At 39.1% G+C, this 144,179-nt stretch overlaps 2 protein-coding genes across 2 annotated transcripts; one reads left to right on the forward strand and one right to left on the reverse strand.

Annotated features, from left to right (window-relative positions):
* Positions 1-6,450: 6,450 nt before the first annotated feature.
* Positions 6,451-8,522, reverse strand: IL5 (interleukin 5). Its single transcript, XM_047778594.1, has 4 exons — positions 8,180-8,522; positions 7,944-7,976; positions 6,970-7,098; positions 6,451-6,865 (listed from the first exon to the last, which is right to left on the reverse strand). The coding sequence occupies exons 1-4, from the start codon at positions 8,321-8,323 to the stop codon at positions 6,767-6,769; spliced, it is 405 nt and encodes a 134-aa protein (XP_047634550.1). The 5' UTR covers positions 8,324-8,522; the 3' UTR covers positions 6,451-6,766.
* Positions 8,523-18,393: 9,871 nt separating this feature from the next.
* Positions 18,394-111,273, forward strand: RAD50 (RAD50 double strand break repair protein). Its single transcript, XM_047778589.1, is given in 28 exon segments — positions 18,394-18,878; positions 21,139-21,222; positions 30,255-30,406; positions 33,759-33,861; positions 33,863-33,945; positions 34,559-34,763; positions 48,540-48,668; positions 48,907-48,972; positions 48,974-49,073; positions 50,482-50,609; positions 50,611-50,676; positions 59,591-59,797; positions 61,292-61,474; positions 61,916-62,073; positions 65,097-65,272; positions 66,016-66,253; positions 71,542-71,731; positions 78,521-78,647; positions 79,064-79,257; positions 80,318-80,428; positions 81,161-81,253; positions 81,337-81,450; positions 82,778-82,905; positions 84,790-85,014; positions 105,809-105,894; positions 106,400-106,542; positions 109,358-109,491; positions 110,932-111,273. Coding segments are annotated over 28 exon segments (3,939 nt in total). The 5' UTR covers positions 18,394-18,749; the 3' UTR covers positions 111,119-111,273.
* The last annotated feature ends 32,906 nt before the right edge of the window (positions 111,274-144,179 follow it).

Consider the following 144,179-nt stretch of genomic DNA (forward strand, 5'->3'; position numbering starts at 1 on the left):
TTGGTCTTTTTGGTATTTCTTGGGCCGCTCCTGAGGCATATGGAGGTTCCCAGGCTAGGGGTCCAATCGGAGCTGTAGCCACTGGCCTACGCCAGAGCCACAGCAACGCAGGATCCGAGCCGTGTCTGCAACCTACACCACAGCTCACGGCAACGCCGGATCCTTAACCCACTGAGCAAGGGCAGGGACTGAACCCGCAACCTCATGGTTCCTAGTCGGATTCATTAACCACTGAGCCACAACGGGAACTCCTCATCCTTTCTTTCTCCTGAAGACACTTAAGAGTGCCAGTTACTGTGCCAGTTGGATGTGATGATCAGCTATCTTTTCTACTTCACTGATTTCTTAAGGCCAAGAGACTAAGATTTCCTCAGAAATCATGAAAGATTTAGAATGAGACATGCCAGGGTTTGAATCCTAACAGTATCACTTATTTGCTGCGTGACCTTGGTCAATAATTTAAACTCTCTGAGCCTTTGATTCCATGTCATAAAAAAGAAATAATGTTATCCTATATTGGCTTGTGATGAAAATGAACTGAGATAATGCTGTAAGATGTCTAGGGAAGTCTTAGTCCTGGTAAGTGGTCAGTAAACAGTAGTTTGGTCCCCTTCCTTGGCAAAACACTGGGACATTGTGAACATTTTTTAAGGGTCTGTTGTGTTAGATATTAGTGTTACTCTACAGTATTTCTGATTCTGTTCTGCTTCTGGGCACATGGGAGAATTGCATTTCCCTCACCCCTTTAAGGTACTCATGGCAGTATGACTTGATCTAACAAATGCGATGTAAGTGGAAGTCTTTAAGAACTCAAGTGTGAGTCTCCATGATGCTTGTTCTCTGCCAAGGGAATTGCAAAATACTGTTGATGTAATGGCACCATAAAATGGAAATCCGGGAACACCAATCTAGCACATGGAGGACAGTTGCTCTGTAGGTCTGCCCAGACCACACTCATGGTAGACTTTATGTGATTAAGAAACAAATCACCTATATCAGTATTGGGAGAAAGAACAAATTCCCCAAAACTAGTCCAGTCCTTCCCTGCTGACAGACCAGCAGGGTGATGATACATGGTTGAAGGAAGGTACACACTGGGACTGAGAGGTGGTTTGTTACTGAAGCATCATCTAAACTCTTCTGACTGATACGTATACAGAGATGTATAAGATGAACCCGAAAATGCTGCAATATAAAAACAAGAGCTCTGGGAGTTCCTTCTGTGGTGCAATGGGTTAAAGATCTGGTGTTGCTGCAGCTGTGGCATAAGTCACAGCTGAGGCCTCGATTCAATCCCTGGCCTGGGAACTTCCGTATGCCTTGGGTGTGGCCATAAAAAAAATAATAATAAAAACAAAAGTTCAGATAGAGGAATGTTCAAAGTAATGCAGGCCACCAAGAAGGGAGCCCCTGATTCTGCTGGGCTTGGCGAGGAGAGAATCAGAGAGGAGGTGGCATTGGAGGGGACTGTGAGAGACAAAAGAGAGGGTCAAATGAAAAGATCTAAAGAACAATGATAGGTTCCCTACATGGGAAGGGACAGCTGAACGGAGGCAGTGTGGGCAAAGGCACAGTAAAACGTCATAGTGTCTTCTAGGAGGAAGAGGAGCTAGCCTTCCTGATAGAACTTGTCCCCAGTTAATGTTTGCCATGTAGAACATCATTTCATAGAACCTGCAATACTTACTCGATACAATGCTTTCTACCAATACTTACATAGGGAAAATATTAGGTATATGTTCCCCAAACTCCATGTGTTTTTAAATGAAGTGATGAGGGACAGAGCTCAACAGAGAAAGCCTTTAGGTTTGTTCCAAATATAATTGGTAGCATATCAGCATTCATAGAAGACAACTGGAAAGGCTCTGAATATCAACTAAGGGGACCTATAGCATATTATGTAGATAAAGTAGCCATATTAGTGGTTTAGGGACAAGAAATATGGTTTTAAATATTTTGCATCCTTATTTTTCCACAGTTTATTAGCTAAATAAACCCAGAAATATCTATTTTAAAAAATTTTACGACCTGTTAGCTTGTTGCTTATATATAGGCATTTTACTGTGTTTTATGTTTTGGAAAGTTGTTTGAGGATTTTGAATTTAGATGTAATACACTAAAACTTTGCCATTTAAAATAATGGAAATGGGGCTCCTGGTTGGCGTTTTTTTGCAAACATTCAGTGAGAGATGCCTGAATTTCTGAATGGCGGGGCTTGGAGGGGACAGAGGTCTAACCCGAGAAGGAGCTAGACCTGAGACAGCAGTGAGATAGAGCTTTATGCTCAGCAGTGACATATGGACATGAATGTATTTTATCAATAGTCCTGACCTGACAGGTGTGGAGAGAGCCTGAGGTAGGGGGCTGGTGATGGCTGAGTGTAGATGACAGGCAAGGGCCTCAGGTGAGGCAGCAGTGATGGAAAGGGGAGTTGGAGAGGCATTTCAGAGGCTGGACGGTGGATGGAAGGGCACAGAGGCTAAATAAAAGTCAGGGAGGTTTCCAGACAGGTGATGGGAAGGTAGTCATGGTTATATGAGCCAAATAGGGAACCTTAAAAGAAGAAGAGAAAGAAGGACAAGGAGGAACAGCCGCAGGCTTCAGGGGCTGAGGATGGATGACAAAGAGGGCCTTTGGTTTCGATAACTTGTATCGAGGTGTTCTCTGGGATGCCTCGGCTGTGTTCCTCCAACACCCAGCCTAATATTCTCACTCTGAGTCCTCCCACTGGACAATGACAGCATCATCACTAAAATAGAATGTAAACAGATGCTCTTCTATTGAGGTAAGTGTTCGAGGGGAAAAGCAACACTCATCCTGTAACCTGGAGTCTGCCACATCCCTCTCCTCTGATGCCCTAGGTTCTGGAGCCCCGCCATAGTCAGGCTTGAGTGAGGAGGCAGTTGATGTAACTTGTAGGAATCCCACTCTCTCTAGCCAGGGGCCATCTGGTTGCCTTTGCTTCTATAGGAACCATAGAATCAGCTGGAGAATTGTTGTTTCTGCCTTAAAATCTTTGCTATGCCTAAGAAGTACCATTTTGGTTAGTTGCTTACAGCCCTGAGTGCTTTTAGTTTCTCTGAGACCTGGTAGATTAATAAGAGTTTATCAGTGGGACTTTAGTTGAAATATTCCAACCTTAAATCTACAGTAACTGTAGTGGACCTTGATAAAGAAGTGGGGAAGGAGTTCCCATCGTGGTGCAGTGGTTAACGAATCCAACTGGGAACCATGAGGTTTTGGGCTCCATTCCTGGCATTGCTCGGTGGGTTAAGGATCTGGCATTGCCGTGAGCTGTGGTGTAGGTCGCAGACGCAGCTCGGATCCTGCATTGCTGTGGCACTGGGGTAGGCCGGTGGCTACAGCTCTGATTTGACACCTAGCCTGGGAACCTCCATATGCCTCGGGAAGCGGCCCTAGAAAAAAGGAAAACACACACACACACACACAAACAAGTGGGGAAAATGACCTTTTTCCTCCAAATTAATTTTGTTTTTATTTTTTAAAGTGAAGTATAGTTGATTTACAATATTATACTAGTTTCAGGTGTACAGCATAGTAATTCAAAGTTTTTTAAGATTATATACTCCATTTATAGTTATAATAAAGTATTGACTATATTCTCTGTGCTTACAATATATCCTTATAACTTTTTATTTTATTTTAAAAATTATTTTTTTTATGCCATTCAGTGGCATGTGGAAGTTCCTGGGCCAGGGATTGAATCTGAGCCACAGCTGCGACCTAGGTGATAATGGCTAGAGCCTTTAACCAACTGCACTGGGCCAGGGATTGAACCTGAGCCTCTCCAGCAACCTGAGCCTCTCCAGCAAAAAAAAAGTAGTCAGATACTTTTTTTTTTTTTTGTCTTTTTAGGGCTGCGCCTGTGGCATATGGAAGTTCCCAGACTAGGGGTCACATCGGAGCTACAGCTACAGCCCTTAGCTACAGCTGCAGCCCTATGCCACAGCCGCAGCAACGTGGGATCTGAGCCATGTCTGTGACCTACGCCATAGCTCATGGTAACTCTGGACCCTTAACCCACTAATCAAGGCTTGAGACTGAACCTGCATCCTCATGGATGCTAGTAGAGTTCATTACCGCTGAGCCACAGCAGGAATTCCTGCAGCCAGATTCTTAACCCACTCTACCACAGCTGGAACTCCTATATGTGCCCCTTAGTTCCCTACCCCTGTATTCCCTGCCCCCTTCTCTCTCCCTGCTGGTAACCCCTGGTTTGTTCTCTATGTATCTGTGAGTCTGCTTCTTTTTTGATATATTCACTACTTTAATTTTTTTAGATTCCACATATAAATGATAACCTATGGTATTTGTCTTTCTCTGTCTTACCTATTTCACTAAACATATTACTCTCCAGGTCCATCTATGTTGTTACATATGGCAAAATTTCATTCTTTTTTTATGGCTGAATAATATTCTTGTGTGTGTGTGTATCACATCTTTTTCTCACATCTTCTTTATCCATTCATCTCTGTCTCTTTTTTTTTTGGTCTTTTTGCCTTTTCTAGGGTTGCTCCCACAGCACATGGAGGTTCCCAGGCCAGGGGTCCAATCGGAGCTGCAGCTGCCGGCCTACACCAGAGCCACAGCAACATGGGATCCGAGCCTTGTCTGTGACCCACACCACGGTTCACCGGCAATGCAGGATCCTCAACCCGCTGAGTGAGGCCAGGGATCAAACCTCCAACCTCATGGTTCCTAGTCAGATTCGTTAACCACTGAGCCACAATGAGAACTCCCTATACATTCATCTCTTGATCGACTCTTACGCTGCTTCCACATCTTGGCTAGAAAATGATCTTTTCTGAGATAGAATATAGGTTTAACAGGGAAGAGAATTTTGTCTTTTTTATTCACTGATGAATCCTAGTCCCTAGAACAGTCCTGGAACATATGGGAGCTCAGTAAATATTTGCTGAATTGAATTAAATTGACATTCGGTCTCTTTGCAAATTCAGTTTCCTATTTTCTGTCAGTCTCTGGGGCAATCTGTGGTGCTGTGCTTCTTCTTCTCATTGGCTCAGCCTCAGCTCCTGGAGCTTGGCAGGTGCACATGCTGGGAGCTGAAGCCACAGCAGAGCGCTGACCACCATGCTTGGGTTTGTACTGGAAGGGAAACACGTTTTCTAGCACCGAAAGCGTTGCATTCTCCCACCTGGGAATTTGTTTGACTGCCCTGGCCCTTCTTCCATGCCCAGAAAAAGTAGGAGCTGCTGTTTCACACAGGCAGTCAAACACAACATGCATAATCCATGCAGACGATGCTGAAGGTAATGGCACCATCTGTAGGGACCTCCAGCCTTTGCCCACAGCTGTCTCCCAGCACCCAGTGTAGGGCTATGGTCAGTAAATGAATGAAGGAATTAATGACATAGCTCAATATTGTTACTGCCTCTTCTCCAGTTCTTAGTTTCAAAATATATTTTAAAGAACATGTTTTCCGAATCCTTGAGAAATATTCTCAAGAAGAGGCACTTCCAGTTATGGAACTGACAGTCATAAATAGGCAGAATGTGGTATGGTTCTCTCTGAGGCTTTCTCTGGGAATACAGCTGGTGGGCACCTTTAGAACCTGGCCTTTCTAATATAACCATCTACCGGTGCTTCTCTGCCCCTTTTGTTCTGCCACAGTGTCAGGTGAGATGAGGAAGAACTCCCCCAGGCCACAGTGCCCTGGGCTCCACACAGAGGGTTTCTGGCTCATTCCCCAAACTGGCAATAGGATTGATATGTCACATTCTTCTCATAGGCTGGGAAGAGACCTCGTTACAGATTCCTCTACTGCTCTTCTCCCAGGGGAAGCTGTGAAATTCATGGTAATTCTCTGACCAGAATTTTAAATCATTCATTCATTCATTCATCACCTACAATTTAACCTGCACCATTCTAGGCTCTGGGTAGACTCCAGCCCCTGCCCGTGTCCCTACTGCCCACATCCCCACTAGGTCCTGCTAGATCACGTCCACCTGCGGTACCCCTGGCGTCCCGTGACTTCTGCCACCCAGGAGATGAGAATCCTCAAACTCGGCACATTCTCACACAGGCTGTGCTCACTTCAGGAGCAAGACAAATTAGGAGTTCTCATCGTGGCTCAGCGGAAGTGAATCTGACTAGCATCCATGAGGATGCAGGTTTGATCCCTGGCCTCGCTCAGTGGGTTAAGGACCCGGCGTTGCATGAGCTGTGGTGTAGGTCACAGACACGACTGGGATCTGGCATCGCTGTGGCATAGGCCAGTACCTATAGCTCCGTTTCAACCCCTAGCCTGGGAATCTCCACATGCCATGGGTTCAGCCCTAAAAAGACAAAAAATAAATAAATAAATAAAAAATAAAAAAATAAAAGGAGTAAGACAAATTGAACTACAGTTGTCTGTTTTTGTTTTATTGGAACACAGCCTAAGAAGAAATAAATATTAACTTTCCAAATTCTCAATCACTTCATAAATAATAAGTTAACAGACATTATATTAAATAATATAGATAAAAGTATTTGTCTATTTTACCAGAGCAAACTGGTAGAAAATACTTCAGTGATTCTGATGTCTGAAATATATCTCAAAAAGTTTATGCTTTCTGCCTTGTGAGGTGATACAGTAGCAGTATGCCTGAAATATTTACTTTGACTTTGAAGTTTAATTACACTGCACATTAAGGGCCCCCCCTTGGTTGGCCTTCACTCTTGTTGAAGTAAAAACATCCTTTTCCTCCTCAAAAATCTTTTGCTTCGGTAAGACAGTTTGGTCTTAACTTTCCATTGTCCACTCGGTATTTATCACACCAAGAAAAACTTGCAAGTAGTCCAGGAATTGCGTTACTCTCCATCTTTCCCCTCCACACTTTTTCTATGAAAAGAACAAATAAGTATTGTGGGAAGTTGTCAGTTCCTGTAAACATAGGCACAGCCAGACAAATATACTTAAGTTTCCACTAAATGTTTTCAACTTACTTTTTGGAGGTCTATATATTCTTTTATTAAAGACAAGTTTTGGAATAGTTTTTCCACGGCATCCCCTCGTGCAGTTTGATTCTTCAACGTGTCTATTCCCTGAAAGACTTCTTCAATGCATAGTTGGTGCTAGATGAGGGAAATTTTAAAACGATAAATAATCAAAACAAGGTATAAAAATTTGGTCCACAATGGTAGTGTTTTGTGGTGTTTACACAAGTTCCCCTTCTCCAAAGAATTTTTTACTTGTTCCTTTTCCAAGTGGCAAACCACTTCACACTAAGACATACTTTCCAAAAGTAGATGAAGTTTACATAATTCCTGAGGAGTTTTATAAATGATATAAATTAACTCTCTAACCAAAACTAAAATGATTAGGAAATGTGATGCAAATGTACTGACTTCACATCAGTTTCCTTTTGGTAGTTCCAGTTGGTAATTTTATTCTATGTAGACAAATGAAATCATATATTTTACATTTTAATATGACCAGACATACTGCAAATGTATACAGTTCCATTATTTAGTCATAAGAATTTAAATATGTGGAAATGACTCTTGATTTAGGGCACTCATCGTATATTTTAATGTCTCCTGACCGTGATTCTAAAAACATAACCCTAACTTGCTAATACTTTCAGAAAGACATGAAAGTGAGGAAAACAATCATCAGGGCTGACTGGAGGGTAGGAGGCCCCTCTCAACCAGAGTGGAATTATTCTAGAAAGACCACCTAGCACAAGGCTCTTTGAAATGGAGAACTGACAGCATTGAAGGGCCTGATCCACTTTTTTAATGGATTCTATTTGTCATAAAATCATTCCTAATATTTCTAAGTACATATGTTTGCATCCACACACATAAAAGCAAAATGGACAAAATTAAATAATTCCAGTGATAACTAATGTTTTATAGCTTAAAATATGAAATTTACTTATTTGTGCAGACACTTATCAAATCATGATTTGACTTACATTTGTATGTACAGGAGTTGAAATCATCAAGTTCTGAAAAGGAAAGGAAATACATTCATTTATAAAGTACTCTAGCACACATCACTTTTAGTAAAATGCTTGCTACTAATATGGTTATCAGTTATATATTGCTATCACTCATAATTTCATGATTAATAACAGATCTTTAAAAAAGTAGCCACAGCAAATGATTACCTATATATTTTAAAAAGCGTAGGAATCAAAAAGAAAATTACCCCATCGCCTATCAGCAGAGTTCGATGAATGGAGAGCAGTGTCAAGGTCTCTGCCACCAGTCTATTCATGGGATTTTCTACAGCAATGGCACTAACGTAGGCAGCTCCAAGACCTAGCAAACTCAAATGCAGAAGCATTCTCATGGTTCTGAAATGTTCAACCTTTGCCTTGGCAAAGAAAGTGCATAGTACAAGACTGCATCCCCAACCAATTTATTCTCTCTCTTTGAGGAAATGAATAATTTCTAACAATCAGATAGAGAATGCCTAATAATGGTATATCGTGAAACAATGTTTCCAATGCCTTGTATCTTAAAAATAATTTTAGTTTTATCTTTTAATAATAAAAATCCCTGTTTTTTTCCCCTTTAAAAACATTTTCTATTACAAAAGAAAATCCTTAGGTTGATATATCATTGTCCCACATTTGAATTTCTTAAAATCAGAAGATGGAATTTTCTCTTAAAAGATGTATGTAAAAAGAACTATAATGTAAACTGCTAAATATAATTTTATGTTAAAATACATAAATATTTGGAAGCTTTTTTCAGATCAAGTAAATGCTAACACAGTGCTATCTAGGTTGATCTGTCTTAAAAGGGACTGCAAATACTGGTGACTGAAGGTGGTGGCTAGAGCAGAGACCATCAAAATTTAGCAGGGTCTAGTTGTGTTCACTGGGGTCTGTTGCCAGTGATCAAAAACCCAACCCAAATTGGTTGAAGCCAAATGAGGGACTCATTAGCTCATAAAACCAGATGATCCAGGGTGGAGGCTCCTTTATGTTGTTTGCCTCAGTGACCACTATCTCCATTCTCAGGCAGCTCTCCCCCTGTAGACCAAGATGATGTCTGAACCCCTGAGCCTATATGAACCCCATTCCTGAGCCACAGGAGAAGCAGACTGTGTTTTTCTGCTTGCTCATTTAAAAGTCCTAGAATTCAGCCTTGTTCACCCTTGAACTGCGACCAGTGGTATGGAATATATTGCGTGGCTCTCCCTGGGGCTGGAGGTGGGCTTCATCCTACCCAAACTGCATAGCTGAGCAATTTGGGGTCCTAGGCAGTTGTGTGAGGGAACTGGATGCTAAGAAGGTAACCAAGGAATATCCTCCACAGCCACATAATGTGTCCCACACGGGGCAGGGGTGTTCTGTCACACCCTGTGTGGGCCTTGTATGAATAGGAGTGAACAGGGGAATCAGCCTTTGTGTACGTTAGGCTCCAATATGTAATCCCAGAAGGGAGCAGGTGAGGCCCCCTTCTAGATCACATACTTTCTTATTCCCTGGCCTGAGACACATGATGGAGTTGGGAGCCAGGGTTTGTAATGGAGGGTTCCCGTGAGCATCTCAAAGTTGTACTGTGTTGGCCTGGAAGCCTGACTTTAGGATTATCTGGAGTATCTAGCACAGATGGTACCAAACACAAATTGCTGCCTCCTTTTCCAAAGCTGGGTAGAGTTCCGTATGAGAAGTTGAGGCATCTGGGAGGTAGACAAGGCTTTTCCATGTGTCTAGTCACAGCTCTGCACAGGTGCGATAAAAGTAGTGTGGGAAGTGGCAGCCCTCCGGTACCATGTCTGGGTTTGTTTGCACTGATGTTTTGGGCTCTTGGTTGGACACACCAGGTTTGAGCACCTGAAAGGCATTTTTCGTGAGACTGCAGGAGTGATTGGCTCATTGCAGGGGTGAGGTAGGAATCACAATCCACTGGATCCAGGGGCTCTTAAAATGGTGCTCCCAAAGCCAAAGCTGAGTTCTAGCAGGTTTCATATGAGAGAGTTCACTCTGGTTCTCCCCTGACTCCTTTGGGCTACACTGAGGAAGCATGGACTTAGACGAAGTTTTCAGAGGAACGCCAGATGACTTATTTTAGTACCTTAAATGCACAAAGTTCTGAGTTTGGAAGTCTGTTATAGGCTTGCACAAGGAATCTAGGTGGTAAAGGACTGAGACACCACTTTACTAGCCTTCACTAAGCAGGAGAAAACTCACCAACCACTCATTGTTTTTAGGGAATGATGCTGGCTGGTTATGAGAATGAGCGAAATGAGCAAGATGTGGCACAACACAGGTTGGCGGGGGGGGGGCTGCAGTAAATGGCAGCAGCGTGACCTGACTCCACGTGGCCAGTGCTGCTCAGCTCCAGCTGACTATTGCTATGTGACATCCTTGGATTTATGTTGCCCGATCATCCAACATTTCATTTCTTTTTCAAAGAAGCCAGAAATCCTGGTTATTATGTATAAGCTACTGATTTTTAAGTGTTGGCTATTTGTATTTTTAAAAATCACCTGGGGGCTATTTTGCAGCTTTTGATCTGCAGTATGACTGTGGGTCCCTATTGGAGGGTAAGTTATTTTATAAACTTCCTATTCAAAATGGTGTATCTGTAAGATTTTTACAATTGTGGTGAAATACATGTAACATCTTAATCACTTTTGAGTATAGAGTTGAATAGTGTTAAGTACATTCATAATCTTTTGTAATCCATCTCCAGAACTCTTTTCATTTTGCAAAAATGAAACTCTGTATTCTATAGCCCTCTCCTCCCAGTCCTGGCAACCATGCTTCTACTTTCTGTCTCCATGAATTTGATCATTCTAGGTAACTCATATAAGTGGAATCATACAGTATTTGTCATTTTGTTACTGGCTTATTTCACTTAGAATAGTGTCCTCAAGGTTCATCCATCTTGTAGCATGTGGCAGAATTTCATTTTTTAGGTGAGATAATATTGCATTGTATGTATGTACTGCATTTTGTTTATCCATCCATCAGTGGACATTTGGGTTGAATCTAACTTTTTGCTATTTTGAACAATGCCACTATGAACAAGTGTATGAAATTACATTTCTTATAATGTTGTCATAAGTGATTAATTATTCCTCTATTAGTTTGATCTCTCCAACTTCATTGTAAATCTCTCTGAGCAGGGACCATAAAATAATGTTTTTGAAAGACGCTTATTAATGTAAAGCTGCCCAAAAAAGTTAATAGTTTTAATCTCCTGTACAGAATTCCAAGTAATTTTTGTAAACATTTTAGCCTCAAGGAAGTGGAGCCTAATTCCCATTAAGTGTGAGATACAGTTCATTTTATTTTTTTATTTTTGCTCCTTAGGGCCACATCCATGGCATATGGAAGTTCCCAGGCTAGGGGTCGAATCAGAGCTGAGCCACCAGCCTACACCGCAGCCACAGTAATGCCAGATCCCAGCCGCATCTGTGACCCACACCACAGCTCACAGCAACGCCAAACCCACTGAGCAAGGCCAGGGATCGAACCTGTGTCCTCATGGATACAAATTCATTTCTGCTGAGGCACAAGGGGAAATCCACAGTTCATTTTAAAGAGTGCAGTCTGGAAGTGGGATTATGAGAGGAGTAACTTCGCAATGGAGAAACCTGGCAAATTTGAGCCAAATGATCAAGGTCAACGTTAACAGTGATAAGTCATGTTAGTGGCATGTCCCCTTAACAGGATGTAATGGGAATGGCATTTTACCTTTGTAGCCTTCCTCCCCGAAACTCATCAACCCCGTATAACCATGAGAAAATTGAAACCCAAATTGAAGGACAAAATAAACACCTGACCAGTGCTCTTTCAAACTGTCAAGGTCATCGAAAACAAGTGAAGTCTGGGAAACTGTCACAGCCCTGAAGAATCTAAGGCGACATGATGACTAAGTGTAATGCGGTGTGTTGGATGAGATCACAGGCAGAAAAAAGGTGATAGGTAAAACCTAAGAAAACCCCCTAAGAACTGTGGAGTCTAGTAATGTGCCAGTGTCGCTTATCTAGTTGTGACAGATGTACCACAGTAATGTGAACAACAGAGGATACTAGGTACAGGGTTACAGGGACTCTCTAAAATAAAAAGTTTATTAAAAGTAAACCTGCGAGGTAAAAAAGTTAATATATTATTATTGTTAAAAAGACTTTATGGCATTCTCTTGTGTTGCTGCAGGTTAAGGATTGGCATTGTCACTGCAGTGGCTTGGGTTGCTGCTGTGGCTTGAATGTGATCCCTGGCCTGGGAACTTCCACATGCAGAGGTTGCGGCCAAAAAAAATACTTTGTATCCCATAAGTGTCATGCACCTGGGACCTTTTCACTTCACTAGACCATGAGCTCCTTGAGAATAAGGGTTTTGTTCAATTTATCTCATTTTTTTTTTTTTGTCGCCATTTCTTCCGCCGCTCCAACGGCATATGGAGGTTCCCAGGCTAGGGGTCTAATTGGAGCTGTAGCCATTGGCCTACGCCACAGCCACAGCCACAGCAACATGGGATCTGAGCCACGTCTGCAACCTACACCACAGCTCACGGCAACACCAGATCCTTAACCCACTGAGCAAGGCCAGGGACCGAACCTGCAACCTCATGGTTCCTAGTCGGATTCGTTAACCACTGAGCCACTACGGGAACTCCTAATTGATCTCTTTAAAAAAAAAATTATTTTTGTTTTTAAGGGCCCCACATGTGGCATATGGAGGTTCCCAGGTTAGAGGTCAAATTGGAGCTACAGCTGGTGGCCTACTCCACAGCCACAGCAACGCCGTGACCTACACCACAGCTCATGGCATCGCCAGATCGTTAACCCAATGAGGGAGGCCAGGGATCAAACCAGCATCCTCATGGATACTAATCAGATTCATTTCCACTGCCCACGATGGGAACTTCTTTAACTGATTTCTTTATCCTCAATGACCAGCCTATTATACACATACAATTCATGTTTACTGAATAAATAACTGAACGAAAAGCAGGTACTTGGTTGTATTAGTTGAACAAATTAGTGTGAATACTGCAGAAACTGAAGGAGTTTATTTCCCGGGGCCAGGGGCCTAAATAATAAAAACAACTTTGGCAGGACTCCTGGAAAAAAAGAGCAAAGCTGCAAGCTCATCACCACCATAGCATTTTTTTTAAAAACCTGCGTTACTTTAGGAGAATAGAAAGAAATGAGCAATCAGTATTCGGAATTTTAAAGAATTATTAGTAACGATATAGTTTAGAAAAAGAAATTTGGATGGTGTTGAATAAGGTGGATTAGTGGGTAACATCCATCCTTTTGCCCTAAAACCTTTGTCTCTATCAGTGGTTTCCAAATTGGCAACCTGTTTTTAAAAACTGATAACTGTTTTTTCACTAACCGTAGTCATGAAGGTCAAATGACTTTTCTATGAACTGATTCTAATCAATCGACCAGGCATGATGCCACAATTTTTTTTGCAGTGACTAAGTGTAAAATGATAGCATCTCTTTCTTTTTTTGACCCTATTCTAACCTTTATCCTTTCAATTTCCAAGTATATCTTTTAAATATTTTTAATTGAATAAATAATAGTATAGAAAAATAAACAAGAACTTTTTCCCCTCAGCACAGCACCTACCAGGTTTTTGTTGACTTCTTCCAACCTTTACTAAGACAGCTTTATAGAGTTGTGATCAGTGAATGTGTGCAATTGGGTTTATCTTTTTTTTGCTTATTAATACTTTTTTTTTCCGCTGTACAGCATAGGGACCAAGTTACACGTACATGCATATTTTTTTCCTCCCATTGTTGTGTTGTGACGTACGGCTTATTAATACTTCTCTCTCATGTAACTAATTATTATTTTAAAGGTTACCTGCTATTAGGTGAAACTGATGTACCACAGTTTGCTTCACCATTTGGGTTGTTGCTAGTATTCCACAATTACAAACAATGCTAAGAAGCTCTCTGTGTAATTTTTAAAAATATTTCCTGTGTTAAGGAACTGGTATGGTCATTTTATAGCTTTGTTACATTTTACTAGATTAACTATTTAAAAATATTCAATGCACAAAAAAATAAATCTCATATTTTTAGTGTTTTAACATTTATAAAGCACTTTCACAAAATTAAGTTGGTTTCATCCTGATATCAGCACTGTGGGATACATTTCTTTCCCTCAAGATTCTTTTTTGTTGTTGTTGTTGTTGTTGTTGTTGTTGCTATTTCTTGGGCCGCTCCCGCGGCATATGGAGGTTCCCAGGCTAGGGGTTGAATCGGAGCTGTAGCCACCGGCCTACGCCAGAGCCACAGCAACGCGGGATCCGAGCCGCGTCTGCAACCTACACCACAGCTCACGGCAACGCCGGATCGTTAACCCACTGAGCAAGGGCAGGGACCAAACCCGCAACCTCATGGTTCCTAGTCGGATTCGTTAACCACTGCGCCACGACGGGAACTCCCCTCAAGGTTCTTTAGCACTATCGTTTAATAGGTCTGCTAATGTGATGAGAAATAAACTATGAAGGAAGGAGCGATGCAAGGAGCAGTGGTAATGAAAAAGTTTGATAAACACCTTGGTAAACCTAACTAAATAATGATGGCTTAAAAAAATAACTTAGGGGATTTCAAGGCCACATGGAACGAAAAGATTAAACAATGACAATGTGGGAGAATGAAAAGAGTGATCAGATTCAGTGCATTTTATGGCTCTTGTGCTTTTTGGAAGGATATTAAAGATATTAACTTCAGACTTCAAAATAGGCATGTGAAAAATTTAAGAATAACTACTAAAAGGACCAAAACAGAATGTATAACTTCAAAGCTAGTAGAATAAAACAAGGGAATAAAGAAAACTCAATCAATCCAGAAAGCAGGAAAGGAGAAACTGAAAAAGAATGGATGTGTGTATATGTATAACTGAATCACTCTGTTGCACAGCAGAAATTATCACAACATTATGTCAACTATACGTCAATAAAACTTTTTTTAAAAAAGAAAGGTACATCCAAATTTATCAGGAATAACAGTACACGCCAAGCTGCATGACATTAAAGCGTTAAAAACTAAGGGCTAGAAAGATATACTAGACAAATACTAATCAAAAGAAAGCCGATGTACTGAAATCGGTATCAGAAAAAGAGAATTTATGTCAAACTGTATTATAAGGATAAAGAGATTCACTAATAAGATAGTATCTCACGGTAGTTTTATTTTCCATTTCATTAATTATGATATAAGTAAAACTAAACATTTTTTTCAGCAGTAGTTTACCAAGAACTGGGAGCTTGACTGATTTGCTTTTTTAGTTCTTTTTATTTTAAAGATTAATCATTTTTATTACAATCTTTCCACCTCCTCACCCCCACCCTGTAGTTTTATAGTTTCCTACTGTTACACAGTTGAAAATTTTTGTAATGGAATCTGGTACCTTGTCATGCCCATTTTTTCCCTTCAACTCATTATTTTTTCCTCAAGTATTTTAAAGTAAATTATAGTAAGCATGAAACTCTATGCACACTTCTATATGCATTTCAAAAAAAAGAATCTTTTTTTAGCATAGTAAAATATCACACCTAATATAATGAAAATAACAGTAAGGTTTTGTGTATGTGTTTTGTTTGGGTTTTTTAAAAGCATTTTTTAATTTTTAATTTTTTAATTTTTTTGCCTTTTCTAGGACTGCTCCCGTGGCATGTGGAGGTTCCCAGGCTAGAGGTCGAATCAGAGCTGTAGCCACCAGCCTACACCAGAACCACAGCAGTGCGGGAGCTGCATCTTTGACCTACACCACAGCTCACAGCAACGCTGGATCCTTAACCCACTGATGGAGGCCAGGGATCAAACCTTTGTCCTCATGGACACTAGTCAGATTCGTTTCTGCTGAACCACGACAGGAACTCCTGTTTTTTAGCAATTAATCTCCAGTCTACATTTGTATTTCCTCATGTATCCCTCACATCTCTATGTCCAAACCAGGATCCAGTCCAGGACCATGTGTTGCATCTTGGTAACAGGATCTCTCTTAATTCCCAACCATCCTTTTCAAGGGAAAAAAAAAAAAGTCTTTTAGAATCCTCAACAGTCCTTGTTTTAATGACACTAATCTGAGAGCCTGGGCCAGTGTCTTGTAACACATTCCACCTTCCAGATTGCCTTTTCCATCCTCGTGATATTATTAGCTTAATACTTCCTGTAAATTGGAAGTATAATCAAAGATGTGATTCGTTTCAAGTTAAACTTTTAAATTTTTATTTATTTGCTTTTTTTTTTAAGGACCGCACCCACGGCATATGGAGGTTCCCAGGCCAGGGATCGAATCAGAGCTACAGCTGCTGACCTATGCTACAGCCACAGCAACACCAGATCCAAGCCATGTCTGCAACCTACACCACATTGGATCCTTAACCCAATGAGTAAGGCCAGGGATTGAACCTGCAACCTCATGGTTCCTAGTCAGATTCGTTTCCATGGCGCCACGATGGGAACTCCTAAACTTTTTTTAAAAAAGAAATGCATATGAGGTAATGTTGGCTACTTCATGTTAAGAACTCAGGAGGAGACATATAATGTCTGGTTGTACAGACATTCAATGCCATTGGCAGGTATATCCATCACCTCCAAAAATTTCTTTCCATCTTCTTTATTTTTATTTTCTTTCTTTCCTTCCTTCCCTCCTTCCTTTTTTTTTTCTCTCTCTTTCTTCCCTTCCTTCCCTCCTTCCTTCCTTTCTCTCTTTCTTTCTTGATAAGAATAGCTAACACAGATTTACCAGATTGGTTGGGAGTTCCGTTTGTGGTGCAACGGAAAGGAACCCAACTAGTATCCATGAGGACACCAGTTCAATCCCTGACCTCACTCAGTGGGTTAAGGATCCGTCTTTGCCATGTAGGTGGCAGACACGGCTCGGATTCTGTGCGGCTGAGGCTGTGGCAAAGGTCGGCAGCTGTAGCTCCAATGTGACCCTTAGCCTGGGAACTTCCATATGCCATGGGTGTGGCCCTAAAATGCCAAAAAAAGGAAAAAACAAAAAACAACGAAAAAACCCTACCAGCTTGGCAAAATTCAAACTATACAATATAGAATTAAATATACGCACAATGGCATACAGTATTTCTCTTATTATTCATCTTGCATAGCTGAATTGTGCTTTTTTTTTTTTTTTTTTTTTGACAGTCCCAAGGCATATGGTGTTCCCAGGCCAGGGATCAGATCCAAGCTGCAGTTTTGACTTAAGCCACAGCTGGGGCAATGCAGGATCCTAACCCACTGTGCGGAGCTGGGGATGGAACCTGTGTCCAAGTGCTCCCAAGATGCTGCTGATCCCCTTGGGCCACAGCAGGAACTCCACTCTCTCTTTTTTTTAACAGTGGCATCTGCAGCATATGTAAGTTCCCAGGCTAATGTCAATTAGGAGCTGCAGCTGCAGGCCTAAACCATGGCCACAGCCATGGCAACACTGGATCGAAGCCGCAGGTGGGGCAAGGCCAGATCCTCAACCCACAGGGTGAGGCCAAGGATCCATTCTTAGGGAGACAATGTCCACTTCTTAGGGTCCTTAACATGCTGAGCCACTACAGGAATTCCTGAACCTCTTACTTGGTTTTACTTTTTTAGGACCATACCTGTGGCATATGGAAGTTCCCAGGCTAGGGGTCCAGTCCAGTTGGAGCTGTTCACAGCAACGACAGATCCAAGACACATCTGCAACCTACACCATAGCTCACAGCAACACCAGATCCTCAACCCACTGAGAGGGAGGCCAGGGATCAAACCTGCATCCTCATGCAATCCATAGTCGGATTCGTTCCCCCTGCCTTACAGTGGGAATTCCCTGAACCTCTTATTTTAAAGGGATCTATTCTTGGTATGTGGTGGTACTTTCAAGAATGGATTTCCTTCACATATTTGCATAACATGTTAGAGTTTTAAAACAGCTTTTTGGCTTTTGGTCTACAATAGCAGTTTACAAACTTTTGGTATTAAACACCTTTCTACACTCGAGCTTTTATGTGAGTTATATCTATTAATATTTACTCTGAACTAAAATTGAGATTTTTTTTTTAAATGCACAACACTATACAAACACGTTAGCCATCATTGCAATTGTGTCTCCATACGTCACGTGATGACTAGAAAACACTGTACGTTAGGGAGCGAATGAAGCGCAAAAGCAAACAACGTGTTACTATTGTTAGAAAAAGTTTTCACACGAATGGACACCGGACCCCATTCCGCTGTAGGAGACCCGAGATCACGCTTTGAGAATCGGTGCCCATCACAAGTCTTTGTAGTCCGTTAGAGTTAACTCCTCCCGGTGCCGCCTTGCCCTTAACAAAGAGGCGAATCCACGCCAAGGGGGACCGGGTTCACACTCCCGTAAGGAGGGAAGGCTTCCGGAAGCCAGAGCTGCGCGCGCACCGCGAGCCTCTGTCTTCCCGGCGTGCCCCGGGGCGGCGTAAAAGCGCGCCGGCCGCAGAAACGCTTACGTGATCCACGGCGCAGCCGAGGTGGTAGTCTGTGAGTGCCCACGGCTGCGGGGGTCGCTAGGCGTGGGTTCTGCGGCTCCCGCTGGTAGTCCCGGACTGGCCCCCACCCCCGCTTTCGCCCTCCTGCCAGGAAGGAAGCCCGTGTGGGAGGAACGGTTCCAGCCGGAGGCTTCGCTCGCACCTGGAGCCTCCCAACCCTGGTACTCCCAACCCCGGTTTGGAGTCCTTAAGGCCCACGCTCGCCCTCCTCCGGCCTCACTGCTAAAGCTTGGTGGGCCCCCGGTTCTACACCCTTGGTGTTGAGAAAAGAAATAATTTGCAAACATGTCCCGGATCGAAAAGATGAGCATTCTGGGCGTACGGAGTTTTGGAATAGAGGATAAAGATAAGCAAATTATTACTTTCTTCAGTCCCCTCACAATTTTGGTCGGGCCCAATGGGGCGGGGAAGACGGTAAGTCTTGAGTATCCGCCTTCAGTTTACAGGTCGCCACATTTTACAAATCTGAGGAGTAAAATACCTGCAGAGTTCGGAACTCTTGATTAGGAAGAGAGGAGTCTTGTCTGGCTCAGCTCCTGGGGCCCGGAGGTGTACCTGGGCTTCCGGGTGACTCCCCGGCCCCGGGGCGTGGCTTGGTGTCCCTTCGGGCCACAGCGACTTCATGTGCCCACCAAACACGCTCCTGTGTCCAGGCCAGTCCGATGGACAAGGTTTCTTTGACAATCCCAAGGGGCCAGGAGCTACCTCAGCGAGCTCACAGTCCCACAAGAAGCCTTTTTGTCCTCATTGATATTTTTTGAACGCTCCCTAGCATAGCATTCACTTCCTGGTAGTTATCCCAGTACAGGGTTTATTTAAAAGTTATAAAGTGATAAATATGTGACTTTTAGAAGAATCTCTATCCGACTGAGCATAATACATGATAAAGAAATGACATAATTTAAAAATGAAACTTGCATTGGGGCTTGGTTAAATTGGAGAACTATTCTGTTTTTAGGATGCTCTTCCCTAATCAAAATTAAAAATTGGAATACAGCTTCCACTGACGTTTTAAAGCCCTGGAAATATTTAGAAATTTGAGTTGAGCCCAGGAATGGAATGCAGTTACAGGAAGAGAGTAGCCAAGAGGCTCTGATTTGAAAGGGTGGTTTGAGAAAAAGGCAGGTAATCCATGGTAATAGGGAGAAGAGTAAATGAACTGAAAAGTGTAGAAAAAGAGATAAGATTTAACGTTGAGAGCTGAGTGCCAGACTCTTGTCTAGTTTCATTTGTTTATGTAAAACTAATTGAATGCTTATTATGTACCTAGCTTTGTATTGAGTGCGCCACCTAAAGAGAGACTTCTGTTTTGTGTTTATGAGCTGCAGCTGTTTGAATACAAATTTTTTGCTTCACATTTTATTAGCTGTGTGACTGGGCAAAAGAAACCTAAATGATCTGTGCCTTAATTTTCCCATTTATAAAATGGAGATTAAAAATAGTTTCTAGAGAATTCTTCATGTCGCTCACTGGTAATGAACCCTGCTAGTATCTAGGAGGATGTGGGTGCCTGAGGATGAGGATCCCTGACCTTGCTCAGTGGGCTAAGGATCCAGCGTCACCAGTGAGCTGTGCTGTAGGTCACAGGTGCAGCTCGGATCTGGCGTTGCTCTAGCGATGATGTAGGCCAGCAGCTGTGGATTCAGTTTGACCCCTAGCCTGGGAACTCCCATATGCTGCAGGTGTGGCTCTAAAAAGAGAGAAAAAAAAAAAAAGTTTTGACAGCCTGGGGTTAATGTGAGAATTAAATGCTTAATATATGTAAAGTGGTTAGTATAATACCTAGTACTTAGTAAGGTCTTTGTTGATACTAGCCATTTATTTTGTTTCAATTCCTTAAAAAATTTCAACTTTATTGTAGTGACATAAAAATTGTAAGCTATTTCAAGTACATAGCATAGTGATTTGATATATATACCTTGTGAAAGGATTCCCTTAATTAACACATGTATCACCTCACATATTTATCTTTTTGTGTGTGTGAGAACATTTAAGTTCTACTTTTGGTAATTTCATTTATACAGATACAGTGTTATCAACTATATTGACCATGTTTTACTTTAGCCATTGTTATTAATAACTTGACTTAGTTTAAAGGGTTTTAATTAGAAACAGAATTTTTTCCCTCAAATAATACTTTATTTCAGTATACCTTCCTAATTATGTAGCTTTTCTGTGAACCTAGAGCAATTATTCTTAAACGCTTAATCATATTTATATTGTGTTTTTGTTGTTGTTGTCTTTTGTTTTGTTTTGATTTTTTAGGGCCACACCCATAGCATATGGAGGTTTCCAGGCTAGGGGTCTAATTGGAGTTGTAGCTGCTAGCAATGCCAGATCCAAGCAGCGTCTGCAACCTACACCACAGCTTCTTAAGGGCAACGCCAGATCCTTAACCCACTGAGCGAGGCCAGGGATGGAACCTGCAACCTTATGGTTCCTAGCTGGATTTGTTTCTGCTGCGCCACAACGGCAACTCCATTATAGGTATTTTTAATTCAAGTATTGTTGATATACAGTATTGTGCCAGTATATTATAGGTTTTATAATGTCAAATTTTATCTGATCATTTCTTTTATAGTCTTATGGAAATATTTTTATAGTGAATTACTATTTTATGATTAAATCCTACATTTCTCTGATAACTAAATAATATAATTTTCTGTTTTTTTAGACCATCATTGAATGTTTAAAGTATATTTGTACTGGAGATTTTCCTCCTGGAACCAAAGGAAATACATTTGTTCACGATCCCAAGGTAATGATGCTAGTAAAACTTTGTAGTATTTTTTTTGTCTTTTTTTTTTTAGGGCCACACCGGTGGCATATGGAGGTTCCCAGGCTAGGGGTCGAACTGGAGCTGTAGCCGCTGGCCTATGCCACAGCCACAGCAATGCTAGATCTGAGCCTTGTCTGTGGCTTACGCCACAGCTCAGGGCAATGCCAGATCCTTAACCCACTGGGTAAGGCCTGGGATCGGACCTGTATCCTCACGGATACTAGTCAGATTCATTTCCACTGAACCACGATAGGAACTCCATAACTTAGTATTTTTAAAATAAAATTTCTATAATTATTAAAGTGATGATAGCTTATTGTGGAAAATTTGGCAATGGAGAAATACGAAGATATGTGAAAGTCACCCACACACAGCCTTACCACCCAGTGAAGCCATTGTTGATGTTTTCTTGTATTCTCTTCTGTACATACTGACTTACATAGTTGATGTCCTACTCTAATTTTGTATTCTGAGATTTTTTTTTCCCACTTAGCATCATAAAGTCCCATGTCATTAAATTATTAATCTGGGGGTCTGGTACATGGGTGTTTCTTCTCATATTTCTGCTTTTTTGTATGGCTGAACTCTTTCCTACCTAAAACATGTAACCTTTTATGAACATTTTTAATAATTGCATAATTTTTTACATTTATATTGCTTTGTTTTTCATTGAAGTGTACTATGATGAAAATCTTCGTGTATCAATCTTTGAATTATGGTGTTTAAACTATTAATGTGTGTATAGGAGATGGACCTTTCTGTACATATTTTGGCCTATAGGTTTTTCTTTTTTTTGTCTTTTTTTTATTGTTGTGTGTTGTTGTTGTTGCTATTGTTGCTATTTCTTGGGCTGCTCCCGCGGCATATGGAGGTTCCCAGGCTAGGGGTCCAATCGGAGCTGTAGCCACCGGCCTACGCCAGAGCCACAGCAACGCGGGATCCGAGCCGCGTCTGCAACCTACACCACAGCTCACGGCAACGCCGGATCGTTAACCCACTGAGCAAGGGCAGGGACCGAACCCGCAACCTCACGGTTCCTAGTCGGATTCGTTAACCACTGCGCCACGACGGGAACTCCTCTTTTTTTTTTTTTTAATTGAAATGTAGTTGATTTACAATATGGTGTTAGTTTCAGGTGTATAGCAGAGTGATTCATTGTTGTATATACACTTTCAGATTCTTTTCCATTATAGGTTATTACAATAATAACTGAATATTGTATTGAATATTGTTATTGAATATTGTTCCCTGTGTTATACAGTAAATCCCTATTGCTTATGTATTTTATATAGTGTGTATCTATTAATCCCATACTCTGAATTTATGCCTCCCTACCCCCAAAAGGTTTTTCTTATTATATTTTTACTGGGGTCATGTTCCTCTCTCAGTCCCCATACCCCGCAAGAGTTTGTTGTGTATTTCTTCCAGGCTTTTTCTCTTTTTATAAAAACATATCTGTGTGTGTATGTGTGTGTGTGTGGAGTAAAGTGAGAGTTTGTCCTCACATAAATATTTTAATACATCAGAATTTTATTGTGCCATTGTATAAATTACTTAATGAGTGATATACTGAAGATATGTTAAAATACATATACCTTTGTTTTATTATTTTTTATTACTAAATAGTGTTCCGTTAGTTTATATTCTCTATTTAACTGACCCACTGTTGATGGTCTTTTAAGTCGTTTCAACTTTATATCAGTAAAGATAACAGTAATTATGAAAGTATTGATTTTCCTCTTAGAAATAGTAAGTTGTGGAGTTCCTGCTGTGCTGAAGTGAGTTAAGAATCTGACTGCATAATGGAAAAAAATAAAAATCATTAAATTAAAAGAGAATTCGACTGCAGTGGCTTGGGTTGGCACAGTGGGTTAAAGGAGCTGGCATTGCCCCAGATACAGCTCAGATTCAGTCCCCTGGCCCAGGAACTTGCATATGCCACCGGTATAGCCATAAAATGAAGAAAAAAATAGTAAATCATTTAATACGTTTACTGAGTTAACAGTGACTATTTTTCATCTTCTCTTTCCTTAAACCTACAATCTACTCTCATCAGTTGATGATCTTGCCTTGTATTTTATTGAAAAAAATAGAAGGAATCAGATGGAAAGTCCTCATTTCCAGTCATAAAATCTATCAGGCTACCCTGCATATGTACCCATACTGTTTTCTCCTCTGTGTTAAAGGTAAATTGTTTTTTTGTTTTATCTTAAGGTCATTTAAGTCATCCTGAAAGCTGGATCTAATCAGTCCTTTTTGCCAAGTCTAGCATTTTACATTTCACTTGTCCTTGCTCCTACATCAGCAGTTTCTCCCTCTTTCTGGAATCATTTACATTAGCATATAAAGATGCTCTGGTAGCTCTGTCCCAAATGGACAAACTCTCACTTTACTCCAAATCAGGCTCTGGCTACCACTCTTTGTTACAGTGCATAGCATAATTCACAAGAGTTGTATGTACTTAATGTTTTCACTTTATTGCTCTATTGCTCCCCCCTTTTCTCCTCAGCCTACTCTGTTTAGATTTTCTCCCCCGCCCCCCCCCCCCACTAAAACTGCTCTTGTGAGGTCACCAGCAATGTCTATGTTGCCAGGTAAAGTGATTATTTTCTAATTCTCAGTAACTTCTCTGCAGATTTGATATAGTTTGTTTTCCCCCCTTTTAAAAACCATTGCTCTCTTGACTTCCATGACGCCATAATCTCATACCTCCTTTTTCACTGGCCATACTTTAGTCTTCTTTAATGAGTCTGCTTTTGCCTGACTCTTGGGCGGTCTCACTCACTCTCACAGCTCTAAGTAACGGTTATATGCTGGTGACTCACAAATTTATGTATTTAGCCCTAACTTCTTTCCTAAGCTGTAGACCTATATATATCCAGTGATTTGTTTGGCTATTTAATGGACATCTCAAATTTAACATATTCAAAACAGAGCTCTTGGTTCCCTGTCCACCCATCCCTCTCACTTCTTAAGCTGTTACTCCCTCAGTACTCTCTAATCAAATGAGTGATATTATCTACACATTTACTCATACAAAACCTGTGAGCCATCCTTTGAGTGATTCCTTCATTTTATCCTGTTTCTAATTCATGAGCAAATCTTACCTATGCTTCTAAAATATATCCAGAATTTGTCCCTTCATTTCGTCTCTACTCCTTTCCTAGTCCAAGCCACCACTCTTTTCCTTTTGAACTATTCAAGTAGTCTCCAAACTTGTTTTCTTGCCTTATTCTTGAAGCTCTCTCTTTTTTTATATAGCAACGAGTTACCTTAAAATATTTGTTCATTCATTCAAAAGGAGTGAGTCATTCAAAATATGAGGGAAGAACATTCCTGTCAATGTTAATACTAAGTGTAAAGTCCCTGAGGTAGGAGCATGCTTGGCGTGTTCAAGGGATCATGAGGCGAAACAAAATGGCAAGAAGTCTAGTAGAAAATGAAGTTAAAGTAGTGGAAGGGGCTAGATCCTATGGGACCTTGTGTTCTAATTTAAATAGGAATCTATTGGAAGATTTTAAGAGGGCCAGGGCATGATCTCTCTCTCTCTATATGTATATCTATAGATATCTATCTATAGGTATGTAAATGTATAGATAGATATCCATAGATATCTATCTATAGATATGAAGATATATAGATATATATCAGGTGTTTTTTTTTTTTTCCTGCCTTTTGGCATATGGAGTTCCCAGGCCAGAGAGAGATCCCAGCCGCAGTTGCAGCATGTGCTACAGCTGCAGCAGCACCACATCCTTAATCCACTGTGCCATGTCAGGATCGAACCCGCATCGCACAGCTCCAAAGATACCACCAATGCTGTTGCGCCACAGCAGGAACTCCATGATCTATATTTTAAAGTGGTCGATCTAACTGCTGAGAGAAGACTGTAGGTATCAAGGGTAGAAGGATGAAGACTAATAAAAGGGTTTTTGTGGTAATCCAGGTGAGAAATATTGGTGGTTTGATTAAGTAGTAGTGAAAATTGGAATTTGTGAGAAATGCTTGGTTTTGATGCACATAGTTATATATATATATTTCTATTTTTAAATTTATGTATTTGTCTTGATGAGATCGCATAGGAAGTAAATATAGAGATGTGAATCTTAAATGCTTGGTTTTGATGCACATAGTTATATATATGTGTGTGTATATATATATTTATGTAGTCTTGAGATCTCATAGGAAGTAAATATAGAGATGTGAATCTTAAGACCTGAGCCTAGAGCACAGTAGCATTTAGAAATGGTAAAGAGGAAGAGCCAGCAAAGGATGCTAAAAGAACAATCAGTAAAGTAAGGAAAACAGAGTGGTGTCTTGGAAGACAAGACTAAAGTGTCACAAGGAGGAAGGAGTTATCTTCTGTGTCAGGCATGTTTGTAACTCAAGTAAGAGGCAGATTTGGCTTTGTTAAGGCGACCGTTGGTGATTTTTATAAAACTAGTTTTAGTAGTCTGAGAAAGCAGGAACTAAGGAAGTGGAATACATAGAATTTTTGAATGAATTTTGCTGTAAGTGACAAGAGAGAGCAATAGCTGAAAAGGTTTGCAGGGTCAAGGAGAGTTTTGTTGGCTCTTGTTCTTGTTTTCTTATGTGTGTGCGTGTATTAATTTTTTGGATGTTTCTATGTTGATTGATACTCTGGTATCTCTTCCGGTCTCACCGATCACCCTCCCCCTTTCCAAATGCTTTCATCTTTTTGGAGCAGTTTTTTCTCAGCTATCTTCTTATGTCCTCCCTGTGTTTCTTCTGGCTGTGGTGGTTTAGCTCTCTTCACATACTGCCCACTTTTTGGTTTCTCTCATTTCCCATTTCTGAGCTCCCACCCACACTTGTTCATCAACTCTTCTCTCCTGAGTCACTCACACCTCTTACTGTGGGTGGAGCCATTCCCCTCACCTGAATTGCTTACGTCCCTTCTGTTTTCCTAATATGCTATGTTCCTCTCATCATTTCACTTCCTCCCATTCTCTTATATCTTCAGCTACTCTTGTCTTTCCTTTTCCTTGTTTTAATTTGATCCTGCACCTAATACTCTTTACCTTGTCTTAAGCAAATGCCTGAGTTTTTCTCGTTCTCCTCAATAATTTTTTTTTTCTTTTTTAGCTGCCCCATGGCATATGGAGGGTCCAGGCCAGGGATGAGATTTGAGCTGCAGTTGCAACCTAAGCCGTAGCTGCGGCAATGCCAGATCCTTAACCTAGTGTGCCAGACCAGGGATTGAACCTGTGGCCCAGCACTCCCAAGATGCTGCCGATCCTCTTGCACCATAGCTGGGACTCCAGTTCTCAGCAGTTATTCTTAGCTATCTTATCTGTTCCTATCTTCTTAGGAACTTTGATCTCCATGTTACTCCATTTGGCTAACTCCCCCCACTTCCTCTTTACTTCTTTTTTTTTTTTTGTCTTTTTAGGGCCACAGCCCCCCAGCATATGGAGGTTCCCAGGCTAGGGGTCTAATCGGAGCTGTTGCTGCTGGCCTATGCCACAGCCACAGCAACACCAGATCCGAGCTGCTTGTCTGCGACCTACACCACAGCTCATGGCAACGCCAGATTCTTAACCCACTGAACAAGGCCAGGGATCCAACTTGCAACCTCATGGTGCCTAGTCGGATTCGTTTCCACTGCGCCACGACGGGAACTCCCCCCTTTACTTCTTTCAAACTTTTGGCTACAGCAGCCTTTCACATTCTGCCTCTGACCTAATTTGCATCTCCTCAGTTGACCTGAACCCTCAGAAGCTCATTTCTCTGTTGTCTGCATCTTATCAGTTTTGTTTTGCTTCTGGCTGATACTGTAAATTGTCTGGATGCTTATTTCCTTAGCTGTTTGCTCCCATACGTTGTTTTCATAAAAGTGAGAAATACTAGAGCATTGATAAACGGATATGAATGACTCTGCATAGAGGAGGAATTCGATGCAAGAGAGGGAATAGGTACAGAGCAAAATCCTGGAGTAGACAAAAAGAGATAGACTCCATTGCTCCACTGAAGGAGTTAACAGGAGTGCGTAATGTTTATCCAGTGTAAAAGGATGGCACAGTCTATGTGGTAAATTTAATAGTGAGAGAATGAATCAATTCTCTTTTGATTCTCTATTCTCAGTGGAAAAAAGAAGTGAAATTATTGGTTGAGGGTGGGAGAAGGGGTTGATTGAGACTAGTAAGAGTGTAAAGTAGTTTTTATCTCAGAGTAAAGTGATTAGGGAAGTGTTAAAGGGTTATGCGATGGTTTGGGGGGTCAGTTGAGGTTTGCGGGTGAAAATTTATAGGGAGAGCAGTCATTAAGGTTGTGTATTTTTCAGTTTTGTGCAGCTGCTTGATGCCAAGAACTAACTTGAAAAGTTGGGTTTAATCATGGTTAGGGCTTTGTTTGATAAATATAATGAAGCGAGTGAGTGAGAAGCAAGGAATTGACTGTATTCTAAATAGATTGATGTGCTCAATCCTCCTGTATGTAATGAATCTCCTCTCATTGCACTAGATCTACTGCCCTGGACAAGTCCTCTTTGACCCTGCTTGGGCCGTAACTCCTCATGCTGGTCCTTTCATGTGGATGTTTTCCCATTCTGCTTGGGCTCTGACTTCCCATGCTAGGCTGTTTCCCCTTTACTATCCCTGGACACTTTGCTCACCCTTCTCAGTCCCTGATACTCTTTACCAGGTAGCCTTTTGTAGGGATGCCCTGTCTAATCTGAGATCTGAATTCCCCCAGCAGACTTCCCTCCTCACGGGGATTCCCTCCTCCTGTTGTCAGGCTCTGAATCCCACCTGTGCCTTTCTCCAGTGTGGGGACACCATCCTTTCTCCTTTACTTCTTTCAAGGTTTCAGCTATAGTACCTTTCACATTCTTCCTCTGACCTGATTTGCATCTCCTTAGTTGACCTGAACCCTCAGGCACTCATTTCTTTATTGCCTGTGTCTCATCAGTTTTGTGGGTTCCATCCTTGACCTCACTTAATGGCATTTCCACACGCCACACGTGCAGCCAAAAAAAAAAAAACCTATGGGATTAAAGGAGAAATAGACAAATCCACAGTTATACTTGGAGATCTCAGTACCCTTATCAGGAGAAAAAAACAGAAAAAGTAGAATATTGGGGAGTTCCTGTCATGGCGCAGCAGAAACAAATCCGACTAGGAGCTTTGAGGTTGCAGGTTCAATCCCTGGCCTTGCTCAGTGGGTTAAGGATCTAGCATTGCCGTGAGCTGTGGTATAGGTCGTAGATGAGGCTTGGATCTGGTGTTGCTGTGGCTTCTGGCATAGGCTGGCGGCTACAGCTCTGATTGGACCCCTAGCCTGGGAACCTCCATATGCCGTGGGAAGTGGCCCTAGAAAGAAAACTAAAGATAGATATCTTTCATGGACAAATACAAAAATCCATAGCAAAATATTAGCAAATCAAATTCAGAAATTTATAAATAAAGATAATACACCATGACTGAGGTGGATTTATCTCAGTAACGTAAGGTTTAACATTTGAAAACCAACCAGTGCTATACACCACCCTGAGTAAAGGAAAATCCTTTGAGCATCAACAGGTACCAAAAAGCATTTAAATTCAGTATTCATTCATGATTAAAAACTCAGCATTTTTATTCTTTTATTCCTAAGTAATTCAGTCTGAGAGCCAGTAGGTAAGGTTGAGGGAGGAGGCCATCTACAAAAGTAGCTATGGCAGCCTCATTGAGAATTGGAGCCCAAGAGAGAAATACATGAATCTATAGTGATGTTTTTATTTTCATTTTTGGCTGTGCCCATGGATGGCATGCAGAAGTTCCTGGGCTAGGGATCAAACCCATGCCACAGCTGTAAGCAGAGCCAAAGCAGTGACAATGCTGAATCCTTAACCTGCTTAGCTACTAGGAAACTCCTATAGTGATATTTTTTAAATGAATAATAAAAAAAGGTAGGAGGTGAAGGACAAAGCCCTTCCATATAGTAGAATCTTAACTAATAAATGTAGGAGGAATAATGAAACTAGGAAATTACTCTTTGATAGCTATCATAATTCATGTAAGAAACCTTAATAGAGGTGCCAAAACTAGTGGAGAAAAAGCTTGATTGCGGTATGAGACATTTCGTAGTCTCAGTGTATGTCTCTTCCAAATATTTATTAAAAGCAAAGTTGAAAAAAGAGTAGTGGAGAAGCCTTGCGGATGATGCCTTTACCAGGAGATTGAAGGTGGTATCCTTAGTACTGAGGTAAATTGAAATTGTGTCCCATTTGATAAGATGCAACGAAAGGAACATCACTTCTGTTATATTCCTGCCAAATATGCATAATCTGATTCTCGTCATGAGAAAATATGACACAAACCCAAATTTTGGGAGACTTTCTATAAAATAATGTTTGGTAATTTTAAAAGTTACCAGTCATGAAAGCCAGGGAAAATATGAGGAACTGTTTCAGACTGAAAGAAACCAAAGAGACATGACAGCAATGTGTAATTCCGAACAATGTGTGATAACAGTGTGTAATTCTGAACTGGATCTTATTGTTGCAAAGGACATGTCGGAACAATTGGCAAAATTGAATGTGATCTGAGAAACAAATGGTGTAACATATCACTCATTTTCCTGATTTTTATGATTGAAAGTGTCCTTGTTTTGTAGGAAGTATTGGTATTGGGACATCAGATCTGCAACTTACTCTCAAGTGATTTGGGTGAATAAGTCATAGTGTGTGCTAAATTTCTGCTTTTCTATAAGCTTGTGATCTGAAAATATTTCTGAAAAGCACTTTGGTACTTAAAAAGATAAATTTCACTTATTTGAAAAATCCACATAATTGATTTCCTAAAGGTGCTGAGTAATGGAGGTAGATAGTACAGTAATAGTAAATCAAACGGTATGTATTCTTTTCCTCCTATATTTTGAATAGCTGTAAAAATGTCATTCATTTTTGTTTTTTTCTCTCATTTTTTATAAGTAATACTGCTTATATCTTTTCTTTCAGAACTAATGATCTGATGTTTATTAAAGTGTACTTTTTCTCTTTGCCTTCAAAGGTTGCTCAAGAAACAGATGTTAGAGCCCAGATTCGTCTGCAGTTTCGTAATGTCAATGGAGAACTTGTAGCTGTACAGAGATCTATGCTTTGTACTCAGAAAAGCAAAAAGACAGAATTTAAAACCTTGGAAGGAGTCATTACCAGAACAGTGTAGGTGTTTGTTTTATATTTGAATATCTGTTTGTTTTTTTGTCTTTAGGTCATTTAGACTTTTTTTTCCCCCCTACTACTTTAAATTTTATTTTAGGGGAGTTTACTAATTTTTTTAAACAAACTTTATTTTTAGAGCTGTTTTAGTTTCTCAGCAGAACTGAGCAGGAATTAGAGTTCCACCCTTCGTCTACACCTGCACGGCCTCGTCCACTATCAACATTTAATTTTTGATACCATTTATCACTTAAACAGAATGATACTGTTAAAAATTTAGTGATAATGCTCCATTTCTTTAATTTATGGACAGTTGCTGGATTGAGGGTGCATAATCACTCAAATATAGATTGAATGAATGAAAAGTGTTAGTATTCATGTCTGTAGTGATGGGGTGAGATGAAAAGCAGACAGGAAAGTAGCAATCTGTCCCTTTCAGTTATTGTCATTCTGTTAAGGGCGGGTGTCATCTTGTAATGGGTATGGTTATTGGATTGAAGCTGCCCTGGATTCTGGGCTTTATCCTTGTTAAGCAAAATACTAATCCCCTTATCCCTTCCTTTCATTTTTTTCATCTTGTTACTGGCTTCTCAAGCAGGTTCTTTTCAACTGGCTTTTAAATACACTCAGGTCTCTCCCACAACCTCAGATTTCGTTCCACTCCAGTTACAGCCTGTCTCCATCTTCTCCTGTACAGGCAATCAAAAGAGTAGTTTGTACCCACTGTCTCCTTTTCTTTACTTCCTCTTGGCACCTACTCTGGCCCCATTCTCATATTGAAATAGCTCCAACTAAGGTCACAAATAACATCAACACTAATTAGGATAACACTTTTGCTGTACAAAATAGATCTCATAGTTGTTTTTTTTTTCATTTGTAAAATAGGGGTTCATTATCACTATACATTGTCTTAGAAATATGTTTTAAGGATTGAGCTAATGCATGTAAAATGCTTAATACGTCATTGGGACTTATAAATTAGTTAACTTAGTGGCTTAAAACAATATGGGTTTATTATCTTATAGTTCTGTAGTGTAGAAGTCCATATTGGGTCTCACTGGCTTAAAATCAAGGTGTTGGCAGGGCTTTGCTCCTTTCTGGATGTTCTAGGAGAAAAAACTCTGTTTCCTTGCTCTTTCCATCTTTTAGAGGCCATCCACATTCTTTGGATCATGGCCTTCTTCCTCATTCATGAAAACCAGCCACAGTGGGCAGAGTTCTCATATCACATCATTCTGGCCTCCTCTTCTGCCTCCCTCTCTCACATTTAAGGACTCTTGTGATTACCTTGTCCCCACCCAGATAATCTAGGATAATCTCTGTTTAAAGTCAGATGATATGATGGAATACTACTCAAGAAAAAAGAATGATCTGTTGCTACTCACAGCAGCATGGGTAAATTTCAAAGGAAGAAGCCAGACAAAACAGAGTACATACTGATTCCATTTATATATAAAATTCTAGAACATATACATTAATCTGTAATATGATATATGATATGGTTGGTTGAGGGTAGGGGTTGGGGGTAGTAGAAGGCCACAATTACGTGAGGACATGATGAATAAGTTGGAGATGGTTGTTTTTACTGTGATGATGGTGTGACAATTGTATGCATTTGCCAAAAATAGAAACTATTGTACAGTCTCAATATGTGAAGTTTATTGTATGTCATTTGAACGTTTTTATTTTATTTTTTTAAATGGAACTATTTTTAAATGTTTAAGTTGTGGTAAGTATATGTAACATAAATTTTAAAAAATAGAGTCAGTTGGGGAACAATCTTAATTCCATCTGTGATCTTGATCGTCTTTGCCATGTAACCTAACACATTCACAGATTCCAGGGATTAGAATATAGTTACCTTTGAGGGTTATTGTTCTATGTATAACTGAGTAAATTGTAGCTATTAAGCACGTCTTAGTTGAAAATTTTTTTCTGGACTTCGGTTACATGACACAACATTGTTGCCTCTTTCTCTTCCTCACAGCCACATCCTACCTAGTCAGTAGAGTTTGGAGTTCCACAGGCTCAGTCCTAGATCCTCTCCTGTTTTTGCTCTGTATTCTCTTTCTTGATAATCTCATTCATATTCATTGCTTGAATTACTATGTGTTTGTAGGTGACTTAAAGATTTATGTCTCCAGACCAGACCTGTTTCCTGGCCCATGTACCCAACTATCTCATTTTCTACCAATTCTTCCAAAGACACATCAGTTTCAGTGAATTCAAAACCAGGCTCATCATGATCCTTTCCTCTTAACTCCCCTTTAGAAAGCCTCCCACAACTTGTTACTCTTGCACTTCTCATCTCAGTGAATGACTCCCCCCGCCCCTATTCATCCAGTGATAAAAGCCAAGAGCCTAGGTGTCTTGACGCCTTCCTTGCCTTCTATACTCAGTTCATTTTCATGTCCTATGGGTTCAGCCTACATGGCCCTTCAGTCTGTTTTTCTCTGTTTCTGTCTGAACCATTCTAGTTCAAGTTACTATCATCTTTCCCTAGTCTAAGTTATAACCTCCTGGTCTCTCTGTGTCCATTCTATCCCTCTACACAGTGTTCTTGGTACCTTCAGTGTAATGTTCTCAAAATACATATAAAATGGCAGTAAAGACAGACACTGCTTCAATTTGTCTTATCTCTTAACAGATACTGGACTGAAACATGAAAGAAAATGTTAAATTTATCCTTCTGATGAAAGATACTGAGTGACCTTTTAGAATCCAGGGGCAGGGGTGCTCCTGGCCCTTGGTATAATGAAGTAGGGAGCTCATTTAAAAGACCCTGAGACAATTCTATTTGATTGCTTTGTCAGTGTGACCCTAGAACTTAGGTCTACTGATTGAGAATCCCTCCTGACTTTGCTGGGTTGGGCATTGCCACAGTTCACCTTTATATTCCTTTTGCTGTGGTGTTTGTTACTGAACAACCCCTTATCAAACTACGCAGTCTTTAGATGTTTTGTTTAAGCACCTTTGCCTGTCTGCTGTGTATCATCATGTTTTGTTTTATTCTTTAAGTCTCTCTTTTTTTTTAATTCTGAGGTTGAAAGACAGTTTATTTTCTTCTCTGTATTATTGGTAAATATTTTAGGTTATTTTATTGAAAGTCCAAATATGTAAAAAAAAAAAAAAATTCTAGCATCTTTTCCCTACAACTCTGTTCTGCATACTTTTTCATTAGGAAACTGCTGAATCATTTAAGAGTTACACTTTTTAGTATGAGAAAGCTACTAAATCAACAGGGAATGGATGACGGGACTGTTTTTGCAAGTATGGCATGAAGGATTGATTAATTAATAAAATATGTACAACTAGAGATTATGTTACATACATTCTTAATTTTCATTTTCTATAGGCATGGCGAGAAAGTCAGTATCAGCTCCAAGTGTGCGGAAATTGACCGAGAAATGATAAGTTCTCTGGGAGTTTCCAAATCTGTGCTAAATAATGTCATTTTCCTGTCACCAAGAAGAGTCTAATTGGCCTTTAAGTGAAGGAAAAGCTTTGAAGCAAAAATTTGATGAGATTTTTTCAGCAACAAGGTTTGTAACCTTTAATTAGATTTTGTAGTCCATTAGGTTATTGAGCCAGGGTTGCAATTTATTTATTTTTTTGTCTTTTTGTCCTTTTCTAGGGCTGCGCCTGCAGCATATGGGAGTTCCCAGGCTAGGGGTCGTATCGGAGCTACAGCTGCTGGCCTGAGCCAAAGCCACAGCACTGAGAGATCTGAGCTGCATCTGCGACCTACACCACAGCTCATGGCCACGCCGGATCCTCAACCCACTGAGCAAGGCCAGGGATTGAACCTGAAACCTCATGGTTCCTATTCGGGTTCGTTAACCACTGAGCCACAACGGGAATTCCCAGGGTTGCAATTTAGATGCGTCTTTTTTTAAACAGAAAAAACTTGTAAAGCAAGAAAGTCAGCAATTACTACCTTTTATCCAGTGGCAACCAGTTTGCACACTTTCTTTCAGTTTTCTTTCTTTATATCTTTATTTTCCTGGTTGACAGTATATAAGTAACTTTTTACTTACTGTAATGTCATAAGCATTTTCTAAGTTACTTAAAACTCTTTGTAAATGTCTTCTTAATGACTTACTTGAATGTAATTTGTTTAGCCTGAAATTTGATTTTTATTCAATATCTTTAAAGGTATATTAAAGCCTTGGAAACACTTCGGCAGGTACGTCAGACACAGGGTCAGAAAGTAAAAGAGTGTCAAACAGAACTAAAATATCTGAAGCAGAATAAGGAAAAAGCCTGTGAGATTCGAGATCAGATTACTAGTAAGGAAGCCCAATTAACATCGTCAAAGGAAATTGTCAAGTCCTATGAGAATGAACTTGATCCATTGAAGGTAATTTTTTTTTCTTGTGTGCTAAGGAGAAGGTCACTTTTTATCATGGTATCTCTCAGCCTAAAAGCATTTCTTTCTCTTTGAATTTGAATGGTATGTATGTTTCTTGAAAAATTTATCAGACTATATATATTACGGTTAATGTCTTAGATCTACATTAGATAGTTAGTCTTAAAGTTGCCCAGAGGGCTTGGATTTGAAGGTAAGCTAATTTGTTAGCATCATATTAAATTGGTAATGTAGCTGACTAGTTGTTAAATATCAGTGTAATGACTCAGCATTACAGTTCTAGTGTTCTTTTTTTTAATGATCTCTCTTTTTTAAAAGCTTTATTAAAGTATAGTTGATTTACAATGTTGTGATGATTTCTGTACAACAGAGTGATTCTGTTATACATATATACACATCTGTTCTCTTTCAGATTCTTTTCCCACATAGATTATTACCGAGTATTGGGTAGAGTTCTCTGTGCTATACAGCAGGTCCCCGTTGACCAGGCAGTCTATGTACGTCAGTGTGCATATGCCAGTCCCAAACCTCCAGTCCATCCCTCCTCCTCCCCTACCTGTTCCCTTCAGTAACCTTAAGTTTTCAAAGTCTGTGAGTCTCTGTTTCTTTTTATGTATGCATGAACATACATGTATGTATGTTCATTTGTATCCTTTTTTGGATTCCACATGCAGGTGAAATTATATGATATTTGTCTTTCACTGTCTGACTAACTTCTCTTAATATGATAATCTCTAGGTCCATTCATGTTGCTGCAAATGGCATTATTTCTTTTTTATGGCTGAGTTAATATTCTGTTGTCAAAAAGATAGATAATAAGTATTGATAAGAATGTGGAGAAATTGGACCCCTCATATGTGCTGGTGGGAATGTTAAATGGGGCAGCCACTTTGGAAGACAGTTTAGCATTTCCTCAAAATGGTAATCATAGATTTACCATATGACCCAGCAGTTTTACTCCTGAGCATCTTTTTCTTTACACACATTCTTTTTCTAGTCCTAAGTATCTTATACTTAAGAGCAATTAAAACATATCTGCACCAAAAAATGTATAGGAATGTTCATAACAGCATTATTCATAATAGCCAAAAATTGGAAACAACTCAAAAGACTATTAATAAAATGTGACATATCCATGCATGGAATAGTATTTGGCTTTGAAAAGAAATAAAGTTCTGATACATGCCACAATAGCCAAGAGCCTCGAAAACACACTAAGTGAAAAAAGCCAGTTGTAAACGATATGATTCCATTTATTTGGAACATCCAGAATAGGCAAATCTGTAGAGGCAGAAAATAGACTAGCAGTTGCTTAGGGAATGAATAGTGACTGCAAAGAGTGTTTTTGGAAGTGAAAATGTCTTAAAATTCGATTATGTGGATGGTCACAAAACTCTGAATATACTTAAAAAATGTTGAATTTTATACTTTAAACAGGTGAATTGTATGGTAGGTGTATTACATCTGAGTAAAGCTGTTTAAGAAAGTGATGGCCTTTGAGCTCCACCATGACCTAGTATAGCCTGGCAGTTAACGATCCGGCATTGATGCTGCAGGGGCTTGGGTTGATGCTGTGGTGCAGGTTTGATCCCTGGCCCAGAAACTTCCACATGCTGCAGGCGTAGCCCCCCCAAAATGAAGAAGAATCAAATTGACACACTAGAAGGCATTATATGTACTTTGTTTTCATTTTGTATTTTTTCTTTTAAAAGTAATATATGCTCACAGTGAAAAAATTATGAAAGAATATTAGCTTAAAAGTGAGAGATGCTCTTCCCACTCCTCATCTCTGACCTTCCACATATATCCTATGAGCAGGTGGGGTTTTTTGTTTTTGTTTTGCAAAAATACACTGTATATGTGTATACAAACATGCCTCTGTATATATATACATATTCACAAGTACAAGCTTATTAAAATAGGATTGTGTGAGGAAGAGCCTGGATTAAGTAAATTAGAATAAAAGGAGTGGGAGATAAGACTTGCAGTGAGTCTTTGAAAAGCCTAATAGGCTTATAATTTAGTTCAGTAGACGAAAGAGTGACAAATTATGTTATATCTTAGAACAAATGAGTTGTCCTAATAACTGATAATTACCAATATACTGGCACGCATTTTATTTTCTTGAGGAACAGCATGATTGGAGAGATGACAAGCACATAGAAGGTAGGAAAAGACAAGAGCTATGAGAACTCTGAGGAGGAAAGAAGAAAATTTCTGTCTGAGGTGGCCAGAGAGGATTTCATAGGACTGAATTTTGGATATCATTTTGTTAACTTTAAATGGCTGGATAATTAGTAGATAGGTCAAGTGCCTGATTTTCTTGTCTTACATCACACTAACACCTAAACTTTAAACACTGATGTATTTTTTGTTGTCTTTCTATTTGTCTTTGCTCCTTTTACTATGTTGCATGCTCTGGGGATAGAGCCTATGTTTTGTGCTCTGGTGTTTAAGCCAAAACACATATGTCAAAGAAAGAATTCCTAGGATCCAGTGACTGGCTAGATTTAAGGAATGAAGCAGATAGAGATGTCACAGAGATAAAAGCCGAGATAATGTTAATGCCACCAAGATGCTGTGGAAACATTGATAGAAGTGGAGAAGTTTATGAGAAGTGGGGTACCATAACAGAGGTGTTAATATTCACTGCTTTTAAGAATTTATGCAGATTTCTTTGTTGGCATGTCTTCTTTTTTCTGCCACACTCACAGCATGTGGAAGTTCCCAGGTCAGAGACTGAACCTGTGCCACAGTAGTGTCCTGAGCAGTGACAATGTCAGATCCTTAACGCACTGTGCCACAGAGAATTCCTCAGGGATATTTTCTGAATACAGAATTTTTTTTCAAAAGTGATGTGAATAGGCCTGTTCATTGAGGGCCTACTGTATGCCCATCACTCTCAAGGGGCTTTGAAATGTATCATGTTATTGCTCCACAGTAACCCCGTGATATTTTGTGGGTGAAAAAAACAGACACAGGTGTTCACATTAGAAGTAAGGGCTAGAGCCAGGAATTGAGCCCAGGCTTCTCTGATTCCTAAACCCATACTTTAAAGAAAAAGTGAAATTTATTGAGATGTAATTTACATTTAGTAAAATTCACCTTTTTGAAAGTGTATGATTTGATAAGTTTGGACAAATGCATACAGTAGTATTCCTACCACTACAATCAAGGCATAAAACATTCCCTGGAGTTCCCGTTGTGGCTCAGTAGTCACCAATCCAACTAGTATCCATGAGGGCTTGGGTTTGATCCCTGCCCTTGCTCATGGGTTAAGGATCTGGTGTAAAAGACAAATAATACTGAATTAATTTTAAAAAAAGATGTAAGATATTTCCATCACCCCAAAAAGTTCTCTCAAGTCTATTTATAGTTAGTCCTCTACCTCTGCTCCCAGCCCTTGGTAATCACTGATTTGTTTTCTGTCATTATAGTTTTGCCTTTTCCAGAATGCCACGTCAGTGGAATCATGCATTTTATGACTTTTGTGTCTGACTTCTTAGCGTAATGCTTTTAAATTTATCTGTGTTGTTGCATATATGATTAATTCATTCCTTTATATTGCTGAGGGTATTCCATTTTATGGATATATTATAATTTGTTCATCCATTCCTTGTTTGGTGGACATTAGGTCATTATCAGCTTTTAGCTAGTACAAGTAAAACTACTTGGCGGACTGTAGCAGACTGGGATGAGCCACATCTTTGGAGCACTGGGACATGTGTTTGATCCCCAGCCCGACCAGTAGGTTGAGGATCTGACGTTGTTACAGCTGTGGCATAGGTCGCAGCTGTGACTCAGATCTGATCCTTGGTCTGGAAACTCCACGGGGCAGCTGAAAAAAGAAGAAGAAAAAACAAAAAACTACTATGAACTTTTGTGTGTAGGTCTATGTTGGAGATACCTTTTCATCTCTCTTGGGTAACAACTCCCTAGAAGTGAGATAGTTAGGTTGTATAGTAAGTGTATGTTTCACCTTATGAGCTGCCCAGCCGTTTTTCAAAGTGGCTGTATTATTTGGTACCTGTTCAGTTGTGCTTCATGCTTGACAGCACTTAGAATCATCAGTCTTTTATTTTAACCATTATGTTAGATGTGTGGTAGAATCTCTAAGCAGTTTTTTTTCATTGTGGTTTGAATTTGCATTTTCCTAATTTTAATTGATGTTGAGTGTCTTATATGTTTATTTGCTATCTGGATGTCTTTTTTGGCAAAGTGTCTCCAAATATTGTGCCTGTTAACAATAAGGGTTTTCTTTTTTAATCTCATTGTCGAAGCTGTGAGAGTTCTTTAATTATTCTGGATATAAGCCCTAATCGGGTTATGTTTTGTAATTGCTTTATTTTCTTAACTGCTTTTCAGAGGGCAAATGTTTTTAATTTTGATGAAGTCCAGTTTATCAAAATTTTCTCTTATCCTATTGGCTTTTTGATTCCTATTTAGGAAATTTTTTTTGTCTTTTAAGGGCTGAGCCCATGGCTTATGGAGGTTCCCAGGCTAGGGGTCAAATCGGAGCTGTAGCTGTTGGCCTGTGCCGCAGCCGCACCAGATCTGAGCCATGTCTGCAGCCTACACCACAGCTCATGGCAATGCTGAATCCTCCATCCACTGAGCGAGGCCAGATATCAAACCTGCATCCTCGTGGATTCTAGTCAAATTCATTTCTGCTGAGCCACAAAGGGAACTCTAGTTTGTAGACTTTTTGATGATGGCCATTTTGGCTGGTGTAAGGTGGTATCTCATAGTAGTTTTAATTTGCATTTCTCTCATAATTAGTGATGTTGAACATCTTTTCATGTGTTTTTTGGCCATCTGTGTATCTTCTTTCGACAGTTGTCTGTTTAGATCTTCCACCCATTTTTTGATGGGGCTGTTTGTTTTTTTTTGGTATTGAGCTGCAGGCGGTGTTTATATATTTTGGAGATGAATCTCTTGTCAATCACTTCATTTGCAAATATCTTCTCCCATTCTGTGGATTGTCTTTTTGTTTAGGGATTCCTTTGCTGTGCAAAAACTTTTAGGTTTAATTAGGTCCTATTTGTTTGTTTGTTTTTATTTTATTACTCTGGGAGGTGGGTATGAGAAGGTTTTGCTGTGGTTTATGTCAGAGCGTGTTTGGACTGTTTTCCTCTAAGAGTTTTATAGTATCTGGTCTTATAGCTGGGTCTTTAATCCATTTTGAGTTTATTTTTGTGTATGGTGTTAGTGTTATTTTTATAATAATAATTATTATTTTAACTAATTTTTTTTTTTTGCTTTTTAGGGCCACACCCAAGGCATATGAAAGTTCCTAGGCTAGGGGTTGAATCGGAGCTATAGCTGCCAGCCTACGCCACAGCTACAGCAACATGGATCTGAGCTGTAGCTGGGACCTACACCACAGCTCACAGCAATGCTAGATCCTTAACCCACTGAGTGAGGCCAGGGATCGAACCCTCATCCTCATGGATACTAGTTGGATTTGTTTCCACTGAGCCATGACAGGAACTCCCAGGGAATGTTCTAATTTCATTCTTTTATAGGTAGCTGTCCAGTTTTCCCAGCACCACTTATTGAAGGGACTGTATTTTCTCCATTGTTTATTTTTGCCTCCTTTGTCATAGATTAGTTGACTGTAGGTGCATGGGTTTAATTCTGGGCTTTCCATCCTATTCCACTGACCTGTATTTCTGCTCTTGTGCCGGCACTATACTGTTTTGATGACTGTAGCTTTGTAGTATAGTCTGAAGTCAGGGAGCCTGATTCCTCCAGCTCCGTTTTTCTTTCTCAGGATGGCTTTGGCAATTCTGGGTCTTTTGTGCTTCCAAATGAACTCTAAAATATTTTGTTCTAGTTCTGTGAAAAATATCATTGGTAATTTGATAGGGATTGCATTGAATTTGTAGATTGCCTTTGGTAGTATAGTCATTTTGACAACACTGATTATTCCGATCCAAGAGCACGGTATATCTTTCCATCTGTTTGTGTCGCCTTCCGTTTCTTTCATGAGTATCTTAAATTTTTCAGAGTGCAAGTCATTTGTCTCTTTAGGTAGGTTTAATTCTAGGTATTTTATTCTTTTTGATTTGATGGAAAATGGGATTGTTTCCCTAATTTCTTTTTCTAATCTTTCATTGTTAGTATGTAGAAACACACTTGAGTCTGTTTTTTTTTTTTTAATTTTTATTTTATTTTATTTTATTTTGTCTTTTAGGGCCACATCCGTGGCATATGGAGGTTCCCAGGCTAGGGGTCAAATCAAACCTGTAGCTGCCGGCCTACGCCACAGCAACGCAGGATCCAAGCTGTGTCTGTGACCTACACCACAGCTCATGGCAATGCCAGATCCTTAACCCACTGATGGAGGCCAGGGATGGAACCTGAAACCTCATAGTTTCTAGTCAGATTTGTTAACCACTGAGCCATGATGGGAACTCCGATTCTGTGTATTAATTTGGTATCCTGTAACTTTACCAAATTCATTGATGAGCTCTAACTGTTTTCTGGTAGTGTCTTTAGGATTTTCTAGGTATAGTATCATGTCATCTGCAAACAGTGATAGTTTTACTTCTTCTTTTCCAATTTGCATTCTCTTTATTTCTTTCTCTTCTCTAATTGTCGTTGAGTAGTAATGGTGAGAGCGGGCATCCTTGTTTTATTCCTGATCTTAGTGGGAATTCTTTCAGTTTTTCACCATTGAGAATGACATTAGCTGTGGGTTGGTCATATACGGCCTTTATTATATTGAGGTAAAGTCCCTCTATGCCCACTTTCTGGAGGCTTTTTTATTGGAAATTGTTGTTGGATTTTGTCAAAGGCTTTTTCTGCATCTGTGAGAGGATCATATGGTTTTTATTCTAAAGTTTGTTAATGTGGTGTGTCATGCAATTTGAGCTGTGGATATCCTTGCATCATTGGGGTAAATCCCACTTGATCATGGTATACAACCCTCTTAATGTATTGTTGCATTCGATTTGGTAGTATTTTGTTGAGGATTTTTGCACCTCAAACAGGCCATGATATTGGCCTGTAATTTTCTTTTTTGTGTGGTGTCTTTGTCTTGTTTTGGTATCAGGGTGATTGATGGTGGCTTCATAGAATGACCTTGGAGTGTTTCTTCTTCTGAAATTTTTTGGAATAGTTTTAGGATAGTTTGTTAGCTCTTCTCTAAATGTTTGCTAGATTTCACCAGGGAAGCCATCTGGTTCTGGACTTTTGTATGTTGACAGTTTTTTAATCACAGTTTCAATTTCAGTGCTTGTGATTGGTTTGTTCATCTTTTCTATTTTGTCTTGGTTTAGTCTTGGAAGATTGTACTTTTCTAAAAATGAATTTGTCTTTTTCTTCTAGATTGTCCATTTTATTGGCATATAGTTGCTTGTAGTATTCTCTTATGATCCTTTGTATTTCTGTGATGTCTGTTCTAACTTTTTAATTTCTAATTTTATTGATTTGAGTCCTCTCTCTTTTTCTTTTTTTTTTTTACTGGAAATAATTTTATTTTATTTTTATTTTTACTTATTTATTTATTTTTTTATTTTCCCACTGTACAGCAAGGGGGTCAGGTTATCCTTACATGTATACATTACAATTACATTTTTTCCCCCACCCTTTCTTCTGTTGCAACATGAGTATCTAGACAAAGTTCTCAATGCTATTCAGCAGGATCTCCTTGTAAATCTATTCTAAGTTGTGTCTGATAAGCCCAAGCTCCCGATCCCTCCCACTCCCTCCTCCTCCCATCAGGCAGCCACAAGTCTCTTCTCCAAGTCCATGATTTTCTTTTCTGTGGAAAGGTTCATTTGTGCTGGATATTAGATTCCAGTTATAAGTGATATCATATGGTATTTGTCTTTGTCTTTCTGGCTCATTTCACTCAGGATGAGATTCTCTAGTTCCATCCATGTTGCTGCAAATGGCATTATGTCATTCTTTTTTATGGCTGAGTAGTATTCCATTGTGTATATATACCACTTCTTCCGAATCCACTCCTCTGTCGATGGACATTTGGGTTGTTTCCATGTCTTGGCTATTGTGAATAGTGCTGCAATGAACATGCGGGTGCACGTGTCTCTTTAAAGTAGAGTTTTGTCCGGATAGATGCCCAAGAGTGGGATTGCGAGGTCATATGGAAGTTCTATGTATAGATTTCTAAGGTATCTCCAAACGGTTCTCCATAGTGGCTGTACCAGTTGACATTCCCACCAACAGTGCAGGAGGGTTCCCTTTTCTCCACAGCCCCTCCAGCACTTGTTATTTGTGGATTTATTAATGATGGCCATTCTGACTGGTGTGAGGTGGTATCTCATGGTAGTTTTGATTTGCATTTCTCTTGTAATCAGCGATGTTGAGCATTTTTCCTGTGTTTGTTGGCCATCTGTATATCTTCTTTGGAGAACAGTCTATTCAGGTCTTTTGCCCATTTTTCCATTGAGTGACTGGCTTTTTTGCTGTTGGGTTGTATAAGTTGTTTATATATTCTAGAGATTAAGCCCTTGTCGGTTGCATCATTTGAAACTGTTTTCTCCCATTCTGTAAGTTGTCTTTTTGTTTTCTTTTTGGTTTCCTTTGCTGTGCAAAAGCTTTTCAGTTTGATTAGGTCCCATCCTCTCTCTTTTTCTCTTGATAAGTCTGCCTAAGGGTTTATCAGTTTTGTTGATCTTTTCAAAGAACCAGCTTTTGGTTTCATTGATTTTTTTTCTATGGTTTTGTTTGTTTCTTTTTCATTTATTTCTGCTCTGATAGTTATGATTTCTTTCCATCTGCTAACTTTGGGTTTTGTCTGTCGTTTTCTTTCTGGTTGCTTTAGGTGTAAAGTTAGGTTGTTTGTTTGAGCTTTTCTTGTTTCCTGAGGTAGGCTTGTACTGCTATAAACTTCCCTCATAGAACTGCTTTTGCTGCATCCCATAGGTTTTGGATTGTTGTGTCTTTGTTGTCATTTGCTTCTACGTATTTTTAAATTTCCTTTGATTTCTTCAGTGATCCATTGGTTGTTTAGTAGCATATCATTTAGTCTCCATGTGTTTGTGTTTTTTGCAGGTTTTTTTTTCTTTTTTGTCTTTTTGCTATTTCTTTGGGCCGCTCCTGGGGCATATGGAGGTTCCCAGGCTAGGGGTCCAATCGGAGCTGCAGCCACCGGCCTATGCCAGAGCCACAGCAACACGGGATCCGAGCCACGTCTGCAACCTACACCACAGCTCACGGCAACGCCGGATCCTTAACCCACTGAGCAAGGGCAGGGACCGAACCCGCAACCTCATGGTTCCTAGTTGGATTCGTTAACCACTGCGCCACGATGTGAACTCCCAGGTTTTTTTTTCTTATTGATTTCTAGTTGTGTCGCTTTGTGGTTAAAATATATAGATATATAGATACAGATATAATTTCAGTTTTCTTAAAGTGAGCAAGGCTTAATTTGTGGCCCAGAATGTGGTCTATCCTAGAGAATGTTCTTTGTGCCCTTGAGAAGAATGTTTATTCTGCTGCTTTTAGATGGAATGTTCTATAAATATGTATTAAGTCCATCTGGTCCAATGTACAATTTAAGACCTGTGTTTCCTTTTTGATTTTCTGTCTGGGTGATCTGTCCGTTGCTGTAAATGGGGTGTTAAAGTCCCCTACTACTACTGTGTTATTGTCAATTTCTCCTTTTAAGGTTGTTAGCAGTTCCTGTACTTACTGAGACATTCCTTTGTTGGGTGCACATATATTTATAGTTGTTAAGGCTTCTTCTTGGATTGATACTTTGATTGGTATGTAATGTCCTTCTTTGTCTCTTATAATATTCTTTGTTTTAAGGTCTCTTTTCTTTGAGTGTTGTTTACTCCAGCTTTCTTTTGATTTCCATTTGGATGGAATCTTTTCTTCTATCCTCTCACTTTCAGTTTTTACATGTCCTAGGACTGAAGTGGGTCTCTTGAAGATAGTATATATATGGGTCTTGTTTTTGTATCCATTCATCCACTCTGTGTCTTTTGGTTGGGGCGTTTAGTCCATTTACATTATTGGTATGTATGTTCTTATTGCGGTTTTATTAACTGTTTTGGATTTGTTTTTGTTGGTCTTTTTTCTTTCCTTCTCTTGTTCTCTGTGGTTTGATGACTGTCTTTAGTGTTGTATTTGGATTGCTTTTTCTTATTTGTGTATCTATTGTAGATTTTTGGTTTGCAGTTACCATGAGGTTTTGATATAGGAATCTATATATATATATACAATATTGTTTTAAGTTGTTGGTCTCTCTTTTTTTAATTATTAAGTTGTTGGTTTCTTAATTGCAAGTGCAGCTCCAGTGTTCAGCATCTGTACTCTCACCTCACAATTTCTGGTTTTGGTAGCATGTTTGTGTGTGTGGATGATTTTCCTACCTTTACCATATGTATGCCTTTACTGGTGAGCCTTGTCATTTGTGATATTTTTGTTTCTCTTTGTGGCCTTTTCTTTTCCACCCAGAGAAGGTCTTTTAGTATTTGTTGTAAAGCTGGTTTAGTGGTGCCTCTTACCTCTTGCTTGTCTGTAAAGCTTTTGCCCTTCAAATCTGAATGAGAGAGCCTTGCTGGGTAGAGTAATCTTGGTTGGAGGTTTTTTCCTTTCATTACTTTAAGTATATCATGCCACTCCCTTCTGGCCTGCGAAGTTGCTGCTGAAAAAGCTGCCAATAACCTTATCAGGGTTTCTTTGTATGTTATTTGTTTCTTTTCTCTTGCTGATTTCAGTATTTTTTTTGTCTTTAATTTTTGTCACTTTAATTAATATGTGTTTTAGGGTGTTCTTCTTGGGTTTATTTTATATGGTACTCTTTGTGCTTCTGGGATTTGGGTGAGTGATTCATTTCCCATGTTAAGGAAATTTTTTGCTATGATCTCTTCGGATATTTTCTCTGACCGTTTCTCACTTCTTCTGGCACCCCTTTGATACAGATGTTGGTGTGTTTAATGTTGTCCCAGAGTTCTCTTAGACTGTCTTCATTTCTTCTCAGTCTTTTTTCTCTTTGCTGTTCCCTCATCAGCGATTTCTGCTAGTCTGCCCTACATCTCTCGTTCTTTCTTCTGCCTCCTGTATTCTGCTGTTGATTGCTTCTAGTGAATTTTTTTTCAGTTACTGTATTTTGCATCTCTTCTTGCTTCATCCTTACATCTTCTATTTCTTTGCTCAGTGTTTCTTGTAATTTATCAATCTTTGCCTCCTGTTTATTTCCAAGATCTTGAATCGTCTTTACTATCATCAGTCTTTCGTGAAGGTTGGTAATCTCCAGATCACTTAGTTGTTTTTCTGCAGTTTTTTTCTTGTTCCCTTATCTGAGTCATAATTCTCTGCATTTTCATTTTGTATAGATTTTTGGTGTGGTCTCCTTTTTGCAGACGGTAGGGTTGTAGCCTCTCTTACTTCTGATGTCTGCCTGTCTTGTGGCAGAAGTTGCTGCAGGGGCTTGCTGCAGGCTTCCTGATGGGAAGGACTGGTATCTGCCCACTGGTAGGTGGAGCTGATTCTCATCCCTTTGGTGGGTGGGGCTTTGTTTCTGGGTGAGATTAGAGACTCACCACGTGCCTGGGAGATCTTTCAGCAGCCTGAAAGGTGGGGCTGTGTTCTGACCCTGTTTGTTGTTTGGCCTGGGGCTTCTCAGCCCTGATGAGTGGGGGTCAGATATTTCCAAAGTGGCCACCTCTAGAGGAGTTCACTCTGATGATTATTCTGAAGACCTTTGCCTCCAATGTCCTTCCCCCACAACGAGCCACAGTCACCCCCTGCCCCTGTTTACCCAGGAGATTCTCCAAGAACATCAGGGAGGTCTGACCCAGATTCCCATGGGGTTTCCGCTTTGCTCTGGGACCTAGTGCACATGAGCACACCTAGCCTGTGTGCTCCTTTTAAGAGTAACATCTCCATTTCCTCCAGTCCCATGGAGCTCGTGTGCACAAGCCCCACTGGTCCTCAACACCTAAAGGTGCAGGGGCTCCTCTTCCTAATGCCAGATCCCCAGTTGTGGGACCCTGACCTGAGGCTCAGAACTCTCAATCCTATGGGAGAGCCTTTGCGATATTGTTACTTTCCAGTCTGTGAGCCACCTACCTGGCGGGTATGGGTTGCTTATACTGTGCAATTGCCCCTCCTACTGTCTCGATTTGGCCTCTTCTTTGTCTTCTGGAGTAGGGTATCCTTTTTGATAGTTTGCAGTCTGTTTTGTTGAAGGTTGTTCAGCCGCTGGTTGTAATTTTGTTGCTTTTAATGAGAGAAGATATGCCCCAGTCCTTCTGTTCCACCATCTTAATCCCAAAACATTGATTTTTTTTTTTTTCTTTTTAGGGCCACACCCATGGCATGTGGATGGAGGTTCCCCGGGTAGGTTTTGAATCAGAGCTGCAGCTGCCAGCCACAGCCACAGCAATGCAGGATCTGAGCTGCGTCTACAACCTACACCACAGCTCACAGCAATGCCGGATCCTTAACCCACTCAGCGAGGCCAGGGATCGAACCTGCAACCTCATGGTTATTCATCGGATTCGTTTCTGCCGCACCACAACGGGAACTCCAAGACTGTGAATTTAATTGCTCAATGTTGTATGTGTTCTGACTGCTCTACCTATCAGCCATTCTGCCATCTTTCTCCCTCTCCTCGAGCTTTCCTACTCCCTGAGACACAACAATATTGAAATTAGGCCAATCGATAACCTTATAATGGCCTCTGAGTGTTCAAGAGTCACACATCTCTCACTTTAAATCAGAAGCTAAAAATGATTGAGATTAGCAAGGAAGGCAAAAAAAAAAAGTAAAAAAGCTAGGCCTCATGGTTAGCGAAGTTGTGAATGCAAAGGAGAGTTCTTGAAGGAAATTAAAGGTGCTATTCCAGTGAACACAGACATGATAAGAAAGTGAAACAGCATTTTTGCTGATATGGAGAAGGTTTTAGGGGTCTGGATAGAGGATCAAACCAGCCACAACATTCCCTTAAGCAAAAACCTAATGCAGAGCAAGGTCCTAACTCTCTTCAGTTCAAGATGGATCTGGGTAAATTGAAAACCTTCTGGAAAGTATTCACCATTCTAGATGTCATTAAGAACATTAAGAACATTTGGGATTCATGGAAAGAGATCAAAATATGAATGTCGTGGGTCTTTTTTAGACCTAATACTATTGCATACTTCTACAGTATGGTGTAAACAACTTTTTTTTGTCTGTTTTGTTTTGTTGTTGTTGTTGTTGTTGCTATTTCTTGGGGCACTCCTGCGGCATATGGAGGTTCCCAGGCTAGGGGTTGAATCAGAGCTGTAGCCTCCGGGCTACGCCAGAGCCACAGCAACGCAGGATCCGAGCCGCGTCTGCGACCTACACCACAGCTCACGGCAACGCTGGATCCTTAACCCCCTGAGCAAGGCCAGGGATCGAACCCACAACCTCATGGTTCCTAGTTGGATTCATTAACCATGATTTCTTTTTTAATAATTAAATAGTTTATCTTTTAAGGATTAAATTCCTAATATATGGTACTTGACTTACTGTGGGTCTAACTACCTAATGAGTGATTTGTGGGAGGTGTTAAAGGCAGGAGATAGGCTTTGGAGTTAGAAGTGCAGTTTAAATTCCTGCTTTTCGTTGCTAGCTCTGAGGAGTTGGACAAGTTACTTAATTCTCTGATGCTCACCTTCTCCATGCCCCCTTTATAGCATTGTTAGTATTAAATGAGGTCACTTTTACTAAGTGCCTGGCTCTGGGATATCTTACTTATCTTCAGTTATTTGCAATGTAAACTGCAGTAAATTTTATTGATGTAGGGTGTTCATTTATTTTCAGAGTCGTCTAAAAGAAATTGAACAGAATCTCTCTAAAATAATGAGACTCGACAATGAAATTAAAGCTTTGGATAGCCGAAAGAGACAAATGGAAAAAGATAATAGTGAATTGGAACAGAAAATGGAAAAGGTTTGTGGTGGTAGAATTTTGTTCTACTTCAGAATTTTGAGATTATTGTGATGAACTTCATTTGATTCCATTTTGCTGGTCAGATTTTGAAACAAACATACAAATATTGATGCTTGTTTTACTTCCATGTTTATGTTAAGAGGAGGAATTTTGAATAAGCTTTGGTTCATATTTTGTACCTCAGAGTGGTACCTTGTTATACTTATTCATTAAAGCTCTTTATTTTGGTTCTACACAGGTTTTTCAAGGGACTGATGAGCAACTAAATGATTTATATCACAATCACCAGAGAACAGTAAGGGAGAAAAGAAAAGAGATTGGTAGACTGTCAGCGTGAACTGGAAAAATTAAATAAAGAATCTAGGCTTCTCAATCAAGAAAAATCAGAACTACTTGTTGAACAGGGTAGGATGTTGTTTACTTGGTCTTTTCCCCTATTATAATGTGCATTTTCTGAATGAATGATGAACCTCCAGGGAATTATGCTGAGTGAAAAAACTCATTCTCAAGAGATTAAAAATAGTATGCTTCCATTTTATGTATCATTTTGAAATGCCAAAATTTTAGAAATGTAGAACAGATTAAATGATTGCCAGTATTACCCAGTAGGAGGAGGAGCAGGAGAGAAGGAAGGTCAGTGTGGTTACAATTTTAAAAACAGCATGAAGGATTCTCATTGTACTAGAACTGTTCAGTATCTCGACTATCATGGAAGATATAAGAACCAACATGGTTGGTAAAATTATATAAAATCCAATACACAGTTATGAGTAAAACTGAGGAAATAAGACTGATGCATTATTTCAGTGTCAATATCCTGGTTGCGACATTACACTAATTTTGTAAATTATTAAAGAAAACACTGTTTTTCTACTCAAAACAGTTCTGATGCCAGATGTGTGAGTTTTTCCACACTAAGCAATTCTCCAGTTCTCATTGGACACCAACTGAGTGTCCCCTAACTTAATTCAGTTCTGACATTCCCTGTCTGGAGTTAGCACAGACCTCACAGATTGAGAGCTCTGTCCCATGAGACTGCCACCCACTCCACTTCAGATGCCAATCCCAAGTCCCAGATTGTCTGGCCCTTGTACTTCTAACCAGCTGGTTATAATTCAGGGGTTCTCACAACCCTGTTCTCAAATTTAGTAATTGTCAAAATTCTGAGCTCCCAGAACTCAGGGAAATGCTTACTTAAACTGTTACCAGCTCAGGAAGAGCCAAATGGAATCAATGCGTAGGACAAGTTATAGGGAAGGGGGATTGAGCTTCCATGCCTTCTCCATGTGTGGCACTTACCTAACACCTTGATAATTCTTCAATCTGGAAGTTCTTCGAATGCTGTTGTTTAGGGTTTTTATGGAAATTGCATTGTGTAGACATGATTAATTAAATTATTGGTTATTGAACATAGTCTTCAGCCCCTCCCCAGAATTAAGAGGGGTGAGTGCTGAAAGTTCTTACTCTCTAATCATGTAGTTGGTTCCTCTGACAACCAGGTCCCATCCTCTAAGAGTCATTTCATTAGAATAAACTCAGGTACAGTTGAAAGGAACTTACAATGAATAACAAGAGATATTCCTCTCACCCTTGTCCCTGAGAAATTCTAAGAGTGTTTGGAGCTCTGTACCAGGAATCAGGGACAAAGACCAAATGTGTATTTCTTATATCTCAGTATATAATTATACCCATTGGGGAAAAATGAGCAGAGGATATGAGATCTTGCTGTATTGTTTTTTACTGCTGCATGTGAATGTACAGTTATCTCAATTTTTAAAAAATCAGCTGAAAAAATTAACTGTGTTTTCTAAAGGTCGTCTACAGCTACAAGCAGATCGTCATCAGGAGCATATTCGAGCTAGAGATTCGTTGATTCATTCTTTGGCAACACATTTAGAATTGGATGGCTTTGAGCGTGGGCCATTCAGTGAAAGACAGATAAAAAAATTTTCACAAACTTGTGAGAGAGAGGCAAGAAAGGGAAGCAGAAACTGCCAGCCGACTGATGGTAAATATTACTTTCTTTTGTTTGTATCAGATTGTCTAGTTGAGTTATTTTAATAATAATTCATTATTTTGTCATATTTTCGGATTAGTGATAGGACAAAATTTGCTATGAGGTAGGAAAAAACATTTTTCGAAGGAAATCTTAAAAAAATTTTTTATTATATCTTATTTATAGTATTCTGTCAATTTCTGCTGTACAGCAAAATGACGCAGTTATACATATATACACATTCTTTTTCTCACATCATGTTCCATCACAAATGATTGGATATAGTTCCCTGTGCTATACAGTAGGATCTCAGTGCTAATCCATTCCAAGTGCATCTACTAACCCCAAACTTCCAATCCATCCTACTCGCTCCCCCTTTCCCCTGGCAAACACAAGTCTGTCCTCCATGTCCATGATCTGTTTCTGTTTTGTAGATAGATCATTTGTGCCATATTTTAGACTCCACATGTAAGTGCTACCATATGGTGTCTTTCTCTTTCTGATTTCACTCAGTATGAGAGTCTCTAGTTCCATCCATGTTGCTACAAATAGCATTATTTTGTCCTTTTTTATGGCTGAGTAGTATTCCACTGTACACATATACCGCATCTTCTTAATCCATTTGTCTGTTGATGGACATTTAGATTTTCATGTCTCGGCTGTTGTGAATTGTGCTGCAGTGAACATAATGGGTGCGTGTATCTTTTTGAATGAAAGTATTGTCCACATATATGCCCAGGAGTGGGATTACTGGATCATATGATAGATCTATATCTAGTTTTTTGAGGTACTTCCATACTGTTTTCCATAGTGGTTGTACCAGTTTACATTCCCACCAACAGTAAAGGAAGGTTTTCTTTTATCCACATCCTTTTCAGGGTTTGCTGTTTGTTGACTTGTTAATGATGGCCACTCTAACTGGTTTGAGCTGGTACCTCACTGTAGTTTTGATTTACATTTCTCTAACAATTAGTAATGTTGAGCATTTTTTTCATGTACCTGCTGGCCGTCTGTATGGCTTCTTTGGAGGAATGTCTTTTTAGGTATTCTGCCGATTTTTCAATTGGGTTGTCTGTTTTTTTTTGTTTTCGAGTAGTAAGAGTTGTATGTTTTCTGTTTTTTTTTTTTTCCTTTTTGTCTTCTTTTTGCCCTTTCTTGGGCCACTCCCACGGCATATGGAGGTTCCCAAGCTAGGGGTCTAATCAGAGCTGTAGCTGCCGGCCTACACCAGAGCCACAGCAACGCGGGAACCAAGCTGAGTCTGTGATCTACACCACAGCTCACGGCAATGCCAGATCCTTAACCCACTGAGCAAGGGCAGGGATCGAACCCACAACCTCTTGGTTCCTAGTCGGATTCATTAACCACTGCGCCACGACGGGAACTCCCCAAGAGTTGTATGTTTTAGAGATTGTACTTTTGTCGGTTGAGTCACTTGCAAAGATTTTCTCCCATCCTGTGGGTTTTCTAAGTGTTTTTAATGGTTTCCTTTGCTGTGCAGAAGCTTTGGAGTTTAATTAGGTCCAATTGGTTTGTGTTTATTTTTATTTTTTTATTAAAAAAAATTTTTTTGTCTTTTTGCCATTTTCTTGGGCCGCTCCCGCGGCATATGGAGGTTCCCAGGCTAGGGGTCCAATCGGAGCTGTAGCCCCTGGCTTACACCAGAGCCACAGCAATGCGGGATCTGAGCCGTGTCTGTGACCTACACCACAGCTCACAGCAATGCTGGATCCTTAAGCAAGGGCAGGGATTGAACCCGCAACCTCATGGTTCCTAGTCGGATTCGTTAACCCCTGCGCCACGACGGGAAACTCCCTGGTTTGTGTTTATATTGTCTTTATTCTAGGAGGTGTATCAAACAAGATGTTGCTATGATTTATGTCAAAGAGCGTTTCCCCTGTCTTTTTCTCTAGGAGTTTTATAGCATCTGGCCTTACATTTAGGTCTTTAATCCAATTTTGATTTTATTTTTGTGTATGGTATTAGAAAATGTTCTAATTTCATTCTCTTATATGAGGTTGTCCAGTTTTCCCAGCACCATTTATAGAAGAGACTGTCTTTCCTCCACTGTATGTTCTTGCCTCCTTTATCACTGATGTGTTGACCATAGGTGCTTGGGTTTATTTCTGGGCTTTCTATCCTAATCCATTGATATCTGTTTCTGTTTTTGTGCCACTACCCTACTGTTTGATGACTGTAGCTTTATAGTAGAGTCTGAAGTCAGAGGGCCTGAGTCCTCCAGTTCTGTTTTTTCTTTTCAATATTGCTTTGGCTATTTAAATATTTAAAAAATTATCTTGTTCTAGTTTTGTAAAGAATGTCATTGCTAATTTGATAGGGATTGCATTGAATCTGTAGCTTGCCTTAGGTAGTAGTGTCATTGTTTTTGAGGGGGCCACACCCGCAGTATATGGAGGTTGCCAGTCTAGGGGTCGAATCAGAGCTGTAGCTGCTGGCCTACACCAGCCACAGTGACGCCAGTCCCCAGCCACATCTGCCACCTACACCACAGCTCACGGCAATGCTGGATCCTTAACCCATTGAGCAAGGCCAGGGCTCGAACCTTGTCCTCATGGATGCTAGTCAGATTCGTTTCTGCTGAGCTATGATGTGAACTCCAATACTGTCATTTTGATTATATTAATTCTTCCAATCTAAGAGCATGGTATATCTTTCCATCTATTTGTGTCTTCTTTGATTTCTTTCATCAGCATCTTATAGTTTTCAGAGTACAAGTCTTTTGTCTCTTTAGGTAGGTTTATTCCTAGGTGTTTTTTCTTTTTGATGTGGTGGTAATGGGATCATTTCCCTAATTTCTCTTGGTGGTCTTTTAATTGTTAGTACATAGAAATGCAGTTGATTTCTGTGTATTAATTTTGTATCCTGTGACTTTACCAAATTCATTGATGAGGTCTAATAGTTTTTTGGTAGTGTCTTTAGGATTTTCTAGGTATAGTATGTCATCTACAAATAGCAATGGTTTTACTTCTTTTCCAATTTGGTTTCCTTTTATTTCTTTCTCTGATCGCGATGGTTGGGACTTCCAAAACTACGTTGAATAACATTGGTGAAAGTGGACATCCTTGTCTTGGTCCTGATCTTAGTGGAAAAGCTTATAGTTTTTCACCATTGAGAATGATGTTTACTGTGGGTTTGTCATAAATGGCTTTTATTATTTTGAGGTAGTTCCCCCTGTGTCTACTCTCACAGGGGTATTGAATTTTGTCACAAGCTTTTTCTTTATCTGTTGCAATGATCGTATGGTTTTTATTTTTCAGTTTGTTAATGTAGTGTATCACATTGATAGATTTGTGGATATTGAAGAATCCTTGTATCCCTGGGATAAATCCTACTTGATCATGGTGTATGATCTTTTTAATATGTATTTCTCTGTGTTTTCCTAATATTTTGTTGAGGATTTTTGCATCTATATTTATCAGTGATATTAGCCTATAATTTTCTTTTTTTGTGGTATCTTTGGTTTTGGTATCGGGTTGATGGTGGCTTCACAGAACGAGTTTGGGAGTATTCCTTCCTCTGCAGTTTTTTGGAAAAGTTTCAGAAGAAGTGGTGTTAATTCCTCTCTGAATGTTTGGTAGACTCAGCTGAGAATCCATCAGGTCCTGTACTTTTGTTTTTTGGAAGTTTTTAAATCATACTTTCAATTCCAGCACTTACGATTGATGTATTCATATTTTCTGTTTCTTCCTGGTTCAGTCTTGGTAGGTTGTACCTGTAAGAACCTGTCCATTTCTTCTAGGTTGTTCATCTTATTGGCATACAGTTGCTCATAGTAGTCTCTTATGATCCTTTGTATTTCTGCAGTGTCAGTTGTAACTTCTTTTTCATTACTAATTTTATTGATTTAAAACCCTCTCTTTTTCTTGATGAGTCTGGCTAAAGGTTTATCAATTTTATTGATCTTTTCAAAGAACCATTTGTTTTCATTGATCCTCTCAGTTGTTTTCTTTGTCTTTTTTTTTTTTTTTTGGTCCTTTTAGGTCTGCACTCGCGGCATATGGACATTTCCAGGCTATTGGTCCAACCAGAGCTGTAGCCACTGGCCTACACCAGAGCCACAGCAATGAAGGATTCTGAGCCACGTCTGTGATCTACCCCACAGCTCATGGCAATGCTGGATCTTTAACCCACTGAGTGAGGCCAGGGATCAGACAAACCCGTGTCCTCATGTATGGTAGTTGGGTTCGTTAACCACTGAGCCACGACCGGAACTCCATTCTTTGTGTCTATGTTATTAATTTATGCTCTAATCTTTATGATTTCTTTCCTTTTACTAATTTTGGGCTTTTTCTGTTATTCCTTCTCTAGATGTTTAAGATGTAAGTTTTACTTGTTTATTTGAGATACGATTGTATTGCTATAAACTTCCCTCTCAGAACTGCTTTCGTTGTTTCCCGTAGGTTTTAGATTGTTGTATCTTCATTGTCATTTGACTCTAAGTATCTTTTAACTTCCTCTTTGATTTTTTCAGTGATCCATTCGTTGCTTAGTAGTATATTGTTTACCTTCCAGTAGTTTGTGTTTTCTTCCTTTTTTTGTTGTTGTTGTTGTTGTTGTTGATTTTTAGTCTCATAGCATTGTGATCAGAGAAAATCCTCGAGGTAATTTCAATTATTAAAATTTACCAAGGCTTGTTCTGTGGCCCAAGATATGATCTATACTGGAGAATGTTCCGTATGCACTTCAGAGGAAAGTATATTCTCCTGCTTTGGGGTGAAAAGTTCCATAGATATCTACTAGGTCTGTATGGTCCTAGTGTATCATTTAAGGCCTGTGGTTCTTTGCTGATTTTTTGTCTGGATGATCTGTCCTTTGCTGTAAATGAGGTGTTAAAATCAGCAATATTATTATGTTACTGTCCGTCTCTCCTTTTATGGCCCTTAGTAGTTGCCTTATATATTGGCGTGCCCCATATTGGGTGCATATATATATATATATATATATATATATATATATTTACAATTGTTATTTATTCTTCTTGGGTTGATCCTTTAATCATTATGTAATGTGCTTCTTTGTCTCTTGTGACTTTCTTTTAAAATCAATTTTGTCTGATATAAGTATTGCTACTCCTGCTTTTCTATAATTTCCATTTGCATGTAATATTTTCATCTGCCCCCTCACTTTCAGTCTGTACGTGTCCTTGAGTCGAAGTGGGACTCTTGTAAATAGCATAGATATGAGTCTTGTTTTTGAATCCATTCAGCGAGTCTGTATCTTTTAGTTGGAGTGTTTAATCCATTTACATTCAATGTAATTATGGATAAGTATATTCTTACTGTCATTTACTTAATTTTTTTGGGTTGCTATTTTGGGTCTTTTTTCTTCCTGTCCTTTCTTTCTTATCTTCTCTTGTGATTTGCCATCTTTCGTGTTATGTTTCACTTGCTTTTTTTTTTAATATGTGTGAGCATTATAGTTACTTGATTTATAGTTTATATTTTGATTTAGCCATATATGTGTGTAGAAATGTTTCTTCTTGCTGGTCTTTTAATTTCAAATGCATTTTCAATGTTCTGCATTTGTCCTTTTCTCATGCTTGCTGGTTTTTTTGGAGGGGTGTGTGTGTGTGTGTGTGTGTGTGTGTAGCCACCTCTGTGACCTACACCACATTTCATGGCAACGCTGGATCCTTAACCCACTGAACAAGGCCGGGGATCAAACACAACATCCTTATGGATACTAGTTGGGTTCATTTCTGCTGAGCCACAACGGGAACTCCTTGCTAGTTTTGATATCATATTTGTCAATGGGTGATTTCCTACTTTCATATTATCTTTGCCTTTACCAGTGAGCTTTTCCATTTGTATTATTCTTGTTTCTAATTGTGGCTTTTCCTTTTCTGCTTTGAGAAGTTCCTTTAGTAGTTGATATAGAGCTGGACTGGAGGTACTGAATTCTCTTAGCTTTTGCTTGTCAGTAAAACTTTTGATCTCTCCATCCAATCTGAATGAGAGCTTTGCTGGATAGAGTATTTTTGGTTCTAGGTTCCTCTTCCTCATCACTTCAAATATATCTTCCACTCCCTTCTGGCTTGTAGAGTTTCTGCTGCTGAAAAATCGGCTGTTGTCCTTATAGGGATTCCCTTATATGTGATTTGTTACTTTTCCCTTGTGGCTCTTAGTGTTTTTTCTTTGAACTTAATTTTGTAGTTTGATTAGTATGTGTCTTGCTGTGTTTCTTTCTTTCTTTCTTTTTTTTTTTGTCTTTTTTAGGGCCACATCTGTGGCATATGGAAATTCCCAGGCTAGGGGTCCAGGCAGAGCTGCAACTGCTGGCCTGTACTACAGCCACAGCAGTGTAGGATCCAAGCCACTTCTGCGACCTACACCAGAGCTCATGGCAATGCCAGATCCTTAACCCACTGACTGAGGCCAGGGATCAAATCCATTCCCTCATGGATACTAGTCAGTTTAGTTACTCCTGAGCCACAACTGGAACACCACCTGCATGAGTGTTTTCCTTTCCCATATTTGGGAAATGTTTGGCTATTAATCCCTTCAACTATTTTCTCTGGTCCTTTCTCTTGCTCTTCTCCTTCTGGAACCCCTATGATGTGAGTATTGGTACATTTAATGTTGTCCCAGAGGTCTCTTAGACTCTCCTGTTTTTTTCATTCTTTTTTCTTTGCTCTTTCCTATAGCAGTGCTTTTACATCACTCTATCCACCTTACCTATTCCTTCTTCTGCCTCCGTTAAGCTACTACTGGTTCCTTCTAGGTTGTTTCTCATTTCAGCTATTGTGTGATTCATTTTGCTCTTTTGCTCTTTAAATCCTCTAGCTCTTTGTTAAACATTTCTTTTAAGTTCTTGATCTATATCTCCATTCTTTTTCCAAGATCTTGGATCATCTTTACTATCATCTCTCTGAACTTTTTTTCTGGTAGATTGCTTATCTCATCATTTAGTGGTTTTTGTGTGTTTTGGTCTTGTTCCTTTGTCTGAAAGCTTACTTTGTTGACTCATAGTGTTTACCTTTCTCTTTATCATCCCCTTAACAATTTGTATGTGGATGTTGAATCAGGTACCCTAGTCCTGGAGTTCTCAAGGGGTCATAGCGATTCACATGTACCCAAGAGCACATGTTGGGAGCAGTAGTATCACACTCCTGTACTGGAGCTGGGTAGCTGATAGGGATGGGATCTGTGAGGCTGGGTAGCAGTGTCTCTTGCAACCCCCTAGCTACCAGGTAGCTTTTGGGGTTATTTCCTGTAGCTTGCAATGTTAGCAGTTTCTCTTGCTTCCCCTCCCTTTGCCAGGAATGCTTTAGGGACTGCTCTCTGTAGCTATAGGGGCAGGTGCTGCTATTTAGCTGTCACTCCCCTTGCTTGGCCACTCTAGGGATCTCTCTCTAATGCCCCAGGGGTAGAGGGCTTCTCCCTAACTGTTGCTAAAAGGCTGTCTCCGCAGCTGCAGGATGTGTGTTTCTGATGCCCCCTCCCACCTTGCTGCTGGTAGGAATGCTTTCTCTAGCTGCTGTGGATCTGAGTTAATGGTCCTCCCCCGGCTCCCTTGGTGTGGAACAAATGCCACTGACATGGGCCTTCGTGGGGCCACTGGCAGGGGCTCTGTATCTTGTGCTTCTCTTCAGTTGGGCAGCCTGCAGCTCCTGCAGGCAGCAGGCACCTGTGGCCCCCTCTTGGCTCTTTTTGGTACAGATCGGCCCCCGGGGAGCCTCTGCTGGAGTCACAGTGTCTGTGTTTTCCCTGACCAAGCTGATTACTGCTCTGTTGGGAAACGTGCACCACCACCTACAGCTCTTCTGGCACAGGTTGGCTCCACCAGCATGCAAACCACCGGCAGGAACCAGGAACTGTGTTATTCCCCCAGGCAGTTATGCCACCTGCTCCAAGAAGTCTGTAGCCCTAAGGGCGGGACTGTTGCCCAGCTGTTGCTAGGCAGCCACTGCCGCCAAGTGGTTTCCCGAGCTCAAGGGGGGAGGATCCTGCAGCTTGAGATAGTGCACGCAAGGAACATGGCCATAGTGGTTGATCCTGCCCTTTTTTTTCCAGCACCCCCAAACAGTGATCTAGTCTCTAACCCCAAATGGGTTGCCTCTGCTCAGATGTTCTCTCTGTGGTCACCTTCACTCTAGTCCCTCCAGACTGTTTCCACACAGTCAACCCTGTTTTTTCTCATGTAGCCCGCCCCAGCTCCCTTTTTGGGTCTGATCTCTCAGACCAGAATTTAGTTCCCAACACCTGCTGGCACCCACCTACAGTTGCCCGTTGTCCATAGCACTGACCATTTGTGGAGGATTGTCTCCTTTTTAACTGCTTCACACCTTGTGTCTAGAGTTGCTCCTCCGTTTTGGCTATTCTCCTCACTGGTGGGGGAACTTCGCAGGGTGCAGGAGCTATTCCTCTTTACATCTCCCTCCTGAGAGAGCAGGTCCCATCTCGATTCCTTTTGCTTCTTTTCCTCTTGCTCTTCTTCTTTCTTTTGTTCTATCTGGTTTTGTAAAGTTTTTCTTGCTCTGTCATAATCCTGGGGTCTTTGTCAGTTTTTCACAAATTTTCTGTGTTAATAGTTCCGCATGTAGTTATTATACTTTCAGTGTATTTGTGGAGTAGGTGAACCACACGTTCTTTACTCCTCCATCTTAGACCTCCTGGAAGCAAATTTTTGAAGTTATAAACTTCAAAGGATATAAACTTATAAAGGATAAAAATATGAAGAAAATATAGACCTATATTTTTAAATTTGATTTTTAAGAAAGTTTATTTTTAAAGCTAATTGTAAAGAAAAGGTTTGCTCACAGGGTGATGATCATTAATTACTTTTTTTTTACCCTTTCTATTTTTCCCTCAGAATGCATGTGTTATTTTGCAATGAAGAGACCTTGTCTTAATGAAATTTTTAATGGAAAAAGTTGTTAATGCTCATTTTTCTCTTGTGTATTTAGAATGACTTTGCAGAAAAAGAGACTCTGAAACAAAAACAAATAGATGAAATAAGGGATAAGAAAACTGGATTGGGAAGAATAATTGAGCTAAAATCAGAAATCCTAAGTAAGAAGCAGAATGAGCTGAGAAATGTGAAGTACGAATTACAGCAGTTGGAAGGATCTTCAGATAGAATTCTTGAACTGGACCGAGAGCTCACAAAAGCTGTAAGATATTATTTGAGTAGTCTAAAAATGTTAAGTATAAAATATTTAGAACTTCGCTTTCTGAAGTATTTTGTCTGTTGCTAATCCTAAGATTATGACATTTTAATAAGTTTCAACCTTGTCTATCAGTCTCATAAAATGAATTCATCTGAATATTTTAATCACCCTCTGGTGTTGGAACCTGGTAGGTTGAAAATTAGAATCACCTAAGGAAGCTTTAGACCCTAGACCTTCCAAATGAAAATCTCAAAAGAGTGGGGCATGGAAAGGTGTGTCTGAAACATGACTAGGTGATTCTTAAAAGTACCTTGACTGAGAACAGCATACCTAAGTTAGAAAAGTATTTTCTTTCTAGGTTCCACACAGTGCAGGTTTTATATGATTATTGTTGTGTTATCACTTTTTCTATGGTAGAAACTTTGTTAGCCTCTTTCTTTGATGAATTTGAGAAATTTCATCCTTGTTTCTAATCTCATTCTTTGTTTCACATCTCCACTACCAAAATAAGCATCCTAAAGCTTGGCAAATGCCCCCCATCGTCTCCTCTTCACACTCATCTTTTTTTTTTTTTTTTTTAGGGCTGCACCAGCAGCATGTGGAGGTTCGCAGGCTAGGGGTCAAATCGGATCTACAGCTGCCGGCCTACGCCACAGCCACAGCATTGCAGGCTCCAAGCCTTGTCTGCGACCTACACCACAGCTCACCGCAACACTAGATCCTTCACCCACTGAGTGAGGCCAGGGGTCGGACCCACATCCTTATGGTTTCCTATGGTTCCTAATCGGACTTGTTTCCACTGCGCCACGAAGGGAACTCCTTAAGATCTCATCTTGATAATTTAAACATTTATTTCTGCTCCAAAACTTCGTATCTAGCGTTTTTTTTTTTTTTTTTTGGCCGTTCCCGCATTCCAGGCCCATGAAGTTCCAGTACCAGGGATTGAATTTATACCACAGCAGTGATCCGAGCCACTGAAATGACAGTGTTGAATCTTTAACCCACTGCATCACAAGGGAACTCCAACACCAAGCATACATCTTTTTCACATTAGCATTTTATCACAGTATGCCCTGTTGTGATGGAGAGATAATATTCAGGGGCCACATCCCACTATTTTTAGTTTCTATATGCCAGATAATAGAGGGAGTTACATGGGTACTTGATACATGCTTAATTGTTGACTGAAGAGTCACTAAAACTGTATGTTTAGGCATATTTTAAAAAAAATTTTACACTAGTTCTCATTTTTCCCTCCTCTTTGACCCTTCCAGATTATTTTAATTCTCTACCATTATAAAATAGTAAGGTAACTTATATAAGATTTTCCTTAAAAATCTTATCCCTTCTGTTTTGTTTTGTTTTTTTTTCTATTGTTGGATAAAAGCAAACAGTAATATTTTGAACATTCTGGGAGTAGTTGATTTGTAATACACTTTGTCATTGTTTTTAATACAAAACATATAAACCTGTTCATTTGTTTGAATTATTGATAAGGAACATGAGCTAAGCAAGGCTGAGAAAAACAGCAATGTAGAAACTCTAAAAATAGAAGTAATAAGCCTTCAGAATGAGAAAGCAGACCTAGACAGGACCCTGCGTAAATTGGACCAGGAGATGGAGCAGTTAAACCATCATACAGCCACACGCACCCAGATGGAGATGCTGACCAAAGACAAAGTATGAGCTTTCTTTTTATTCTAATTATACTTTCTGTTATTTTAAATAGCATATCTTATATTCATAATTGTTACACTATGAAGCATTTGTTGGTATTGGTTTTATATTTTCGGGGTCAAGTGAGCAAAATATGGTATAAAATAGACTTTCAATCTTAAAAACTTTTCTGTTTACAAAAAAATGTATATATGTACACACAGATATGCATTTCTATTAATTTTTTATCATATACCATATGGAAGTTTAATTTGTTACTCTTTTCTCTGATGGCTTAGAAATTCATCCCCATTTTAAGAAGTTTTATATTTTTTCTTCTTGCATTTTTATAGTTTTATTTTTTTAAGACTAGAACTGTAATCTAAAACTTTTTTTTTCTTATATGATGTGGAGATATTAAGCTTTATTGAACTTTATTTTTAAAAGATTTTTTTTTCTCTATAGGCTGACAAAGATGAACACATCAGAAAAATAAAGTCTAGGCACAATGATGTATTATCTTCATTGTTAGGGTATTTTCCCAACAAAAAACAGCTTGAAGACTGGCTTCATAGTAAATCAAAAGAAATCAATCAGACCAGGGACAAAATTGCCAAACTGAAGTAAGTAGTTACAACATTTGAAGATGTAAGTCTCTTATTTCATGCTTTCATTTTTAATTGTTTTAAAATCATTTGTTGTCATGAAATAGTATGTCCTGCTAATTGATTTTGATTTTCCTATATTTTATATATTAAGTAAATGGTAACAGTGATTTGAGCCTCTTGTTCCTTGAAGGTTTGTAGAACTGAGAGGATTAAAATTTTCCTTTGTAAAAGGTGAGCCCTGAAACTATAAACTCTTAGAAAATAACATAGGGGAAGAGCTTCATTAAATTGAAATCGGCGGTATTTCTCAAGTATGACACAGAAAGCACAGGCAACAGAAGCAAAAATAAACAAATGGACTACATCATACTTAAAAACTGCTACACAGCAAAGGAAATGATCAACAGAGAGAAAGGCAATCCGCAGAATGGGAGAAAACATTTTCAAATTATGCATCTGTTTAAGGGCTTAGTTTCCAGAATATACAAAGAACTGCTACAACTCTATAATGAAAAAACAAATACCCAGATTAGAAAATGGGCAAAGAACTTGAATAGACATTTCTTCAAAGAAGATATACAAACCACCAATGAGCATATGCTGCTCAGAATCACTGATCATCAGGGAAATGCAAATCAAAACCATAGTCATATATCACTTCACACCAGTTAGGATGGCCACTATCAAAAAAGTAGGATAGTATGTATTATAATAACCTATAGCAGAAAAGAATCTGAAAAGGGATACACACACACACACATATGTATATACACATACATATATATACACACACATATAGAATCACTCTGCTAACATTGAAACTAAACACAACACTGTAAATTAGCTGTACTTCAAGTAAAAAAAAGTAGTGAAGATGTTGAGAAATTGGAACCCTTTGCACTATTATTGGGAATGTAAAGTGCTGCAGTTACTATAGAAAACCTGCAGAGGTTCTTCAGAAAATTAAGAAAATAATTACCAGATGATCCAGCAGTTTTCCTTCTGAGTATATAGTCAAATGAATTGAAAACAAGATCTTGAAGAGGTATTTGCTAATCCATGTGTACTTCAGCATTATTCACAATAGCCAAGAGGTGGAAACACCTAAAATGTGTACTGATGGATGAATGGATAAGGAAAATTTGGTGTATATAATGGAATAGTATTTATCTTTAAAAAAAGAAGGAAATTATCTCATCTGCTACAACGCGAAGCTTGATATTAAGCGAAGTAAGCTAGTCACACATGAAAAAATCCCAAGTACTGCATGACTTCACTTATATGAAAACCCAAAGTTGCCAAAGTCTTAGAAGGTATGAAGATGGAAGTTCAGAGTAGCTAGGGCATGGGTGAGGTGGTTCGGTGGGTTTAGAGTGTCAGTTTTGCAAGGTGAAGAAGTTCTAAGACGTGTTGCACATGGTTAACACTACCGTGCTGTGTGGTTAAAAGTAGTCAAGATGTTAAATTTTATCTTTTTCCCATAATTTAAAAGAGTTATCTTTTTTTTTTTCCCCAAGTGTCACCGTGAGTGGTTTTTGGATAAGGGGGTTAAAAATTCCATGCAGATTTTTGAGGAAGATAGTAGATTTAGCTATGTTAAATTTGTGTTTCTTTTGGAAATATCTATTAGGCAACAGAATATTGGAGTTTGAAGTTCAGAATATTAGAAGTTGTTGCTTTGTAACTGATAACTTGAGTCAGTAGGCCCTATAGCCATCAAGGAGTTTCACAAAGAAAAGAATTATAGTCTAGACTCCTGGAAAACAAACTCTTGACAGGCGAAGGAAGAGGAGCAAGTGAATTGAAGTAAATGCCCGAGGAGAGCCAGGGCGAGAGTAAGATAGGAGTGGTGTCTGGGATGCCTTGAGAAGACAGGCTTTGAAGGAGGGGGTCAGCCGTGTTCGGTGCCGCTGAGATAGTGGTCATGATATACAGTGCTCAACGGCCAGGATGGTGAAAACATGATCGACATGTTATTTTTTTTCTCAAATTTTTACTGTGACTCAATGGCAAGTATCAAGATGAGGCATATGTACACTCATAGACATTTATCTGAAGCAAATTTCTTAAAATAGTACCAACCACATCCAGTATACTCCGTTGTTCCACATATTCTGTTTAATTTTTTAAAATATGCTGAATATACCGCATTAAATTGATTACATGACTTGCCTAGTGCATCATAACTTGTAAATTGAAAAACCCTGATCTTTGTGGATCTGGAGGCTGACAAGGATGATATCTAAGAGTTGGAATGGAAATAAATTGTACTGCTGAGCAAAGTCGTCTTTGATGGATGAGAGGGAATGGATGATGAGGTTGTAAGTAGATGACAACACCAAGGGAACAAAGGAGAAGCTTGTACAGAAAGGAACAGAAGTACACTTGTGACAGTGTCCATACAGAGTTAGGAGAACGTTCTTTTCTCTCATTCCAGTGGATCTAGCAGGCATATTCTCTTTGCTGAGGCTCTTAACCTGAGCTCTAAGACCAGGAATCCCCCAAAACCAAGCAGAGTTTTGTCTATGCACATTTTCCCTTCCTTTTTTCTTTTTCTTTGTTTTTGCTTTTTAGAGCCACTCCTATGGCATATGGAAGTTCCCAGGCTAGGGGTTAAATTGGAGCTGCAGCTGCTCCCATATGTCACAGCCACAGTATTGCAGGATCCGAGCTGTGTCTGTGACCTACACCATAGCTCACGGCAACACCGGATCCTTAACCCGCTGAGTGAGGCCAGGGATCGAACCCGCATCCTCATGGATACTAGTCGGGTTTGTAACCCGCTGAGCCACAACAGGAACTCCTGTACATATTTTTCTGAGAGCAGGCCTATGACCAGGGTTAGCAGGTAAGTCAGTGTGTCAGGGGTAGAATTCAAACAATAGTGGACTGTTGCCATGACTTCTAAAAAAAGTGTTCAGTCACAGGAAACCTTTGTATTATTTGTTGGCAGATAATGTCTTGGATCTACCTACTCAAACTTCTCCAACTCATTTCTCATGTTTTAAAACTGTGATCCATATTTGTTCTTATTTTAGCAAGGAACTAGCTTCAGCTGAGCAAAATAAAAATCATATAATTAATGAAGTAAAAAGTAAGGATGAGCAGTTGTCCAGCTATGAAGACAAACTGTTTGATGTTTGTGGTAGCCAGGATTTTGAAAGTGATTTAGACAGGCTTAAAGAAGAAATTGAAAAATCCTCAAAACAACGAGGTAAGTTACTTAGTTTTTATTATCAAGGCATTTTGAGTTATCTTTTGTTTTTGTTTTGTCTTTTTAGGACTACACTGTGGCATATGGAAGTTCCAAAGCTAGGGGTCCAAACAGAGCTGTAGCTGCAAACCTACACCACAGCCACAACAACACCCAGATCCTAGCTGCGTCTGCGACCTACACGGCAGCTCAGGCAACACCAGATCCTTAACCCTCTGAGCAAGGCCAGGGATTGAACCTTTGTCCTCATGGGTTCTAGTTGGTTCATGACCGCTGAGCCACGATGGGAACTCCCATTTTGACATTTTTGACTTTGCATTCACAGGTAACTATTAAGGATGGGAGATTTTATAATTTAGTTCTGGAGCCAAGTGGCTTAAGTTTCACTTCTGGTTCTACAGCCTACTTGCTGTGTGACTTTGTACAAATTATTGAAACCTTCCTGTACATCACATTCATTACCTGAGGAAATACTCCTTACCAGGAGAAGGGTGTTAGAGAGATTATAGTTGTGAAACTCTTAGAAACTTACACAATAAGATCTGAAGTTTTGTTATGTTTTTTGTGTTACCAGAAAATAATTTTACAAATCTGAGTACATTGTGCCCTTTGGAAGATTTAAGTATCAGAATTTTGATTTCTTTCATAGTATGTTTATAAAGCAAGAAGAATAATCCAAGGATGTAACCATATTGACAAAATATATTTTTCTCACTGGGAGTATGTTTATTTTCTTGAAATAGCCATGCTGGCTGGAGCTACGGCAGTTTACTCCCAGTTCATCACTCAGCTAACAGATGAAAACCAGTCATGTTGCCCCGTCTGTCAGAGAGTTTTTCAGACAGAAGCTGAATTACAAGAAGTCATCAGTGATTTGCAGTCTAAGCTGAGGCTTGCTCCAGATAAACTCAAGTCAACAGAATCAGAGCTGAAGAAAAAAGAAAAGCGGCGTGATGAAATGCTGGGACTTGTGCCCATGAGGTGAGAATAGGGATTTACCATTACTGTACATGTATAGCAGCTCTATAAGAGGTATGCAAGGCCTAGCATATGGTGGGTATTCAGTAAGCATGAGTTGAATGAAGAAAAGTTAAAACTCAGGATTCTATGCCAGTATGCCCATCTCATGTTATTTATGTGATAAGAAGGAAGAATTATTTCAAGGTAACCGTGCTTCTTAAACTAGGGCAGATAAAAACTGTGTATGTGTGTGTGTTCCATTCCTGAGACTTGGCTTGAGGGTAGGAATTTTGACAGATTTATAACTATTTGCTGATGTCTCATTTTCTAAACTCAGCAAAAGGATTAAAGTACTAGAAGAAATCTGCCCCCAAGAAGCATATTTTAAACTATACTTTTATGTTTTTTCCCACTTCCAGAAAGAGTGAAACATAGGGGGTGATTTTTATTGTTTATTTTTCTTTCACTTGTATGAGAATCTCAGGTGCTGGTCTATTTATAAATAAAATAAGTCAGAAAGTATGTGATGTTTGCCTTGGTGTATCCCAGAACGTAGAACACAGCGCTAGTCACAGAGACCAGTAAGATATAACTTTCATGGAGCTGATGGTTTATGCAAGGAGAAAAGCTCTCAAAATTAGACATTTAGAAAGCTGGACTTAATGAAATGCTTGATTGGTTTAAACACATGCGTTAGTTAAGAGAGCAGCCAGTGGACTACAGAATGAGAATAGGATTTTGAGAATAAGGTACGACCAGGAACATAAAGTATAGGGAAATTGGGGAGTTCCCGTCGTGGCGCAATGGTTAACGAATCCGACTAGGAACCATGAGGTTGCGGGTTCGGTCCCTGGCCTTGCTCAGTGGGTTAACGATCTGGCGTTGCCATGAGCTGTGGTGTAGGTTGCAGACGCGGCTCGGATCCCGCGTTGCTGTGGCTCTGGCGTAGGCCGGTGGCTACAGCTCCGATTCAACCCCTAGCCTGGGAACCTCCACATGCCGCGGGAGCGGCCCAAGAAATAGCAACAACAACAACAACAAAAAAGACAAAAAGAGAAAAAAAAATAAAGTATAGGGAAATTGGGAGTGGAGATGGAAATTAGACCACTGTCTGTAAAGGGTAGGAGAGTGACCTGTGCTTCAATAGAAACTTATCTGGAGTTTAAGAACTTATTTGTAGGGATTGATTCCATAAGTAGAGAAGATAGAGCTACGTTATGTTCAGGATAGTTAACAGCTCTCTCCGATAGGTGATGAGGAGCCATCCTGAGGGATTTAATGAAAGATACATTTAGGAAATTAATCTGATGTTAATATATTGAATGGGTCAAAGTGAGAAAAACTCTGGAAGCCGAAATCCAGGTGGATATGTTGTCCTGGAAAACTGAAGAGAAGTTGGAGGAAAAGAAGAGGGAAAGAGGAGTTTTCAGTATGGCGCAGCAGAAATGAATCCGACTAGTATCCATAAGGATGCAGATTCGATCCCTGGCCTCGCTCAGTGGGTCAGGGATCCGGTGTTGCCATGAGCTGTGGTTTAGGTCACAGTTGCGGCTCAAATCCTGTGTTGCTGTGGCTGTGGTGTTGGCTGGTAGCTGTAGCTCCGATTCAACCCCTAGCCTGGGAACCTCCATATGCCGTGGATGTGGCCCTAAAAAGGGAAAAAAAAAAAAAGAAGGAAAGAAGATAGGATTTGTGGTTCCCAGCCTTCAGGATGGTCCCCAATGATCCCTGTCTCCTGGTATTCACACTTTAGTATGTATATAGTCTTCTATGTTTCTGAAAGATGTTTCAGGATTGGTCTCTGTAACCAGTAAAATATGACAGAATTGATAGCCTGGTTAGGTTATCTAAGGTGTCACAGCTTCCTGCTCTCCTTTTCTTTCTCCTGGATCTAAGGGAAACTATGTGCTGGGTTGTGAGCAACTGTGTGGAGGGATTTACTTGGCGAGGTCCTGAGGTCTTTGAACAACCACATGAGTGAATGTACCATTTGGAGGCAGATTCTCCATCAGTCGTGCCTTCAGATGACCACAGCCCACGGCTCAGCTGCAACTTCAGTGACACAACTGGGAGCAGCTGCCTGGGTACTTGAGTCAAAAGAACTCAGATAGCTGTTCCTAGTTCTCATATCTATGAAAAATAAGTGCTGTTGTTTTAAGCTGCTGAGTTTTGGGGTATTATATAGCAATAGTTAGCTATTATAATCAATGATGAAAAACAGATTTTGGGGGGCTACAGAGAGCATGTCATAAGGAAACAAAAGCAGCAATTTAAGAATGAAAAGGAGAGGAGTAAGGCAGGATCTTGAAAGGAGAAAGATCAAATAAAAGATAAAATTTGAAGTTGGTAGAAAGTGCCTGTAGGGGAAATGCGAGCTTAGGTCTGGGTCAAACTGATCAATTATCAACAGCAGAAATCAACATTGTATTATATTTTAGGGCCCTTGCCATCACAACTCCTCTTGTCAGTGTAAGGTGCATAGCTTATTCATTGTTGTATCTCCACAGTTCCTCGTGTATTGTAAGTTTGGTAACTGTTTGCTTAATGAATGAGAACTGTATAGTGTGTGTTCCATTTATTACTGCATGACAAGCCTTTTCAAAACTTAGTACACCGAAACAGTGATTTATTATGATCATTTGTGGTTCTGTGGAATGACTGGGCTTGGCTAGGTGGTTCTCACTTGAGGTCTTTTATGCAGTTGCAGTCTAATGTTGGCCGCAGTCTTTTCAGCTCTGCTGGACTGGAGGTTCAAGATAACTTACTCATGACTGGCAGGAGCTCACCCATTGGTGTCAAGCAGAATGCCTTCACATAGCCTCCACCAGTGTCTTGGGCTTTTGGCAGGAGAGTGGCTGGACTACCAAAGGGAGTATCCTAAGAGCAAATGTCTTAAGGCCTGGACCCAGAAACTGGCAGTGTTACTTCTGCTGTTTTCTATTGGTCGCAGTAGTCACAGAACCTGCCAAGATTTTGATGATGGGACACAGATTCCAGCTTTTCAATGGGAGGAGTATGACAGTATTTGTAGCCCACTTTAATCCACACAGTACCCCAGTATCTCGAGTGTGCCGTTCCGGTTACCAAAAGCAAAGTAAGTTGAAGCTAGAAAAGCAAATATTTAGTCTGTCAGATGATGATCAGTACCATGGAGAAAAATCTATCCAGATATAGCAATAGAGAGCACCTGAGGCTGGTGGGGGGGGGTTGTTGCTGATGAAGGTGGCATTTGAATGGCACCTGAGCCAAGTCATGAGGGAGCTAGCTGTGCAGTTGTCCAGGAGAAGTACATTCCAGGCAGTATAAAATCCCTGAGGCATGTGTGACCTGATGGCCAAAGGGGAAAGTGGTTGAAGATATGCTCGTAGAGGTTGTCAGGAACCAGATCTTGCTTATCCTCTTGGAGGGAAATATATTTTCATTTAAAACACCAAATTCACCAACACTTAAATAAAGACAGCTATCGTGAATGAAATCTCAGATGAAATGTACCTGTTCATCATTTTTCTTAGTTCTGACTTGGTTTCACTTTTATAATACTTCATTTAAATAAAAACAATATTTTTCCCTATTTCTCCCAGGTTTTTTTTAGCACTATATCTTTGTTGGTAGTTTTTACATAAAATCCCCTTGGAAAAAGAATGTTGTTACAAAATTGAGTTTCTGAAAAATTTTAAAAACAAAACAGAAAACCCTAATAGATCTCAGTAGCCCATTCTCAGGAAATGTCTTTACTGTTTCTTAGAATACTTATTTTAGCATCTTATGTAATCATCAAAAAAGAAAGCACTAAAACCTGGACAGCATCAAAAGGGTTTTTTTATGTGCATGTGAAAAGGTAAAAGTGGGGCTAAAATCGAATAGATGCTTGTAGTTCTCCAAAAAGATGTCCCAGTCAAGTGAATGCTTGACTCAGTAGGCCATCATAGCCTTGTTACTTTTTAAGTACTGGGTACATAAGACCAACTGGTCTCTAACATCAGGTAGTAATGTGAGCATGGAATTACTTATAATCTGTGTGCTTTCATATTTATTCAGGGAATTTTTTTCATTGTTCTCTTATAAAAAATTACAAGTCTTATATCACCGCAGATTAGTTCAGGTTGGCGTTTTTTGGTCACTGTAGAATTTTTAAAAAAGCATTAAATAGTAATAGTATATAAGAGCTAACTTGAATTTCTAGTTTATTATAAGAATCCCTTTAGAAACCAATTTAACCTGTTATACTATTTTTTTAATGGCCACCCATGGTGTATGAAAGCTGCTGCCTATGGTGCAGCTACAACAGACCCTTTGAACCTGTGCTACCGTAGTAACCCAAGCTACTGCATTCAGATTCAACCCACTGTACCATAGCATGAACTCCCCATACTAATTTAATTTCAGTTAAGAATTTTGAATTTTTCTGAAATAGGCTTTTCATAGCTTTTTTTTTCCCTAAGATTAAATGCAAGTTTTATTATTTCAGTGGTGTCAACAGAAATAGGTGTGGGGCCAATACCTGCTACGGGGGTGGTAATTCATTAGTAAAGTGGGTTGTAACATAAACCCAAGTAGCATTTGACTTAGTGGTTTCCTTCCTTCCTTCCATCCATCCTTCCATCATTTTAAAAACTTTTAATTTTGAAATAGTTTTAGACTTACAGAAAAATAATGAAAATGGTGCAGAGAATTCACATATACCCTTCCCCCAGCTTCTCCTGGTGTTCACAATTTATGTAACTGTAATATGGTTATCAAAATTAAAAAGTTAACATTGGTATAATTAACTACAAACCGTATTTGAATTTTAGCAGTCTTTCCTTTAATATCCTTTTTCTATTTCAGGATCCCCACATTGCATCTACTTGCTATTTCTCCTTAGTCTCCTGCAGTCTTTAACAACTTTTTGTCTTTGGCAATGTTTCAGCAAAAATTGTTGCAGTCAAGATCTACCAACATAGAGAATTCCTGTCATGGCTCAGCCGGGAGGTGGCCTCTGAGGACATGGGTTGGAAAGACCTGTTAAGAGATAGTAAAATCAGTGGACAAAGCTTCAAAGAGAAACAGGATATTTACATTGTCTTTAATGTATTTCTCCTAAGGTACTTATTGGTTACACAGAAAAAAATAGTAACATTACACTGGATAAATCTGGCTGACACTGTCTTAACTAAGATTAACATACTGACATCGTGTACCCACTGAAGTGGTGCCCTGAGAAGTATACAACATCACTTCTATCATATTATTGCCCTGAATACATAACTTCAGTCTCATTATGAGAAAACATTAGATTGCTTATTTTTATTTGTGTGTTTTCTGTGAAGGCAAAGCATAATTGATTTGAAGGAGAAGGAAATACCAGAATTAAGAAACAAACTGCAGAATGTGAACAGAGATATACAGAGCCTAAAGATTGACATAGAAGAACAGGATACACTTTTGGGTGCAATAATACCTGAAGAAGAAAGTGCTAAAGTGTGTCTGACTGATGTTACAATTATGGAGAGGTTCCAGGTAGGTTTACTGTAGTTTAAGGCAAAATAAAACTTGTTTCATGGTGATTTGAATGTGAAATGTGAGTGTTACAGATAGAAGCTAGAATTCTGATACAGACTGTGTTTAGAGTTCTCTGTCCTGAATTTCAGGTAGTCTTAGGAAGTAACTGCTTAGCTTATATTCCTGAGTTTAGATTTTTAAATTCATTAATTATGAGAATTAAGAAGTACTCTTAGCAGCGGGATCAAGATGGCAGAGAAATAAGACATGGTGCTCACTTTCTCCCACAAACATCAAAAAAAAAAAAACAAAAAAAACAACCTAAACCAAAAACCCATCTACACGTAGAACAATTTGCACAGAACATCTCCTGAACTCCAGCTGAAGACCTTAAACCTCCAGAAGGGGCAAGAAACCTTCCACATAACTGGGTAGAACAAAAGGGGGGAAAAATAGAAAAAGGAATCAGGACAGGACCACCACTCTTGAGCGGGAACTGTGGAAGAAGAAAGGAACCCACACGCTGGGAGGCACCTAACTGACAAGGAGATCAGCCGAGATGGGGAAAATCTCAAAGCCTCAGAGAAGAAACAGCAGCTGGTCTGAGGAGGGCAAAGCAGAGAGAGAGCTGAACAGACCATCAGTACCAGTGCCTCCAGACACCACAGCCTGAGATGCTCAGGTGGGGGCTGGGCGCTGAGATTCAGGCTCCAAAGGTCAGTTCTGAGAAGAAGACTAGAGTTGGTTGTGTGGAGACAGCCTGAGGGGCTAGGGAGTGGTGTGCCAAGGGCTGGGGAGCAGAGCACCACAGCTGAGGGAACCTGGGAGGAGACCTGGGCCCACAGGAAAAGCAAGTGCCATTGTTGGGGAGAGTGAGAGGAAGAAGGGTGGAACTTCCATAGTAATACTTTGCTCTATGCACACAGGTGCTCTCCGGCAGTAGAGCATCTCTTGTGCAGGCTAAGGGTGGTGGGGTCAACCAGCTGCAGCCATCTCATACTCTAGAGGTGGGTGTGGCCTGTCACCACTGAGGTGTGTGAACAGGCACTACCTGTGGCCCCGGTCACCTCAGGAGTCACTGCAGAAGAGGCCCCTGCAACCAAGTCCCACCTGTTGCTCTCACTCCCCTGGGAATGCACATGCCCTGCTGTTGCCACTATTGCTTCCCAGGGTCCTGTAATCACAAGCAGCTTGTGCCACCTTCCCAAGGGTCCTTGCCACTGTCGGGCCCAGCAACCTGTCACTGGCTACTAGCCCTGCCCGTTGCCTCCACCTCCCTGGAAGCACCCACAGGAAGTAGAAAATAAGAAAAATGTAAGCAAAATGAAGAAGCTCAGGAACCATGCCTAGTCAAGAGAAGAGAAGTCCCCTGAAGGAGTAAATGATGAAACAGATCTCTGCAGTCTAACAGACACCAAGTCCAAAAAGGAGATGGTGAAAGTAATGAAGGAATTAAGAGTGACTATGAACAGTAATGCAGATTACTTTAGGAAGGAACTTGAAATAGGAGGAGCCAAGAAAAATTTTTAAATTCATTTGCAGAGACACAAGCTGAGTTAAAGGCACTGAAGAGCAGAATGAATAATGCAGAGGAACAAATGAGTGGCTCAGAAGATAGAATAATGGAAATCATCCAATCAGGACAGCAGACAGAAAACCAAATGAAAATATATGGAAGCCGGTCAATCTGTGCATAATAGGGATTCCAGAAGGAGAAGAAAAGGATTGAAAATATATTTGAGGAAATTATGTCTGAAAAACGTTCTGAATCTAAAGGAAACAGATAACAAGATACAGGAAGCACAGAAGGCCCCAAACAAGTTGAACCCAGACAGCCCCACACCAAGACGTATAATAAAAATGGCAAAAGTTAAAGAGAGAAATCTAAAGGCAGCAAGAGGAAAACAAAAGTTAATTATAAGGAAACCCCCATAAGGCTATCAGCTGATTTCTCTGCAGAAACACTACAGGCCAAAAGAGAGTGGCAAGATATATTCAAAGTTCTAAAAGGGAAAATGCTGCAGCCTAGAATACTCTACCCAGCAAGAATATCATTTAAAATAGAAGAAAAATGTCATTTAAAATAATTTCTCCAACAAACAAAAATTGAAAGAGTACAACAATACTAAACCCATTCTAAAATATTGAAAGTTCTCCCCCAAATAAGGAAGAAGTAAGAAGATACAGGATGGAGAAACCCACAGTTGGAAAGCAACCACTTAAGCCTGTATAAACATCTAAAAGAAAAAAAAAACTTTTTAAAAGCAGTGAAAAACACAAGGAACAGCAAAAGGATGAAACATGGAGATGTGAAAAAAGAACATGAAAATCATAAAGTGTGGGGAAAGAAAGTAAAATCTAGACTGACTCTTTTTTTAAGAATGTGTTTGAGCCCATATGACAATAAGGCTAAAGCAAACAGAGGAAGGGGTTAACATACTTGAAAAACAGGGCAACCACAAATCAAAACCAAAAAAATGCATTCACAAGAACTAAAAAGAAGACACAGGCATAAGATAAAAGAAAATGATCCAACCAAAGAAAGAAAGTAACCAAGGAGAAACAGAATCAACAGGAAAACAAAGTTTAAAATGACAGTAAATACATATTTATCAATAATTATCTTAAATGTCAATGGACTGAATGCTCCAGTCAAAAGACACAGAATGGTAGACTAGACAAAAAAATAAGAGCCTACAATATGCTGCCTACAAGAGACTTACCTTAGGGCAGAGGACATAGAGAAATTGAAAGTGAGGGGATGGAAAAAAGATATTTTATGTGAATGGAAAAGACAGGAAAGCAGGAGTTTCAGTACTCATATCAGACAAAATAAACTTTAAAACAGGACATAAAGACAAAGAAGGACACTACTTAATGATAAAAGAATCAATTCAAGAAGAGGATATTACAATCATCAATATACATGCCCCTAATATAGGACCATCCAGATACATACAACAAATACTAACAGACATATAATGAGAAATTGATGAGACTACAATAATAATAGACTTTTAACACCACACTCAAATCATTGGACAGATCCTCTAGACAGAAAATCAATAAGGCAACAGATCCTAAATGACATGGTAGAAAAGTTAGACCTAATCGACATTTTCGGGACATTACATCCAAAAAAATCAGAATATACTCTCTTTTCAAGTGCACATGGAACATTCTCAAGGATGGACTACATACTGGGGCACAAAACTAACCTCAACAAATCTAAGAATATAGAAACTATTTCAAGTATCTTCTTTGACCACAATGTCATGAAACTAGAAAGCAACCACTGGAAAGGAAATGAGAAAAAACTGACTACATGGAGACTAAACAACATGCTACAAAAAAATCAATGAGTCAATGAGGAAATCAAACAGGAAATTAAAACATACCTTAAGACAAATGATAATGAAGATACAACCATTCAAAATCTATGGGACACCACAAAAGCAGTTCCTAGAGGAAAGTTCATAGCAATACAGGCCTTCCTCAAAAAAGAAGAAAAATCTGAAATCACCAACCTAACCTACCATCTAAAAGAATCAGAGAAAGAACAAAAACCCCTAAAGTCAGCAGAAGGAAGGAAATCATAAAGATCAGAGGAAACCAATAAAACAGAAATGCAGAAAACAAAAAAAAAATCAATAAAACTAAGAACTGGTTTTTTGAAAGGGTAAACAAAATTGACAAACCTCTGACCAGACTCACCAAGAAGAAAGAAAGAACTCAAAGTAAGAAGTGAAAAAGAAATCTCAACAGATACTGTAGAAATATAAAAAAACTGTAAGAAAATACCATGAACAATTATATGCCAACAAATTGGATGACCTAGAAGAAATTGACATAGAGCTTGCCAAAACTAAATCAAGAAGAAATAATAGATGGTTGAACAGACTGATCACTGGAAATGAAATTGAATATATAATAAAAATACTCCCTACAAATAGAAAATCTAGGACCAGATGGCTTCACAGGCAGATTCTACCAAACATACAAAGAACTTATACCCATTCTTCTTAAACTTTTCCAAAAGGTTGAAGAAGGAATAATCCTAAAGACATTCTCTGAAGCCACCATCACCCTAATATCAAAGCCTAATAACAAAGATACTACCAAAAAAAGAAAGTTCTGATGAATAGAGACGCAAAAATTCTCAGCAAAATTTTAGCCAACTGAATCCAATACATAAAAAAAATCATACACCATGACCAAGTGGGATTCATCCCAAGTTCACAGGCATGGTTCAACATACGCAAATCATTCAATGTCATATACCATATTAACAAAAGAAAACTCAAAAACCACATGGTCATCTCAGTAGATGGAGGAAAAGCATTTGACAGAATCCAACATTCACTCATGATTAAAAACGCTTAACCAAGAGGGAATAGAGAGAACATACCTTAACGTAATAAAAACCATCTATTTCAAACCCACAGCCAATATAATACCCAATAGAGAAAAGCTGAAAGCCTCCCCCTAAAATCTGAAACAAGACAAGGATGGCCACTGTTGCCACTTTTATTCAACATAGTATTGGAAGTCCTAGCCACAGCAGTCAGACAAAAGGTATCCAGATTGTAAGAAAAGGTAAAATTGTCACTGTATACAGATGACATGACACTATATATAGAAAACCCTAAGGACTCCACACAAAAACTACTTGATCTCATCAATTAATTCAGCAAAGTAGCAGGATATAAGACTAACATTCAGAAATTGATTGCATTTCCATATACTTAGAATGCAATATTAGAAAAAGAATATAAAAATACAACACCTTTTAAAATCGCACCCTAAAAAATACCTAGGAATACACCTGACCAAGGAGGTGAAAGCCTTACATGCGGAGAAATATAAAACATCAATCAAGGAAAGTAAAAGTGGATTCAAAGAAATGAAAAGATATTCCATGCTCCTGGAGTAGAAGAATTCAAGTGGCCATACTACCCAAAGCAATCTACAGGTTTAATGCAGTGCCCATCAAATTACTCATGACATTTTTCACGGAATGAGAATAATCCAAAAATTTATATGGAAACTTAGAAGACCCAGAATTGCCAAAGTAATCTTGGGGAGCAGGGGAAAGCAGGAGGCATAACTCTCCCAGACTTCAGACAATACTACAAAGCTATAGTAATTAAGACAGTGTGGTACTGGTAGAAAAAAACAGACATACAGACCAATGAAACAGAATAGAGACCCAGAAATAAACTCAGACACCTATGGTCAATTAATCTTCAACAAAGGAGGCAAGAATATAAAATGGGGAAAAGTCTCTTCAGCAAGTGGTGCTGGGAAAACTGGACATCTGCATGTAAATCATTGGAACTAGAACATACCCTCACACCACGCAAGAAAATAAACTCAAAATAGCTTAAAGACTTAAACGTAAGACAAGACACCATATAACTCCTAGATGAGAACATAGGCAAAACATTCTCTGACATCAACCATACAAATGTTATGCCAAGGCAATAGAAATAAAAATAGATAGGACCTAATCAAACTTATAAACTTTTGCACAGCAAGCAAGGGAAATCACCAAAAAGACAACCTACGAAATGGGAGAAGATATTTGCAAACAACGCACCTTACAAAGGCTTAATCTACAAAATATACAAACAGCTCTTATACCTCAACAGCCAAAACAAAAACTTAATTTAAGAATGGGTAGAAGACCTAAATAGACATTCCTTAAAGAAGACATAGGAATGGCCACTAGGCACAGGGAAAAATGCTTGACACTGCTAATTATTAGAGAAATGCGAATCAAAACTGTAATGAGGTACCACCTCAGCCAGTCAGAATGGCTATCATTAATAAGTCACAAATAACAAATGTTGGAGAGGGTGTGGAGGAAGGAAATCCTGCACTGTTGGTGGGATTGTAAATTAGTACAACCAGTATGGAAAACAGTGTGGAAGTAACTCAGAAAATTAAATATAGAACTACTATATGATCCAGCAGCCCCATTCCTAGGCATATATTGGGACAAAACTTTCATTCAAAAAAATACATGCACCTCTATCTTCATTACAACACTATTCACAATAGCCAAGACCTGGAAACAACCTCAATGTCCATATACAGATGAATGGATTAAGGCATGGTACATATACACAATGAAATACTACTCAGCCATAAAAAAGAAAATAATGCCATTTGCAGCAATATGGATGAAACTAGAGTTTCTCATACTAAGTGAAGTAACTCAGAAAGATACCATATGATATCACTTATATGTGGAATCTAATATATGGCACAAATGAACCTATCTACAGAAAAGAAACAAATTCATGGACATGGAGACAGACTTGTGATTGCCAAGGGGATGGAAGGAGGGAGTGGGATGGACTGAGAATTTGAGGTTAATAGTTGGAAACTATTGCATTTGGACTGGATAAGCAATGAGGTCTTGCTGTGTAGCACAGGGAACTATATCCAGTGATTTGTGATGGAACATGCTGGATGATAATATGAGAATAAGAATGTATATTTATGTATAACTGGGTCACTTTGCTGTACAGCAGAAATTGATAGAACATTGTAAATCAACTATAATACATTTTTAAAAATAAAATTTAAAAAGTCTTGTTTACTTTTTTAGTCAGCTTCCTTTTATTTACAAAATTTAATTTCATCATAAAATTAATTTTTATCCTATTAAAATTTGTTGAAATTCTTTGAGAGCATTTACAAATTAGATTTTAAAAATAAGTAAAAGCTGTTAATTTTTAAAGATTTTGAATAATGATAATGTAAGTTTCTTAAAGCAAATAATTTTGATTTATTCTTAAGCTGGAACTTAAAGATGTTGAAAGAAAAATCGCACAACAAGCAGCTAAGCTCCAAGGAGTAGATTTGCATAGAACTATTCAACAAGTAAACCAGGAAAAACAAGAAAAACAGCACAAACTAGATACAGGTAATACCATGTGTTTTCCTCATAAAGACTGCAACATTCCCGGCATATGTGTAACTGTTTATGTGGGTGAGAAACTTTCTTGCAGTCCGCAGTATGTTTGGTCTCTTTTCTCAAAAGCAGCTCTTCTTTGTTTCCCTTCTTTGCAGAACAAATTTTGAATGACAGATTTTGAATGATGAGTAACAGATGAGCTATACTGTTTTTCAATCATAACTGTCCTGTGAGCCTCTCCTGTGGGTGTACAGGAGGGTATGACAAGCAGGTTTGGGGGGCTGGACAGACTCTCGTGGCATTTTTGTTGCGGTAGGTGGGACACAAGAAACTCAACCTTTGTGAATGCCACAGACCTATAAAACTGAAAGGACAGTGCTTATAGTATTACATTAATCACTCTGTATCAATATGTTTTCAAACAGTTTCCAGTAAGATTGAACTGAATCGAAAGCTTATACAGGACCAGCAGGAACAGATTCAACACCTAAAAAGTACCGCAAATGAGCTTAAGTCAGAGAAACTTCAGATATCTACAAATTTGCAGCGCCGTCAGCAACTGGAGGAGCAGACTGTGGAATTATCTACTGAAGTTCAGTCCTTACAAAGAGAAATAAAGGTTAAAAATTCATATATATTTGTTTTTAAGAGTAGTTCAGATATGTAAAATGCTCTTTAGTGATGCAGTTGCCGGAGCTATGGTTATTGTGAGGGCCAAATGAAAATGGTGTATAGAACTTGTATTAATATATTAAGATTTCTAAGAAAAGATCTATTAGACATAATAAGAAGGAACTGGCTACCTGGTTAAGTAGTGAACTTCCTGTCACTGGAGGTCATCAAGTGATGGCTGGTTAACTCCATATAAGGATTCCTGCTTGTTTGGGAGGTTTGTCTTACCTACAAAAATCCTTTGTCCATGGCAGACACTGCCTCTCAGACACTTTTTCTCTTTGAGTCCAGATGTGGTCTCAGAGTATTTCCCACTAGAGTGAGCAGACTTAATTGACACATGGAATGGAGCCCATTGGGCAATCCTCATCTAGATTAATCAAACTTAAGACCCAACAAATTAAATTTTGAAGTTTTGGAAGTGATCTCATCTAGTTTTACCTAATTATGCACATTACTGAATCTGTTACTCATTGCTTTCTTAAGTGTTTTGGGGTTACAAAATATCAGAGGCACAGAGTATGATATAAAATAGTAGAACCACCTTACCTTTATATATTTTACTGCTTATAATGCTCTTTGACATTAAACCATTCTTCAGTCACGCAGAGCTGATGTGGGCCCCTACAAACGCATAAAAATCTAAACCTGAAGTCACATGCTCATATAATTAGGAGCACATGGCATAGACTAAGAATCAAGTCAGTGTCTGACGCAGTATAACATAGCAGTGTCTGATGTGGCATAGCGTAGCATCTGGATCTAGATGGGATTTGAATCCTGGCTCTTTCATTTATTGGCTTTTGGGACCTTGGACAAATCATTCCTCTGCTCATCTCAAATATAACTTGAAAATAATGGTACCTTATAGGATAGCTGGAAGGAGTAAATGAGTTGATTTTTAAAGACTGGTACATGAAAAGTGACTTTATTAGGACTATAAAGTCTAACACCTGAAATGAGATAATGGATTGTTATAAAAGACTTTATATTTTTTATATTTTTAGGATGCTAAAGAGCAGGTAAACCCTTTGGAAACAACATTGGAAAAGTTCCAGCAGGAGAAAGAAGAATTAATCAACAAAAAAAATACAAGCAGCAAAATAGCACAGGATAAAGTAAGATTTCATTTATATATTTACTTATCAAAAATATATATTAAAATTATTACTATATTCAGAGCACCATGTTGGACACTAGTATTTAACATGAAATGAAAAACTATAAAATATGGAGTTCCTGTTGTGGCTCAGTGGTTATTGAACCTCGCTGGCAACCATGAGGACATGGGTTCAATCCCTGGCCTTACTCAGTGGGTTAAGGATCTGGCACTGTCCTGAGCTGTGGTGTAGGTTGCAGACGCGGCTCGGATCCCATGTTGCTGTGGCTGTGGCATAGGCTGGTGGCTGCAGCTCCGATTGGACCCCTAGCCTAGGAAACTCCATATGCTGCAGGTGCGGCCCTAAAAAGACAAAAGACAAAAAAAAAAAGAAAAGAAAACATGATAAAATAGTATTTTCAGATTTGTGACCTATCTTGGCACTAAACATTTTTGTTAGAATAATAATTAAACTTAAATTATTTTGCTTCTTGATCTAAAATAGAAATTGAGAATTGAGACTGTTTTTTAATAATCCAGTAGATTTTAAAGGAAGATCATAAAATTTGACTTGAGATAAAATTGGCTGGTAATGGAAACTGGAACGCAGGGCTTCTAACTTCTAAGTCAGTGTTTCACTGTACTTACTGTACTCTCCTACTGTTTTTGTTACCTTTGTGTAAGATATTCCTTGGAAATAAATCTTAAATGCCCTAGTCTCAACCAGTGTGTATTTAATATTTTTCTACAGATAAATGATATCAAAGAGAAGGTTAAAAATATTCATGGTTATGTGAAAGACATTGAAAATTATATTCAAGATGGAAAAGATGAGTATAAGAAGGTAATTTAAAGCTATTAAGTTTAAAATGATTTACTTGTTAATATTTTTATTTCCTATGCTTAAGGAATTTTCTTTTTTTGTAGCAAAAAGAAACTGAACTTAATAAAGTAATAGTTCAACTAAGTGAATGTGAGACGCACAAAGAAAAGGTTAATAAGGAAATGGGAATCATGAGACAAGATATTGATACACAGAAGGTAGGTCTCTTTGTTGTTAATGACTTATGGTGGCACTTATACCAATAACATTCTTATCTTTCTCTCTTTTTTTAAATTATTATTATTACTATTTTTTTTTTTTTTTGCTGTTTAGGGCCACACCCACAGCATATGGAGAGTCCCAGGCTAGGGGTCAAATCAAAGGTGTAGCTGCTGGCCTACGCCACAGCCACATCAACGCAGGATCGGAGCTGCATCTGTGACCTATACCACAGCTAACAGCAGACACCAGATCCTTAACCCACTGAGCGAGGCCAGGGATTGAACCTGCAACCTCAAGGTTCCTAGCCAGATTCGTTTCTGCTGCGCCATAGCAGGAGCTCCTAAAATTTTTAATATTTGCATTGATTAGAAATGCAAACAGTAATAACACTTCTTTAAATTTTTTTTTTTTTATTTTTTATTTTTTAGGGCTGCACCTGTGGCATATGGAGGTTCCCAGGCTAGGGGTCATATCGGAGCTATAGCTGCTGGCCTACACCACAGCCACAGTAACACCAGATCCAAGCTACATCTGCAACCTACACCACAGTTAATGGCAACAGCGGATCCTTAACCCACTGAATGAGGCCAGGGATCAAACCCACATTCTCATGGATACTAGTTGGGTTCGTTATCACAGAGCCACAACAGAACTCCCATGAGAACAGCTAAATCTAAAATTTTTTCCTTTCAATTCAATGGCCAGAAAATTTAACATCAAGTATATAGACGTACTGTTTTTGTGAGACGTCTTACTGCTGTGTATGATTGTCAACTTGAAGGTAAAGATCTTAACTAACATGTTTAACAGAACCTAACAGTCTTGGCATATGTTAGGAGACAAATAAAACTATGGGGGAGACTTTGATAATAGTCTTACTCTCTTATGATCTTTTAGATCAGTAGGCTTCATTGTGAGGTTCCTATGCAAGACGATCCAGTGGGGTGTAAGCATAAAATATTAAAACATCTAGTTATATCATTTTATCTCATCATTTAAATTTGTGTTTTGTGTTTACATGGGCCATCTAGATTTGTCCAGGTTTGGAGATTCCTTCACACTAGCTTCTGCCTCTGCTGAGTTATACTTGTTTTTAGGTAAGGCAGATTTAGTGGTTAAGGGTCTGGCATTGTCGCTGCTGTAGCTCAGATCACTTCTGTGGCTCAGGTTCAATCCGTGACCTGAAAACTTCCAAATGCTGTGGGCATGGCCAAAGAAAAAAAAGTAAGGCAGACTTGGGACTACCTGTCAGCAGTTGCCTACTCTGAAGTACATGTTGATAACTTGAGTATTTTTGTTAACGGATTTAATATTTACATTTAGATACAAGAAAGGTGGCTACAGGATAACCTTACTTTAAGAAAAAGAAATGAAGAACTGAAAGAGGTTGAAGAAGAAAGAAAACAGCATTTGAAGGAAATGGGTCAAATGCAGGTTTTACAAATGAAAAAGTATGTTTTTAAAAATAGTCTTTAGTCCAAAGAAAGGTCTTTATTATTGAAATGTGAAAAATATTCAATACATGTTTTTTAAAAAGAAGTTAAACTGACATCCTAAATGTCCCTTCTGACTTAAAGGAAGATTGTCACTTTTTATACAGGTGTATTTCATGGCCTGAATTACTGAAGAAGAAATAGATAATATATAGTCATACTATTGACTATGCAGTGATAACCAGTATTAAAAATACCAAGTTCCCAGACTTCTGTGAGCTTATTTCATGAGATAATGGCACCAAGCATAAGGAATATATAGCCTTTGGACCCTTTCTGGGTCAGAGCTTATGCATTCTGTAATTGCCAGTGGAGTTACTGCCAAAGCAATTTGTCATTGATGACCCATTATAAATGGTTCCAATTGTAACTATGTGCCAACCAGAGGTTTTTTTTTTTCCTTTTGCGATTAATCTGATTCTTTCATATGGTTTTATTGGTACTTATGCAGTTGCTATATGCCTGCTACAGCAAAAAAGATTTTATTCTTGCTTTGCCTTAGAGTTGCCTTAGGAATTCCGTAGAACCTAGTTGATGCTAAGATACTAGACTGACTGGTATAAAAGGTTGACTAGCCAGATAGACTTTTGGGAACCATTTCAGCTGGTTAGATATAGGCTTCCCAATCATTTGGCCATTCCTTTTAGATTTTTTCATTTTTTTTTTCTTGACTTTACAAAGAAATCTGAATCAAAGAATGCTTAAGTTTTTCTAAGGATATAATAAATTGAAATTTAGTTATTAAAACCTAATAAATAGTTATTCCTATATTATTGCAAGTTCTCTTGGTTTAGCTGTGTTAAATCTCTTTCATCTATCAAGGAAATCAGACTTAATAACTAGAAGAGCTCTTCATCTTTTAAACAGGAAATTACAATGGAAGTCAGGAATGTGGCCCAGATATCCTAACTCCCAAGCCTCAGCTGTTTAACACTGTAATGTTGGTCCTTTTGATGCCAAGTCGGAAAAGTAAAGCTTATAGAGAAGTTTTTAAATGAAACTGTTTATTCCTTGCTACTAAAGATGAAAAATAGACATTTTTATAATCCCTTCTGTGATTGTTACATAACAGTACTTTTTACATTCATTCAGACTGCTAAGCACAACTACTCTTCTTCAACCAGATGCAACAGAAATGTCAGCAAAACAGATAATCAGGCTAGGTGTGTAAGGATATCCATAAACTTGAGAGCAGTGCCTAGCAAATAAGAGAATGCTTAATAAGTAATTGTTAAATGAACGAAGATTTTTAAAGCATAGATTAAAATCCATGTTATCTACCAAGTTATCTGAAAAGTTTATTTTTCTTTTTTGGTCAATATTGATGCTTTTCATATGTATGGAAGAGAAATTTTGTTCTCATAGAGGAATATAAACTTTTAGTAAATATTACTGCATAAATAGTTTGAGGTAAAATTCTGTTTTATCTGACATACTCTGAGCAAAATGATGAGACCTATTAGTAACTTCTCAGAGTTGGTAATTGTGCATTCTCAGTTCATAATGAGAAATTTGTGAATTTGTAATACTCATCATCAAGAATACTTTACTTAGGTTAGCGTCTAAACATCAGGAACTTTTCCAGTGTTCATGTGTTATGAGTCTCCTTCATTCAGCACACGAAAATCAGCCATTTAAAAATGTGGATGCTTCAGAGATTTGGAAGGAAGAAAATTTTCTTTAGTACTGAAGCCTTAAGTAAGAAGCAAGGAGAGACTGCTAACATAGGCTCATTACTAAGGAGGATGATAAATGATATTTATCTATCTGAAGAAATCCGGTTTTTCCACTTCAAGCTGCTAAAATCCAAAAATGATCCTCATCTGTCACTTTCCCTCCTAGTGAACATCAGAATTTGGAAGAAAAAATTGAAAATATAAAAAGAAATCACAGTTTGGCAATAGGGCGACAGAAAGGTTATGAGGAAGAAATTATTCACTTTAAGAAAGAACTTCGAGAACCTCAATTTCGGGATGCTGATGAAAAGTATAGGGAAATGCTGATTGTTATGAGAACAACAGAGCTTGTGAACAAGGATCTAGACATTTATTATAAGACCCTTGACCAGTAAGTATTGGACTAGGGATTTGGTTCCCATTGCAGTCAATATCAACTAGCATAATTTAATCTTCTTTTCTACCTTTTTACTACTTCAATGTATTTCATACTACCAAGGAATGGAAAAATACATGTATGTATTTGTATGCACACACACACGCTTACTTAAATTATGAAATTATAAAGCATATTAATATTAAGGAGCACTCATGATCCCAACCCCCCACACCCAATCCAAGAACTCTGCCATTATCACTAATTGTCATCCTCTTGTATGCTCCTCCTTATCTCACCCATTTATCACCCCTACTCCCTGTAACCATTGACATAGATTTTTTTTGCTTTCTCTGCTTTGTAAAAAAATAATTTTATCATGTGTATATTTTTTGAGCTTTTTAAAAAATGGTATCATATTCTGTATACTCTTCTAGAATTTGCTTTTTTGTTTATCTTGTTTTTATTTACTCATGTTGCTTATAGCTGTGGCTCATGCATTTTCACTGATGTATAGAATTCTATTGTGGAAATACACCATATGCCGTTTTCTAGTAAATGGACACTTGGGTTGTTTCCAGGTCTTTACTAATATAACCCTTGCTTCTGCCAACAGTCTTTTCATGTCTTCTGGAGCAAAGGTATAAGAGATTCTCTAGAGTATAGGTGGAAATAAAATTGCTGGGTTGCAGGGTATGCTCAGTTTTACAAAATAATGTTGTTTTCCAAAGTAGTTTTACAAGTTTATACCACTGGCAGAATCTAAGGGTTTTCTTTGATACATCCTCTGATTGATTTTGTCTGTTTCTTAATTTTGGTCAATCTAATGGATTTTAAATGGTAAATCATTGTGATCTTCATTTGCAGTCCCTTGATTTCTAATGATACTAAACATCTTTTTATGTTTGAGCATGTTATCTCTTCTTTGAAATGTTTATGTTCTTCTCATTTTTAATGTATTATTGGTAGTCTTACTGATTTGCAGGTGTTCTGTATCTCTTCTGCATTTTAATTCTTTTTCAGTTATATGTGTTATAAATACCTTCTCAAGCTTTTTATATTTATCTTACATTCTTATGGTTTTTTAATACACAGGTTTTATTTTAAGGAAATTGAATTTACCAATCTTTCCTCTATGGTTAGCTCTTTTGTGTCTCAAAAAATTCTTCACTGTTCCTATATTTTCTTCTAAAAGTCTTGAAGTTTTGCTTTTCACATTCAAATGCATTTAAGTATTTGATTTTAAATTGAATTTTATGTTCAGCATGAAGTAGGAATCCAATTTCATTTTTTCTCTGAGAGATACCAGTCATCCTGACTCTATTGAGTAGTCTATCCTTTTCTTAATGATCTGTGTGTCGGATATCTGAATTCCATGTGTTTATGGCTTGATTCTAGGTTTTATATTCTGTTTCATTTGTCACTTTGTCTCTGTGCCATTACCAAGACTGTCTTAATTACTGCCACCTTGTATAGGAGAATTTTGGTTTTTATTCACTGTGCCCATCTTTGTCTTTTAACTAGTGAATTTAATCCATTCACTTAATTCATTATAATTGATTACTTAGTGGTATTTATTTATATCTTTTTTCTCTGTTTCCCTGACCTTTATGGGATTATTTTTCTTTATTCTTCCTTTTTCTCTTCATTGGGTTGTAAATGATACATAATACATTAGTTATTTGGGTGTTTACCTTTAATTTTTTAACATGCATATTTTGAGCTAAAAATCAAATGCATTGGTTCCCAAAGTGGTTCTGGAGGAGCATTATTTGCATCACATTGGAATTTGTTAGAAATTCAAATTCTAAGTCTCCACTCCAGATCTGTTAGGTCAGAAATGTTAGGGAAAAGACCTAGCAGTCTGTGTTTTAATAAGTCTTCAGGTGATTTTGACGCACAGCAAAATTTAAGAACCATGGCTCTGATGTGAACTTGCTTTATCTTCTTTCTGAATGCTAATTAATTTCTCCTGTCTGCAGTGTTTCTATTGTCTAGTATTTTCGTTTTACCTTGTTTTTATATCATCCCAGACTAGTAATAATTGTGGTTTCATAGTGCTTATTTGAATATAAACCCTCATGTTTACCAATTTCTTATAAGTTCCACTCATTCCTTTTCAGGTACAGTTTCTCTCTCTCTCTTTTTTTTGGTTTTTTGTTTTTTGTTTTTTGTCTTTGTTAGAGCTGAACCCACGGCATATGGCGGTTCCCAGGCTAGGGGTCCAGTCGGAGCTGTTGCTGCCAGCCTATGCCACAGCCACAGCAACGCCAGATCCGAGCCGAGTCTGCAACCTACACCACGGCTTACAGCAACGCCGGATCGTTAACCCACTGAGCAAGGCCAGGGATCGAACCCACAACCTCATAGTTCCTAATCAGATTTGTTTCAGCTGTGCCACGATGGGAACTCCTTTTTTTTTTTTTTCCGAAATATGTCTTTTAATAGTTTTTTTTTCAGTGAAGGATTATTTGTAGTAAATTATCTTTTAGTCTTTGCTTTCAATCTTGATACTTTATCTGAGCATAGAGTTCTAGATTGACAGGTTTGTTTTTTCTTTTAGTATTTTGAAAATATTCCATTTTTTTTCTTATCTTCTGTGGTTACTGTTGAGAAAATTCTCATTATTCCTCTAGGAGGTAATTTACCTTTTTTCCTCTGATTCCTTTAAGATTTTTCCTTTGTCTTTATTATCCTGCGGGTTTTTTTTTGTTTTTTTTTTTTTGGCTATGCTTGCTTCAAGTGGAAATCCCCGGGCCAGGGATCAAACTCGTGCTGCAGCAGTGACAACACCAGATCCTTAACCTACTGAGCCACTAAGGAATTCCTATTCTGCATTTTTTAAAGAGTGCATCTAGATGTAGGTTTGCTTTTACTTCTGTTCAAGAACTATGCTTATTGATTTGAGGATTGATAGCTTTCATCAATTTTGGAAAATTCTCATGTATTATCTCTTCAAATATTAGCCTTTCTCCATTTCATGCTCTTCTCCCCTCCTTCATTTCTCATTGGCCATAAATAAACCTTCTCATTTCTTTCCTCCACATTGCTTAACCCTTCTTGCATATATTGGTAATACACTGGGTAACTTCTCCATAAATATCTTTTATTGCACAGATTCTTTAGCTGCTGCTTATACTGCCAGTTTTTAAATATTTATTTTTTATTATAGTTGATTTACAATGTTTCTACTGTACAGCAAAGTGACATACATTTATGTACATTTTTTTCTGTACAGTCATAAATCTATATACATTCTTTTTCTCATACTATCTTCCATCATGGTGTATCCCAAGAGATTGGATACAGTTCCCTGTGCTATACAGTAGGACCTGATTGCTTATCCATTCTAAAATATAATAGTTTGTGTCTACTAATCCCATGCTCCCAGTCCATCCCATTCCTTCTCCTTCCCTTTAGCAACCACAAGTGTATTCTCTCTCTGAGTCTATTTCTGTTTTGTATATAGGTTCATTTCTGTCATATTTTAGATTCTTCATGTAAATGATATCATGTGGTATTTGTCTTTCTCTTTGATTTCACTTAGTATGAATATCTCTAGTTGCATCCATGTTGCCCCAATGGCATTATTACATTCTTTTTCTTTTTATGGCTCAGTAATATTCCATTGTATATATGTGCCACATCTTCTTAATCCATTCATCTGTCATTGGACATTTAGGTTGCTTCCCTGTCTTGGCTATTGTAAATAGTGCTGTAATGAACATTGGAGTGCATATATATTTTTGAATTACGATTTTATCTGGATAGGTGCCCTGGAGTGGGATTGCTGGATCATGTGGAAGTCCTGTTTTAGTTTTTTGAGGAACCTCATACTGTTTTCCATAGTGGTTGTACAATTTACATTCCCACCAACAGTGTTGGAGGGTTCCCTTTTCTCCATGCCCTCTCCAACATTTGTTATTTGTGGACTTCTTAATGATGGCCATTCTGACCAGTGTGAGGTGATACCTCATTGTATTTTTGATTTGCATTTCTCTGGTAAATAGTGATGTTGAGCATCTTTTCATGTGTCTACTGGCCATCCCTTTGTCTTTGGAGAAATGTCTCTTTAGGTCTTCCAGACAGTTTTTGATTGGTTGTTTTTTTTTTTGTTATTGTTGAGTTGTGTGAGTTGTTGTATATTTTGGAGATTAAGCCCTTGTCAGTTGCATTGTTTGTAGATTTTCTCCCATTCCATAAGTTGCCTTTTTTTTTTTAAGTGTCCTCTGCTATACAGAAGCTTGTAAGTTTGATTGAGTCCCATCTGTTTATTTTTGTTTTATTACTGTTGCCTTAGGAGACTCATCTAAGAAAACATGTGTACAGATAATGTTTTGCCTGTGTTCTCTTCTACAAGTTTTATGGTGTCATGTTTTATGTTTAAGTCTTTAAGCCATTTTGAGTTCATCTTTGTGCATGGTGTGAAGGTGTGTTCTAGTTTCATTGATTTATATGCAACTGTTGTGTTTCGCCAACACCACTTGCTCAAGATACTGTCTTTGTAATTTCTCCAAGTTCTATTTTTTCATTTTCAGAAATTCTTGTTCTTTTTTCATAGTGTATTTCTCCGTAGTATTTTGTTTCCTTCTTTTATGTCTTTAAATATACATATTTTATATTTTCATTCATAAAGCCATTGTTTCATTTCATATTTTTAGGAAATTATTTCTGCTATTTTGTGTGCTGATTCTAGCCTAGCGAAGTATTTTTTGGGTTTCATGTAGTGTTTAATTGTAAACTCTTCTTGTAGTGCTGTTTTATCTACGAAGCACCCTCATGACCTTTTTGTGTGGATGTCCTTCCACACAGAGATTTTAGTTTTGTATCTGCTAAGCACTCCAACGATAACACTGACCTGATAGTTTTTCAGTTGGGGAGTTCCTAAACTATACTGGTGGTGTAACAGTGAACCTTAAATCCATGTAAGGCATTTGCCTCAGACTTTGAACTCTCAACTTATTAATTTTCCACTCTTTGATTCAGGGTAATTGGTATAGCTCTTCAAGAGACTTGGTCTTTATGTTGGGAGTCACTTCTCTCTGCCTCATTTGGGCCCTACTTCATCCTGTGTCCTGGGTGATAGATAATACCTAATCCCTAGCTTATGAAAGGAATAACCAAGTAAATCTGTAGTATCATCACACATTGACCATTCTGGTTTTTAGTTCCATCTTTGTTTCCACCATGTAAGGATTTGCTTTTCTTTCTTGTGAACTCAACTATAATATAAAATAATATTCTGGCCATGCCCACAGCATGTGGAAGTTCCCACGCTAGGGATCAAACCCATGCTACAGCAGTGACCTGAGCCACTGCAGTGACAATGCCAGATCCTTAACCTGATGCACCACAAGGGAACTCCTAATATAAAGTAATTTTTGTTATACAACTGTCTAGGTATTTGTAACAGGGAAATTATCACTTATCTCAGATTTTGTTTATTGTTGTTTTCTAAAAGGGGAAATCTTCTCAATGCTGAGAGAACTCCACAGACAGGGTCTCTTCTCTTTTAAGGTTTCTTCTGCAAAGAGCATAGTGAACCAGACCAGCCTCAGCAAGTGGCATTCAGACCACAAGGCTGAGGAGAACAGGAAGACCCCTTACTTTTCAGTGTGAGGATTCTTTTAGTTAATGATAGCAAATCTATCTCCTAGCCATAGCTCTGGCATGTACAAGTTTGAGGAAGCACATAGTCTTTTAAAAGGTAAGTGAAAACTCAGTGAGCCAATTATGTTAGTCATTTTTTAAAATAAGTACTAATAAGGTTTTGTTGGAGAGTTCTTGTTGTGGCTCAGTGGTAATGAATCCAACTAGTACCATGATGACACGAGTTTGATCCCTGACCTCGCTCAGTGGGTTAAGGATCTGATGTTGCCACGAGCTGTGGTGTAGGTTGCAGACATGGCTCGGATCCCACGTTGCTGTAGCTGTGGTGTAAGCTGGCTGCTGCAGCTCTGATTCAACCCCTAGCCTGGGAACTTCAATATGCTGTACGTATGGCCCTAAAATGACTAAAGAAATAAGTAAATAAGGCTTTTGTTAGATTAAGTTTGACTTCTGAAATGACTTTTGGAGGGATATGTCTTCTGTCTTTCACTCTGAATGAATAGGTTAGCATTATAATGCCCCTTGGGTCCAGAAAGGCTCATGGAAATGTATGCCTGTACCAAGTAGGAACTTTTGTTTTTTAACCTCTTTGAATATTGAACTCTCTCCTAGATTTTTAGATCCAACAGTTTAAATTGTTGAAATTTAATGTTTTGAAATAAGAGCACAAACAAGACGTTAATAAAGAATCCTTGCCTGGTAGACTATATATAGACAACATGTCTTTTTATAATTAGTTAATTAATTTTTCTTTTTTTCTTTTTCTTTCTTTCTTAGGGCTACACTTCCTGCACATGGAAAGTCCCAGGTCTGGGATTGAATTGGGGCTGCAGCCACTGGCCTTTTTAAAAAATAAAATTCCATAATTCTTTTTACTCTTTCCTGCTCCCTCATATATGCCTTTAGAAAGCCTTTAGCCTTTTTTTTTTTTTTTCCCCCTTGCTATTTAGGGCTGCACCCACAACATATGGAGGTTCCCAGGCTAGGAATTGAATTGGAGCTACAGCCTACGCCACAGCCATAGAAATGTGGGATCCGAGCCACATCTACAACCTACACCACAGCTCACAGCAATGCCAAATCTTTAACCCACTGAGCGAGGCCAGGGATCAAACCCACAACCTCATGGTTCCTAGTTGGATCTGTTTCTGCTGTGCCACGACGGGAACTCCCCAAGAAAGCTTTTAGCCTTTTTATTTATTTATTTTTAGGGCCCCACCTTCAGTGTACGAAAGTTCCCAGGCTAGGGATCGAATCAGAGCTGCAGCTGCCAGCCACAGCCACAGCAAACCCAGATCTGAGCCATGTCTGTGACCTACACCACAGCTCACGGCAACACTGGATCCTTAATCCACTGAGTGAAGCCAGGGATCAAACCTGCATCTTCATGGATGCTAGTCAAGTTCATTACTGGTGAGCCACAATGGGAACTCCGGGCTTTTAGTTTTTTGAGTTCTTAATAGCTGAGGCTGCATATGCAGTAAACTTACCAAACGTTTGTTGAGTACTAAGGAATAGGTGACCTAGTCCTTACTGGCAAGTTTATTTGAAGACACAGAACTGTCTTTTATTAGTAAAAATTTACACTATAAGGCAGGATAACTTAACTTGGTTTTGATAAAAAATTAAACTAAATCTTTTGGAGTTCCCGTGGTGGCTCAGTGGTTAACGAATCCGACTAGGAACCATGAGGTTGCTGGTTCGATCCCTGGCCTTGCTCATTGGGTTAAGGATCTGGCGTTGCCGTGAGTTGTGGTGCAGGTTGCACAGGCAGCTTGGATCCCACATTGCTGTGGCTCTGGTGTAGGCCAGCAGCTACAGCTCCGATTCAACCCCTAGCCTGGGAACCTCCATATGCCACGGGAGCAGCCCAAGAAATTGCAAAAAGACAAAGAAAAAAAAATTAAATCTTTTAAAAAGCAGGAAATGTGTGTAAAAGTTGATAAATTTACTTTTTTGAGGCCAGAAAAATCTATAATATGTGATTAAAAGTGTTGTCTCTAGGGATAACCTGAATCTGAATCTGCATCTAACTGTTGACATGTAGCAAATTATTCAAGTGCCCCAAGCTTCACTTTCCTTATCTATAAAAGGGAAATCTTTTTTTTAAGTCTTTTATAGCATTCAATATAGAGTCAAGTTAAAAGAGAAACTTTTGTCATGTTTCATTCTTCAACGTGTATTATTAAATCTTTATTTCCTAAGAGCACTAAGGAATTTAACTTTACCAAGAAAATGCAGGTTTCCATTGTTTCTCTTTAAACATGCTTTAAGAGAGTTCCCATTGTGGCTCAGTGGAAACGAACCCAACTAGTATCCACGAGGATACAGGTTTAATCCCTGGCCCCCCTCAGTGGGTGAAGGATCTGGCGTTACCACGAGCTTTGGTGTACGTTGCAAACACAGCTAAGATCCCACATTGCAGTGGCTGTGGTGTAGGCCTGCAGCTACAGCTACGACTCGACCCCTCCCCTGGGAACTTCCATATGCCACAGCTGTGGCCCTAAAAAGCAAAACAAATATTTTTAAAATGCTTTAAGACTAAATTTCTCAAGTTCTGGCTCTGCAGAGGAGATACTAATATTAATTTAATACTTATATGTGTTAGCCATAATCTAATTGAATTCTTGCATCTACCCTGTAAAGGGCAAGTATTTATCAGAGAGGTTAAGTAGACTGTCCAAGATTACCCAGCTAAATAGTAGAGATAAATTAAATGTCAGAACTGAGGCCTTTCTATTCCTACTATACTGTACTGCTACCATGTACTCCTTCCCTTTCCTTAATCTTTAAATAACTAAAATTTATATGAGAATGTTTTCTTAACTGTTACTTAACTCATACTTGCTGATTTAGAGCCACAATAGCCAACTTATTTTAGTATATTTAATACCTCCTCAGTGAAGTAAGTATGTATGTATGTGCATAATATATATTGTCATGTATATTAGGATTTTGTTCAATTAAGATTTGAGTGCTTATATTGATATTGTTCTAGATACTGTATATTAAGTATACAGGGATGAAGAAATAGAAAATTAAATTCATAAACAATGAAAATTAACTATGGTGGTGGGAATAATTGAGGGGCTTCTTTAGCCCTTTTCTAAGGCAGGATCTTTTTTCAGAATGTGACATTTAAGTCTACGGCCATACCACCCTGAATGCACCCGATCTCATCAGAATGTGACATTTAAGCTGGGACCTGCTTGATGAGGGGAAGCAAGATACGCCGAAGGCTGAGATACAAGCATTCTAGATAGAATATCTGATACAGAGGCCCCAAGACCCGTAGAACATGAATGTTCAAGGAACAGGAAGAAGGCAGGCCCAGCTGGGGTATCGTGAGCAGGGGGATAAGGTCAGAGAGAGATGGCTCCCACACTGTGCCATGCCTTGGAGCCTTGGTAAACAGTTTGATTTTATTCTAAGTGGGATTGAAAGGCACTGGAGGGTTTGAAGCAGAGAGGTAATATGATCTAAGTCATGGTTTAAAGAAATCACACTGGTTGCTGTGTGGAGAATGGGTTATAGGGGCACCTGGCAGAGAGTGATAGACTGAATAGGTGATAGCAGTAGGAGGGAGAGAAGTAGATGGACTTGATTTTTGTTTTGGAGATAGAGTTGACAGGCCTTGCTTCTGAATTGAATGTTGGGAAGGAAAAGGAAAAGAAAGAATCAAAGATTGATCCTACATATTTTAAATTGAGCAACAGGATGTTGGGGAAGCAAATTGCCATTCCCTGAAATGGGCAGGATTGGGGAGTGGAAAATCTAGAATTCTGATTTGAACAGATGAAGTTTGAGGTGCCTATAGACCTCTGAGAAGAGATGTCAGATAGGAAGTTGGATGTATAATCTAGAGTTTAGGAGAAAGGTATATACATTTGGGGATGTATATATGTAGTACATATAGCCATGGAGTGAGATTACATATGGAATAACTGGATAGGAAGGGGTGAGTCCCAAGACTCAGATGTTTACAAATCCAGTGAAGTGGTAGCTGATGAAGTAGGAGAAAAACCTTAAAGATAGGGTATCTGGAAAACCACGTGAAGGAAGTATTTCAGGAATCTAATGTTACCGAGAGACTAACATGAAGACTAAGAAGTGACCCTTGAATTTGATAAAGTGGAAGATGATCATGACTTTGGGGAGCAATCTCAGTGGCACAGTTGGAACCAAAGCCCTAGATTTGGATAAGGAGAAAATGGGTGAAATGGAGACAGTGAGTAGAGAGAATTCTTTTAAGAGCTCTGCTGTGAAGAGGAGAAAAATGGGGTGCTAACTAAAGATGACTGAGTGGCCAGCTTAGGTAGGTAGGTTGGTTTTGTCTTAAATTTTATTTGCGCATACTCTGCTACAAGGTGGCACCTCTTCTCAGTACATTGGCCTGCAGACCTGGGGTTTCATGTGGGTTAACTGAATACAAAATTATACCCAGGAGTCCACCAGCTACCCCCATACTCTAAGAGCCATTGGCAGCAGGAACAAGAGGAATTCCCTCAATAAGGCATCTGTTCATTCAAAAATCCCTGTTTTAGAGTTCCCTGGTGACCTAATGGTTAAGGATTCAGCATTGTTACTGCTGTGACATGGGTTTGATCCCTAGCCCAGGGACTTCTGCATGCAATAGGTGAGGCCAAAAAACAAAACTAAACAATCCCTGTTCTATTCTCTCTTGAAGGACTCTGGGAAGACAGAAATATCATACCCTGTCCCTCCTGCAAAGTGGTAGCAGTTCCAAAACGGAGACCATGGTAGCTCCACAGTCTATGCTTGACTTGAGCCTTGAATATTGAAGGAAGGGCATTTCAGTAGAGAAAAGTGGTACAATCACAGAGGCATCACACTGAGCAGAGTGAGTGCATGTGAGGGAGATTGATGGGGCCAGTCAGGAGTTTGTGGGTGTGGGGAGGCACAGGGGTGCTTTCCAGCAGTTAAGGCTTGCCTGAGGAATAAGATCAGGCTGTTTACTGAGTTCTGTTATCTGGTAATCAGATGGATTCTTTTAAATGAGAAGGCAAGAAGTGGTACAGATTTCCCCAAAACTGAGTGTTTGTGGGCTTGTGCTAGCAAATCTTAAGGTTTATACCGTGATCCTTAAATTTGCCTTTTCACCTAGAAGAAAAGGTCCAAAATTTCCCTCAGTGTTTCATCTCTTAGAAGAAGCATGCAGTCAGTGTAATTTTTGCATTCATCTATTTTAGGTAACACAGGAAATCAGCAGTGCATTTTCAAGAAAAGCTGATTACCATCTGTTATTAGTAATCATCTGAAACCATCACTGATAATAAGCATTGCCAGTGGCCAGAGACACTTCCACTTGATATGAAGAGGGAAGACATCCATTATTTAGAATTTATTAGCCCTTATCCATGCCTTTATAAAAGACGTCAATTACAATTAAGTGATTTTTGGAATATATCATTCAAAGTACAGTGTTTTATCCTACCCTCAGAATGTCCCACTGTCGTTTTTCTCCAAACGTGGAATGTTGCATCTTAAGTTGTATTTCCCCTGAGATTCAATGGAAACAGAACTTTTATACTTTTGCATCCAAGGCAGCCAACTTCCTTTGAGTCTGTTCAGAGCCTGGTCTCTTAAAATCAAGGAGAGCTTGGGGATGAGGGTTTTATCCAAGGCTCAGCTTGTGGCCACCATTCTCATTCTTACCTTGGATACAGTAGTTTGATATCAGCAGCCCCTGTAGTATCAAAGCAGGTGGGTTACAGAAACAAATGATAGCTAGTGGCATTTCATAGTCACTTGCAGGGTTTTTAAACCAAATATTTATCAACCCACTATAGCAGTAGTGGTTGACTCATTGGCTGAACTTTAAAAGCTAAAATTTAGGAGGCTGGCTAAAGGAAATTACAGCAGTTTAAAAGTTTTCAGGGTTTCAGGAAATTAGTTTAATAGTCTTAAAGGTTTTATCTAGAAAAAGAGGACTTTTTTCTTTTAAATGTGCAACTCGGACTTGGCAAATTAGGGATTTTGAAATTGTGCTGAGTAATGCAAATCACTCTTAGTTTGGAGCGTGATACTCATCATACCATTTCCCTTATACTAGAGGGCTTCCACTGACCTAAATGTAGGAAGACAGGAAATTCTCAGGGTTGTAACTACCAGGGCAGTAGGAAGGAGTATCCAATATAATAATGAATAATAAAACTGGTCTTAGCCAATTTTCTGATGACTTATGTACCTCATAGTTTGGTACAATTTTATATATAAGGATGAGGATAATACTGTTGGAAAATGCCTTTTGTACATACGATCTTTTCTAATGCTTTTTCCAGCTTGGATAATCTTCATGAACTTAATAGTTTTTATCCTCCTTTTGAACTAATTTTTTAATTAGGAAGGCACATAGGTATTTGGCTCTTTTAATTATTATTTTATTCACTGAAATAGCTTGAGACATGGGGAAATCCAGTTCAAGATTTGCCATTGTTCAGGAGTTCACTGGTGGCCTAGTTGTTAAAGGATCCAGTGTTGTCATAGCTGTGGCTTGGATCACTGCTGTGACACGAGTTTGACCCCTGGCCTGGGAACTTCTCCATGCCTTGAGTTTGTTTCCCCCCCCCCCAGAAAAAAAAGATTTGCCATTTTATGTGTGCTTCTAATTTTAAGCATCAGTTCAAATTTTGCAAAATAGTAACTAAACTTCCTCAGTAGCTTGAATCCTCGAAATGATTTAAATATGAGAGAAGTAAGAGCTGGAAATTCTTTTCCCGCCAAGTGAGGTTTTGGTCTACCTGCTTTCTAATGACTCCACTTCAGGCATTCAGTTCTCTACCAAGTCCTGAGATGATTTTAAAAGTGGCCTCAGGAGTTCCCGTCGTGGCTCAGTGGTTAATGAATCTGCCTAAGAACCATGATGTTGCAGGTTCGATCCCTGCCCTTGTTCAGTGGGTTAAGGATCTGGCATTGCCGTGAGCTGTGGTGTAGGTCACAGACGCAGCTTGGATCCCCCGTTGCTGTGGCTCTGGCGTCGGCCAGTGGCTACAGCTCCGATTGGACCCCTAGCCTGGGAACCTCCATATGCCGCAGGAGCAGCCCAAGAAAAGACAAAAAAAAAAAAATGTGTCCTCAGAGCAGTGGTAGCAGCAGAAACCCTGTTCTGGGGAGTGCTGATATGCTTCATTTGTGATATCAAGCTAGAATCCAAATATACTTAGAAAGTAGCTAATTCGGAGGCTTACAGAAGCTTTTTATTAAAGATCCAAGTGTGGAAGCAGTTGGACAGCATAGAACAAAAAGGAAAGTCACATAGAAATTGCTGGGGCAGAAGCTGTAGTGCAAACAGGGGCTAAAGGATGGTACCATACAGCGTTCAAAGGAGGTGTCCACGTGAAGAAGGAAGGGGGACGTGGATGAAAATAGCATTGCACTCTACACTAGCAGATACCCCTCTCGTTTTTAATAGACTATTTTTTTAAAGCAATTTTTGATTCACAGTAAAATTGGGCAGAAAGTACAGAGATTTCCCATATACCTCTGCTCCCCTCGACCCAACCACAGCCTCCCTCACTGTCGGCACCCCTTACCAGAGTGGTACGTTTGACGAACCTGCATTCCCACATCCTACTCACCCCAAATCTGTAGTTCACATTATAGTTCACTTGTGGTGGTGTACATTCTATGGGTTTGCACAAATGTTTAATGACGTGTAACTTCCGTTATAGTATCATAAGAAACAGTTTCACTGATAAATGTCTTTTTGTCTTTGGGCCTCACTGTGCCTCCTTTCAAACAGTTAATATGTAAGGCCCTTGTCATTTGCGAGGATCACATCCTAAGGCTTTCATGGATCACTGCAATTATAAATACCACTAAAACCATCATTTGTCCTCATCAAATGCAATATAGACTGTGACTGAAGTTTTTAAGGAAATCTTTCAGATTCTGAAAGGTATTTAAATATAAGACTGATTTATAAATCACTGTTTTCTTAGCTCTTAGACCTTTCACTCTCTTTTGGGAGTCAGTTTTCACAAAACATACACTTCATACGCGTTAGTATTGTATGCATTTGGCTGAGTGACATGCAAACTCCAGGCACATGGTGGGGCTTGATGCAACTAGCCCACAATAGATTCCAGCCCATGAAATTTACATTTTGCATCAGCAGAATGATAGTTTAGTTTACTAGAGGCCACAGACCTTCAACGTCATTCTTAAATGTTAATGACCTATAAAAAATGTAGTAAATTAATCTTCGGGTATGTATATTTCAGTCAGTAGTCGGCTCCCACTTGGTTTGTGTGGCATACTCATTCAGAGCTGCTTTTCTTCCACAGCCCACACCTGAGTCAGACTCGCCTTAACTCTTATCTGTATAGCTGTGGTAGTCTCCCTCCGTTATTCCTCTCACTCCGGTTATCCTTCTACCAGGTTAATTTTCTTAAAGCTGGTGGTAGGTGTTCTCTTCTAATTTTAGGAAAGACTGCACACATGGCCTTTTCCATTTCTCCTCTCAGTACTCAACATGTTCTAACCAAACTGAACTATTTAAATCCTTTAAGACACCTTGTATTTTACTGTGATGTTTCTTGTCCTTTTGAACATTACCTTCATGAAGCCCTTCCCAAACAGATGTAATTTTTTTCCCTTTGTACACCATAATATCTCATACCACGTAACTCATTTAGGCTTGTGTTACAGATATCTATACTTCTCTACTCCTTTATTTCTTCAGATCACAGAACAGGATTCAAATTGGGACTTAGGTTCATTTCCATGACAGTGTCTGACGTTTATTCTGCACTTAAGTATTACTACATTGGTGGCATGTTTTCATTTCCTTGGCAGTGCTTTTGCATGTATGTACACTGTGTATCTTTTTTTTGGTTTTATGTGAATACTGTCACACAGTAGGGCTTTTTCTTTTACACTTTACTATGTGAGTAAATCATGTTCACATATGTAAATGCGTCATTTTTAAAAAGTAAGTATATTGGATTTTGTTTTTTTGGCTGCACTTGTGCCATGCGGAAGTTCCTGGGCCAGGTTCAAACCCAAACCACAGCAGTGGCAACACTGAATCCTTAACCACTAGGCTACCAGGGAGCTCCGTGTATCTCATTATTTTAATGGCTGCATAATATCTCTATAAAATGGATGTTATCTACTTTATTTAACTACTGGTGGACATATTAGGAAACTCTTAAATGCTTGCTGCTACAGATAATTCTGCAGTGTATGTCTTTGCACACTTGTGCAGATATACCAGAAAGATAGCTTCTTAGAAATAGAGTAACTGGGTCAGAGGGTATGTACATTATTAAATTGTTGGTGCCACATCGCCTTTCAGAAACAAAATATATGTTTCTACCAGTATTGTTATCAAAGTACCCATTTCTTTAGGTCTGCATTTCATATTATCAGCTTTTTAAATTTTTGACATTCTGTTGCACCAAATCATTCTCACTTTAATTTCCCTATTTAATTGGCAAGGACAAATCTGCTTTTCTAAGTGTACCACTTTTTCATAATAGATTCTGGATGTTAATCCTTTAACACACATTGCAAGTAATTATTCCCAGTCTGTCATTTGACCTTTAACTTGATGCTGTTAACTGTGACTGAATTTTTAGGTAAGCAAATCTTTAGTCTTTATACCTATAACTTCTCTATTTAGAAGGACTTTTCCAATCCTAAGATTATAAAAATGTTTTAATACTCTCATTTATTTTTAATCTTTTATTTGGATTTTATTTGAAATTTAATGAAAGAGAATACAATTTTAATTTTTTTCTCTTTCCAACACTATTAAAACCTTTTCCATTGATTTAAAATGTCAGTTATAAACTAAATATCTGTGTGTATTTTAATTTTTATTCCTGTCCCAGTGCTGTGATTTTATTCATTTGTATCTCTAAAATAAAGGCTTAAGAATCACATTGCAGGTTTCATTTAAAAAAATCTTGACAGTTTTGTTTGGATCACATTTAATTTATTGATTACTCAGGGGGAGTGGACACCTTTGCAATACTGAATCTCCCATTTTGGACCCTATAATATGTCTCTCCTGTTTATTCAGGGTTGTTTTGTTTTGTCCTATTATAAAGTTTTCTAGCTTTTTCCTGTAGATTATGTACCTTTTTGTTAGATTTCTCCCTTAGGTATATTTCATATTTTTTCTTGCCACCATGAATAGGATCCATTTTTCTATTATGTTTCTTATTGGGTTTTGCTACTAGACTATGTTTATTTCTGACCATCTTATTGGTCTTAGTAATTTTAAGTTGATTTCTTACGTTTTCCTGAGTGTGCAGTTAAATCGCCTGCATAAACAGTGACAAGTTGTTTTTGTTCCTTTCTTTTATTCTTCTTTTTATTGTCTTGCTCAATTATTAGGGATTTCTAGGACATTATTTTAGAGTAGCAATAATAAGAGGTATCTTTTTTTTGTTTTGTTTTGTTTTTCTCTGTTGTTTTTTATTTCCTTCTTAAGTGTAGAGAATATGATTTTGAAAAGGGCACTTTCAACTCCATAAGAATTAGGAATCAATCTCATGGGGCAGCGTTTCCCAAAGTACATTCTGAGAGATACTGATTCCTTGAGAGAGAGGTATCGTTCTCTTATTCTTAGCTTTAGGAGGAACAAATTTTTTTTTTTTTGGTCTTTTTTTTTTTCCCCAGGGCCACACCTGCGGCATATGGAGGTTCAGCTAGGGGTCAAATCGGAGCTGTAGCTGCCAGTCACAACCACAGCCACAACCACAGCAATCCCAGATCCGATCCATGTCTGTGACCTATATACCACAGCTCACATCAACACTGGATCCTTAACATACTGAGTGAGGCCAGGGATTGAATCTGTGTCTTCATTGATCCTAGTTGGGTTCGTTAACCACAGAGTCACAACGGGAACTCCAGGAGGAGTTTTATAAAATTTTATATTTTAATATTAAGTTTGATGTTTACTGTAGCTGATAGTCATTTTGTCTAAGAAAATTTTCCTCTTTGAGGATTGGCATGTAGAAGTTCCAGGGCCTGGGATCAAACCCGTGTCACAGCTGCGACCCAAGCCATGGCAGTGACAACACAGGATCCTTAACCTGCTCTGCCACAGGGGATCTCCTTATTGAGGATTTTTATCAAAATTTGGCATTGTAACAAATACTGTTGATGTTCATTTGAGATAAATTTTTTTCTTTTTAATCTGTTAATGCTTTGAATTATCTTAAAAATTTTTTTCCTCTTGTACTATTCTTGGTTTCCTGAAATAAACACTATATGGTCATGATATGTTCTTTGTAACAGTCCTAAATTTGATTTTATTTAGAATGTTTGTATCTATATTCATAAGCACAATAGGTCTGTACAACAAAAAGAAAGGAAAAATGTTTCTCCTTGTGATGAGGGTGCTAAGGCTCTATTCTCTTAACAACTTCCTATGTGTCATACATCAGTGTAAACTATAGTTATCATGTATACATTGCATCCTAGTACATATTTATCTTACAACTCTAAATTGTAACTTTTGACTGCCTTCATCCAATTCCCCATTTCCTTACCTCCCCCCTCCACCTCTGGTAATCTCAAAACTAATCTCTTTTTCTATAAATTTGGTGGGGGTTTTTGTTTTTAAATTTCATAGATAAATGAGATCTTACAGTGTTGGTCTTTCTCTGTCTTACTTAACATTATGCATTCAAGGTCTATCCAAGTTGTCCTAAATGGTAGAATTCCTTGTTTTTTTATGGCTGAATAATATTCCATTACATGTATGTAGATAGGTACAAAGATAGATATCACTTATTTTCTTTATCCATTTATCTAATAATAGACACTTAGGTTGTTTCTGTGTCTTAGCTATTGTAAATAAAGCTCTTGTAAATAATCTGAACACAGGGGTGCAGATAACTTTTTAAGTTAGTGTTTTTATTTCCTTCGGATATATTCCCAGAAGTGGAATTGCTAGATCAAATGGTAGTTCTGGTTTTAATTTTTTTAGGAAACTCTATACTGTTTTCCATAATGGTTTTACCAGTTTACAGTCCCACAAACAGTGCACAAGTATTTCCTTTTCTCCACATCCATACCATCATTTGTTATCTCTTGGTGATGATGGCTGTTCTGATGGATGTGAGGTGATATCTCATGCAGGGTTTTTTTTATTTATTTATTTTTAATGGCCCCATCTGCAGCAAAATGGAAGTTCCCAGGCTAGGGTCGAATCAGAGCTGCAGCTGCAGGCCTACGCATAGCCATAGCCACGCCAGATCTGAGCCACATCTATAACCTATGCCTTCTGGATCCTTAACCCACTGAGTAGTGCCAGGGATCAAACCCACATCCTCATGGAGGCTATGTCAGGTTCTTAACCTGCTGAGCCACAATGGGAACTCCTCGTGGTGGTTTTAATCTGCATTTCTCTAATGACTGAATCTCTTTTCATATTACCTGTTGGCCATTCATTGTCTTTTTTTGGCAGAATGTCTATTCAAGTCCTTTGCTTACTTTTAAATTGGATTTTTGGGGGTTTTGCTAACAAGTTTTATGAGTTCTTTACATATTTTGGATAGTAACCCTTTATCAAATATATGGTTATCAAGTATTTTTTCCCATCCCATCGGTTGTCTTTTCACTTTGTTGTTGGTTTCTTTTGCTGTACAGAAGCTTCTTACTTCAGTGTGGTCCCCCTTGTTTATTTTTTATTTTGTTGCTTTTGCTTTAGATGTGATTCCAAAGAAATCATTACCAAGACCCATGTCAGGGAGCTTTGTTTTGTTTCTTCTAGGAGTATTATGGTTTTGGGTTTTATGTTTGTCTTTGATCAGTTTAGAGCTCATATTTGTGAGTAGTGTAATATAGGGATCTGGTTTCATTCTTTTACATATGAATATCCAATTTGCCGAGCACTATTATGAGAAGACTGTCTTTTCAACATTGGGTATTTTGGGCTCCCTTGTCAAATACTAGTTTACTGTATGTTCTTGGGTTAATTTTTGGGTTGTCAGTTGTGTTCTTTTGGTCTATTTGTTTTTGTATCAATACTATAGCTTTATAGTATAGCTTGGAATCAGTTAAGTGTGATGCACCCTGCTTTTTTGTTTTCTCAGGATTTCTTTGGCTGTTTGGCATCTATTACGGTTCCATGTTTTAGGAGTGTTTTTTTTTCTATTTCTCTAAAAAATGCCTTTGGATTGCATTGAAAACTATAGATCGTTTTGGGTAGTATTAACATTTTAACAGTGTTAATTCTTCCAGTCCATGGGGTTATCTTTCCATTTATTTGTGTCTTCTTCATTTTCTTTCATCAGGATCTCATAGTTTTCAGTTTTCTTTCACCTCCTAGGTTAAATTTATTCCTAAGTACCTACTGTTTTTGTGCTGTTGTAAATGGAATTGATTTATTTTTCTTTTTTCCATAAAATTATTAGAATCTCAGTTTTCTTAATGGTAAAATGGGGATAACCAAACTTAGTTCTCAGTATTGTAGTAAGGGTTAAATGAGATAAACTACGATTGTTGAGCATAATTGTACCTCAGATAAGGTGAATGCTCACCACTAGTAGTTACTGTAATCATCCCCTGCTATTTGCACAGTAGGGTTTTGACCTCCATACTGGCAGAGAGATAAGATAGGAAGATAAGTGAATGGTGTAACCAACAGTAGTTGGCATCAACTCTCTCTACTGTACCCCTTGGTGGGTCTAGAGTCTTCTAAGGACCAGAGCTTTTTCCTGCAGTGTTGTCTCTCAGCAGACCTACCCATGGGCGGGCATGTATACGGGAGCCATGGCCGAGGCTGTGTGTGTGCACTTGAACCCTTGTGCCCCACCTGGAGCTTGTTCCCACAATGGGAGTGCTTATTTATGTTAGTTATGGCATTTTTAAAGAGTCATTTTAAAAAATTAGGATCATAATGTATAAAGCTAAGGATGACATAATTGGCCCCAAGAACATTCAGGGTGGTTTTTTCTTGTTTTTTGTTTTGTTTTGTTTTGTTTTGTTTAGGCAAATACTGAGAAACAGCTCTGTCCTTTCGAAAAAAGTATAAAATCTGAGACTGAGATGTTAAAGTAGAAATGGAGACTTGTTGCATTCTCATCAATAAGCAGAATACGGTTTTTTCCAGTCTTTATTACTTCAAAATCCTTCATCTGATATTTAAGATGTATTTATGTTGAGTCATTTCTTTCTCTTTTGCTGGTAAACCAGAAAATCATGAAATGATTCTGCAGAGGCAGTAGCATTACGTTCAGTTTCTTTTTTTGTATGTATCAGATAAGACACTTGCAAATGGAAGTATGTCCGACTCACATCCTTTGTATGGTAATGGCAGTGATGTTTGCCTTTTTGTCACTGATACAACATTTATTAGTTCATAAACCCACTTCCAAAGAACCTAAGGGCTTTTTGACAAAAGGTGACTATAGTTAAGAATAAAGTTAGATTTTGTCAGGCTATTTTTGTTTTTACACACATTTCTTCCCTTCTTTTTAGTGTTTAGAAACTACTAGTATGCTAAGAGTGTTGTAGGAAGCAGAGGGGTGCTGTGGTCCAAGAAAGTTGATGCACATATTTGGAGTTAGGATTTCTGAATCTTCACCTAGGAAGGGAAAATAAAAGTTTTGAGATTCAGTTCAGCTTAAGCCTCTAAAATACCCTCTCTGAACCAGCACTTCTGGTTGGTAAAAAGCTCACAGATCTGAGGAGTAAAATCATAAGAAGTTTGACTTAGGTAAACCTTAGTAATAACTGAAGAGAAAAAAAGCAGCAGTTCCAGAGATTCACCTCTGTTTTCCCAGAGACTAAGGGACCCTGTACACCTCCCATTCCCTCTTCAACTCAGTGTCATCCATTCAGCAGGTCCTCCTATAAGTGATTCGTGTGAGTGTAAATAGTTCTTCCATTAAGCCCAAGAAAAAGTCTTCTAAAAAGTAAAATTTTCACAGTATTTAAGCATTTAAAGAAATGTTTGTCATATCATAGAGCCTGAAAATAGAGAAGGTTAAGGACCCTGGAGCACTAGAACTATATATATGCCTGGCAGCAAGGTTTTGGTTCTTTTTTTTTTTTTTCCTAGCTCTTACTATATTCTGTTTTTGCCACTGAGAATAGTGGGGGAGTTATGATGATGTTATGATGTTACTTGTACATTATTATATATTTTCTATATTTTAATATATGTTATTAAATATTATGTTGTCATTAAAGTGTCAATGGTTTCTTTTCCCAGAGCGATAATGAAATTTCACAGTATGAAAATGGAAGAAATCAACAAAATTATTCGTGACCTCTGGCGAAGTACCTATCGTGGACAAGGTGATGTGTTTCAGGGGTGCTCTTCCCAAAGCCCTCAGATGATCCCATCATACTGTTAATACCTCTGGACCTCTTTCTGAACACCTCTATGAGATTTTCTAAGAATTCTTATCTTGACAACATCTTCTATCAATGAAAAAAAAGTGCAAAGTTTTCTATCGCACAGCCTGACAGGACTTACAAATTTGGCTATGATGCACATTATATTTAGCTGATGACATAATAGGTTCTGCTACAGTGCAGATAGGGATAAGACAAAATGCAAAATGCGGTAAGAAAACCATCGGGAAGAAACTCTTCATGGGAAACTAAGAAGGCATACTGAGACGGAGGGTTGGGGCATCTGGGTGGATTCTGGCCATGAATCTTCATAACTAGAGAAAAAGGTCTCAAACCAGCCTGTATTGCCCCCTGGTAATGTTTGCTTTTAACTTTGGTAACGTTTCCAAATAGCAAAGGGCTGCAGAGTCCAGGTTCCCCTGAAATCTTTTTCTTTCTGTGTCAGATATTGAATACATAGAAATTCGATCTGATGCCGATGAAAATGTATCAGCTTCTGATAAGAGGCGGAATTACAACTACCGAGTGGTGATGCTAAAGGGAGACACAGCCTTGGATATGCGAGGACGGTGCAGTGCTGGACAGAAGGCAGGTATCTCAGTGGGCTAGACTGTACACAGAGAATTGACAAAGAGAAACCACTGTCAGTACAAGGTAAGCTGCCAAGGCTGCCCCTGAATGGTAGGGCAGCACTGTGCCTCACAGCACTCCTTGCTGCCCTGTAAAGTGGATCAGACTCAGCTGCTCTCATCACACTCTCGATTCTGACCAGCATTTCCTGCAATATTATGTAAGGTAGGCTTTTAGAAGAAAGGCCTGAAACATTCACACAGGCTTGCCGAAATGTAGAGCAAGAGCTGAGGAGCATTTATATTTCAAAGTACTCCTCATGAGAATAAGATTACTGGGTTATAAATTATAAGACATACTGCTATTTTTTTGTGCTACCAAGAAAGAAAATACTCAGTTGTAAGATGATTTCAGAGACGTCAAGGGGGGTGGGGGTAGGGGTGTGTTTTAGAATCGATACCTTTTTTTTTTTTAAATAGAGACGTGCCACCTTCTGGGGTTTTTTTGTTTTGTTTTGCTTTGCTTTTAGGGCCAAATCTGTGGCATATGGAGTTTCACAGGCTAGGGGTCGAATCGGAGCTACAGCAGCCAGCCTACACCACAGCCACAGCCACATCGGATCTGAACCGTGTCTGCGACCTACACATGGCAATGCAGATCCTTAACCTGCTGAGCGAGGCCAGGGATCGAACCTGCAACCTCTAGGTTCCTAGTCGGATTCGCTTCCGCTGCGCCACAATGGGAACTCCTAGAATCAGTGACTGTTAGCAAACCAGATCCTCAACTGAGCCAGATGAGGCATTATAATGAATAAGAGTCTCATTGAGAAAGCAGCCTCATCACAGGACTGAGTTCCCACCACCATTCCCAAAGAAGAGTCTGCTAGAGCCAAAGGCTGTGATACCCACGGGTGCCTCTGCCAGCCTCCAGTGCGCACACACACAAACACAAGGACTCAGCGCTGGGCCAGGCCACCTAGCTTTATAGGAAACTCTGGGAGACATCCCAGGTTGGATACATAGAACATAGAGGAATCAAGTTTGCAAGAGTTGAGAAAGTGGGACCTGCATCCTTGGGGAACAAAGCTAGGGTACTTACACTATGTACAGGTTTGTACCAAGATGTTACACATTTTTGAGCTTCCACCTTTCACATTAGAAGCAGAAAATTATACTGGATGACACCTCTGGACCCCTGGTGTTCTTAAAATTTTATAGTTCTAGATAGAAATGGATACTCACATTATCTGAGTTATTTCATAAAAATGTTTTCAGTTTTTGCTTGAAGACACTCCATGCATGTATGTATTTTGTGGTCAGCCCAGGCAGCTGATACCAATTTGTAAGGCATCTGCAGATTATTATCTTAATCATAGTCTGCAAAAATGACAAATTTGTGATCTATAATCAGTATCCGCTACTTATATTGGTGACTTTTTGCTGTAATTATGTGAATGAGAAAATACTTTGAAACATGCCTGTTTGAATTAAAAACACTTTCTGAACAAAGTAGACTTCCTATAGCTACTGTAAATTATTAAAATTAATTAACAGAACTTCCTTGGTGTTGGGGGACAAAATAGACAATGGTTTGGTAGAGGTTAGCCAGGAGCTCCATTCATAGTCCCCTTTGCCTGGGTAGTGGTAGAGGTGGCAGCAGGAGGGCAGTGCCAATCCCCCAAGGGTCAAACTATGGTCCTGGCATCATCAATCTGTGAGCATGCCCTGTGCATCAAAGGCAAGCTGTAAACTGCTCTGAAATCACTCGTCCTCACTTACTGATGCTACTTCCCTCACAAATTCCAGAGGTAGAGGGATGTCACAGCTCACACAGAAGTAGTCCTTCACTCTTAATTCTGTATCCCTGGTACCTTCAGATGGCTTTAGCTGCAGTATGAGAGTTTTAGTATTAGGTTTCTATTAACCACAGACATGACTCATGTTTTTGGTTGCCTGAATTTCCTGTAGTCTAGCTTAAATAAAACCATACTTCTGTACTCGTGATACTCTGACCTAGGAATTTTCTCCCTCCCTCCCCCTTTCTCCCTCAAAATCATACACACAGAACATGGAGATTTAAAGATAATCTCTGAGATAAAGGTGCCTGTGAAGCTCTGGGAAAAATGTATTATGCCCAACGTTTCTAACAAATCTCATTATCGGGAAAATAAAATAGCCAGGTCATATTTTTGGTTTTGGGTTTTCGGGGTTTTTTTTTTTTTTTTTGTCTTTTTAGGGTCGCACCTGTGGCATATGGAGGCTCCTGGGCTAGCAGTCGAATTGGAGCTGTAAGCATTGGCCTACGCCACAGCCACACCAACGCCAAATCCAAGCTGCGTCTGCAACCTGCACCATAGTTCATGGCAATGTCAGATCCTTAACCCACTGAGGGAAGCCAGGGATCAAACACACATCCTCATGGACACTAGTCAGATTCGTTTCCGCTGAGCTATGGAAGGAACTCTCAGGTCATGAATTTTTAAGGTTGTCAATCTTATGCCATTATTATTATTAATTACAGATAATGGTAATGCATTTCTATTTCAGGTCTGTAATTTGAAGTTTTATTATAGCTGATATGAAGTATGGGGGCGGGGGGGGGCTGTAGATCAGTACTGCTTTTGGCATTTTATTTCATTGCAAATGATCTTCCGGAAAGACATGAGAGTCTGGTCACAGTGCCAGGCTTTCCCAACCAAAGAGCAGCGATTTACCTAAGGTCAGTGATCCTGTGACTTTACCCCTTCCTCTCCCTTCTAAAGACATTATGTCTTCCTAAGGTGAATGAGAAAAACATCTGTGCAGTATAGCTCAGCTGTGGTGCTTTTTTCCAGGTATTAGCTTCACTCATCATTCGCCTAGCCCTGGCTGAAACATTCTGCTTAAACTGTGGCATTCTAGCCTTGGATGAGCCAACAACAAATCTTGACCGTGAAAATATCGAATCTCTTGCACATGCTCTGGTTGAGTAAGTATCTCAAATTTTGGATCAAGTTATGATAGTTTTTAAAGTAAAATTAAGGGAGATCTGTGGTATAAACCCTCTCTCTGTAGATTTGTCTTCTTTGGGGAAAATGGTTTTACCAGACCTTAGGCTTTACCTTGATAATAATTCTTCAGATGCTTATAAAAAGAACTGTGTGGTGAACAGCCATCCCAGACATATCCTGCATCTCCCCAAGAGTGTTGATAGGGTAACCCAGGGTGAGGGTTTCCTGGCTTGATACGATTTTCCTGTAAACCTGCCATAGGGGCCCACATGTGATGGACAGGATTTAGCATGCTCTGCTAAAGCATTTCTAGGTGGTATCCCTAGGTTTTAGACTGCCTCCCCAGCTTTTCACATCTCTAAGGAATGACAGCTCTTATTCAAAAAGTACACTAGTGGTGAATTAGAATCTAGAGGACAAAATTGCATACATCTTTTACAAACAATTCACTTGTGGTGGACGCAGGCTCAAGGGATAGGCAGTCCTTGCTTAAGGACTGTGTTGGCAGAAGAAAGGCACTTTCCCTGAGGTAGAGGAGCTATTATGGGCACTCGTTGCTCCAAACTGACCTCTTTGTCATAGAAAATGTTTCCTGTCTGATAGCAGAGATGGGGCCAGAAGGAGAACTGAGTAGCCGCATTGCCACCTTTCTCCAGCCATCTCTCAGTAGTCCCATGTGACCAAGTAAGGGCTAGTGCTTTTGAAACTTAGTGCAACCTAAGACTAGTGCATCCATCTCTAAGCAAGAGATAAGTAAGTGGTTAGTTAACAGACTGAAACTTGACTTTGTCTCATAGCTAGTTACCTCCACATACAGATAATGAGCAAAAATGTTCTCAGTACACCCACTCAGGTCCTCTGTGTGTCATACCAATGATGCATCTAGTGACTGGTGGTGACAGAATTCTAAGTAGACCCAGCTCCTAAGAAGGCATTGGGGCTTGCAATGTTATTCCCCTTGCCTGTCGTCTGTCTTTTTTTTTTTTTTTTAAATATAATTTTCTTCCAGAGAAAACTAGTAAGAGGTCAAGAAAACCCCAAGCAAAGGAGTAAGTCAGACTCCTAAAATTGAGCAGCATAAACATAAATGAAAACTCAGTAAAACATTTCCACCTGCTTTAAGAAGAAACTAGATCAGGTATTCTCACCAGTGTCTAAGCCACACCTAAGAGAAGAGCCATGCATCCCCACGGTCTGGAGAGAAGAGACTGCCACGGGCTGGCCTGAGGCCTGGATCCACCTCCCCCCTCCCCCTGCCACTTCCTGCAAGGCTGTCAGAGGCCCTGATACTCACAGGGCACAGGAAAAGCCCAGTCATCACACGGAGCACACATTTCTGTGGCCGACAGGGTCCTCAGTGGCTTTTTGAAATAAAGGTTATGTATGCTCTTTGGTAATAAAATGTTATATTGTTTCAGGATAATAAAAAGTCGCTCACAGCAGCGTAACTTCCAGCTTCTGGTAATCACTCATGATGAAGATTTTGTGGAACTCTTAGGGCGTTCTGAATATGTGGAAAAATTCTACAGGATTAAGAAGAATATTGATCAGTGCTCAGAGATTGTAAAATGCAGTGTTAGTTCCCTAGGATCTTATGTGCATTAAAAGCATTCGAGATTAAATGTTCAAAACGCAAGTCCTAAGGCAACTTATTTCTGGTATTGAGTCAATATGAAAATTTGTACTTTCAAATGAGCCCTGTGTCTAGAGTTCTCAATGTGTGAAAGCTTCTAAAATCATTAAAATTGTTTTGCTTGATATTTGGATTGATTGCCTGAACTTCATCCTCCTCCAAGCAGCCTCTGACAGGCCTGTGGCGGGGCTCAACAGCAACACAGTTGGACTCAGCTTCTCTGCTTCCCTCCCAGAACTAATGAAGGATTCTTTGGGACCTGAAGCTATTTACCTTTCACTTCTCAAAGCATTAGTTAGAAGCAGGTTCTCTGCCTAGATACTTTATCATTTGGGCATTTAAAAAAAAATGTTAAAAAGTGTTACCTCTAAATTTATTTCTTTGGATGTGGTTTTAAAAACTGGATTATCCATATTAATATCTGAAGATCACAAGAAATGATTAAATATTAATATTTGGCTTTGCTCTTAACTTTATACATCTGGGCAAGTGACCTTTCCCTCTCTGGGCCTGTTTCCCCAACTAAAATTTGCAGTAGTCAGGTGGGGGCTTCAGGGTTTGAAAAGAACCTCAAGTAATTACTAATTCTGTACCCACCATCTTCCCTTCCCACATATCCCTACTGGGGAGTCATACCAATCTGAGCTCTCTTTAGAGAGAGGAAGTTCCCCACTGTGAAGATCCACCTTTGAAAAGCTCTGCCCAAGAGCAAGGCCTCCCTTCACTTGGGGCCTGACCTTCCTTCATAAAGGAGTCTGTAACTTTCCTGTATGTCTGTGCTGTTTATCATCTCAGCCTCATCATCAATGTTAACTGCTCTCCAAGTATGCTTTCAGGTGTAGAGGTGAAGCAGAGTTTGCTCAAAGTCAAGACCAGCTCCTAATGGGGTCCAAAGAGACTTGGAAGAACAGGTCTCATTTTTATTCCAGATGTTTTTTTCTAATAAGAGGTCAATCATAACCTTTCCCTGGAATTTCCAGCTGACAACTTGAAGCCTTGTACAAGCATTCTACACAGAATGCTACCAAATCATGCACTTTTGGATTAGACTTTGTGGACCTTCATCATTCAGAGTCTGTCAGTCATGTGTATGGCCATACTGCCCTGGATGTGGCCCATCTCAGAGTCTATCAATCATGTGGCACAACCACTTTTGTGGCTATCTGCAGATCTAACACGCATATAAGACAGCCTTTCTCAACCAGTGTCTAGAAGAGAATTAGGCCTTAATGTCCTAAGGTATCTGTGACACGCTGAATAATGGCCTCCAAAGACACTGAAGTTCTAATCTCTCGAACCTGTGAGTGTTACCTTTTATGGCAAAGGGGACTTTGCAGATGTGATTAAAGAGCTTGAGATGGTGGAATTTATCTGGTGGGCCTAAATGTAATATAAGTATCCTGGAAAGGAGGAAGCAAGGAGGCACAGAGAGGGTGGCAGCACAAGAGGAAAGGCAGGATGTTGACAGATGCAGAGATTGGAGCGAGCACTCTGAAGGTAGAGGAAGGGCTGTGAGCCAAGAAATACAGGCAACCACTAGAGGCTGAGAACAGCAGAGAAACAGATTCTTCCCTCCGCACCTCTAAAAGGAACTAGCCCCGGTGACACCTTGACTTTTAGCCCAGTAAACTGACTTTGGATTTTTGCCCTTCAGAAAGTATATAAGATTACTTGTTTAAAGCTGCTTGGTCTATGCTTATTTGTTACAGCAGTAATAGGAAACAAATACAGTACTCATTGTATGTAATCAATTTCTGTGCATCTAGTATGATACTAGTTATGTATTATCCTTGAGAGGATTTGGGGGGGGAGTTACTGAAATCATTCTCTGTGTTCTGTGGCTCACATAAAAAACGCTGGTTGAGAAAATCTGGTCTAAACCCTCACCCAAACATTGGATGAAATAGCCAAGCAGCAGGCTACCACTTCAGCCACGCTTTCTGTCCATCGACTGACAATGTTCAGTCATCCTAATTAGCTTTTAAAAACTGAAATTACCCATATTAACCAAAACCAGCATGAAATCAACAAAAGTACCATGAGAAAAAACAGACCAGTCTCACTCAGCACAGACAGGAATTTGTAAATTAAAAACAAATCAATTTCAGTCATCTACTAAAATAAGACAAGATGGCAGGATAGGACTTGTACTCCTCTGATGAAAACACAAAAATTACAACTAACTGTTGAACAACCATCAACGAAAAGACTGGACCCTACCAAAAAAGATATTCTATACCCAAAAACAAAGAAGCCCCAACAAGGAGGGGTACTTTCACAATATAATCAAATCCCATACCTGCTGGGTGGGTGACTCACAAGCTAGAAATATCACACAGGTTCTCCCATAGGAGTGAGAGTTCTGAACCCCCTAGGGGTCTGGCATCAGCAGGAGGAGCCCCCAGAACAGGTGGCATTGAAGGCCAGTAGGGCTTGAGTACTGGAGCTCCACAGGACTGGGGAAAGCTGTGGCTCACTGTGAGGTCAAGGACCCTGGTGGCAGAGAACCCAGGGAATATTCATCAATGTGAGCTCTCCTGGAGGTTGCCATTTCTGGCTCCATCCAACAGCTTGGGCCTCCAGTGCTGGGATACCTCAGTCTGAGCAACCAACAGGGTGGGAACACAGCCCCACCCATCAGCAGACAGGCTGCCCAAAGTCCTGAGCCCAGAGCCAAATGTCAACACACCCCTTGACACAGCCCTGCTCACCAGAAGGACAAGACCCAGCTTCACCCACTAGTGGGCAAGCATCAGCCCCTCCCACCAGGAAGCCTGCCTAAGCCCCTGGATCAACCTCATCCACCAGAGGGCAGACACCAGAAGCAAGAAGAACTACAATACTGCAGCCTGTGGAACAGAAACCACAAACAAAGGCAAAATTATAAATGGCAGAGAAGTATGTTCCAGACGAAGGAACAAGATAAAATCCCAGAAGAACGACTAAGTAAAGAGATAGGCAATCTGCCTGAAAAAGAATTCAGGGTAAAGATGATTCAAGATCTCTTAAGAAGAATGGAAGCACAGACAGAGAAGATAACAAGAAATGTTTGACAAAGAGCTAGAAGATTTAAAGAAGAAACAGATATGAACAATACAATAACTGAAATGAAAAATACATTAGAAGGAATCAAAAGAATAAATGAGGCAGAAGAATGAGTAAGTGAACTGGGAAATGGATTGGTGGAAATCACTGTTGAGACCTCTGGGACAATACTAAACTCACTAACACTCACATTATAGGGCTCCCACAAGAAGAAGAGAGAAAGGGCTGGAGAAAATATTTGAAGAGCTAACAGCCAAAAACTTCCCTAACACTGGAAAGGAAACACTCAAGTCTACAAAGTATAGAGAAGCTCATACAGGATAAACCTAAGGAGGAACATACTGAGATCCATATTAGTCAAACTGACAAAACTTTAAAGACAAAGAAAATAGTAAAATCAACAAGGGAAAAGGAACAACTAACATACAAATGAATCCCCATAATATTATCAGCTGATTTTTCCACAGAAACTGTGGGCCAGAAGGGAGTGGCGTGATGCATATAAAACGATGAAAGGGGAAAACCTACAACCAAGAATACTTTATCCAACAAGGCTTTCATTCAGACTTGATGGAGAAATCAAAGCTTTACAGATGAGCAAAAGCCAAGGGAAATCAGCACCACCAAACCAGCCGTACAACAAATGCTAAAGAACCTCTGTAGGTGGAAAAGAAAAGGCCACAACTAGGAACAAGAAAATTATGAATGGCAAAGCTCACCAGTAGATGCAAACATGTGTAAGTCAGGAAATCATCCACACACAAATTATGGTATCAAAACCAGCAATCTTGAAAAGAAGAGAGAACACATGCAGGAAATACATTTGAAATTAAGAGACCAGAAACTTAAAACAATCTTTTGTTTTTTTCGGCCGTGCTTGTGGCACACAGAAGTTCCCAGGCCAGGATTTGAACCCACGCCACAACAGTGACCACACTGGGTTCTTAACATGCTGAGACACCAGGGAACTCCAAAACAATCATATGTATATAGACTCCTATATCAAAACCTCATGATAACTGCAAACCAAAGAGAAAAAGCAGTCAAACCACAACGCTAAAGCTAGTCATTCAGATCACAAGAGAACAAAAGGGGAAGAGAAGAGCTAGAAAAACTAATCCAAAACAATTAACAAAATGGTAATAAACATACATATCAATAATTACCTTAGATGTAAATGGATTCAATGGTCCAACCAAAAGATAGAAGCAGCTGAATGGATACAAAAACAAGACCCATATATATACCGTCTACAAGTGACCCACTTCAGTCATAGGGACATTTATAGACTGAAAGGAACGTAAGGGGATGGAAAAAGGTATTCCATGCAAACGGAAATCAAAAGAAGGCTGGAGGAGCAATACTCAGACAAAATAGCCTTTAAAATAGAGACTGTTCCAAGAAACAAAGAAGGGCACTATATAATGATCAAAGGATCAATCCAAGAAGATAAAACAATTGTAAATATATAGGCACCGAGCATACAAGCAGCTTAATGTATAGGCACATGCTAACAGCCATAAAGGAGAGATCAGCAGTAACGCAGTAATAGTAGGGGAATTTAACACCCCACTTATATATACATCAGTGGGGATATCTGGACAGAAAAGCAGTAAGTAAATACAGGCTTTAAATGACCCATTAGGCCAGATGGACTTTGGGGTACTTAGAGAACATTCCATCTGAAAGCAGCAGAATACACATTCATCTCAAGTGTACATGGAACATTCTCCAGAACAGACCACATGCTGGGCCTCAGTAACTTTAAGAAAACTGAAGTCATATCAAGCATCTTTTCTGACCAAAACACCTACAAGGAAAAAAACTTTTAAAAAAAAGCCTAAACAATATGTTACTAAACAACCAACAGATCACTGAAGAAATCAAAGATGAACTTAAAAAAAAAAACCTAGGGACAAATGAAAATGATAGACACCTAACAGTAACCAGTACTTGATAAAAATTCAACATCTCCTAGCTTTAGTATTCTTTTAGTGTTATTTGCCATAAATTAAAAATTAACAGCTATCCTAATAGCAAAAGATGAAATATAGCAAAAAATGAAGTATTTTTCATTAAATTAAAAAAACAGGTTAACTTCTATCAACATTATTTTTGAAAGCTCTAGCCATTGCCACAAGAAAGGACAAACAAGGTGATAAAGCATAAATACAGCAATGAAACAAAGTTACTTACAAATTAAGGCAGACTTCCCATTTCAAGTCTGCCTTTCCCTGAGGATATTATGGCTCCCCTCCCAGCCCTTGAGAGTGGTTGCTTTCTCTCCCATTTCCCTTGATTAGTGGTTTGGAGGTGGAATAGGTGCCCTTTTTGCTTTTCATTGCTGCTTCTACATCATTCTCCAGTAGCCACTCCCTCCCCCCCCCAACACACACACGGGGTGAATAGGCATCCCAAGATGAGCCAGACTCACAGGCTAAATCCTAGTACCACCCCTGACTAGCTTCACCCCTTACTAGTTTTGGGACCTTGGGCATACCATTTACCCTCTTTTCCTCCTATTTCCTTATTTGTACAAGTAGATGAAATGGTACCCATTTTGTATACTGTTATGAGGATTAACTGACTAAAAACTGCTTAGAACTGCGTGGCACATAAATGCTATATGTGTATTCAAGAAAAACATCATCTGTTTATTCTTTCGTATTGACGTTACCTTCAGCCACTAGCTTGGTCACTCTTGCTTATCCATTGACAGTGTTAGCTCCCTGTTAAATATTCTCCCACACTAATTTCATAATCATTGGTGATTTCAGAATCCAAATGATGGTCTAATACAACCCCCCTGGTCTCTCAGCTCCTTGCTCTTTCCTCAGGGGAGGAGACACTCACTCCATAATCTACTCCAGAGTCCAGTCCTTGGAACAACAGCAACCACAACCCTCCCTATCTCCATTCTAAGCATCTCACTCTCCAACAACTCCTGGAATCTTCACGATTATCTCCTGGGGTCTCCCAACTCCAGCAATTTTTCGAGCCCACCCGGATTTCAGTTCATTGATTTTACCACTTTTTCAGTTCTTCACTTCCCTCATGTGCCTATACGTCTCTCCTTATACAGCTTAAATGCCAGCTTAAATGCCATGGTCTTTCCTTCTGTCACTGTCTTGCATAGGCCCTCAACTGTCTTGCCCCTCCTCTGTCCTCAAACTTTTCTCAAAGTCCCCAACCCTGGTTAAAGAGGATTCTGCCTTCTCCATGCCCTTGCAGTTTCCTTTGCCGGATTCACATGTCCCTGACCTTTTGGCGTTGGCCTGCTTTAGTGCTGTCCGCATCTCCAGCTCTTTTGTTTGCAGACTCACTTCTTTGGTGACCTCATCCCGTTTCATAGCTTTAAAACTATTCTCTTAGTTTGAGTTCTCCCAGAAACAGAACCTGAATCAGTGATTCAAATAAAAGTAAACACTAGGAGATAAGAAATTATGTCATGAAGGCAGCCAAGAAATAGTATGTTCTTGAACCAGCTCCCATAGTAGGCAATTTGGAGTTTAATCCCACAGGGAGACTGTGGGAAGTTTGGCAAAATAATATGCCTCAGAATTATCCCACCTGAGCCACAAAAGAGCTGGGGTATTTATATCCCAACTCCCGAGAGTCATTAACTGAGTGCTATTCCGGGGCATGTTAGCTACTGGCTTGCCAAGTGCATCTTCCACAGAGCTGCCTTCCACAGTTTAAAAAAAAAAAAAAAGGTAAGAAAAAGCCCTTTGACAGTGACATAGGTACGAGAAGAAGTGGGCTGGAGCACACTGGAAGTTCTTAGGACCCAGGGCGGACTCCTTTAACAATCTTGTAGATGCTGACTCCTCAAATGCGTCTCCAGTCCAAACTCATTTTAACTCCTGATTCATATTCAGCTGCCTACTGGATATCTGATTGCGCTTGAATATCTAACAGACATCTGAAACTTACAACAACCAAAATAGTCTTTTCCCCAGAACCTCCACCTCCCACAGGCTTTCACCTAATGACAACTCCATTTCTCGTCTTCCAATTGCTGAGGAAAAAGATCTTGGCATCATCCTTCTCTTTTTTTTTTTTTGTCTTTTGCTATTTCTTGGGCTGCTCCCACGGCATATGGAGGTTCCCAGGCTAGGGATCCAATCGGAGCTGTAGCCACCCGCCTACACCAGAGCCACAGCAACGTGGGATCCGAGCCGCGTGTGCAACCTACACCACAGTTCACCGCAACGCCGGATTGTTAACCCATTGAGCAAGGCCAGGGACCGAACCCAAAACCTCATGGTTCCTAGTCAGATTCGTTAACCACTGCACCACGACGGGAACTCCCATTTTTCTATTTATCTCATATCCCACATCCTATCCATCAGCTTAACAGTATGAATTCAACTTTCCTTTTTTTTTTTTTTTTGTCTTTTTTGCTATTTCTTGGGCCGCTCCAGTGGCATATGGAGGTTCCCAGGCTAGGGGTTGAATCAGAGCTGTAGCCTCTGGCCTACGCCAGAGCCACAGCAACGCGGGATCCGAGCCGCGTCTGCAACCTACACCACAGCTCACGGCAACGCCGGATCGTTAACCCACTGAGCAGGGGCAGGGACCGAACCCGCAACCTCATGGTTCCTAGTCGGATTCGTTAACCACTGCGCCACGACGGGAACTCCTGAATTCACCTTTCAAAGTATATCCAGCATCGGACGATGCCTTACTGTTGAACTGCCAATGCTCTTGGTCCAAGCCACCACCATCTCTAACCCAAATAATCTGAGTAATGACCTAACTGCTCTCACTTGATGTGGTCCTGACCCTCACAGTCTGTTCTCAACACAGCAGTCTGTCACCTTTTTAACTGTAAATCAAATAAATGTGTCTTCCACAGGCGTGTGGATTAGCATTCTAAACCCACTTTACATACTATCATCAAACAATATATACATATACGGTAGATAATAAGAACTGAGAAAAAGATGACTGCATTCAGGAAAGGGGAAGGTCTATAGTGTTGGACTGAATCTGAGTTATCAGTGTAGATTTATGGTTTTGGTTGGTAAAGGGCTTCTACTTCCTTTAAGGGTGTAAGGGAAGGGAAAAGAGGGAAGTAGATAGAGAATGAGCGAAGATGTTAAGGACTGCCAAAATCTGCTCCTCCATAAAAGCAATGAAAACACTGGCCCAAACTCAGACTTTTTCAGAACTTTGGAAATTAACTAAAGACAACAAGCCACGGATTGTTTGTTCAAGACAAATAGTTAAATCTCTGTGAAAAAAACCAGTGGCATTTTAACTTCACCTAAACCCACTCCCTTTCCCCATCTTTGGTATCTTTGAAGGCCAAAGCCCCACAACTACAGTACCTGTGAAAGCAACAACCACTGGGGAAAGGAGAGTGGATACAGAGTTCCCCAAAATCTTCGGTCTGGCAGCTCACTGAAAATCTCCATCCTCAGGGCTTGCTTTATTTAACCCAACTCCCACTCAATCTGCAAACAGCCCTACCTGCTGCAGGCAGTTAGCGGTGAATGGTTAACACTGCAGCTGCCTGAGGCAGCATTACTAACGGGGGGGGGGGGGGGGGGGGGGGGGGTGTCAAAAAGAGAGTAACCAAAAAACTTAAAAAGAGATATAGGGAAAGGAGATGACCATGGGAGTTTTCACAAGCCTAAGCATACTCCTAGGAGCCTAAATGTTCATGTGTAGGTCAGATGTGTGCACACTTGGGGAAGACCCAAGACATCCCTAAGTTCTAACTTCTTGTTGACCTTGAAACTACTCATGCAAGAAGTGAAGGGGAAGGCCCGGATGTAAATCACCTGCTGCAGCATTGAAGCCATGACTGAACAAACTCACAAAGCCCTTTAACAAATCTTGGAAATTTATTAAAGTTTAAGGCCTTAAGAGAAATCTTTGTGCAATCATCAGTATACCACTAAGCGGAGACTTCAGTGACCACAGATGAGAAAGAATACAGCTTTACAAAATTAGTCCAGGAAAATCACCAAACAGCAACAGTTACAAATCCTGGGGAGAAGGTAATCTGATTATCAGAGTTAACACATTATATTACTTTAAATGTCCAGTTTCCAACAAGAAATTGTAAAACATGCAACAAAACAGGAATATATGCCTCATACACAGGGGGAAAAAAGCAATCAAAAGAAACTATCCGTGAGGAAATCCAGGTAAATACTTTAAATCAGCTTTTATAAATATGTTCAAGGAGTTAAAGAAAATTATGTCTCAAGAATTAAAGGAAAGTATGAGAATGATGTCTCACCAACTATCATTAAGGAAACAGATTATTTTTTAAAGAACTAACTAGAAATTATGGAGTTCAAAAATACATTAGCTGAAATAAAAATTCACTAAAGGAGCTAAACAGCAGGGGTTTTTTTAATGACTTTTATTTTTTCCATTATAGTTGGTTTATAGTCCAAAGAGCAGTTTTAAACTGAAAGAAAGAATCAGTGAACTTGAAAACAGCTCAACTGAGATTATCCAGTCTGAGCAATAGAATGAAAAGTAAATAGAAAGTCAGAGACCTATGAGACAACTGTCAAGGCAACTCTCAAGCATACTAGCATACCAAGCACACCAAGTTTAACAGGAATTTTAGAGGGAGCAAAGAGAAAGGGCAGAAAGAATGTTTGAGAAACTAGTGGCCAAAAACTTCTGAAATTTTATGATAAACATTAATCTTCATAGCCAAAGAAACTGAACAAATTCCAAGTAGAATAAACTCAAAGACCCACAGCTAACTTCACACTCAACACTGGAAATCTGAAAGCTTTTCCTCTAAGATTAGCAAAACAAGGGTGACCACCACTCTTGCCCCTTTTAGTCAACACAGTATTGGAAGTCCAAATCAGATAGGGAGATGTGAAACTGTCACTATTTGCATATAACATATATTAATAGAAAACCCTAAACACCAAAAAAACAAACAAACGTGTTATAACAAATAAATCAATAAAGTTATAGGATACAAAAGCAGCATACAAAAATCTGTTCCATTTTTATATATTAACAACGAACTATCAGAAAGAGAAGTTAAGACAACAACCAATTTTACAATTACAATAGAAAAGAATAAAATACCTAGAAAAAAATTTAACCAAGGAAGTGAAAGACCTTTACATTGAAAACTATAGGACAATGAAGAAAGAAAAATGAAGATGGGAGTTCCCATCGTGGCGCAGTGGTTAACGAATCAGACTAGGAACCATGAGGTTGCGGGTTCGGTCCCTGCCCCTGCTCAGTGGGTTAACGATCCGGCGTTGCCGTGAGCTGTGGTGTAGGTTGCAGACGTGGCTCGGATCCCGCGTTGCTGTGGTTCTGGCGTAGGCCGGTGGCTACAGCTCCGATTCAACCCCTAGCCTGGGAACCTCCATATGCCACAGAAGCGGCCCAAAGAAATAGCAACAACAACAAAAAAGACACAAAAAAAAAGGAAAAGAAAAATGAAGATGATCCAAATAAATAGAATATCCCATGCTCATGCATTGGAAGAATTAATATTAAAATGTTCATACTATCCAGAGCAACCACAGATTCAGTGCAATCCCTGTCAAAATTCCAATGGCATTTTTCATAGCAATAGAACTAACAATCCTACAATCTGTTTGGAATCATGAAAAAATCCTTACTAGTCAAAACAATATTGAGAAAGAAAAACAAGGCTGGAAGCACCATGCTCCCTGATCTCAAACTATGTTACAAAGCTAGAGTAATCAAAATTAGTATGGTACTGACAAAAAACAGACGCATCAATTAATGGAACAGAATAGAGAGCCCAGAAATAAACCCAAGCATATCATCAATTAATTTATAAAAGGAGCCAAGAATACACAATGGGGGAAGGACAGTCTCTCTCTTCAATAAATGAAGGTGGGAAGACTGTACAGCCACATTCAGAAAAATGAAAATGGACCACTATCTTACATCATACACAAAGATTAACTCAAAATGGATTGAAGACTTGAAGCCAAAAAACAACTAGAGGAAAACATAGGCAGTAAGTTCTTTGACATCAGGCTTGGCGATGAGTTTTGGTTTTTGACACCAAAAGTGGAGGCAGCAAAAGCAAAAATCAACAAGTAGGGCTACATCAAACTAAAAAGCTTGTGCACAGCAAAGGAAACAATCAACACAGTGAAAAGGCAACCTACTGAATGGGAAAAAATATTTGCAAATCATGTATCTGATAAGGGGTTTATATCCAGAATATATATCTTACATAGCACAATAGCAAAAAACCGAAAAATCTGATTCTAAAAATAGGTAGCTAATCTAATTAGACATTTCTCCAAAGAAGACATGCAGATGGCCACTAGGTACACAAAAAAGTGCCCAACACCACTAATCATGAAGGAAATGCAAATCAAAACCACAATGAGGAGTTTTCTTATGGAGCCGCAGCAGGTTAAGGATCCAGCATTATCACTGCAGTGACTAACACTGCTGCTGTGGCTCAGGTTCGATCCTTGGCCCAGGAACTTTTGCATGCCACAAGTGTGGCCAAAAACAAAATAAAACAAACAAAAAACAAATGAGGTGTCACTGCATACATGTTAGAATACATCAAAAAGACAAGAAATAATGGAGTTCTTGTGGCTCAGCAGTAATGAACCCGACTAGTATTCACAAATATTCAGGTTCAATCCCTGGCTGCTTTCAGTGGGTTAAGGACCTGGCATTGCCATCATGTGGTGTAGGTTACAGATGCAGCTCGGATCCCATGTTGCTGTGGCTGTGGCATAGGCCGGCAGCTGCAGCTCCAATTCAACCCCTAGTCTGGATATTACCATATGTCACAGGTGCAGCCCTAAAAAGAGAAAGAAAAAAAAAAGCCAAGAAATAACAAGTATTAGCAAGGATATAGAGAAAAGGGAACCCCTGTGAAGTGTTGGTGGGAATGTAAATTGATGCAGCCACTATGGGAAACAGTATGGAGTTTCCTTTAAGAATTAAAATAGGACTACCATATTGATCCAGCAATTCCATTCCTGGGTATTTATCTGAGGAAAACAAAAAACACTAACTTGAAAAGATACATGTACCTCATTGTTCACCGCAGCATTATTTACAATAGCCAAGACGGAGAAGCCCCCTAAGTGTCCATCAGCAGATAAATGGATAAAGAAAATGTGTCATGTATGAGTACATACACACACACAAGAAGGAAATCTTGCCACTGCAACAACATGGGATGGACTTTGAGGGCATTATGCTATGTGCAATAAGTCAAGCAGAGAAAGGCAAATGCTGTATAATTTCCCTTATGTGCAGAATCTTAAAAAAAAAAAAAGACTAGCTCACAGATAGAGAACAGATTACAGATTGGCAGAGATGGAGGGTAGCAGTGACGTGGGTGAACTGGATGAAGAATAGCCTAAGGCAAAAAGAATTCCAGTCATAAAATAAGCTGTGAGGATGTAGAGTATAGCATGGCCACTATAGTTAAGAATACTGTATTACATACTTGAAAGTTGCTAAGAAAGTACATATTCAAAGTTATCATCATAACAAAAAAAAATTACAACTATGTATAGTGACATCCATATGGATGCATCCTACTCAAACTGTCAAAAAAAACAAAGGACATGGGAGTTCCCCTTGTGGCAACAGCGGAATCAAATCTGATTGGTATCCATGAGGATGCAGGTTTGATCCCTGGCCTCGCTCAATGGGTTAATGATCTGGCCTTGCTGTGGCTGTGCTGTAGGTTGTAGATGCAGCTCACATCCTGCATTGCTGTGGCTGTGGTTGTAGGCCGGCAGCTATGGCTCTGATTCAACCCCTAGCCTGGGAACTTCAGTATGCCATGGGTGTGGCCCTAAAAAGGCAAAAATAATAAGAAGGAGAAAGACAGAAAGAATCTTAAAAGGAACAAGAGAAAGCAGTGATGAAGCCTCAATAAAATTAAAAGATGACTTTTCCTTAGAAACAGTGGAGACCAGAAGTCATACTAGGATGACATACAAAAAGGGCTGGATGAAACAGACTATAACGAAGAATTCTATATCCAGTAAGACTGTCCTTCAAAAACAAGAGAAAATAAAACATTTTCAGATAAACAAAAACTAAGATAATTTGTCTCCATCAAACTTGCCCTACAGTACTAAAAGAAGAATCCTCTGGGCTGACACAAAAGAAAACCACATGAAGAAAAAAAAAAAAAAAGCTATCCTGGGAAATGCAAGATACACATTTTTCTCATGCGACATGGAACATTCCCTAGGATAGACCATATGTTGTGCCATAAAACAAGTCTCAAGAAATGTAATAAGTTTGAAATTGTAAAAAGTACGTTCTCCTACCACATTGGAATGCGATTAGAAAGCAGTAGCAGAAAGACATTTAGGAAGGTCACAAGTATGTGGAAATTAAAAGATACACTATTGGAGTTCCCACTGTTGTGCAGTGGGACTGGTGGCATCTTGGGAGGTCTGGGATGCAGGTTCAATTCCTGGTCCGGCACAGTGGGTTAAGGATTCAGCATTGATGCAGCTGTAGCTTAGGTCACAACAGTGGCTCAGATCTGATCCTGGCCCAGGACCTCCATATGCTGCAGGGTGGCCAAAAAAGAAAAAAATAAAAAGACATTTTTAAATAACTAGTAGGTCAAAGAAAAAATTACAAGGAAAATGAGAAAAGATTTGAGATGCATGAAAATGAAAACACAACATCCAAAACTTAGGGGGTGCAGTGAAAATGTGCAGTGCTTCGAGGAAAATTTATAGCTGTAAATGCCTGCATTTAAAAAGAAAAAAAGATCTCAAATCAAAACCTACCCTTCCTACTAAAAATTGAATGTTTGCATTCTGCTGTGGTGTAGCACTTTAAGGATCCGGCATTGTCTCTGGGGTAGGGTGGATTCAATGCCCAGCCTGGGTGAGTTGAGGATCTGGCATCGCTCCAGCTTGGGGTATAGGTTGCAGCTGTGGCTAAGATTCAATCCCTGGTCCTGGACCAGGAAGAATGGGATTAGCGCTCTTATAAAAGAGACTCCAGAGTCTCCCCTTACCCTTTTCCCCATGTGAGGACACAGCAAGAGAATGACCATCTATGAACCAGAAAGCTGGCCCTTGCCACACACCAAATTTGCCAATGCCTTGATCTTGGACTTCCCAGCCTCCAGAACTGTTAGAAGTAAGTTCTTGTTTAAGTTACACACTAGTATTAAAATAAAAATACCAGTCTATGGTATTTTTCAAAAACAGCCCAAATCAGAAGTACCCCAAGAGTAGAATACTGCTGTAACAACCCATAGAATATACCAAAAGCCAATATGCACATGAGAAAATGTCCAACATTAGTAATCTTTAGGGAAATGCAAGGCAAAGCCACAATGAGTTATCACCTCACATCTATTAGGATGGCTATCAAAAAAAACCAAAACAAAACAAAATGTGTTTGACGAAGATGTGGAGAAACTGAAACACTTGTGCACCGTTTGGTGGGAAAATAAAACAGTGTAACCTCTATGACAGTTCTCCAAAAATTAAAAGTAGATTGCCAAAATGATCCCCTTCAGGGTACATTTCCAAAAGAACTGAAGTCATGAGGTCATACTGACATAAACAAGTACATAATTATGTAAATGAAAGAGGGACAAGGAACAGCGCTCTCTCTCTCTCTCTCTTTTCTTTTTAGGGCCACATCTTTGGCATATGGAAGTTCCCAGGCTACGGGTCAAATTGGAGCCACAACTGCCAGTCTATACCACAGCCATAGCAATGCCAGCTCCAAGCCACATCTGTGACCTATGCTGCAGGTTGTGGCAACGCCGGATCCTTAATCCACTGAGCGAGGCCAGGGATCGAATCCACATCCTTGTGGATACTAGCCGGGTTCTTAACCCACTGAGCCGCAACGATAACTCCCAGGAACAGCTCTTCTTTATAGCAGAATTATGAATGATAGATGTAGAAGAAAAGAACAGAAAGTAACACAGTAAAAATTATTTCAGACAAGATCCATTGATGGATGGTAATATTAGTTGGTACAAATTTGAGGAGAAACAGAGTTTTTGTAATGGCCACACCTATGGCATATGGAAGTTCCCATGCCAGGGATCAAATCCAAGCCACAGCTGTGAGCTACTCCACAGCTACAGCAATGCTGGATCCTTTGGCCCACTGTGTTTCAAACCCACAACTCTGCAGGAACCCAATCACTACATTCGGATTCTTAACCCACTGTGCCACAGTAGAAACTCCAAAACAGAATTTATATAGCCTCAAACGATCTCAATATATTTATCACCTAAAAAGAGAAATAACTTTATAGTGGAAAAACCTGGTAGAAACCAGTTTAACCATGTGATCGAGGTCAACACCGCTATTATGAGACATACTGGCATCATGAACCCTGTGACAGGCACTGAAAAGAACACAATCTCATTTCTTTTGTGGGGTTTTTGTTTTTTGTTGTCTTTTTTTTTTTTTTTTTTTTTTTAGGGCCGCACACGAGGCATATGGAGGTTCCCAGGCTAGGGGTCTAATTGGAGCTACAACTGCTGGGCTGTAGCTCAGCAGCTGTTCACAGCAATGCTGGATCCTTAACCCACTGAGCTAAGCCAGGGATCGAACCCACAACCTCATGATTCCTTAGGATTCATTTCTGCTGTGCCCCAATGGGAACTCCTGCAATCTCATTTCTGTGATATTCTTGCCAAAAATGTGTAACTTCGTTTCAGTTATGAGGAAACATCAAGAACATCAGAATTGAGGGACATGTGACAGCATAAGTGATCAACCCTGAAAAGTGTCGAGGTTGTGAAAGACAAGAAGAGACTGAAGAGCTGTTACAGACTGTAGAAGACTAAGGGGAACTAATAACTTAATGCAGTGTGGGTTCCTGGGTTAGAACTTGGAACAGGAAAAGAAGAGTAGTGGATATACTGTTACAGTGAGAATAAGGTCAGTAGTTTACTTAATGATACTAAATCAGTGTTAATTTTCCTGTTTTTTGCACTATGATTATTGTATCCACTGTATCACATGTTGTATTATTTGCAATTATTTGCTTAAAATATGTCTTCTACACTAAGTTGAATATTTACAAAGGCAGATATTTCATTTTTGTTTAGGAATGAAATACTTTTCACATACATATACAGCTGTTAGAATGACAGATAGCAAGATATTACAGTGATTATTATCTGGGTGCCGAAATTATGGGGGATTCTCCTTTGCACATCTCACTTTATACAACATTTCTGTGAATTTTTTAAAATGCAGAATACTGATACTGGGAAATGCTTTTCATTATTTTAACTGGAAAAAAAGATGGTCAGAGTTAGAGAGTATTATCTCATTTTTGCGACACAATATATAAACGTGCATAGAAAAAGGACTGTTGATAGCTACTAAGGTGCTGGAGTTCCTCAGCGGAAAAGAATCTGACTAGGAACCTTGGAGACGCAGGTTCGATCCCTGGCTTCAGTCAGTGGGTTGAGGATCCAGTGTTGCCATGAGCTGTGGTGTAGGTCGCAGATGTGGATCGGATCTGGCATTGCTGTGGCTGTGGCATAGGCCAGCAGCTACAGCTCAGATTAGACCCCTAGCCAGGAAACCTCTATATGCCACTGGTGCGGCTCTAAAAAACATATATAGATACTGAGGTGTTATCAGTGTCAGGTCAGAGAGGTGCAAAGTTGGTATTTCCTTCTCATCACTTAGCTCTTTAATAAATTCACTATATTAAAGATATATATTCCCTAGAGTTCCTGTTGTTGCTCAGTGGGTTAAAAACCTGACTAGTATCCATGAGGATTTGAGTTTGATCCCAGGCCTTGCTCAGTAGATTGAGGATCTGGCATTGCCACAAGCTGTGCTGTAGACTGCAGATGTGGCTCAGATCTGGTGTTGCTGTGGCTATGGCATAGGCCAGCAGGTGCAGCTCTGATTCGACCCCTAGCCTGGGAACTTCCATAAGTGGCAGGTGCCGCTATATATATATATACACATATACACACACACATACACACACACACATGTATGAAAAGTGTCAAGGTTATGAAAGACAAGAAAAGACTGTAGAACTGTTACAGACTACACAAGACCAAAGGGAACTAATAACTAAATGCAATGTGGGTTACTGGATTAGGATATAGATATTCCCTGTAAGTTGGTATAACCACTATGGAAAACAGTATGGAGGTTCTTCAGAAACTAAATATAGAATGACCATATGATCCAGCAATCCCACTCCTGGGCATATATCCAGACAAAACTATAATTCAAAAAAGATGCATGCACCCCTATGTTCATCACAGCACTATTCACAATAGCCAAGACATGGAAACAACCTAAATATTCATAGAAGAATGGATTAAGAAGGTGTGGTACACATATACAATGGAATACTACTCAGCCATAAAAAAGAATGAAATAATGCCATTCGCAGCAACATGGATGCAACTAGAGTTTCTCATATTAAGTGAAGTAAGTAGGAAAGAGAAAGATAAGCACCATAAGATTTCATTTATATGTGGAATCTAGAACATGGCACAAATGAACCTATCTACAAAACAAAAACAGACTCACAAACATAGAGAACAGACTTATGGTTGCCTGGGGGAGTGGAAAGGGAATGGGATGAACTGGAAGTTTGGGGTTAGTAGATGAAAACTATTACATTTAGAATGGATAGGCAATAAGTTCCTACTCTAGAGCACAGAGAACTATACCTAATCCCCCGGACAGACCATGATGGAAAACAGTATTTATAAAAAGAATGAATATATGAATGAATATATGAATATATATGAATGAATGAATATATATGAATATATGAGTGAATGAATGAGTCACTGCTGTACAGCAAAAATTGGCGCAACATTGTAAATCGACTATAATTTTAAAAATTAAAAAAAACCATATATTCCTAGTAAAAACAATGAACACAAATGCCTATGTGATAATCCAGTAAGATGACAGTAGCAGAATCTTTAAAAGGTTTAAGTCCACCCAAATGGGAGAAAGGGACAATAATAACAGCATCCTGAAGGGCAGAAAGCAGACTGACAGCAGGTAGGTAGTCTACTTGAATGACCCAGGACACATGAATCCTACGCAAGCTACAGAGAAGCTGAGACCAACTCTGCTGTGCAGATTCCTCAAACTCTCAGAAATAGGCAGAAGACCAAGTACCTCTGGACATGGAGTGGTGAAATAAGTTGGAACTTGATTTAAGAAGCAGTTAAGGAAGTTCCCATGGTGGCTCAGTGGTAGTGAACCCAACTAGTATCCATGAGCATGCAATTTTGATCTCCGGCCTCGCTCAGTGGGTTAAGGATCCAGCATTGCCATGAGCTGTAGTGTAGGTCACAGATGTGGCTCAGATCCTGTGGCTGTGGCGTAGGCCAGTAGCTATAGCTCCTATTCAACCCCAAGCCTGGGAACTTCTATATGCCAAGGGTGTGGCCTTAAAAGACAAAAAAAAAAAAAAAAAAAAGAAGAAGAAGAAGAAGAAGAATAGTTAAATCCCCACTTCCACTCCTCAAGTTGAGTGACCCCACTTGAGCAGAAGATGAGAGTGTTTTTTCTCTGGAGAGGGTATCAAACAAAGAAACACTGGGCAGAGTTAAGGGTGTTCTAGTTGTGCTGAAATCAGGGCACTAAGTGAATAATTAACAGATGCTTGTAGGAGTTTTCACTGTGACACAGTGAGTTAAGAATCTGACTGTAGTAGCTTGGGTTACTGCAGAGGTGTGTGTTCAATCCCTGGCCTGGTGTGGTGGGTTAAAAGGATCTGGCACTGCCACAGCTGCAGCTCAGATTCAATCCCTGGCCCAGGAATTTCCACATGCCTTGGGTGTAGCCATTAAAAAAAAAAACAAAAAAAAAACAGATGCTGCAGGGTTCCCTTGCAGCTCAGCAGGTTAAGGATCTGGTATTGTCACTGCTGTGGCTCTGGTTAAAGCCGTGGCATGGATTCAATCCCTGGCCCAGGAATTTCCACATGCCACAGGCAAGGAAAAAAAAACAAACAGATGCTTGGATTCCCATGCCCAGCTCTCTATCCACCCTTGGCTGGATCAGTCAGCCTAGAGACATGGTGATTCTTTTCTGGGGAAGTCACTCTGTTACCAAAAAATGACCGAAAGATGCTGGAGTGGGAGGTCCCCCAAAGAAACAAACAAGCCAGCAGCCCTCTAGTGAACACCACCACCACACACATTCAAGGCTTTCAAATCTGCTGTTGGCCTCCACTCTTAAATATGATCAGGGTGTCCAGGATCCCCTGACATACAAGCAAAGTCCATAATATGAGAGAAAAAGATCAAAGTAGTTTTTTTCTTTTTTTTAGGGCTGCATACAGAAGTTCCCAGAGCTAGGGTCAAATCAGAGCTGCAGCAGCCAGCCTACGCTACAGCCACAGCAATGCCAGATCCAAGCATACACCACAGCTCACAGCAACGCTGGATCCTTAACCCACCGAGGCAGGCCAGATATTGAACCGGCATCCTCATGGATATTAGTTGGTTCAAAACCCACTGAGACACAATGGGAACTCCCAAAATAATTTTTTTAAAGGTGGAGTTAATAAAGACCATGCAGACAGAAACGTAAAAGAATACAAATTATCAGTAAAATTTTCAGATTGCAAAAAGATACCCATCAATGAAAGGAGAACTTGGTGCTATTAGACACATACATATTTCAGAGAAGGGAAAAAATTTTAATAAGAAAAAGATAAAATTAGAGCACCAGGAGGTATATAATTTAAAGAGGTAGTTTCAATAATAGAAGAGAGGGGAAAAATCATAAGACATTTTTAAATGTCCCAATCTAAGTTTGAATATAGAAGTATTTTCTTATAAAAGTGAGAAAAAGTAAGATGCAAAAGATATATAGGATGCTACCTAACGTGTATAAACAACAAAAAAAAAAGACTATATATCACAGTTGCTTCTATTTCTATAAACTCAGGATACACCAAAAAAAAAAAAAAAACTAATAAAAATAGTTATTTGTGAGGGGCTTGAGGCATTTCACTGAGTTTTTTCATATATATATAGCTTTGATTTTTGAGCCATATGAATGGAATACCTATTCAAAATTAAAAGTAAAAATTAAATTATTCTTCAAGAACCAGTATTGTGGTAGGGAGACCTGAACTACAACTGATGAGGTGAGAGATAAAACTACAACTGAAAGATAAAAACTCCAGGGGACCCAGTCAGGGGGAGGGGGGCACATTTTTAAGAGTCTCGCCTCCAGGATCTCATCAGTTCCTCACAGTTAATATCAGAAAAATCACCTCATGCTGGAGGCAACGGGAAGGAAAATGAAACATTTTGAAATGTGCCAGAGCATTCTATTCTGGTTAACAAATCTGCCCTCAGGAGGAAAAAATTAACCAGACCCTAATTTGCTGGAGTTTTATCAGAGGCTAACGGATCTAGGAGAAGAGAAGTACCCATTTCCAGCTGGCTCTCAGCTTCCAAGTCAGGGAAGGGTAAGACCAGCCCACTCTAGCCATCCTGTCCCACTGAGGGTGTGAGGTTCATAGTCTAGAGGAATAAGCTCACTAAAAGAGTAAGACCTATTACTCATAGGACTATAGAAAACAACCCACACACAGAACTTACCATTATATTACTAAAGGCATATTTACAGCAATTCTTTTTACCCAATACATCATGTCTGGCTATCAAGAAAAAATTACCAGACATACCAAAAGGCCAAAAACGCAACTGAAAGAGAGAGCAAGCAGGAGAACCCGACTCAGATGTGGCAGGGAGGTTGGGATTATCAAGCCAGGAATTTAAAACAATTATGATTAGTAAGGGCCTTAATGGATAAAATAGGATGCAAGAATGGATGTGCAATGTAGGCAGAGAAATGGAAATTCTAAGAATGAACCAAAAAGAAATGCTAGAGAACAAAAACAATGTAAGAGAAATGAAGAATGCCTTTGTTTTTCTTATTAGTAGAATGGACATAGCTGAGCAAAGGAATCTCGAGGCTTGAGACTATCTCAGTAGAAACCACCAAAACTGGGAAAAAAATATATATAAGGTGGAGGTGAGGAGAATTGCAGCACAACTTCTAAAGGTTATAATCAGAATTCCAGAAGAAGAAAGAAAGGAGAGCAGAAGAAATATTTGAAAAAATAATGATGGGAAAATTCTCCAAATTTACGTCAGACACCAAACCACAGATCCAGGAAGCTGAGAGTACACCAAGCAGGATAAATGCCCACCTCCTATGCCTCTCCAGACACACCTGGGCATACCATTTTCAAAATAGAGAAAACCAAAACCAAAAACCTAAAAGAAGCCAGGAGGAGGTATGGGGGAGGAATGTCTTACCTAGAGAAGAACAAAGATAAGAATTACATCTGCTTCTCTTCAGAAACCAGGCAAGCAAGAAGAGAGTGGAGTGAAATGTTTTAAATGCTCAGAGGGACCAACCTAAAATTCCGTACCCATGCAAAATTACCCTTCAGAACTGAAGGAGAAATGAAGACTTTATCAGGCAAACAAAAACTGTGGGAATCTATTGCTAGTAGACTGGCCTTGCAAGAAATAAAAATTTTTAGAGAGAAGGAAAATGATAAAACTCAGATCTACAAAGAAAGAACATCAGAGAAGGAATAAGTGAAGTTAAAATAAAAACATTTATTTTTCTTATTCATAGCTGATATGACACCAATTTGTTCAAAATAATAGCAATAATGTATTTGATTATATATGCCCATATATAAATAAATACACACACACAGACAGAGTCAGCCCTCCATATCCACAAGCTCTGCAAACAGGTGCAAGGGCTGACTGTAAGGGACTTCAGCATGGGTGAATTTTTTTCCTTTTTTATCTTTTTAGAGCCACACGTGTGGCATATGGATGACCCTGGGCTAGGGGTTGAATGGGAGCTGCAACTGCTGGCCTACGCCCCAGCCACCAGCATCTGTGCATGTTGGTATCTGCAGAGGATCCTGGAACCAATCCCATGTGGATACTGAGAGATGACTATACACATACATAAGCTCACACACACACAAAACGAGTAACAACAATGAAATAAGAAATAAGAGAAATCAGAATTATTCTGTTATTGCAAGGTACTCACACTACCCATGAAATGGTGAAGTGTAATTTGAAAGTTAACTTGGATTAATTGTAAATGTGTACTGGCAACTCTAGGGCAACGACTAAAAAAAAAATTTAAAAGCATAAGTGATGTAGTAATAAAGGTGAGAAAATTGAAGCACATAAAATGCTTGATTAAAACCACAAAAGGTTTGATGCAACTAGAGATTATCAGACTAAGTGAAGTAAGTCAGAAAGACAAAGGCAAATACCACATGATATCACTTAGATGTGGAATCTAAAATGTGGCACAAAGGAATATATCTACAGAACAGAAGCAGACTCACAGACAGAGAGAACAGACATATGGTTGCCAATGGGAAGAGGAGGGATAATGGAATATCCTGGGAGTTTGAGGTTAGTGGACGCAAATTATTACATTTAGAATGGATAAATAATAAGATCCTAACTGTATAGTACAGGGAACTATATCCAATCTCCTGGGATAGACCATGATGGAAAATAATATAAAAAGAATTGGGGAGTTCCCGTCGTGGCTCAGTGGTTAACAAATCCGACTAGGAACCATGAGGTTGCAGGTTCGATCCCTGGCCTTGCTGAGTGGGTTAAGGATCTGGCGTTGCCATGAGCTGTGGTGTAGGTTGCAGATGCAGCTTGGATCCCACGTTGCTATGGCTCTGGTGTAGGCCGGCAGCTGCAGCTCCGATTGGACCCCTAGCCTGGCAACCTACATATGCCGCAGGAGTGGCCCAAGAAATGGCAAAAGGACAAAAATAAATAAGTAAACAAAAAGAATATATATACATGTGTGAATATATATACACACACACACATATATATATGACTGAGTCACTTTACAGCAGAAATTGGCACAACACTGTAAATCAACTGTATTTTAATTTAAAAAACAAAAAAGGCAGCAAAGAGTGGAAGACAAAAATAGCAACAAAGAATGGGGGTAAAAATAAATAGCAGTTAATAGTAAATATTACTTCAACTATATCAATAATCACTTTGAATACCCATGGCCTAAATGCAACAATTATTTCAGAGTAGGTCAAGAAACAAGACCAATCCAGAAATCTACTTTGAATATCAAGACATATATAGAATAAAAGTAAATTGATAAAGATGTACTATGATAACACTGACCAAAAGAAAGCAGGAGTAGCTATATTAGGATTAATAATATATTAATTTCAGAGAGAACAGATATCATACCAAGGGAATTTATCAGAGATAAAAAGAAAATGATAAAAGGAGTCAATTCTCTAAGACAACATATCAATTCTTAAAGTGTATCCCCTTAAATATCAGAGTGTTAAAATACATAAAGTGAAAACTAATAGAACTGCAAAGAGAAATAGATGAATCCAGTATTATAGTTGGGGGACTTCAATATCCCTTTATCAGAAATGAATGGGTTCAGTAAGAACATAATTGAATTCAACAGCTCCATCAATCAACTGGATATAATAAACATCTATAGACTACTTCATCCAACAACAGTAGAATGTATATTCTTCTTGAGGTCACACAGAAAGTTCAGCAAGATAGACTACCATTTTGGACCATAAAACACACCTCAACAAATTTGGATTAATAGACATCATATAGGATACAAATTAATACACAGAAATTGATGGCATTTCTATACACTAACAATGAAAGATCAGAAAGAGAAATTAGGGAAGCAATCCCGTTTACCATCGCATCCAAAAGAATAAAATACCTAGGAGTAAACCTACCTAAAGAGACAAAAGACCTGTACTCTGAAAACTATAAGATGCTGATGAAATATATCAAAGATGACACAAATAGATGGAAAGATATACCATGCTCGTGGATTGGAAGAGTTAATATTATCAAAATGACTATACTACCTAAGGTAATATACAGATTCAATGCAATCCCTATCAAATTACCAAGGACATTTTTCAGAGAAATGGAACCAAATATTTTTTTTCCCACTGTACAGCAAGGGGGTCAGGTTATCCTTACATGTATACATTACAATTACATTTTTCCCCCAGCCTTTCTTCTGTTGCAACATGAGTATCTAGACAAAGTTCTCAATGCTATTCAGCAGGATCTCCTTGTAAATCTATTCTAAGTTGTGTCTGATAAGCCCAAGCTCCCAATCCCTCCCACTCCCTCCCCCTCCCATCAGGCAGCCACAAGTCTCTTCTCCAAGTCCATGATTTTCTTTTCTGTGGAAAGGTTCATTTGTGCTGGATATTAGATTCCAGCTATAAGTGATATCATATGGTATTTGTCTTTGTCTTTCTGGCTCATTTCACTCAGGATGAGATTCTCTAGCTCCATCCATGTTGCTGCAAGTGGGATTATGTCATTCTTTTTTATGGCTGAGTAGTATTCCATTGTGTATATATACCACTTCTTCCGAATCCAATCATCTGTCGATGGACATTTGGGTTGTTTCCATGTCTTGGCTATTGTGAATAGTGCTGCAATGAACATGCGGGTGCACGTGTCTCTTTTAAGTAGAGTTTTGTCCGGATAGATGCCCAAGAGTGGGATTGCGGGGTCATATGGAAGTTCTATGTATAGATTTCTAAGGTACCTCCAAACTGTTCTCCATAGTGGCTGTACCAGTTGACATTCCCACCAACAGTGTAGGAGGTGGAACCAAATATTTTAAAGTTTGTTTGGAAGCACAAAAGACCCAGAATAGCCAAAGACATCCTGAAAAAGAAAAATGGAGCTGGAGGAATCAGGATCCCTGACTTCAGACTACACTACAGAGCAACAATCAGCAAAACCATATGGTACTGGCACAAAGACAGAAATATAGATCAGTGGAACAGGATAGAAAGCCCAGAATTCAACCCACACACCTACAGCCAACTAATCTATGACAAAGGAGGCAAGAATATACAATGGAAAAAGGACAGCTTGTTCAAGAAGGGGTGCTGGGAAAACTGGACAGCCACATGGAAAAGAATGAAACTAGAACACTCCCTAACACCATACACAAAAAAATAAACTCGAAATGGATTAAAGACCTAAATATAAGACCAGACACTATAAAACTCTTAGAGGAAAACATAGGCCAAACACGCTCTGACATAAACAACAGCAGTATCTTCTCAGATCCACCTCTTAGAGTATTGACAATAAAAACAAAAATAAACAAATGAGACCTAATCAAACTGAAAAGTTTCTGCACAGCAAAGGAAACCCTAAACTAAACGAAAAGACAACCCACAGAATGGGAGAAAATCTTTGCTAATGAATCAACTGACAAGGGATTAATCTCCAAAATTTATAAACACCTTCTGCAGCTCCATACCAAAAAAAACAAACAACCCCATCAAAAAATGGGTAGAAGATCTAAACAGACAGTTCTCCAAAGAAGACATACAGATGGCCGAGAAACACATGAAAGAATGTTCAACATCACTCATTATTAGAGAGGAGCAAATTAAAACCACTCTGAGGTACCACCTTACACCAGCCAGAATGGCCATCATCCAAAAGTCTACAAATAATAAGTGTTGGAGAGGGTGTGGAGAAAAAGGAACTCTAGTACACTGTTGGCGGGATTGTAAATTGGTGCAACCACTGTGGAAAGCAGTATGGAGATTCCTCAGAAAACTAAACATAGAACTACCATTTGATCCAGCAATCCCACTCCTGGGCATCGATCCAGAGAAAACCATGACTCGCAAAGACACATGTACTCCAATGTTCACTGCAGCACTATTTGCAATAGCCAAGACTTGGAAACAACCTAAATGTCCATCGACAGAGGAGTGGATCCAGAAGATGGGGTACATATACACAATGGAATATTACTCAGCCATTAAAATGAACGAAATACCAGCACTTTTAGCAACATGGATGGACCTAGAAATTATCATGCTAAGTGAAGTCTGCCATACAATGAGACACCAACATCAAATGTTTTCACTGACATGTGGAATCTGAAAAAAGGACAGACAGAACTTCTTTGCAGAACAGATGCTGACTCACAGACATTGAAAAACTTATGGTCTCTGGAGGAGACAGTTTGGGGGGTGGGGGGATGTGCCTGGGCTGTGGGATGGAAATCCTGTGAAATTGGATTGTGATGATCATTATACAACTACAGATGTGATTAAAAAAATAAAAGAAAAAAAATAGAAACATATAATGCCTCCTCTCAGACCACAGTGGAATTAAACTAGAAATTGGTAACAGAAAGAAAGCTGGAAAACTCCCAAATGTATGGAGATTAAACAGAACACTTCCAAATAACATATGGGTCAAAGAAAAAAAAATTTCAAGCGAAATTAAACAATATTTTTTTAACTAAATGAAAACACAACTTATCAAATTTTGTGGTATGTAATGAAAGCAGTGCTTAGAATATTTATAGCACTGAAAACATACATCAGAAAAGAAAAAAGATAAAAAATCAATCATCTAAACTTCTACCTTAGGAAAGTAGAAAAAGGAGAGCAAATTAAATCCAAAGAAAACAGAATAAGTAATAAGTATTAGAGCAAAAATCAACAAACCAAAAGCTGGTTCTTTGAAAAGATCAATAAAATCGATAAGCCAGGCTAACTAAGGAAAAAGAGAGGACAAAAATTACTAATAACATGAATGAAAGAGAGACGTCACTACAGATCCTATAGACATTAAAAGGATAATAAAGGAATGAAATGAACAACCTTATGGCCACAAATTTGATAACTTAGATGAAATGGACCAATTCCTTGAAAGATACAATCTGCCGAAACTCACACAAGAAGAAAGAGGCAATCTATATGAGCCTATATCTATCAAATAAACTGAATAATATTATTAACCTTCCAAAACAGAAAGCACCAGGCCCAGATGGGTTCATTGGTGAATTTGACCAAGCATTTAAGGAAGAAATTATACAAATTCTCTACAATATCTTCCAGAATATACAAGAAGAGAGAATACTTCCTTACTCATCATATGAGGCCAGCATTACCCTAATATCAAAACAAAGACATTACAAGAAAAGGAAAGGAAAAAAAACCCTCAGGTCAGTATCTCTCATGAACACAGATGCAAAAATCCTCAACAAAATATTAGCGAATTAAATCCAACAATGTATACAAAGAATTATACACCACCACCAAATTGGATTTATCCCAGATATGCCAGGCTGCTTCAATATTCAAAAAACAATTAAAGAAAAAAAATCACATATTCACATTAATAGATGCAGAAAAGCATTTACAAAATCCATCACACGTTCATGATAAAAACTCTCAGTAAACTAAGAATAGAGAGGAGCTTCCTTGAGTTGATGAATATCTACAAAAACCTACAGCTAATGTCATACTTCATAGTGAGAAACTTGAAGTTTTCCCTTGATGATCAGAAGAAACAAGGCAAGGATAGCTCCTCTCACCATTGCTGTTCAACATAATACTAGAAGCCTAGCTAATGGAATAAGACAAGGAAAGGAAATTAAAAGTTAAAAGTATATGGATTAGGAAAAAAGGAAACTTTGTTGATTACACAATCATCTTAGTGTAAAATCCAAAAGAATCAATAGAAAGTCCTAGAATTTTAAGCAATTATATCAGGGTTGCTGGGTACAAACTTAATAAACAAAAGTTGATTACTTTCCTATATACCAGCAACAAACAAGTGGAAATTGAAATAGTGTTTACATTAGCACTCCCAAAATGAAATACGTAGGTCTAAACCTAACAAAATATGTACAAGATCTATGTGAGGACAACTACAAAATTCTGATGAGAGAAATCAATGAACAAAATGAGTGGAGAGGTAGTCCATGTTCATATTGATAGGAAGAATCAATATTTTCAGGATATCAGTTCTTCCCAGATTGATCTATATAATTAAGCAATCCCAATCAAATTTCCAACAAGTTATTTTGTAGATATCAAAAAACTGATTATATAAAGTTTATATGGAAAAGATCCAAACATTAAAGGAGAAGTACAAAGTTGGAGGACTGACAGTGCCCAAGTCGAGACAGTATGGTATTAGCAAAAGAATAGACAAATATACATCAATGGAACAGAACAGAGAGCCCATAAATAGACCCACACAAATATAGTCAACTCAACTTTGGCAGAGGAACAAAGGGAATACAAGGAAGCAAAGATAATCTTTTCAACAAATGATGCTGGAACTGGATGTCCACAGGCACAAAATACAGATATAGACAGAGACATTACACCCTTCCCAAAAATTAACTCAGAATGGATCACAAACCTGATTGTAAAACACAAAACTATAAAACTTTTCAAAGATAACATAGGAGAAAATATACATAACTTTGGGTTTGGTGATGACTTTTTCATGCAACACCAGAGGCATGATCCATGCAAATAACTGATAAGCTGCATGTCATTAAAACTAAATTTTTGCTGTGCAAAAGACACTGTCAAGAGAATGAAAACAAGCCACAGACTGGGAAAAAATATCTGCAAAAGACATCAGATAAAGAACTGTTAACCAATATATTTTTTAAAAACCCTCTTAAAAATAAACAATAAGAAAATAAACAACCCAATTTTAAAAGGGTGCCAATGACCTTAACAGACACCTCACCCAAGAAGATATAAAGATAGCAAATAAGCATATGAAAAGATGCTCCACATCATATGCCATCAGGAAAATGCATATTAAAACAATAGTCAGATACAATTACACATTATCAGAATGAGCAAAATCCAAAACACTAACACCACTAAATTCTCATGAGGACGTGAAACAACAGGAACTCTCATTCACTGCATGTGGGAATGCAAAATGGTGCAGCCAGTTTGGAAAACACTTTGACAGTTTCCTAGGAAATTAAACATACTCTTACCATGTGATCCAATAACTGCATTCTTGGATATTTACACAAATAAATTGAAAACTTATGTCCACAAGAAAACTTGCACACAGATGTTTAATAGCAGCTTTATTCATAATTGCCAAAATTCGATGCAACCAAGATGTCCATCTGCAGGTGACAAATAAACTTGGTACCTGCAGACAAGACAATACTACTCTGTGCTAAAAAGAAATGAGCTGTCAAGCCATGAAAAGACATGGAGGAACCATAAATTCATATTATTAAGTGAAAGAACCAATCTGAAAAGTCTACATAATGAATGATTCCAACTATATAATTGGAAAACACAAAACTATGGAAAGAGTAGAAAGATTGGTGGTTGTCAAGGGTTAGGAACAAAGATAGGATGGATAATAGAGGAGCACAGAGGATTTTTTAGTGTGATAAAACAACTCTGCATATACATAGCAGTGGATACATGACATTAAAATTGGTTGAAACCCATAGAACGTACAACACCAAGGGTGAACCCTAAGGTAACCTTGGACCCAGGGTGATAATGATATGTTCATCAATTTTAACAAATGTGCCACTCTGATGCGGGATGAAGATAATGGGTGGAAGGCTATGTGTTGTGGGGGTAGGGAGTTTATGGAAATTCTCTGCACTTTCTACACAATTTTGCTATGAATTTAAAACTACTCTAAAAAATAAAATCTATTTTTTTTTTAAAAAAGCAATGGCTTTACAGTAATTTTTTCTGTTTTAATTTCATTTATTTATTTTTCTTTTTTGGCCTCCCTGCAGCATATGGAATTCCCAGGCAAGGGATCAGATCTGAGCCACAGTTGCAACTTATGCCATGGCTGCAGCAAAGCTGGATCCTTTAATCAACTGTGCCGGGCTGGGAATCGAACCTGTGCCCTGACGCTGCAGAGACACCAAGGATCCTGCTGCACCACAGCAGGAACTCCACAATAATTTTTTAAATAAAATAAATAAAATACTAACAGAAATTTTAAGGCGGTTTTTTTGTTTTTGTTTTTTACCAGAATGGCCATCATCCAAGTCTACAAATAATAAATGCTGGATAGGGTGTAGAGAAAAGGAAACCTTCCTACACTGTTGGTGGGAGTGTAAATTGGTACAATCACTATGGAGAACAGTATGGAGGTTCCTTAAAAAACTGAAAATAGAGTTACCATATGATCCTGCAATCCTACTCCTAGGCATATATCCAGAAAACATTTGAAAAGACACATGCACCCCAGTGTTCACAGCAGCACTACTTATAATAACCAAGACATGGAAGTAACCGAAATACCCATCAACAGATGAATGGGTAAAAAAGATGTGGTACAATTACACAACAGAATATTACTCAGCTATTAAAAAAATAAAATAATGCCACTTGCACCACCATAGATGGACCTAGAGATTATCAAACTAAGTGAAGACAGAGAAAGATACATATTATATGACATCATTTATATGTGGAATGTAAAAAAAAAACAGCATAAATGAACTTATTTACAAAACAGAAACAGACTCACAGACATAGCAAACAAATTTATGGTTACCAAAGGGGGGGGAATAAATTAGGAGTATGGGATTAACACATACACAATACCATCTATAAAACAGATAACCAACAAGGACCTACCGTATAGCAAAGGAACTATATTCAATATCTTTTAATAAGCTATAATGGAAAAGAATTTTAAAATAAAATAATACACATATAAACTGAATCACTTTGCAGGACATCTGTAGCCAAAACAATATGGTAAATCAACCATACTTCAGTAAAAAAGATTTTCTAAAAAAGAAAATTTGGGGAGTTCCAATGTGGTTCATTGGGTTAAGAATCTGATGTAGCCTCCATGAGGATGCAGGTTTGATCCCTGGCCTTGCTCAGTGGGTTAAAGATCTGGCATTGCCGTGAACTGTGGTATAGGTCTCAAATGTGGATCGGATCCTGCATTGCTGTGGCTGTGGTGTAGGCTGGCAACTGCAGCTCCGATTCAACCCCTAGCCTGGGAACTTCCACTGGAAGATAGGTATTCAAAATTCTGAAGGAAAATTATTTCCCTGCCTGAAATTCTGTGTTTATTTGGATGTGTTCCCCTCAAGAAAGAGGAATAGCTGGGATGCAAGGGACAAGAGAGCCACATAGCAGAGAGGCAAAGGGAACTCCCAGGCCGAATGACAGGAGACTCAGCACGCCAGCTATAGAGAAGTTGTCAGAGAGCAGCTGTTCATGTCAGAGCAGGTCAGCAGGCTCTAGAGGAGACTTTCCTGGGAAGATGCAATTGTGAGAGTAACTGATTTACCCAGATCCTTTGAAAGGAGATTTAGCATTAAGCCACCGAGAGGAACATAGAAAAACTAAGCAAAAGGAAAAACAAGTTTGGAGGGAAAATTAATCTTAGCTCGATACATGTTTCAGCTGAGAATATACTGGCATAATTATGTAAACAGCAAACAAGGCTTTTGACTGACCCAAATTATGATCTATACATTTTGGTAGAATGAGGGGGGAAAAAAAGGAAAGATGCAGGGGAAGGACGGTAAAGAGAGAGAATTAAATATTCATCGTAAACCACAGATAACTCCTGCATCTGAAAATTGAGAAACCTATGGATATGGAGGCGGTAAATAGCAAAAGAAGCAGTTAAGTTTCCTTTGGAGAAGAGGCCAAAGGGGTGGGGGCAGGGAGATGCTTGTCAAGAGCCAGAGGCTCTGAGATTCTATCCCACTTGCATGCTAACCATTCAGCTTGCCACAGTTTCATGGAGGCTGACAGAAGACATGACTCCAGGGTCAGAGAGAACAGTTTATTAGACACACCACTAGTATTAGAATATTATCTTTTATTTGGTTCCCTGAACCCCAATTCTCAGAGTGGTGCCAAGAGAGCCAGAGTACACACAGTGGGTTGTGTTACAGGAGAGGAAGCCTGAGCTTCCGGAACCTGAATTGCTATTTATGGAAAGTGAGCCTGCCTACCCTTTGCTTTAGAGGAAGATGCTGTCTCTTCCAAGTTTGTTTGCCATGCAAACATCTCTAAAAAGTTTGTAGGATATTCCATGTTCCTGGATTGGGAAAATCAATATTGTAAAAATGGCCATACTACCCAAAGCAATCTACAGATTCAATGCAATCCCTATCAAATTACCCATGACATTTTTCACAGAACTAGAACAAACAATCCAAACATTTATATGGAACCACAAAAGACCCAGAATTGCCAAAGCAATCCTGAGAAACAAAAACCAAGCAGGAGGCATAACTCTCCCAGACTTCAAGAAATACTACAGTTCCTGGGTCAGGGATTGAATCTGAGCAATAGGTGCAATCTCTGCTGCAGCTGTGGCAATGCCGGATCCTTAAACTCACTGTGCCAGGCCAGGGATCAACCCCGAGCTATTGCAGTTGGATTCTTAACCCACTGCACCACAGCACAACTCCAGCAAAACATCATTTCTTAACAACATAAAAAAATACTGAAATGTTTAAAGAACACTTTTGCAATGTGTTTATAAAATAGATACGAAGACATCTTCTAATGTTTGTACTTCTCAATATTAGAAAACAATTTTCATTTACCTTGTATCACCTTCTGCTTTTGCAATGTGACCAAATATGTGAGCAAATGAATTTGGAATGATTCCTCTAAGTTCAGGAACAGCTCGAACACCTTCCATGGTAAAAGTTTTACCTGTTCCAGTTTGTCCGTATGCAAAAATAGTCCCTGAAAATAATGAAGAGAATCACTTTTTAGTCTAATGTTACAGGACAAGAGCTCTTAAAATTAATTCCTTTGACACTGTGATGCAATTTCTACCCTAGATTAAAATTTATTCCAGTGCAATTTTCACCTTTACCATGCTGTACTGTACAATATGCACTGTTCGCCACAGGAGCACAGATAGCACTGTTTAAGTACTGCAGTCAATGCCATAAATGCAAAATCTGACATTTGAGCTACTCATAAGAAATTTCTTAGAAAGTGTGTATTAATTATTTAATGTGGACATTAAATTAGAGAAGGAATATAGTTAGAGCAAAAGAATACAGGTTCCAGAGTAGAGAGATCTCAGCTTGAATCCACTCATCTGACATGTTTCTTCCATTTGAC

The sequence above is a fragment of the Phacochoerus africanus genome, chromosome 4 (genome assembly GCF_016906955.1).
Source record: "Phacochoerus africanus isolate WHEZ1 chromosome 4, ROS_Pafr_v1, whole genome shotgun sequence".
Classification (NCBI taxonomy): Eukaryota; Metazoa; Chordata; class Mammalia; order Artiodactyla; family Suidae; genus Phacochoerus; species Phacochoerus africanus.

Coding starts and splice junctions, on each gene's coding strand:
- IL5 (XM_047778594.1), bottom strand. CDS start 8,323: ATGAGAATGCTTCTGCATTTGAGTTTGCTAGGTCTTGGAGCTGCCTAC. Junction 7,977..8,179: donor CTCTGCTGATAGGCGATGGG/GTAATTTTCTTT, acceptor TTTCCTTTTCAG/AACTTGATGATTTCAACTCC. Junction 7,099..7,943: donor CAACTCCTGTACATACAAAT/GTAAGTCAAATC, acceptor TCCCTCATCTAG/CACCAACTATGCATTGAAGA.